Genomic DNA, 144,179 nt, shown 5'->3' on the forward strand with positions numbered 1-144,179 from the left:
GGTAGGTAAACTGCTTTCATAATTAGCTCTCTAGTCATGGATCAAGATATCAACATGCTGTATTGCAGAATGTGAACCAATACTTTTTAAATGAGCATCCAGCGTTTAATTTTTGTCTAAATTTTATTCCAATTATGTAATTCTGTGGCATTGCACAAATGAATGGGAAAAAGCTTAGAATCAAATTCTTAACCTTTTCAGCTGAGAGTTTTTGCAATATTCTAGCACCTCATCCCTGTGTTTTTTACCCCAACCAAAACTATAGCACCCCCCAAATATAAAATGCTCAAAAATATATTTTTCAATGCATAAGTTGCCATGAAATGTAGTTTATTTCTCACTCATTCACATCTGCTATCGAGTAACAGAAACAGAAGGTGAATTTGACAACGAAACTTGATCTCTAAACTGATCTCATTGGCTGACAATGGAAAAAAATGAAGTAGGTTAATTTGAATTATGATTACTGGTGTATTAAGAAAAAAAAAGAAAACCCTTGCTCTAATAAATTGTAGTATTTGGCTCTTTAAGAGACTGAGATTCTCTTGGCTCAATTCTCTAACTCCTAAAAGACATTAGTTGTTTTTAAAAGCAAATCTCATATCTTTTGAAGCATGTTCTTCACACTGTGTGCCTCAGTTAAATTATCTAAGCTCTAAAAGTATCATTTTAATTTTCTTCTACTCTAGTCCATGACTGGTGTACCACTACTTTGTGTACATTTACTGGTTCTATGTTTTTATCTCTGCTAAAGGGAAATAATGGTTCTGCTAATGGCTCAATGGAAAAAGAGACCCCATTTCTAAGATGAAATGAAAAATGGATATATTATTGTGCTAAATCAAACATATCATTATTATCTTTATCCTTTCTTGTAGCAGAGAGCAAAATCTACACAAGTGCTTTTGTCAGCTCTGCTCTACAGCGTGAATCTTCCTGGACTTAAATTTTAGTCCTCTCTGTTAATATATCTATGTTGATTTTATATTCTTTGTTCATTTTTTTAGGCAGCAACTTACGTCAAGTTTGCACTGTCCTCTTCCAAAACCTCTTCAGACATGAAGTAATGTTGCTTTCCTTTAAGACTAAGTGGAGACCCTTAGAGAGCATTATCATACCACATAGTAATCTCTTATTGCCTTAACCTTCCTATGCTTCTCAGCTTCCTTGCTTCTGAGGGTGACACTCACTATGGTTAAATCTATTATTTAAAAATAGATATAGGGGCAAGTGAAGACATTCAACCTGATACGTTATGGACACTGAAGTAATGAGAAAACTTAAAGGTCCCTTCATGTAGCATTTTGTCGGTATCTCTTTCAGGGGATGCTTTTGGGCTGCTTAAAGCAGCAGATCATTGCCTTGTAGTTGTAATACCCATTTCAATGGGATTGGTAGTTAGATGAACTGCTCCACTTCTAACCTCCAACCATCTTCCTTTTGACCCTGGCCTACAAATCATACACAGACAGTTGATACCATGACTGTTTTTATTAGGGACAATTTCAAGGAGCCCTAGGCAGGCATCTTGCACCATATCCCATTACTTTTTTGTTATTAGGCTTAATCATATTTCTTGTAAGCAATGAAATGTACAATCATGCTAGCATCTTCCACATCATATCAGTGAACACAACTGCTAATATGGAAAATAATATTAGAGCAAAGCTGCCATATGAAACTAATGTATTATTTCTGCCAGTTGGCATACATTTAGTTCTGGTTCAGTGTCAAAATTAGCCTTCAAAATTCATCCTGGGCACAGTGAAACCTTTTTTAGAGTTTGATAATACATACATTGGCATCTGAAGAAAAAATAATTGTATTGAATGGTAAAGGCCCAAATAATTATCTTCAGTCAAATACTTGGCTTTTTCATCGTTCATTAGCATATAAGAGTGGGAAGTGTAGGGAAGATGATTAAGGGAGATCACTTTTTCAAAGGCAGAAAAAGGAAAACATTTTCAAAGATTTTTCTCAAACAGTAAGCTATACATAAATTGTGAGGTGCTAAGAATAAGATGCAATAGACTTCAAAACTGTATTCTGGTAAAAGTGACGGTGCTATTCAAGCAGCAAGCCCCTGTTTAAGCTCAGCTGCTAATGCTTCTAAAAATAGCATGAGCTTTTAGGTATTCTTACAGAGAAATTGCAACTCCAGAATTGTTAAACCATTCATTATGATATGCCAATATCTGACACTGCATCTGAACTGTGTATAGTTCTAATCCCTGATCCTGTTTGTTTCTCCTTTGCAATCAGATATTTGTGAGTGCTTGAATCAGGTATTGCAAATTGCAGGATCACAACTCATTAAATAAAGTAACTCATCTGAAAGACTTGTCAGATGGAAAGCATTTTGAAGTACATATTAAGTGAAAAATAAAAATAATATCTTAAGGATGATGTTAAAATATTTTATTGTTAAAGAAAATGCTATACGTGAAAGGTATTTTATTTTTAATTTTTTTCAGGTTATGATTTCAGGGAAAAAACAGGTAGAAAAACCCATCTCACTTCCAACTCAGTGTCTTCCCTTCCTACATTTTGCTTTTCTAAAGCATAACCATGACATCACATTTTCAACAAAGGCTTTCTGAAATGTACCTATTAATTGAATCCATGTCAGCAAATAGCAATGTATATAAAAATAGGGAAAATAATTGATTTATAATTTTGCACAGTGCCTTCTGCTGAGTTCACTGATAAAGAAAGTAATAGTGACGCCTGAGAGTAGTTTTAATCTTATACAGGCTTTTCCTTGGGCTATGATCTTTCCACAGATCCTGCTTCAGCTTGTCTTTCTGTCTTGTCTCTGTTGGGTGACTGTTATATATGGACATCCACATTTGTTTTAAGGGAGCTATATTGGATCTCCTTGTCATCTATCAGCTTGCATTTCTTGTTTCCATTTTTTTGGACCTTCACTAAATAGTTTCTTCCTCTCTGTTTTCTCCATTGCCTTCCTCCTGACTCTTTTCGCCAACCTGTTTTTTTTAGCAAACTGTCCTCCACAGTCTCAAAATAGAAACAAAAATATTTGAACTTTTGAACTCAGTATGCAAGTGAATTTGAAATTTGAGAAGCGGATTCAAAGAAATAAGAGTAGAATGATCTTGCAAACAATACCTATGAAGTATATGACCATTAATATTTTTATGGTTGAGTGAAATTGAACATGATGATCTCTATGAGACTTAAGTTTCCAGCAGTGGGGAGAAGACAACTTTATCATGCAGCCTATGACTTGAAAAGTTGCTTTTAAAAGGTGGATATACGTAACTTATGTTGTTTGTTTCTTTTGCTTGTCAAGAAAGCCATTTGGGAGATCAAGTTTTAATTCTCTGTACTTTATTAATAATGCTTAAACAGCCTAAACTGTTTGTTAATTTTGATGTAGTCTCTAATATTGATAGAGAACTTTCTGCTCAGAATCATGCTGAAAGTGAGTAAAGAGATGTAAATCCTTTTTATCCCTTAAATGTCTATCTTCACATTTTAAGTTAGTGCTATTGAAATTTTGTAGTATATGTGAAGGTAATATCACAATCCACATTAAGGAAGTATGCATGTTTGATAAATGGAGAAAATATGAAATTATTACCAAAGTAAAATACCTAAAGAAAGCATAAATACATGCTTGATAATGACCTTTATTCATTAAAATTATACAGACTAAAATAACCCTTATTCTGTTTGTAAATTCTTCTCTTGATTTAGCCTTGTAGTATAGAAGCTTTCAGTTATCTGTTTATGTGAAAGTTTAATTAACTTTTGTAATTCAGATGTACAGTGATGAGACTTCATTATCAGCAACTGTCATCTCAATAATGTTATCAGCAAATGAGAAAGAAAAACAAACAAACATTTTAGATACTATCTGACCAAACTATTGCACACCCATTTCATTAAGAAGAAATCCTGACAATTAGGACTTGATTATTAGTGGTCCTGACAAGTCTGATTGCCCTGAAAAGGTCATGGTTATGAGCTCAGTATTAAAAGCTATTAATTCTTAACACATTATTTTATCTTGCAGTTTTTCTCCTATTTTCCAGTCTTCCCCCTTTTCTCATGAAGATTTTTTCCAGAATATTTTGTACAATATCATTTGCTTTGGTCTATGTTGTTTGGGAAAATTTTCAAGCTGTTACAGTCCGTTACTTTACAGTCCTCATAATTTATGTCTAAAACCTAATTCTTAGATACCGTTTTATTTTTGAAATTTTTTTAATTAAAAGTGGTATTCAAACAGACTATGCTTTTTACAGCAGTGAAGAAAAGCTTATGTTCTTAACAGCTATAGAAATTACTTCAGTAACATTGAAAATTTAAGCCATATGCTCAACTGTTGTAAATCATTGAAGCTCCACTGAAGGCAGAGAAAATCATGAACTAAAACATACTGCTATATATTACATTTTTCTGTATTTTCAGCTTCATTTCCTTAGGGTCAGACCTTTCATAAGAAGATATGGTACCTTATACTGTGAGTAGTCCTCTTTGAAGTAAGGGCTGAGTAAGGGTATTGCAGTCTTCCCCTTAACAAGTGACCCACAGTAGCACACCTACCTCAGAACAGAAAGAGGAAGAAAAGTGTGATGCAATGAGAACACGCTGAGAACATTTGCTACCTTTCTTACACCTTAAATGCACCATCAGCACCATCATGGTTCTATGGTCTCTGCATGTGACAGTGGGATTCAGCAGGACTATTAAACATTGCAGAGTGGTGAAGAACAGTGAGTCTCTCTATTGGTCATAATTCTAGAATTATTTAGAGATCAGAAAAATGATAAATGATTTTAAAGGACTTTGGAGTCACCACCTGTTAAGGAAAAAATTATAATTTAGCATTCAGATCACATCAAATGATGCCTTTCATTTACCAACTTAAAGTTCAGAATAGCCTTGCATCTTAGTTGTATCTAGTTAATCTGGTCACGTGACCACCATTATGTTAAATTAATCTGTGTCTACGTAGGACCTGGTAGGATAAGGACCTGGTATCTGAATTAATTCTAAGCAAGATAATTTATAAATAGGAAGAGAATTTAAGCTTCTATACCACAAGGAAGCAATAACACAATTCTGTAGAGTACAGCTATCATTCTCAGTAAAAAGCAGTTATACGTAGCTTCATGTCAACCTTTATATCCAATAATACCAAATTCTTAACAAGTTTATTACAGCTCTGGCCTCAAATCTGTAATCATATCTGCATAGGAAAGCCACTGAATTCCTAGAGTGTCACTGTATCCCTTGGGCTAATTCAGCCTGACTATTGAATTAAAGAGATCACTTCAAGCAGCACCAGAGTGTTCCCTCTCCTAAGACAGAAGTAGCATTCAACACTCCAGATTGTACCCATAATTTTGAAATGCGCTAATGCAATTGTGACTGCCCATCTTCACTGTGACTTCTTTTATGTATCACCCAAAAGTAAAATCAGATATAGTGGATATAAAGCACAAATAGGCTTTATAGTTACATAAAGTTAATACCACGTCCCAGTTTAGGACTTGCCTGACTCTATGTCACTGAAAATGCTCTGTAGCATTTTTCTCCACTGTGCCGGAAAGATCTGAATTATGACACTTTGTCACGCAGCTTTTGAAACAGTACTTTTGGAAACAAAACCAGATAAATAATGGCTAGAGAATATTTTTTTCTGTGTCCATTTTCCCTGTAATGTGACTAAGCAGCAAGAGGCCTTTGCTGATGCAGTGCCATGTGATTTTAAGATCAAATTCCACTAGCAAAGCAGAGAATATACAATTCTTAGGAAAACATATCTGCTGAATTGCTTGTATTCATCTCTTATGACTGGGAGAGATCCCAAATCTGTTGGCTCTGCCGGATTTATACCGTGAAAGAAAAATAGCTCATCCACATGTCCTTTGCAGTATATGTAGAGGACTGCAAAGAAAGAACTTTGTCACCATGTACTACATTCTTCTGCTTCTCGTAAAAGGATCCATTTGTTTATTTTCTCTCAAGCCAAAATACCTATAGTATGTTCCCACGTGTCTCACTCAAAGGAGGCCCTGTTTTTATTGCTGAGATAAGGATGCTTGAGGAGCAATTTTTTTTTTCTGTTTTGTGATGGCTGAAATTGTGGCCTCCTGACCTTGTGTAGTTTAAGACAAAATAAAACTCAGCATTTTAACATTAGACGAGTGCACAGCTTCCATTCCATGCACAAAGAAGCAAACTTACGGATCTCCTCAGGAATTGCTTCATTACTGGTTGAACCAAGCTATGCCGGAGTCGCAGTCTTGGTGGTTTGTAACGGCTTATATCATGACCCCAGTGCTGCTTAAATTTAGTTGCTGTGTTTCGTATAGTTTTGTAGCAGCTTTTAGGTCTGCAGTGGCTGTTTCTCTAATGACCTTGCTTGCTCTTTTGGCTGCCGGCACAGCTGCCTGCTGTGCTGTTTGTAGAAAACCCTGCAGCTCTCCTGACAGATTTCTAGGACAGATTCCTGATGTACTAGTTTGCCTTTCTGGATGTCTTTCTCTTTTATTCTCTCTGATTCAAAAAGGCTGAGAGGAATACTGGATAAAGGATTTTGGCTAACTTCAGATCTGCTAATGCATCACAAAACACAAATGTGAAGTTATTCTTATAATAAAGAAGGTGTATAGAACATTTTCTCCTTACAGATAATGAGATTTCATATGCTGTTTTGAAATAAAATATGCTGTTTCATATGCTTTTCTTAATCTACTAGAACTTAGTAATTAAACACAACCAAAGTCAAATCCCCAGAATGGAAAAAGGGCATTTTAATAAAATATGTAATCGTTAAAGCTGAAGTATAACAATAGCTTGTTGCAGCATAAACTTAAATTCTAATGAAACTGACAGAATAACATGTATAAAATCCTCAGATATATATTTTTTCTATACACGCATCTGTTTGGTTATATGTACTTATGAAACAAGAGTTTAAAATCAGGATTGATTAGCAGTGACCTGTTACTACTAACTTTAATGTTGTGTATTTTAGGCCCTCCTGTAGAATCGCGTTGGGGTTTTAAGCAGAACTAGCATTTGACTAACAGAGATATGTCTGTTAATACAGGATGGTTAAGGCAAAGGGAGGAAGGCACCAAAAATCTTGGGACTTCTCCAAATGACAAGCAGATATACCACAAAAGGCCATGTTATGAACCTGGCTCAGATTCTCCTGCTTCCCTCAGTATCCATAAAGCAAACTCTAGGCTCAGCGGAGTGGCATGTCTGTAAGGTAGAACTTGTTTTAGTTTTGCTCCTGGAAAAGAGGTTTGAATCTCTTCCTGTTACCTATAAACACAAACTAGGGCTTGTGTTAGAATGGCCTGAAGAGACAGTTTAGAGATTTAGCCATGTTTTAAGGCAGGTATCTATCTATGTGTGCACGCATATTCACTGATGTGGCGTAGATTGGAATAGATGTATGTGTGCCTTATATGAGTGTATATAGATATGTATGATGCATTGTATGCTGAGTTTGGAGTTTGGAACTAACCAGACGAAGAAATGCATTTTATTAGTTTCCTCACAAAAAAAATGGATGTCAAGAATGTACCTATGAAATACGATATGGAAAATTCAGTCTATAGCCTGAAACTTGGATGTGGTTTTCAAAAGCACTTTAAAACAGATACACAAGAGCACTCCAGATTATAAAATCGTAATAATCCTTACTTCAGTAGGCATTAAAGATTTTATTTTTAAGGCAATCCCTTGAAAAAAAATCCCTTTTGAAAAAAAGCTCAAGGTAGTGCAAAGCTCAAAGCAAAAGTCAAGTCATTCAATTAATTTTACATTTTTCTATTTCCAATGAAAAATCTGTTTTGTGTCCTTTTTTGCTTCTCTATATTTTGCATAATAATTCTGTGGCATCTGTCATTGGCCATACAAGTCCCAGAATCCTGGTGCCCAAATGCCGGAGTTTCCTGTGAGAGTTTTCCCAGGTAATGACTTCACTACCTAACAAACCTTGAACTGGCTTTGGAACTGTTCTCATTTTTCAGATAACAAAAATTCATCTGCAGTATTTTTTCAATAGCCATGTAATGAGGCTTGTAGAAACATGACGCAAGGAAGTAGAATACAATTTGAAATAAATCAAATTGTAAGGAAAAACTCAAGGATCCAATAGCAAAAATGACAACAGGGAGCTTTCTGCACTGTCGGTTGGAATCCACTTCTTTCTCAGCTAGTTGGGACAATACTTTATACGCTCTCATCAGCGTACTGCTAGTGCAGACTACAGGCGCTGAGAAGAGAGACTTAGAAATCTGCAAAGTTCGTTTTGAGGGGTATTGCGGAAAAGTTGTGACTATTGGAAGAGGCTTCTGTAAGCTGTTTGCTTTACAAGGGATAGTTTTGCAGCTTGTAAAATGCCTTATAACTGCAAAAATGCTTGTAACACTTCCGGGATAGACAGTTCATGTTTTCAGGTTTGTAAATGCCAGAGGACTCCTCTCCAGGAAGAGAGAGGAGTTCAAATAGCTTGATCAGGTCTGAAGTGTGGTGCTTATCTGTGGCCCATCTTTGGCAAAAGGGAGTTTTCCTGGATAAATACCAAGGAAGCTGCATCAGCCTTTGTTTCCAGCAGCTCTCCACAGTCCCTCGCTGTTGAGCTGTTTTAATGAGCCTAAGCTGAAAGAGAAATAGATCTGAATGTCAAGCAATTTCTCACTCTCTCCGGAAGGTTAAGAGAGCAGGCAGAGTTAACGCAGGCCACAAGACCTGGCGAGCAGAATGACACTTCCATATGTTCCCTGCAAGCAGCAAAGTTGGTCGACTATTTTTTAACGGAGGTGGATTAGGTGAGAATTTAAAGTAACTTACCTGGAGAAACGGAAGGATGAGCTCCAACCAAAGCCCGGTGCGTTAGAGCCCTGAAGGTGAGAGGTCTGCGCGGGCGTCCTGCCTCTGCCCGGCGAGGGCTGTGCTGCCGGCGCGGCGCGTGTGCAGGGCTGCCCTCGCCCGCGGGCTGCTTGCAGCATCGTCGCGGCATCTCCTGCCCAGCCTTCGGAGCTGCCCGCTCTGGAGGGCTCCTGCGGGGCAGCCCGGGAGCATTCCCCTCGAGGGACCGTTTTCCGAAGAGAGAACCTGACATTTATTTAGAGAGGTTTGTGTAAGCACGCACAAAAACCAGGGTAGGATATTACTGCATCAGTTATTTTGTTGCTCGTGCTAAAAGCCATCCTTGCATGGCAACCGTTATCGTGTCTGTTTTTATCATTAAGCTTTGCTACTGCAAAGCTTTGCTTTCAGTAGTATTTAACTTTATAGAATGGGCCAAATTCCTTGAAGGGATACAAGTAAATTTGCCTTCCATTCAAGCCAATGGGGACAAAGAAAATCAGCCAAAGGCTTGATTTCTGCCTACCAATAGCACTGTTTTGCTTTGCATGGAGATTTTATTGCCACGTTCTTGACACTACAAAAATATGCGGATTTTTTCTGCATCAGATGTTCAAATGAAATAAAGTTGCATAAAAAATAATATATATATATACTAGAATATGTGTAAGTTGTCAGAAGTTAATCTTTCAGTCATATTTTATTTAGCCCTTTGCTTTTAAGTGAGCTCTGAGGCCCACTTGAAGAAATCTTCAGGGCTTGTGCAGCATTGTATATTTTCATCCATGTGCAGCTATCTGCATTTTTAATGCATTCATAATCTGAGTAGTAAAACTAACATTCCATATCTGTAGTCTCACAGTTTAATCATAAATTTTAAAGTTAAAAAAATTAAATTGCTTTTATTAAGTTTTAGTTACTGAGAAGTAAAATTACAGGTCGCTGCTACAGTTTTGACTGTTACTGGATACTGCTTTTGCATGAAGCAGTTTCTTATAGAAGAATTGAAAGTGCTTGTTAGATACAGGTTTTCATAGTTCTCATAGACAAACTTGGTGGCCTTATGCATTTTATTAAAAAGGAACACTTTAATCCGGAGTTTTTATTGCTTCTGATTAAGCTTTTAAATAAAATTTAAAACTACCAGACTGAGAGTAAGCATTATTGAAACTCATACAACTAGAAGTGCTCCAGAAGAAAGTGGGAAAAGATGTTTAGTTTGAAACTGAAGGTTGCAGAGTGACAAATTCAGTGCAATTAGTATAAATTCTTTACCTTTGCTTTCTTCCTTGGTGCAGTCACTTTTTCTCTTCCTCCAGAGTTATATTAAAAAAATGTTGCCTAAATTTGAAGGCAATATTATCTCAAGTATAGCAATGGAAAAAAAAATTAATTTAGAGTCATATTTTATTTTTTTATATACATATGATATAATAATAAAACCCAGAAAGTCTGAGGAAGGAGGAAAGCAAAAATACACTGGAAAATCTGTGAGCCAGACTTCTTTGCATCTAGATGAGAGGAAAAAAGAAAAGCTATTTAGGAAGCTTTAGCTTCTCTGAAGTCTTGGGCTGGCTAGATTGCACTCAATTCACAATTTACAGTTAATTATATTGGGAACAGATCTGAATAACCAACTAAGTGGCCAAGATTGCTAACAGGGTATTTATCATTTCTCTAGTGATGGATACTGGATTTAAAAAAAGAACAAGCACTTGGAGTGACTAATCGAGTTACCTACGTTGTATATACATGTAACTTATTCTGAGTTAATCAAATACTAGTGTTGGAAGAAAAAATCCTTACCATTTTATAACGTTTGTTTAACATGGAGGTTTGATATCGTTCCTGGAGATGTATATGTTTGTACCATCTGCAACACCAATCATGACTAGAAAATGAGGCCAAAATTTCTATTGGTACTAGTTTGATACATGTGAAATAGAGCCAGAGTCCTGGAGCCAGAACAGAATTGTGTGTGATATATATTACCTGAAAACTAAGCCAATCAATGCAGATACAGAAACCTAGTTAAGGATAGGAAGACTATTTCTCTGTTTTTGTTTGGTTGACTGCATATTGAGATGAGGTTTTTGGATTTTATTTGAAAAATTATTTTGATTTTTTAAATTTGAGAAATGTGTGTTTGTCTCCAGATTATTTCTGTTCACTACTGGCTTCAAAAATTACATCCGTGTGCTCTTCAGCCTTCATCTGTTTTGCTCAGCCAAAACACTTGGATCGTCCCTACCCCGTGTGTTCTCGGACACTTCCTTTTCCTTTTCCCTTCCCCATCTAACCACCTCACCCCGCTGTTCTCACGCCTTGCTCTTCACCTGCAGTTTTCATTTTGGCGTGAAGCAAAGTTTCCCAAGTGGTGGAACAGTCTGTTCGAGTAGCGTTTCCAGACACACGAACAGAAGGAAAACCTGTGGTCATGACTTCTTTGTGACATGATAATTCTAAAGACTTCAGGATTTTAAGATTAAAACACTCTCGAGCTGATTAGTGTGTCAAAGCTTCAGGTTTTAAAGCTAAACATGAATATTGGCATATTCTTATTGTAGCTGAAGCAGAAACTAAACTTGTCCTTCTTTTTTTCTTTTTGGCTAGTGTATGAATTTAAAAAAGTAACTTCATAGAGGAAGACTTGGTTTGAACATTGAGAAGTTCCAGAATGTCTCTATACTGTTCCTCTTATATAACAGTTTAATAAGATGTCATAATAAACATGTAAAATTAGATTTATTGTATCAAGAGGCAAAATAACTTCATTATACAGAAAGCTCCAACAAACTGAAGCTTGCCTAATGTATAAACCAGTAGTTTAATTTGTAAACCTGATTATTGCTCTTAACAGAGTTCATTAGTACCTCAGAGTCCTATAAGATGTTTGAATGATACTTGTTATAATTAATATTTAGTCTTTAATGCTGTTTAGAGTCTCCCAAACTTTCAAAATGGTTCTTGTAATTGCTTTTTTTAAATTTGCCAGCTGTGCAAACTTTATAGCTACAAGGATACTAGAGGGGTTTCACAGATGCAACATAACATTGCACTGATTAATTAACCCTTCATATTCACCTATAACAGAAGGTTTGCACATGCTTTCTGAATCACATTACTTCATCTCATTCACAGTTAATTATTATTCCTGTATCCATATTTACATCCCTTAATGAATCTATGGGCATGGATGGGTTGTCTCCAGAGAATGACACTGGTGCGTAAATTCTGATTCTTCACTGAATTTTAGGAAGTATAAAAAATCTACAGAAAACATAGTCCAAAATGTTAAGTAATAGGGGAAAGAAAGTAGCAGAGTGTGTGTCTCACCCAGATGAACAGTTCAGGTATGATTCACATGAGTAGTATTAGTACACTTGAGTTTTAAAAGTCCTGAATGTGCTAACTAAGTATAAATGCTTGCAGTATACTCAGCGTGAAAGTCTGAGCTGAAAAGAGTAGCCAGATCTTCGCCACCACCTCCCCTGTATTGCTGAGAAACAGGGAACAAACAAACTCCCATTAGTGAGTCTGCGGCTCTGCTCCTGCAGCTTCAAAGTGGTTTTTGTGGCTCCTTGCGTTTTCGGCTTGCTCTGCTCATTAGGGACTGGCGCCTCAGCAAACGGTTACTTACGCCTTCGCCTCCGCTGCCTGCCCCGGCTGCAGCCATCGTGCCCTCCAGCTGCTGGGAGTCTTACCGTTTCTGCTCCTCGATCGGTGGGTAGGCAGTGAATAGCAGCTTCCCCGCAACAGCAGCTTCCCCTCCTGTTTCATGACATAATTGACACAATAACGTGGCAGGGCAGCATGCAAGTAGTTGATACCCTCATGCAGAAAATGCTGCGTAAGCAGTGGAAGTGCCTCCTCCAAGGCAAGACAACAGGAGCAAGGCAAAGGGAGAGAATCTAATGGAGCATCCTGGCTCCTGCCAGAGCAGAGGATGTGGCAATACATCTGCTGCGTGCCAGTCGCATACATTTTAGATGGATATTCCAAAAGTCTGGTCTCAGTCATAAACGCATGATTTCCCCACCAGCACAGTAAAGGGGCATAGAAAGTCTTTTCCAGGGCTGGACCGCTTAGGGACAGAAATCCTACCAGAGATGATGTGAAATTAAGAGGAATAAATAGATGCCATAACCCTTGCTTTTGCATTGTTTTGCCATCCAGAGCCGCTTTGGATGGGGATTCTCAGCTGCTGCTGCTGGTCAGGGGTAGAACAGATGTTAAATGCCAGCATTCTCCTTGGTTCTCTAAGGTTTGTCTCTATGTACAGTTGTGTTAATCAAGCAGATGGCACTTCTTTTTATAACAGAGTTTCTTTCTAGTACTGAACCGGTTTAATTGAGGTTAGGAATTAAGCACCGTGGCATTGCTATCTAATCAAAACTTTTTAAATCTTTTGTTGATGCACAAAGCACACTAAGAGTAAGCATAATTTGATATAACAGAAAATAGCATTTTAATTATTGTAGTTTTAACATGAAATAAAGGATTAACAAATACAACTTGAAATTTTACAGCAGTTGTCAAAAGTGCATTTCAGATTTTGCAGTTAAACGCTTTACTTGTGCATCAATGTATGACCACAAGGTTCCTCTCACAATTCAGATATTGTGGGTGTTTCATCTGAAACATCCAAATCTTCTGAGGTCCAGCCTTCATTGTTTTCTGAAAGCAACAGACCAAATAGGTCTTTCAGCATGGCTTGAAATAACCAGAGCTAGATTAGAAGATGCTCTGCTAAGAGCTACAAATCTAAAAACTCCAAAAGTCTAAATACTTTTTTTTTTCTCTTTTACAGGAGTTTATTCCAAACTAGATCAAACTCAATGGTTTCATCCAACACCTGACAGAAACATTGCTTTCAGGCTTAGGATCTTAGAAATCTTTTTGCCTGCTGATTTTGTTTTCCTTTGCTTGGATAGAGGCATTTTGGAAGGTTAATGGAGCAGTCAGTGCCAACTCTGCTTAGTAAAGGCAGGGAGCAGAACTTGGAGATCAACTCCAAGTCTTATTCAGACTGTCTTATAAGTGATTTTATGAGTGTGCAATGTATAAGATATAAATATAATATAAATATACATAAATATATTATAGATAATATTATATAGTATATATTATATGTATAATATAAATATAATAAGTACATAATATAAATATATATGTCTTTAATTCTGTTAAAGAAATTCTAATAACATAAAGCAATGCATTTTATTTTTGTTATGGTACAGGAAGCCTGATAGAAGCAGGAATGTACCCCAGTTATTTGATATGTTTTTATATATAGATTTCCATAAGGTCTAAATTGAACAAACAGGGGCCAAGTAGTATGTTGTTGCGAATCAGCATACCTGCACTGATAAGATGAGTGGTAACATTTTTCCACAGTACAAGAAAACAGATGCTGTCAATGGAGCACTGCTGTTATGCCAGCTGAGTGCTCACTGCTGCTGTCTTTTTTTTTCCCCTAACTCTCTTTTATTCCCAAGATGATAGGAGCAGCATCATTCAAAAGCTCTTATCTCCAGTCTACAGCTGGAGAAGTGAGGCATACTGTAGAGTAAGGGTGAAATTTTCAAAAGAGATTCATAAGTCACTTAGGTGCCTAACTCCTATTTTCAAAAGTGATAAAGGTTCTTTTTAAAGCAACTGTTTTGTTCACTAAAAATTAATCTACTGAGGTACTGCAGGAAATATGCCACTTTATATTAATTGTACAACAAAGAGAATGAAGGGGAAAGTTCCCCTGAGTAGCCCCGAAGTAGGAAAGAGGGTAGACCAGAGCTCTGTGCCATATTACTTTGTACAACTGGTTGACTCTATATTATTCCTGCTTTACAAACTAAAAAAATATTTTTTAAGGCTACCAAGAGATCGTGTTTTATCTCAGATGGCAAGAGTTGCTCTCTCTTACCTTGCCTTTCCCTCTCTTAGTCCCTCAATTCTGTAGACTCTCCTGGACTCAGGTGTTCCCAAAAATACGAAATCCTTCTCTAGGCCTGTCACTTCATAAGCGAACCCTGTCCTGATGTTCCTCTGTGGTTCTTCCATCAGTGTAATGCACTGCGAAGGACAAGGATCCAGTTTGCTCCAGAACAATGCACAGTCTCTAAGAGGACAGATAGCTCTTGAAACTGATGCATGTTAGGTTCTTTTTGGCTTAATGCTTGTTTTAGAGTGATATACCTAGACTGTTTTTGGAAAGCTTGCTTTACTCGTCTCTCTCCACCCTGGGTTAAATAAAATCTGAGTGATTTCTCGCCTTCCTTTCCATCAAAAGCTGGTGAGAGTTTGCTTATGGAATTAGACAGCATTTAAAAAGATTGCTTTGTCCAAACTGCTTTCAATCATTTCCTCACCTCCCTCTTAAGAAAAATCTAGGACTGGACCATGTGATGAAATGGAGATGCTTGAATACATTTCATTCCATCCTTGTTTCTGGGGGTCTTTCAAATCAAGAACTGTGTCTGTGACTGGTGTTCCAGAAGGTCCTGGGTAAGAAAGGTTTGTGTGAGCTTTCTGAGTGGGGTAGCATTGGTTGTCATGATCTTTATTTGTCCTTCTAATCGTTTTGAATGTGCAGTTGCTGTAGCTGGAGCATTTGCCACCAATACAGAGATACAGAGACTACCTGTTGGCAGAATTCAAGCATTCATGAGCAAGAAGGGTCACCAGGCTTACAAGCTTTCGCTGCCCTATTCAACACTGCTGATATTTCTTTGCTGCTTTTTCTGGGTCTACTCTATATACTTACCAACCACAGATTTCACACGCAAAAAAGTGCCATGTAGCTGAAGTGCAGATAGCTTATCTTGTTTTGTGAGTGAATGATGACTCTTGTGCCCCACAGCCTACATTTGTTTTATAACCCTACTTCTGTACTCCTGACCTTGCCTTAGCAGCATACAGTACATGTTACTACACTTGAGAGATGCTATGATCCTGTCTAGCCCATTTTCTAATGCAGGAAGTTTTTTTACTGGTGTCTAGTTAAGATCTTCTGTGAATTATAAAATCTCTCTAAGAAGACCATGGAACTAGATTGCTTTAAATGAGTAGAGAGAATCTGTACCAGCACTGTGCTGCGCCCTTTTATTCAATAAATGCCTTAATCATTTGAGTCTCTGGCAAAAGCTTAGTGCGAATAAAAAATAATTTTGTTTTCAGGTATTCTGACTTGACCACATTCTGCATATAAATCCTGACCTTTATACTCTGTCCCAGCTCTTCTTTAGAGCAGCTGAATATACATCCAGGAAATCTTGAGTGCTTGCACTTTGTCAGGGCCTAATATAAAATTTTCCTACCATTTCTGTTTCTTGCAATAATTTTGCTTAATAGCAGAATATTTTTGCTTTTGGCTTGTCAGTTTTACAGGAATAAAGACAGGACCAATTTAGTGAATCATTACTGCATTCACAAATGCTTCACGCTTCCTTCACATATTGCTTCCTGCTTCTGGTGTGATCACAGAATAGCTGAAGCTCTAGTACCTGCATCTATCAGTGCTAATTCTTCTGTTATAGGAAAAAGCCTATCTTATATCCCTTTAATATCTATTACGCATCAACTCTGTGTTTTTCAGGTTTGAAATGTAAAATGCTCAGGGCCTTTTTTTTCATCTCTAGTCCCTTGGATTCATACCCCTTGAACTAGACATATTCTTTGATGTCTGTTTTTGCATTTTCTAGCTAAGTGCCCTTGCTAAAGGCATTTAGTTATTTCTGATGTTTCAACATTTTAATTTAAATAACTGATTAGATGTAAACTCTCCTGTGGCAGAAAACATGTTAGGAGCCAGGGTCCATTCTATTAGGTTTTTGCTGCTTTTTATTTTTATTTTTTGAGTGAGCTGTTGTTGCTGTGTGGGTACAAATCTTAAGTTATTCAGTGCTTACACTGTTGCTTTAAGCCTTCTGCAGCACTTTTGATGTTGTTTGCAGATGCAGATGGGTGCCCAAGCTCTTAACTTCTGCTGCATGAGTGGCTAGGAACTTCTGAAAACTCAGACATGTAGCTGGGCCTTTAAAAGTCTGACCACAAGTGCCTGTGGCCCACTGAACAGCGTCCCTGTGGCTCGGCTGCTTCTCAAAAATGCAGCAGTATATAGATTTCATGGCAATAAGCCATTACCTTATCTAGGAACAACTGGAAATGGTAGAAGGAACATATCTGCATTGCTGGCTGTTGAGTACATTTGTTTGCCTGGTCAGAAGGCTCATAATTGCCCAGGTTAACTTTAGGGTATTTGTAAAGAATAATAGGTACTTCCAGAGATGACTGAACGCATTTAGCTTCTGTATTACCTTCTGGACATATCTGCTCTGTCCATTGACTAGAGAGGAGCCTACGCTCCCAAAGTTTAGAACCTCGGTTGCATGCTTAGACTTAGCTGGGGTAAAGCCAGACCTAACTGATTTATCCAAATTTGGAAATCCAAGTATGAAGTTTGGAAATGAACTTGGAGTGAAATGAATCCCCATTCTGGAATGTGTTCACCATCATATGTAAATATTAAACTTTTGCATGACAAACCCCAAACCTAAAGCACGTTTTTTGTACCTCATCTTCCTATTAAGATATTATTGCACAGTACTTCAGCAATAAGTAATACAGTTAATGTTTTAATTTGGGGTGGGGGGGAAGAGGGTTAGACAATATGAATAATTGACTACATTAACAGACAGTTCTGGATACCTGGTTCTGACACAAATTCCAAACAACCCTAGAGAAAATACTTGACTGATGGGACGGATTGCTTTCCAGTGATGTGATGTCAGATTCATGAGGAACAGGACTTTTGACTGACAGCTCAACAGTGAGCAGTCCCATAATTCCCATATTATCAAATAATTGCCACACTGTCACATGAGAAAAAGGATAAGGGGAAAAGTTTCAGATATTGTGTTAAGTAGATTTTAAGACTAGGCATCAGGTTTGGGAGGAGACAGAAGTAGAGCAAGGCTAATAAATAAGTGAAGGTGCTGAAAAACATGGTTAGATTTCTTTCCTCATGAAGTACTGTAGAAATGGTTTTCTTGCGCATTAATTGTCTTTCATTTGTCATGTTTTTTTCAAAATGCAACAAACGTGATAAAGCTTCACAAGTTTACTGTCTAGTTATTCATCTAGGATTATGTTTAAAAAAGACATTTGCATGTATGTAAAACACGCAAAAGACACTCTAAAACTGCAAAGGGGTATATAACCTAAATGTGGCAGTACTTCACTGGAGTGATTTGTAGACAGTCTTGCCAGTGAGTTGCTTCCTCTTTCCCTTTTCAAACGAGAAATGTCAAAAGGAGATAATAGCTAAAATGTTGTTGTAAAAATTGTTGTTTTGAATAGGCAGACGTCTTGCATGTAAACCAATACGCAATTTTATTTTATTTTTTTCCATACTCTTTTTTTCACTGCTTTTTCATTAGGTCCAGGGCACCAATGTAGCTTGAGTGAGTGTGGTTCTGTGGACAAGTGACAGCAATAGAAGCTGAAAGCTGGAAATGGCCTCCCAGACCCACTGAGGGTGAAATCTGAGGCTTAAAAGAACAATGAATGGCCTTTGGTTTTGTGCATGCTTTTTACTTGCAGATTCAAATGGCCAGTTCAACTCAACTTGCAGATCCTAGGATGTGTATTCACAGTTTATATGAAAACCTTCTGGCACATACAACTTAAGATGGAGAAATATGAAGATACCAATCAAATTAGATTTGAAATAGCCATTCTAGTAAGTATGTATTTGGGAGTCCTACTTTTCTCTTTAATTTCTCACTTCCGTGTGTCCAAAAGAAATGAATTAACAAGTGCTTTAACATTATTTGTTTTGGAGACATTCAACAAAACCCAAGACGTGTGAGTATGAGAAACAGAACAGCAGTGAGGCATTTTCATTAGTCTAGTGCACTTTTATCCTACTAGTGATCCTTCCAGGCATACCTCACCTGTGAAACTTTTATAAAACATATGTACGCAAACCCTTTCCTTCAGGAAAATACACATTTCCAACAAGTAATTTCTATAGGAATGCTCCAAATATCAGAGTTGTAAGTTCCTTTGAGGTTCCAAAGTAAATATTGATCACAGGAAATTCTGATTCTGATGGGGAGGCAAATTAAACAATGAACACTATCCATTCTGGATGAGATGAGATGTGTGAATTCTGAAATGCCAGGAGAAAGACTGCCCTCAATCTTACCTCCTTCCCAATTTGATTTCTTGTAGTTTCAGATAAACTTAGAATAAATATCTAAGCTATTGGATGTTCATAAAAGGTCAGTCTTTGAAATGTTTTTGCTATTTACAGAATTTTCATGAGATGCGTTTTTTTTGTTTTTTTTTTTCTTCTCTGTAGTACTGCTTGTGTGGTGCTCTGAGCACACTAATCCATAGTATTATGGAAATGGTGTATTTCTGATGTCAGTAATCATATTGATCAATATCAAGGGCCATGATCTTTGGAAATATTTCATTTAAATGTCAACTGTATAAAATGTCAAAATATTAATTAGTCCCTGTTTAGAGAACTCATGTAAAGTACACAAAATATGGATCTCATTTCTATAATGCACAGAGGGTCTAATCCAAATCTTTTTGAAGTCTGCAGGAGTTTTTTGCAAAGTGAGTAAGATCAAGATCTTTGTAATTCTATGAAATATAGTGCTTTCTTTGCTCTTCTAATGAAGGCTGAACTGGGCCTGTGGGCCACAGGATTACATTAAGTTTTCATATGGCTGCAATTTCAAGCCCAATGGATAGAAATTAAAAACAGAATAACAAGTTTATTTGTACACTTGATGTAATTCAATGCAGTGCAGTTGTTCAGAAGTTTGGATTGTCTATTCATTGCAAATAGCATCTGTGCCCAATTACATTCGGTCCATTAGGAGGTAGGGCTTTCAGAAATAATAAAAGCATCTTAAGAGATGGTTCGTGCTAGAGAGCTAATGATTTCTGAAAAGGGAAGACAATTGGGTTGATTCCACAGGTACTGCAGAAGGGAAAATGTTCTAGATGAAATGGTAATTCTTCCATGAATCATCTCAGGACTTCACAGAGAGAAGGGGAGTATTATTACCAATTATTCTCTACAAAACGAGTTTAACAACATATCTCATCTGAAAAGGAAAAGTGAAAGGTTGCTAAATTGGATATTTAAATTTTGCTAATGGGAATGAAGTCAGTTGATGAATGCTGAATCACTCCTTGGCAGTTTTTAAACAAAGATTGTCACTCATTCTCTTTCTTTCACTGACAGATAATGTTTCTTGTTGAAACAAGGCTTCCTGACTTGCAATAAAGCCTACTGAAAATAGCATTCTCGTGCCCAAACTATATATTCAGGTACAGCATGTTGTACTAACAGCTGGGGAATGGCTGATAATTTGGGACACAGTGCAATCCTCTGTCCTTTTCAGGGGGTTGTTTTGTTTTCACTGAAGTAGGATGTACTCCGTGATATCTCTATATCACATTACCCATCAAGGAATTTAGAAACTGGCACTGTTATCTGTTTGATATTCTTTTATTTGCTTAAGACTGTTTTGAGAAAATATGTAGTACGTATCTGCACAGAATCTCAGGTACCATGTTATAATCAGACAACTATCTTGCCAAATCTGTTTTAACTGTTACTTCTCAATGATAATCACTTCAAAGGTATTTCAGTGTTTGACTGTAGAGATAGGTACCTATTAGGATGTTCACTGACATTTCATTCAAACTTTGGGATACTAGCAAGGATAATCAAAACTTCATACTTTTTTCCCTCTCATTAGTGCCAAACAAGCTGGAGCCCTTTGCCCATACAGCTACAGCAGAAGTCATTATTTCACATTTTGGACAATAAAGTTCAGGATATACTTCATTCTTAGAAGTTTAATATTTTCTCTTGGAAATACAATCTTTTGAATAACTTGTCATCCCCCCCGCCCCCCCCCCCCCCAAAAAAAAAAGAGGATTTCTATATTTCAGCAATCCATACTGAGGTTAAAGTTGTGCAACCTGTGCAGTTGTGCTTCTCAAAAGTAGGGCGCTGGTAAGTTAAATTAACCTATTGGGTCTAACAAGATAAAGGTTCTATTCCCCAGTCTGGAAGTAGGTACGTTTCTCCCGCCTTCAGCTAAATCACTGCCTGTCCCTTCCTAGCGGTTGCTTTTCCTACTGCGCGGCTTGCACTCTCAGGATAATAATGGCAAGTGTGATGGGCTGTTTAAACTTCTTCCCTCACTTCCCCCTGTTTTTGAGATCTGTGGAGAAGTGGACTTTAGACTGAAAAGAAGATCTGTTTACAGCTAAAAAAGCACAGTGAAGCTATGTTTACAATTTTAAATATGTATATGTTCACTTTTATGTGTACTGTCTGTGTTTATTCATAATGAAATGTGGAAGGCTGTAAGAACCTAGGGGTGAGGATAAGTCTGCAAATGGATTTCAGGGTTTTGGAGCAGACCGTGCGTGTGTGGATGTAGGCAAATGCACCTGGATTATCTGCTGGCCTTTCTCTGTATCTCTTTTTTTGTGTTGTTCCTGGCCAAACAGGAAAGAAAAGACTGAGGTTACTCTTTCATTTATAAGAAATATAAGAACAACAGTCAAAATAGAGCTTTGGTTAATAGTCAAAAGGATGAACAGGAAGGAAGCAATTAGACTGGTAATTAGACAGTGATATGTTGCTTGTGTTTGCTGCAAGAGCTCCTTGGAAATTTTAATAATTTAACATCAAGCATCCAAAGATAGTATTAATTCATATTTCATCAGCAGGTTCAGAAAGATAAAGCTGCCAATGATCTAAACTTAGACATGGAAGAAAGAATTTAAAATGTCGTAGAAAACCAATTAGGTATTAATTGTGATAGAAAGACGAAAATCGATTGACTGGATTTGAATAAGAGCTAGTAATTCTGTCCATTTAATCAGAGATTTAATCTAATATTTTCCATTACCAGTCTGAAAAGATAGACATAATGTGAAGGAATCCTAAAAGTTTCCCTGTATTTTTTTTATAGATTGCACAGATGCAGTTAACAGTCTTTCTGCATGCAGAAATTCATTTAACTTCTTTTTTTTTGGGGGGGGGTGCGAATCAATGAAATCCTACTTATTCTCCTTCATCTTCTACTTCCTGTCACTCCACGATTTTGCTCTCAAAGAAAAAAAGTTAAATATTTTGTTCATATGTTGTTAAGTCACCTGGAGTGCCTTGCTTTCTTCTGGCTGGGCAATATGGCCATTCTGTGTATGTGAACCATTATATACCTGCTTGTGACATTTGCAGAGCTTTATAGCATCTGAAGTGACAGAGCTCTGATTTCAGTTGGGCGTGCTGAACACAGCTGTCATACGAACAAAAAAAACTTCATAGTGAAATAATTTCCACTTTTGTATACCACATTGTGTATAATACATTTAACAGCTGAACTGTCACCCACTGAAGTATTCCCATATCTCTATTAGTAGATTTAGCAAGGCAAGATAATAATTACTTTCTTCCCACCTCTAAGATAAAAGAAGATGTCTATTTTTTACTGAAATATGAAGTCAAGGAGGCAAAATGGGTGGATTCTGCAAAAAGATTTGGAGCTGCAAAACCACACATGAATGAGGCACTGGCTCTTTGTTACATTGTCTAGTCAATAATATTCTTCACAGTGAAACTCCTACACATTCACAACAGTTTCATCATCCCACCATATCCTACAGTTCCTCTCTCTTAAAATAGGAGATAATACATCAAAAGCCTACCATAGTGAGATATATTTATGCGTATTAATCAGCCGCATGATTTCTAATGCACAGTAATGAACTGTCCATAATGAAAAGACATTTCTTAAAGGACTTCTTAAAATATTATTTTGAGAGTGGAAGGTTGACAACAGTAAAAGTGCTGGGAGTGTGATAGGAGCTGCTTTCTCAGAAAGTACTGTTTTTGGTCCCTGGGTCATTCTTTGGGAACAGACCTACATCCTTAGGAGATCCTGCATTGTGGTTGAGAACCTTATCTTTCTATGCTTTCAGTTTTCACCGTAGTGTGGGTCTTTACTGGGGTTCTTACTGAGCAAATAGGTAGCATAAAATACTACCCCACGATATAACCTTTACTGAAGGTGTGAGAAATGAGTGGTCTGGATGCTTTCTATGGAAACAGGTCCTTTTAAACAACTATTTTGAGTGCTAAATTATAGCTACATCTGCTGACATTTCAGATGTTCTAAACAAATTTAGCAGAGGACATTATTTTAATATGAGATCCCTGTTCTGTGCTCATGATGGCCTGACCAATATCATTCACTGTGTTCAATTACAGCTAATTATTATTGTCTCTTATCTTTAGTTCATAATTTGTTTTAGCCTCTGTCTGTACTTAACAAAAAGCCTCATTGAGAACAATGATTTCAATAAAAAGTAACAGGCTAAATCCTTGGATCTCCACTAAGCCCTTATCAAGCAAATTCCACTGAAATCATATGTCCCCACCCTTCCCTCTATTCCCATGAGCATAGGAGAGCATTCATCATGTAGTCCCATTTTTAGCACCCCCATACATTTCTGGCAGAACCTTCTACTCCTCATTTTATGCTTCCTGACACTTCAGCTTGCAGAAGGAAGTCTCAAGCAGTCCTACTCTAATGCCCAGGAGTAAATAGCAAGCAGGCAAACTTACCTGTGTATTGTTCAAAGCTAGAAAGTTAGAGGTGGCTATATTGCACAATTTAGAAGCAAATGTAGTTGGGCTTCCTCTATTTATCTGAATTTACCCTTCATCTTGGCACCACTTCATTTTTGTTTTCTGAATATATTTCTTCTTATTGTCTGTGGGGGAAAAAAAAGGATCGAATTAGGAAGTTTTGAAGGTACCTCTGTTCATTTTGTTTATTTTTTAAAGAAATCTTATGCTGGACCAAAAGTGAAGTCTAGAAATACATCTGGTAATGTGGTTTCCCATGTGTTGCTTTTTTGAGGGAAATAACATCCATTTCTTCAGAGAACCCTATCTGGATTTGACAAGGAGCATGTCCTACAGTCAGAAAAGGGACCAGTTAGGCATTTGCATCCTTCCCAGAAACAGCTTCTCCTAGAAGTGTAAACATAACCTCTGCTGGCATGGAATAGCAAAGAGAGCAAGAACTGCTCTTGAACACACCAGTGCGCTGCTCTGCACACTCCTCACACTTCATATGTGATCACTAAACTGTCAGCAGTGCAGACAGTAGACTGCACATTACAAGCATCGTTTGTGATGTGCTTGGGAACATTTTTCAGATTATAGAAGAAAGCACTGCCAGTACCTTCCAAACAAATACATTTTCTTTTTCTGTGTGGAGCTCGGAGCAGAGACAATAGCTGTATATATATATATATACTGAGATTGTATGGCTAGTGGGAAAGGTGAAGTCCATAGTCTGAGATTATGGAATAATGACATTTGATTACCGGAAAAAATAATACACAAATTGATACATCACTGAGCAGACTTACAGCTTTCAGCTTGGACAATTCTGAATGGTTTATCAGGCAAAGATAATTATATAACTGTAAGGCTGAAAGCAGCAAGCCCTCCTATTGCCTATGCTGGCTGCCTTTTGCCACATGGGAGATCTTCACAGCAATTTTAGAATAAAGGCATTATATCACCATCACTCAAGGAGACGAGAACAGATATCTATTGCCCTTTTAAACAGCTGTTGTATTCCACATCTGTCAAAGGATCTCTGTAGTAGTTTAACTTGAAATTTAAAATTAGCAAGTGGCCAGCTACTAACTTTACCTATGAATGTCTGTTGTACACATTATTCAGACAAGTTTGAGAAAGAAATGATTCAAGGAAGACATTTGGCTGCAGTTAAATATTTTGAGCCACAGTGTTTCCATAAGAACAATCTATACTGGAGTGGCACAACACTTGTAAATGCCAAAATATGAGAGTTTATGATATAGCATGTTTCTCCGAGCAAGTGAGATTGAGACAGAAATCCATTACTATTTTTAGTAAGCTAATATCTGTGTAAGATTTCTAGGCTGAGTGGGTGCAGAAGTGGATTGTTCATACATTTTCCAGGAATTGGACCAAAGGATGAATTAATAAAACAGCACATCATTAAATAGATTCTAGACAGACTTAGAAAAGCAGCTCAGAAAATACCAGATTAGAACAATCGAATCTGATTTTCTTCAACAGAAACTATAAAATTTGCAAGAAATAATTCTGTTTTAACTGAAAGATACCTTTGAGAAATACTGTCTGTGGTAGAGGATGCACCACAGCTATTGGTTATTTGTTTCAATGATTAATTGTCTTCTCCATTAAAAAAATGCACTCTATTTCTAGGTTAAATCATGCTTCAACTTCCAGCACAGGAGACTCATTAAGGGGACATTTCTTACCAGAATTTTGTTCTCTAAGAAGGTACTTTTGATTGCGATGAACTCATCCTTTAACATGATCCTTGAGTATTTTGCTTCCCCTATAAGGTATGTATTTATATCCCTTCATTACTTTCATGGCTCTGCTCTTCACCAGCTCCAGGTTCAAAGTTCTCCTTGAAGCATACCAAAGCTTATGACAAGATACTTTGCCAATGACTGTTAAAGAGACTTAGCTGTCATGGGACAAAAGAAAAGGTATTCTCAGAAACTAAAAGCTGCTTAAAATTTAGAAAACAGTAAGAAGAAATGGTCTGTTCTTCCAAAAGATGCGATTACCAGTGGAATACTACAGGTGTCTGTATACTATTGTATACTGCAGTGCTAAATATTTACTTCAAAATCATGGTTTCTGTAGGGTATTGCATTTGTTTAACTCAGCTTTAAAATTCTAATCTATTGACTAAATATAGGAGAGATTAACATAATTTATATAAGAGAAGCAAAGACTCTTTACAGCCTGGTAAGTTCTCTATTTATCAGCTCTAAAAGACACTGATAAAGATGCAGAAGGACCAATAAACTCACTAATGCTAATGGGACTCCCTGATACTTGTTTAGACTGCTCATGCAACTTTTTGTATTTGCTTTATCAAAATGTTGAGCTGAAAAAAACCTGGGAGATAAGGACTTGATCTCTACGGGTCAGCAGGTTGTGGAAACAATAAATTGTCTCCTTATGATAAAAGTGAAGGTAGATCCAACTTAATTTGAGAGCCTGCCTCCAAAATTCTTGAGACAGAAAAGAAATAAATGGCTGCTAATCCTTAAAGAGGGGTCCGCTACCTTTGCATGGAACAACTAGAATTATTTCCTCTATCCTTAGGTTCTGCTTGCTAAAAAAAATAGCAGTAGTAGTGGTATGTTGTATTGGGAAATGCATATTTGCTTGCAAACATTATACTAGCAAGAAGGCAGAGGAAAAAAGATGCTCTTCAGTACTTACTGTTTCTAAGTATCTCAACATTACATGAGGCTCTACTGCTATTTCTCATTCTAAGACTGCAGTAGCTCTCAAGGACTCCAGCCAGATTCAAGTTTCTATTGTCTCCAAGCACTCAGAGGCATGACACAGACATTAATAGTACTGCTTTGCAGGTTGTGTTCGCATGAGTGACTATGCTCAGAAATTCCAGCTGTCTTTCAAAAGCTGCAGACCTGCCCTGAGAGGGGGCTTGGGATGCCCTCTGCACCCAAGAAGGGCCAAATTTGGGCAACTGTGGTGTAACTATAGCAGTTATCCTCTGATATCGACAAAGAATTGGAATGTACTTTATTAAACAAGCTTGTCCAAAAGTGTTTACATTTTAAGTTTTCAGATTCAGTATAATATTCAAATTATTATTCTAATATTCCTTTCTCTCTCATTTTTTGTATAAGCAACCCATCAGTCAGAACCAGAGTCCTAGTTTTGATAATTCAAAACAAACATATAACTAAGTGCAACATAAGATACTTCTACATACCTTTAAAATTTAAATTCTTAAAACCTTTTAAACACAGTGGGCCAGGTCTGCAGCTGGTGAAAATCAAATTTAAATGCCCAGAGAAGCCAGAAGAACTACCCTACACTACTTGGGGATGTAACCTCCAATTGTTTATATAAATCTTGTCTAATCATAAACAATCCATTTTAAAATTCTACAGAACTGTAAAAAGCACTGCACATAAAGGCAAATGCTTCTGCAGCTCATTAAATTAAATGCTTTCATTGTGAAAAGTTACTGAAAAGAATCTAAACGTTGCCCTCTGTCCACAGTATGGTTCTTGCCGCTATCAGTGGGAATTGCTCCTATGTGTAAAAGACGATATGTGACTGCCCATTTATCACTGACAGATGGGAATTCACAATCTCAGACCTCCCAGACTGGAACTGAGGTCGCTGCCTGAAGGACTTTACCTTAATGGCGACATATTATCATAGCTGAAAGTGGGACTGTGAACATTTTATCATATTCATTCGTGCATTTGAAAATAATTTCGGGAAAACGGGAAAACAAAAGCAGAGGAAAATTCAGGTTTTGAGGAGCGGCTTCTTCTCCGTCGGTATGACGTCGATCACGGCAGCACCTCCAGCGTGGGAAGCTGGAGACGCTGCCTTGGTGTTTTGGGGTCAAGACAGACAGACAGCTGCGGACGGGGTGGGTGTCCAGCCCTGGCTGCCGGCGGCGCACGACCACTGGCTCAGCCCGGCTGAGCGAAGCAAGGTTTTGTCTAATCGCTTCAGCGTGATGGGCAGCAGCCGTGCGGCGGGGTCCTTCCCTCCGCGCCAGCTGGGAGCAGCTGATGTTAATCTTGTCTGACCTGCAAATCGAGAGCAAGTCTGAGAAGGGAAGTTAGCACGGAAGAAAAATGCAGAATCTGTTGTGTTCTGTGGAAAATGTTTGAATATTCATTAAGCCTGACTAATATTTTGTGTTCCACATCGAGGTCTTTGGGTTTTTTTGTTGTTTTCTCCTGTAAATTCTGTGTGCTTAATTTAGAAGGAATACACAGTATGTTGCAGAAAGAAAAGCCCAGCCTGGCCTTTTAGCTAAACTAGGCAACACATGAAGTTTTCATGTGTCATAGTAGGTGATCATAAAAGCGTGGCTTTACTTTTATGTAGCCGGGCGTATGTAAGCTGGAAAAACAAAAACCTAAAAATCCTTCTTGAAATAATTACCCAGAGCTTTGAATTCCACAACACAAATATAGTTTGAAATGTAACTTTTCAATTAACTAGTCTAAGCAATAACTAATTATCCCCAGAAGTAACAGTGAATAATATCATAATAAAAAAGTTTTCTTTTTCAATCCTCAAATAACCACATCTCAAAATCAATTATTAAAGTAAATTACTGAAAGTGGTATGCCATGTAACTTTTCTTATATTTGCTTTGCTCTCAGATTAATTTTTGCAGCTTTTATGAGAAAGACATATATAATTAGCATTCACTTCCAAATGAATAGAAAAAAAAGAGTTCCAAATGCTGATGACTGAAATCACGGGCACCGTATCACGACTTTTCAAAGACTAGGTTTCTGTACCTTTTCCTTTGTCACTTCTCAAATGTATTTGCTTCCTTCAAGAAAAAGATCTATTTCTGAATGCTAAGAGGTATTTGTTTTTGCGTTTTAGAATAAGTTTCTTAAAGGTTCACTATCCTTTACCTGCAGTTTCCCCATCCTGCTGTGGGACTTCACTGGAAAAGAAAATCGTCTCAGTTCATGCAGGCTGCTCACATTTTTGTTTTCCATCTCCTTCCCTTGGCACTCATCACTCCATAAGACTTTTGAGAACTAAGGGCAAAAAATGTATAAATATTGTAAAGAACCACTTCAGTCATTACACTTCTCATAGGATAAATACTTGAAATGTCTGTGCAATGTTTTTTTCTTATTTGATTTAGCTACAGGACATAATGCAGAATGTCAGGAATTACTTGGAGGAGTTACTGTTCAGATATGGTAATATCCTTTCTTTTTCTTTACTATTAAACCCATCTTTAGAATAGTTTTGATAAGGCTTTAAGCTGTCTCGCTCTGGGGGATTCATCAAAGACTTAAAATATTTGCATTCAATCAACAATGTTCTGTTGAAAAAATGTTATGGAGAAATCAGTCATCCATTGGGAATTAAAACCTCAGACAAAATCATTAGGGCACAGAAAACCGTTGATACTTACAATCAACTACAGCTGAAAAAGGAAGAAACCTCAGCTCTAGACCAGAGCTAGTTAAGATCATGGACTGAAAAAAATTAGAAATATCAAATAGCTGTTAATTTGTTGATTAAAATATACCATACTTTATGATCATGCTATCACTTTCTTAAAGGGTTTGTCATTACTATTGCTTTTCCCTTGTAAAACAGGCATTTAGTAGGTACTTAGTCTTTTAGCATGGAGTAGCTTACAAAACGTATGCTTAAGTACACAGCTTTCCAGCAAACATTCAGCAGTGAGATCTTTCACACGACTACTCTATTCCATGGAAAGAGGATTTTAAAGAACAGGCTTTGATCATGTGAAAATTGCTTTTCTGCAACTTCCTCCTTAATCAAGTTCCTGATAAATGCTTTTTAAGAAGTTCACAAAACGATTTTTACGCTCTTTTTCCCTGGTAAATGTGAAGAGATGAAATATTTTGATACTGCCTTTGACTTAGGGGCTTTTGTAATCTTTGTAATGAAAAAAAAAATAGCGCCCTTGTTCCCAATTCCCTTGTCCCTCTTCCCACAAAGAATAATGATGCTGTTGAAATTCTAAATGAAAAAAAGCAGTAGGAAACTGGATATTAGCAGCCATTGTTTTTATACTGCCAAAAGTGGTATTTTATGAGATTCTTCCCATGGTCATGGAGGAAGATATGTTCATTTCCATTTGGCCATCTTCTGATATTCCAGTTGTGCTGATCTCTGCTGCATTATATTCTACAGCTACTGTAGAATTGTCTTGCCGTGTATTTTTTACATCCTAAGAATCAGGATGAGTAGTCATTCACCAATAACAAGTACATATCTTGCCTAAAGAAGTCCTTTACTCTGAGCAGTAGCTGATTTTCTCCAAAAGTTACACATACACACACTGAGAAACACAAATACAGAGAACTGTAAGATCAGTGTCAATGGAGAATGAATGGGAAAGTCTGTGTGTGGAAGCACCCAAAGGAGCACACAGCAGGAAAAGGGCTCCCAGCATGGCCCAGGTTAATGCCACAGGGGTTGGCAGGTCACCACAACCCCAGCACACCTCCCTGCAGTTTGACAAGACACCCAGCTCTGGAGACAAAGGACAGTGGCAACTCCCAGAGGTGGGACAGGACAGAGGCACTCATCCTTCAGCTCCAGAAGGGTTCAAAAACATATTTCCGAAATGTGCACTTTGCCAACAGCCTACAAAGAACCCAGGAAACGTGAGGAGGACTCGCCAGCTGGCACCGCCTTGTCTTCCGTGTCATCACGATGGATCCTGGACCTGACACCTGGACACAAGCCCTGAGGTGCCTTGCTGCCGGCCGGACAGCAGGAGCACCCCTGCCCTGCTGCCTGACTGCCTGACAGACTCTTTGGATGCCACACATGTTTGGGTGCCTTTGAGTATGAGACTGAGAGAATGCGTGAAACCTGTTTTGCTTCCGTTTTTAGTTTTAAATAAAATCACCTTCCCCTTTTATAAGGTCTGGCATGGATAATTGCTATGTTGCTGATACCATGTTGCAACAGTGTTTCCTACACACACACACACACACAAAACACCCAGGAATTTGTCTTTAAATGTGTCTGATTTAAATGTGAAAAATCCATACCAGATCCCCAAAGATCCGATCATCAGAGCTCTTGCTTGGGGCCATTCATCCAAGACTCCCTCTCTAATAACCCTTCTGTCAATTTATCTAATACTTTAAGTTACACAGTCTGAAACATTTATAGCTGCACATGCTCATATACATTTATTAAAATGTATGTATTCATTTAGTTCTCACCAGCTCCTGCTTTATTAGTGAAACCCAATTCCCCATATGCTGAAACAATGACCTTTGTATTATAAATTCAAGGATTCATAAAACAGATGGTGGAGACATTAAAAAAAAACATCCCAGCTTGTCCGGCTGCAAGGACCAAAGTATGCATATTAAAATAATCTTGGAAAGCTGGCTGCATTATCTAAACCATATGGGCTTAGTTACGTTATACTGTACCCTTGAGTTAAAACTTATTAGTGTCGCCTCTTCTGCTGTTGATGAATAACATGTAAAAACTCTTTGACAGAGGCCCTGAGATAGTTAACATTAGTCAGTGAGTGACTATCAGGATTTATACTGGTTTTGTGCATGGATTGTGAGGTAAAGGGAAAAATTGTGGTAGTAGCATAGCTGCAATTATGGTGCTTACTAGATGCAAGCAAGAGATTTGTAGGGTTTAAGCAGCTTCTGAAGAGACCTGAAGAAAGTCTTATGTGACAGAAAGCTCATCTGTTTGTCAAACTCCATCAATTACACTTGTTAGAAGATACTGCCTTTTTATTATACTTTATAGAGAATTAAAAAAAAAAGCCTTAAACTGTCACTAATCCGGGTGATTGTTCTTCTTGAGCCTTCTTGAGAAGGCTTCTCAACTGGCCTCAGAAAGGATTCCTGCTTCCTTTTGTCCTCTATCTTGAGTCCAAGATTCATAGGTTCTCCTATCATCAAAGGAGAGGGCTACATAGTTGGGGTTTTTTTGAGTGACATGAGCTTGTTGCTCCCATATTCCTTGTCTTCTGAACACAAGCTGGCTCTAGAGTGGTAGCTGTCTATTTATGTTCCTGTGCTGCTGTGCTAAAGCTAATAATTCCTGCAGAAAAAAAGATTGCTGGGCTTTTTGAGTGAGGCAGTTTCTAGTTTGTAGTGTTTGGTTGTTCAGACTGTGGACCTCTTGTGAAAGATTTTGCAGCCATGCCTGTAACCAAGTAGTTTCTAGCTACTGAGACAGATTCTAGAAAATTCCAAGGAGGATTTATATGTATGCATCAATATGAGTACTAAAGACATGCTAGTATGTGGTTATTATATGATAACAATCAAATCCAGTAAAAGCCAAAATAAAGTAAAAATAACACTTTAAAATTAGTTAAGCAATAATTTATAAGACTCCAGATCAGTGGTCTTCTGTTTTTTATTTATCAAGAACTAGAAGATATATTATAGATAGATCCCAAATCTATCTATAGATTTCTGCTCATATATAGATTTCTGGTCCTGGAATTTACAACTGAAGTGTAGAGTCTAGCACTTTATAATGACTTCATGCAGATAAACATGATAATTGATAGAGTTAAGATACTATGCAAAAATCAAAATCTGGACTGAAATAAAATTGGTGATGGAGAAAAGATAGAATGAATGTTGGATACAAATTTATTTAAACTTTTTTTCATCTTTCATTCATCCCAGCTGGCCTCACCAACTTCAAACATATTTTTGTTCCACATCTGTTTCCTGCTTTCTAAATACTGGCGTGAACATCACAGAGTTAGAGATGGTGATTTAAATTCAAAGCTGTGTGCCAGAAAGTACAATACTTGTGGGCACTGAGATAACTTATCAACAGACAGAATAACTTTGACTTTCTCCTATTACAGTTTTCATTTCTTTTATAGCTAAGTGGAATTACTCTGGATTTTCTACAGTGTAAGTGATAGCAGAATCTCTCTGGTCCATTGTGTTTATTATGTCAGCGCACTGCTGACAGCATCTACCTTGCACAAGTAAAGCATAAAAACCATCTTTAATTAGTCTTCTGCCATGCTGTCCAACATTAAAAATAGTCATCCTCAAAAGCATTTGTCATCCTACCACATTTCTGTAGAGTGGAATGGTCAATAACCCTTACAGTATCAATTACATTGCAAGGATTATTTCTTACATTCCTAAAAAAAGGGTTAATCAATTGTTCTTCAGAATAATAGAAGGAAAAAGACTTGACATTTGTCCAAGGGCAAAACTAAGTTATAAGTTATGTGAGTTAGGACCTACTGGACTCTTGATTGATAGGATCAAAGAAAGAGCAGACCTTGTTTGTCAGGTTCAAGGCTTCTCTTTTAACTGCTGTAAAAGTATTTCCAAAGAGAGCACAAATCTTCTTCTCTCTTGATATATAGAGGTGCTCTCACTTTGCTGCTCGCAGCTGGTACTTTGTTCACATAGTAGTAATTTTATGTTATTGGTGCATATGTCTTTCCTTGGCATTTAGTTTATGAAGCTTAATTCATTTTATACTCTAGTGATAATGCTTGTTTTGTTTTGAAGGCTGAAAAACTTAAACCATTCAAGTTAAATGCATGTGACCTGTCAGAGGAAATGATTGACACCTGTCATCCATCCTCATTGTTTTGAGGTTTGACAAGTTTTCCATTGGAAAAATCTGAATGTAATGAATGTTGTTCAGGGCTGCCGGCTGTAGGGTCACCTGATAAGGACAACAGTTGATTTGCACAGCAACTTGCACAAAGTGAATTGTTTAGTCTTATTCTGTTGCTGCTAAAGTGTCAAAAATGTGCAAAATATTTGTTACATTTCACAAATATGAAATTCAAAGCCTTTTAGATTCATTGAAAGTACTGTTCACTGAAACTGAAAGTTTTCCAGTAATTTTGGAAAAATGCCTGTTTTTTCATCCTTATCTCCCAGTCCAGACATCAAAGCAGAAATCATGAGAACAACATCTGTAGATTTCTAGTATTTTCTGCTGCTGATAAAATAATGGTCTCTCAGTTTACCAGCCCCAGTCATCAGTGTTATGACTTTTGCTCTCCTCATGGTCTTTTGCTGATATTTGGCCAAACCACGTTTTAGTGTTTGGATGCTAAGATATTATAGATAGTAAGCATTTAGCCTGGAACCCTTGTTTGCTGGCAGCTGGGCACTGGAAAAGGATGAAGCCCTGGGGTAGGAGGCTGGTAATGTGGATACAGGGAGAGGAAGAATGTGGTAGGAATGGGAGGGTGGACACAAGAGGTGGGGCCATGGGCAGAAGCAGAGGGAGTGATGACAACGAATGAATGAGAACATACTGAAGGAAAAGCAGGGACAGCAGAAGAGAAATGTATCTTGAGACATTCAGCAAGAATTAAAAATGAAGTTCTGAACCATTAAAAAAATCAGTAAGGACCAGAAAAAGACTGGCATAGCAGAAGTAAGTGAAATCTCTGTATACTGGGGTATGGTCTGCTCCCTCATGCATTTTACAGCGATAACATTGAGGTTTCTTCTTCAGTCACATTTGCCTCTATCAGACACAAAAAACACACCAGTGGTCCAATGGTTAGTGTTACTCAAAAGATGGGTTTCATTTCCCAATACTGTCACAATCTTCCTGCGTGACTTTAGGCAAATCACTGAGGGGAAAAAACTCAGCCAGTTTAAATCATCTTACTTCTGCTCACACTAATGGAGAGTCAGTGGACACTCTACTGGTTTTAATGGACCTTTGACAGATTACACCGAATGAGGATCTTCCCTTCAGTCTCCATGTTTTAATTTCCTATGAGCAAAATGATGATAACAATGTTTTCCTCCCTCACAGGGATGTTTTGAGAATAAATACATTAAAAGAGGGCAAGGCTTTTAGATACTATGCAGATGGGAGCTATAAAAGTCCCTCAGACAGAAAACCTGAGCTTTAGCAGTTCTGTGACCTAGATCAGGAAGCTCTGTTCCCGTCACCAGCCTTTCCTGAGCTCAGCTCCCTCAAGTGTGTAATTAGTTGGTCTCAGATAGCCCTAAAAATTTCTAGAATCTTTTGCAGCTCTTTCCCTTAAGGTCTGGCTAGGTCACTTTATTTCAGCAATCTACAGCTTTTAGATTATTTCATGTCAAACCTACTTCAAGACTAGTTTCTACCTGGTTTTCTTCTCTCAGCTGCTCTGCTGACACTTTAGTGTTCAAACATTAAAAAATTAGTTCACAAAATAGTTTTTTCTCTTTCAGAGAAACCAGAACCAGAGCTCCTCTACAGGAATCTCTTGGGATATGAAGAACTTTAAACACTTAGTACCTGACGGAATAAATGATTTCAAGCAGCTCTTGATATAGGTACTGGAAAATCAGTCAAGATCATAGAATTATTTTCTGCAATACAACAATTGTTTTTTCTATAATTTGCTCTAAATATAGAAATGAATGATGGATATTGCTGAATTTCTTAGTTCCTCAATTTTCTGTGCCTGTTTCCAATTATGTAAGTCCCACAATTCGAAAGGTTAGGCAATTTCTTGTCCTTTTATTGCATACCATTTCTGACTTGAAGCCAGTTTAAGGAGACTATTGTTACGGCTGAGCTACATTTATCTCCTGTATGTGACTTTTTTGTTGTTAGTGGGTGAGTAATTTGGTAAATTTGATAAAATGCGTATAACTCATTGTTCAGAGTTATGCCAAGTGGAGCCATTTATTGAGTGGTTGCAATTGCCAAGCTATGCATGTTGAAGCAGCTTTCCTGTGCAGTTTTCACTTTGGCAAAGTATGAGCAGTCTTTGCCTGTAGATTGATAAGCAAGCTAATGGATAGTATTGCTCATTTGTTTGCTGTTTTCTTCTCACTCCTGTACAATACCGAGCATATTTTGTTTAAATTAGGTACCCTGTCCAGGCTCACCCTTTCTAACGCTGTTATTCTTCTTAATATCTGTGTTATACTGGAGTAAAGCTACAGTAATAAAGCAGTGAATGATACCTCATAGATTTTTATGAAGAGTATAGCTAACATTTCCCTGGGCAGAAGTCAACAACTGACTGAAAAAGGGTAGGGAGGAAGAAATTTCTCTTCTAGCCGATTGATACTGGTACATTTCTTTGAAGACTTACTCTTTGCCGCTGTCGGACACAGCAAACTAAGTTCAGGAGTTCTGTGCCACCAGCAAATGGTATTTCAGAAATGAGTTATGAAAAGAGTATAAACCAAAATTGCATCCTGCTGCAAGATGGAGGCTTACATTGGGTTCAATGAGTGGCCGGGACATGAAGGACCTTTCCAGGCTAGTGATATCCCTCGGATTCAGGGAAATTCAGGGAAAGAAGGGGAATCTGATTTCGGAGAATCCGTCTATATAGAAGTGGAGCAATGTGGTAAAATTTGCCCTCATTTTTGTGCTGGAAGCAATTTTTCTCGGAAATTTAACAATTTCCAACCTGAAGTATGTCCAGTAAAGACTCTTCATTAACTTTACACCTTCACGCAGGTAAAAAATTCAAACAGAGATCTGGAACTTAATCAACACCCTTTCACAAATCCTCTTCTTTTTTTCTGAGTGCAGCTGAACTCCTTTTCTGACACTCTGTGAAAATGAGAAATTCAGAATGTTCAGAATGAAAGAAAGGAAATTACAGCACTGTACCAAATTAGTTGTGATCAGTTTTAAGCAAGAATGAAAGAAAAGGAGGGAATGGACTGCAAAATAAAGACTGTTAGTGACATCCTTTGTTCCCTTTGTCTGTAGTGAGAAATGGTCGACTACAAATTTGTTTTGTTTCTCCCTTTTAGAAAGGATTAGTTACCATAGCAACTGATACATAACATGACATATCCTTTGCTACTCCTGAGATCTACAGAGAATTTTAAGAGAAAAAAATGTTAATTAATATCTGAAAGAATAAAAGAGACTGAGTCTTTCTGCACTGTGAGGAAATTGTACTGATACTTGATTTTCCTTTGTGAGCGTTGTGTGAGATCAATATGACGGTCCTGCAGTTCCATTAATCGTATGTGGGAGAAGGGGGAGATTACTTTGGTTGTGTTTTGAGGTCACTGAGGAAATCTATGACCTGCCTAGGTGAAATTTTGTCAGAAGTACATTGAAGTCAAGTTAGTTAAAATGAGAATCTGGCCTCCAATGTTTAAAAGCGCTACAGCATCTCAGTTAGTTATTAAATTGTGTTCTCATCCCTGCCATATATTAAGTGCATGACTGCAAAGAAGACACTCTCGTGTTCAAAGCACTTTGAATAATGAAAGTCTGGAAGGAAACATTAAGACTTAGATACCAAGAATATGAGAATATGGGTCTTAATTTCTCTGCCTACAGTTACAGTCTGATACAAATCAGCTTAAGAAAAACAAGAGTTTCCTGCTTAGGATCCTGAGCCATGGCTGAACCCTCCAGTATTCCCTTGGCCCTGGTTTTCTGGCTGTCCGGATTAGGGATCTGTTGGGGATATGCTGTGACCCATGTTGGCTGGCGTGTTTTGGGGGTCCCACCCAGAGGAGGGAGGAGGCAGGAAAACCTAGCGCGAGCAAGGCCTTTAACCAGGCATGGGACATGGCTGGTGGGGTACCAAAACATCAGAAGCGCTTCAGCATCTACCAGTTTAGGCATATAGTTATAGATACTGAGAGAAAGAGTTCTCAGATCCTTTAACCCTTTAAAGTCCAAAGATCTATGTGATATGATGTGTGTGTGGATAGAACTTACTCTCAATTCTTCCTGAAGGAAGTGTATGTATAGTGGCTGCATGTACTATTCTTTGGCATTAGTAATGTGAGAATGGCACCAGTTCCCACAGCTGGACTTCTAGCTGTGATGAACTGATATTTCCACTGATTCCCACAGAGTATATAGTGTGACTAAATCTGAACCAAATACAATATTCCATCCTGAAACCTTGTTTTGAAGGGCTATTGAATGGGGAGTTCTGATTTTCCAAGTCCTTATTGTCTCAAATTTGTTAACTGATACTGTCAAGAAAGTTGTTAACTAGCGATATATTACAGGTTGACAGTATCTGCCTGAAGGCCATGTGCTAGCCCCGACAGAAAGGCTAGTATGTGATGTTGACTCACATATGCAGGTGGTAGGAACAGTGCTGCAGAGGAAGAAAAATGGCCATCTAGCATACCTTTTGGTAATAGCCCAGTGAAAAGACAAACTGCCAGAAAATCCCTGGATGGATAATACATCTAGTTCCTCTTGGATAAATTACACACAGAAAGAGATGCATTCTTCCTGCTAAAACCCTGTGGAGCAGAGGAAAAAAGTCTCTTCCTATGCCTGTTAGGATATGTTCTGTATAGTGGAAAACTAGTAATTGGGCATTTTACAGCTCTTAGGAATAATTTTCAGTTATTATTTACCAATTTTATATCTAGACTGTTGATTTAAAATGAGAGTACTCATTTTAAATGAGTAAAAAAGGATTATGCATAATCCTTTTCTGTTTTAAGTTCTCTGTGGTTCACATCCCAGGAAATTGAAATCTAAGTCAGATTATTCCTTGCTGTATCCTTGATTTCAAAGAAATTCACACAGCTTTTCTCCACCACTCCACTATCAGTTCCCTGAGCCTGTCTAACCCCCTAGTAAATCACATTAAAAAAAAAAAAAATCACAGTACATTTTCGTACATTCAGAATTAGGCTATTTAAGATAGCTTGGAAAGAGAAGATGCTTTTGGAAGATGTTTGTTCAAGACTAATAGAAAGGCCTCTGGGCTAAGTTTTTGAAAGTTGTGTAGGCTTTTGTTTTGCTACATTGATGATCCTGCTATTTGTGTGTTGCTTACGTGACTCCTTCTGAACAGATGTAAATAGCATAAAATCACTGATATTCACTGTTTCTTCACACTATAAACTTGGATTTCCTTTCTTGCTTAAGATCACAGAGAAAATAAAATCGATTTTACTGCATAATATTATACTTTTTAATGTGAAAGCTGGGTTTGAATGAAGAATCATTAAAAAGGTTAATACCTTTCCTTACCCTTCGGGAATACAAAATTCACTGCTTCTGTCACCTTCACATTCTAATCCTGGGTTCCAGCTGATGAATAAACAGACTGGAGATTATCGCACAGGGTACATTCATGTGTAAAATGAAATTCCTATTAAAGTTCATTGCTTCAAATGAAATATGCTTTGTAGCTTTTCCTGTAGAGACTCCTGCTGAGTTTTGTCATGATATGCTGAAATCCAGTCTTTCTTCTCTCATCCTTCTGCCTAGTCCTAGAAGAAGTGATTTTTTTAGATGATGTTTTGTAAAGTCTTTGACAGAAAATGCCAACAATTATTGCATTATTCAACTCCTTGATTGGAGACCTACAGAAAATGCTCTTGGGCCATCAGTGACATGCTCATTCAAAATATGTTTTTAAAATTGATGTTCAGTTAGTTTCAGCTAAGATTTGTGAGTTATTCTGAATATGTATGCAATAAATTGCAATTTTCAGTCCTGTGCAGGCCCCTTTAAGCATGGAAGAGTGAACACATTCAGCGGAGGGCAAATTACGCTGAGTAAAACTGTGCCAGGGAGCATTCAGGGGACCAATGACCACCCCTTGGCGTAATTATGAATGTGCTCCCAGGCTCCGTTGTGGCCTCTGTCATCCGCTAGGACAATGCACAATGCACAGAGGTGATGCAAGGGATCGCAGGATCATCGCAACCATTCCCTGCATGCCGTATGTACCAGATTGCACCTAGGTGGCTTGGTCTGCCTCCCATAGTCCTCTAACACAGTCCCAGAGGGCATGCTCAGGTAAACCCACATACCTTTACACCCCATGTCAGGGCGTTCAACAGTTCAGATCACCAATTTGAACATAACCTTACATTTTTCTCTGCAGTATCATTTATCTTAGGTTCTGGCTCCAGAGAACTGCAAGGTTCAATGTAACATGTCAACTGTTTAGAGCTGCTCTTTCTCCTCAGAGACATGAACAGCATCATTTCTGAGAAGCAAGATTGTTTGTTTTGCTTTCTCTTTATTCACCTGCAAGTATCCAACAACCCTGACATCAGTTTCTCCTAATCCAGGCATTCTCCTTTATGACTTTCTGGTGAAAAAACAATGTGAGCTTTTCCAATGCAATTCTGCAGTTTATGTACTATATTAATTTTTATATTGCTATCATCTGGGAGTTGAGGATAATGAGGGCTTGCAGTGATGTTACTCATATGACATTAAACATTCCTTAAATCCATTCCCATTAAAATGTTGTCTATTGCTAAAGATGTTCATTTCAGATACAGAATGCTTAGTGAAAACAAATGTATATAATTACTTGTTTAGCCAAGTAACCTCTAGAAAAGCTATCTCAGAAAAGTGAGGTAGAGAATTAAGATTTACAGAACTGTGTTTTTTTGTTTTTTTTTTTCCCCTTCAGGACTACAGAAGCAAATCTCTGCTTCCTTTGCTTCAAGGGGTTAATTTTTCTTGTGCTACTATTAGCTCGTTCACTTAGCCTGTGATTTTTGGCCTATAATGAGCCTCAACAATTTCCTGAATCACTTCAAATTAATAAGAGGGGCTGGGAATATGCTGTCCTGCGTACCCTGTGTTAATAGGTGTAATTATTTTCCTTGGATGTATCACTGAAAGTCATAATCTATACATCTACATTTCATGTGACACTGGACAGTTATTTTACATTTAAATCAGACTGATATGTCCATAATGCAGCTCTGGACTTAATTCCATCTATTTTAGTATCATGCTCTAGAAGGTGCTCTGCAAGCACTTACAAGCTCTGCAAGCTCCAAATCTCTCCCAGGTATATGTTCAGTTTACAAATCATACCCTTTTCTAGCTGAATATAATTATGCCTGTATTTTAGGTGCATGCCTCTATTACTGTCAGCCCCTGCTGAGTTACTGTGTTAGGTTGTTTATGTTTGCTTCAGCTAATGCTAACTGTCAGGGATGATTTTAATTTTGTGTTCCTGTTATATGCTAAGTTGCTCTAAGAGGTGACTGGGGCAGATAAACCTCGTGGGAATGAGCAGTGGGAGGGTATTTTTTCTTCCCCTGGGATCCACTGAGCACAGTCAGGGAAAGACTATTATAGAGTCCACAAGGCATTCAAGTGACTCATGATACCAGACTAAGGACTTTGCAGCAAGGAGCAGTTATCTAGGCCTCAGAGGTGATAAAATTAATATCCTGGAGGTTCAGAGGACTGGGCATAATTTTCTTCAACTCAGAATTTTGGCAGAAATAAAAACATAGTGAACAGGCAGAGTTGTTTATAAATCCTTATTTTTATTCTGTCTTGCCCAGTTGCTTTTCCAAACTTAAAAAGTTAAATATGTTGGTCTATATTATAGTAATGCCTTTTTTATTGTAATGAGGCTCCTTCTAGTTTAAAAATCTTTTCATCTCTTTGAGAGGAGATACAGGGCATTCACTAAAAGACAAATGTCTTGCAGACCCACCCCTAGGCTTTGGGCAAAAATGGTCCTGTAGCACTGGCTTTTTATGATAACAACATGACACTTTTACCTCCATTTATGAATGTCAAAGCCATCTCTTCTGTTCAATTACTGATCTCATTTTTTTCCTATCATCAAAATACAGCAAACTGCTAGGGTCCAATTTCATGTGTCCTCGTGTGAAAGGACTGCTCTATTGCAGCTATCTAGATTGACTCGACTGTCTTACAAGTGAGGCTTCTCGAATTTAGTCTGCCAAGTTTCAAAACTTGTTTCTTACACAAGTGGGCATATTTTAAAAAAAACCTTTAGATTAAGTTATTGTTTTTAAACTATGGCTTACTTTTAAATTATGATATATTTTTAGTTACAGCATGTTTAAGAAAGTAGGTTAGCTAAACATTTCTCTACATATGTCATTATTTCAAATCTTGGTTGCTTGTACCTTGTCTATTGGAACAGAGCAGATCAATGATATTTCCAAACCTGTGCTCTAACTGGATGCGCTGTTGTATTAACTTTTTTTCTACTTAGATTATTTCCCAAGAATGGAATTTTCATCTTTGTTCATTTTTGCCCTCTGGACATGTCCATCTGTTTCCACAGTGTCATTTTTTTCTCTGAAAGATTTTAACAGCAAACCTAAATAGCATGTGTCATTTTACAGGAAAAGTAGCAAACTCCTGCAGCTTCAGTACTTCTCCAGATCACTTTCCCAGGAAAGCTGCTTGACCTGGATTAACTGAAATAAACTGAAAACTGAAATCTATCAAAATAGCAAATGCTTTGCAGAATTTCAGAATTAAACTGCTTTCCAAGGGTCTTCTTGGGGAAAGGGAATCTGCTCATTCTAGACTAACCTTCCTTAGTTACTTCCCTCAATTTCTGAGAATTTTAACTTAGACCCTATTTTTCTTGGTTTTATTGCTGATAATGTATGGTGTTCAGGAATCACTCAGAGTCAACGAGCCTGGTACAGGACAGTTTCATTTCGTACCTGATTTCAAACTGATTAGTATTATGAAATATGACCTCTGCACAGCTTATTAGATATATTTAACTGGCTTTAACAGAGCATCTTTAAAGGAAGAGTTCCCTCAGGAAAACTATATTTCTATTAAGCATGTCAGTGTAACTCAGTACATCACCCTCATATTAAAAAGAAACCCACGTTTTTTCTTCTCCATTGTCTTATCATCTCTGTTTCTCTGGGGCATTAGATTTGTTCTTTAAAGACTTTAAGATACCTAAAATAAATCACCCTCATTATTTCTGTTTGTACATAAATGAATAGGACCATGTTACCAGAACATATTAGCAAGTTCTGACTGGATTTTGCTTCTCCTAATGCTGTTTGTCAGCATCTCTTTCCTGAATTCTGATTCACCTTCCTGCAAAACTAGTCACGGCAGATTTGAGACACGTCCATCACTGATAATTTGTTCTTACTCCTTTGATGTATTTTTCCTGTTCCTGCCAGGTGCTTAATACAGCTGAAAGTATTTGTATTCCTAACAGCTCAGCTGGAGAAACTCTTCCTCTGCTGAGAGGGGAGAGAGGAGGGCTCAAGTTGATTTTTAGATGTGCAAACCAAAGTGTGTTGTATGTAACTGATGGAGTCTCTTTCTAGGTAACTGCCCTTGCAGACTGCAAATTCGTATGTGCACTTGGTCACCTGAGGCCTTCAGTGTGCATCCGCTGGTCAGCTAAAAACATCTGCATTTCCTAACTTTTTTCCAGCTCTACTGAAGAGCATTTACAAGGTTCATATATCCATAATTACCATACTGCTATAAATGACAGTTCAGTCACAGTGACTTATAAATAGAGATCTGCCAAATCATGAAGAAAAATAAGCAGCTAAAAAGGAAGCGTTAAATAGGAAATTTGTGTTCATGTTCCTTGAAGACTTACATAATTGCTTGCAAATGTGGTAAGTAGTGACAACCAATGGTATTGTTTTTGGTGATTAAAATTAAACATTTTCAGATTTTTTTTTCTTGATGGCTGGGGACCAAATTTTATTTGTCCAGTTTATTCTGTCAGTGGGGTTGGGATATGGACTGAAGTGGTAAGGACAAACACAGTTAAACAAAGGTTAGCTTCATTAAAGCATAATGTACTCATTTCCCGTTGCCTAGTTTGGAACAAAAAATCAGCTAAGTTTACTTTTTTTTTCTTTTCAATCGGCTTAGTGAGCTTATCGACTGTTTTATTAGCACTGCACTACCGCGTAAGAGGGAGGCCGCTTCTCTCCCCTGCAAAAGCGGGGCAAGTTTTGCTAACACCTGCGCAGAGGCGGCAGTCGCAAAGAATGACGTCAAAGCCCGGGGCGCGGAGGAGGGGCGCGGAGGAGGGGCGCGGAGGAGGGGCGCGCGGTGCTCGGCAGGGAAGGAAGGAGCGCGGGCGGCTCCTGGCGGCACCGCTCCTCCGCAGGGGTTGAGGGGAGGGTAACGGAGCGGCTCGTTAGCGGCTCCTTAAGAGGCCGTTGTTAGAAAGGTCGGCTTTCGGTGAGGGTAGGCCAGACGGTGGGAGTTCTTTCTGTGTTGGCATTTCTGCGTTATACACTTAAATCCTTGTGGGAAGGACCTTGCTGCCCTCAGTTTTTAACCTGCAGAATCGTTGCATTTCCTCACAAAACGCTGAGATGCCGCGGCTGGACAGCAACAGCGACCAAACCGGCCTCCTAAAAAGCAAGCAAGCAAGCAAGCAGTCATCCCCTCTCCCCTCTGTTAGGTAAGCTGAATTTGGTCAGGTGTAAAAAGTGGGCTCCAGTTTGCACCAGTTAAGGTAATAAAGTGATCCGCAAGAGCAGAGAAGATCTGTTTAAGTTAGCTTGGCTAGCAGACCTGTTTGCTACCATGCTGCTGCTTGAAGCACTTCCACCGTCAACTGCTGAAGTGTAGGTGGGGGACTTTTAGTGAAATCCTTCCCTTGTAGAAAGGGAAGGATGAGATTAAGGCAAAAATAAAAGTATGCAGGATTTTTGGTGGATCTATTTGAATCGGAAAGATGGCAGCCAGGTAGGAGCTTAGCAGGTTTCCTGAAGCACAGAGTAAGCGTGCTGCTTGGTGAGAAGAGAAGCTGATACAGTGAGTGGGAGACCTGCTTGTTTATTGTCTTAGGGCTTGCTAAGTCTAGCCTTAAGTGCAAACGGGATGGTGGTAGATGCACTGCGAAGGGGCCTGAGCTTTTCTTTCCCGTTTCCCTCATTGCTGATGTGGTCACTTGCAGCAAGGGCTGGGGTGGGTTTCCATGTCCCAGGCGGTGCCTGGGCAGGGGCATATCTGGAAACCCAGGTCTTAAAAATATATCATGGGGGGAGACTGTACTACTTTAATGCTGGCCTGGAAGTAATTTCATCAGGGAGTGCCAAAGTTTCTGGCTTGGGCGGAGTAAAAAATGTCTTGCAGAGGCCCAGGTGTTTGGTAAGGCACATCTGGAAGCTGCGTTGTGTGTATTGCTGTTGTGCGTGTGTCCCAGGCCGGGGCGCAAGGCAGTACTTACACCCATGAAACACGATGGCCATTGCATGACCTGTGAGTCATCTCATTGCTGTCAGCTCTCTGACACAAGCGTTCCCCAGTATTTTATGCTTTAAAACAACTGTATTTTTTCTTTCAACTTTTTTTTTTTTTTTTTTTACATTACTGCTGCATAACATGGTTAGTGAATCACGGTGCATTAAATAATGTTTGCTGGAGCATATCTCCTATGGAAAGAAAGGCATAAAATCGAGCTAGTGTTGCAGTACATGGATGCACGGATGCTGTGTCTCACATGGGTCATGCCTTGTCTGTTAGTATGTGGCGTGGTGCCAGCCCAGCAGTGCTTGCTCTATGGCTTTTGATTTTTGTTTTGAGAAATTGGTTAACTGGATCATGTTGCTTCTTTGAAGAAGTCGTATCCCACTGTTCTCTCAATTTCTTTCTCTGACTTGAGACTTTGTTTCAGAAAAGAGCAAAAAGGTGTCTTGGGCTTCTCTTATGAAATCTTGCAATGTCTTTTTCTTATAAAGAAGTTAAAATGGGCATTTTTTTTAATGTGTAAGTTTAAAGCCAACCAGCATTTAGAGCATTTCCTTAGCAGAGCCATGACTGAAAAAAACTTAACACTTGCCATTCATGTTATCATGAAAAGTATTGAAAAAGGTCCAACTTCCCCCCAACCCCTTTTTTCCCCTCTGTTTCAGAGAGGAAGACCTTTTGTTTCTGCAGAAAGGCTTTGTAGGGTGTAATTTGGGTGAGTGAGTGCAAACTACTAGTTTTAGTCTCTCTGTAGCTAATTACCTGTGTGTGTAAATATGTATAAAATATATGCTCTTTGTTGCTATCCAGTTTCACTTATGTCCACCAGTCAGGTGCTTCACATCTTACCTGCCCTGAAGATAGAGAACAGGGAAAGTTTCATAGGCACAGGCTGATAGATGGGTTGTTTGTGATGTGTCTCTTCAAAAGCAAGAAAATTATTTACTAAGAAGTTGTACTGGAGAATTTCCTGTAGCAAACCAAAAACGTTTCTGCATGTATTCATTCAGTTTAGACTTAATGATGTTCTGGTTGTGCTTCCGGGAGTTCCTTTAGAAAAACTAATACACAAACGGCTTGTTTGGTTGGCCTACTGCTGTAGCATCTTGAAAATGTTAAAAAGAAAACCCTGTTATCAGTCTGAATATTGATGTTTGATTACATTAATGTGCCAGCCTTCTTGAAAGGTCAGTTTGAAGGCTTATTGCCTGTTAAAAGCTTGTTCCCCCTCCCCACCCACAGCGCTACAATTCTGTGCAATTATGTTATTTTACTCAAAGTTAGTCTTACACTGTGAATGTCTCCTTGTTATGGGTGAATTTATTATGTGATAATATAATTGTTTCAATGTTCCATCAGAAAAATCGTTCTGCAGTATAATGTATTCAGTCTTTGCCATCAAAAAAGCCTGTGATACACACGTGTCTCTGGGATAGAGTCGTACAACTAAGGTAAACTGAAAAATGCAGCAAGTCCAATACTTACTTAAATATTAAATATTTCCCCATTTAAACTTCAGCTTGTTGTCAAAATTTCATTTAGAAAATCTTTCTTTGAGTAATTTTATTTTCCTTGTACTATACCTTTGTGATCTTTAAAGAGGATTAACTTACCGTGTATTCTTTTCATGGCAATCATTTATTTTATTTATACACAGTTAGGGGCTCTGAGCTCAAAGCACATCTTACATGGAGTTTGACTTCAGTTGAACAGGGTTTCCCCAGACCAACTACTACCAGAACTTGTAAGAGAAATTTTTACAGCGAAACTGATCTGTCTTCCTAACTTTCATTCATGTTTCTGCACTTCAGAGTAGTTTACGTGGAACTCGTCTTATTGAGAAACTAATTTCCCTTAAGAGAGCAAAACTGAATAATTTGAGACTATTGATATGCATATGTATATAACATATATACTTAGCTTTGTCTCTGAATAGGTTTATCTTCTTTCTTGATTTTGAAATGTACTGACCTGATTGATCCATCATTGCTGATAATGACAGCTAGTCATGATTTAGTTTTTCCTGTATGCCTTCAAGACTGTGAAAAGAGACTGTTTTTCCACTTTAAATGTCATGAAAACTTGGTAGGACATTAACAAGGAATTTTCAGCTGTGAGCTTGGAAACAAGAGTCTTGTCTCAAATTATCCACTTATCTTTCTAGGCTGTGATTCAGAATATGCTCTTTTGTTTGTGAAACCTTTTCACTTATTCCTTGGTTTTCATGAATAATGTAGTCCAATTTCCTGTTTTTTATCTTTTGCCACTTTGATTGCCTCTTGTTGAAACTTCTGTGATTTTATTTGTATGAAGTAACTCGAAACATAAGAAAATGAATAATGTAAAAAAAAAAAAAACAAAAAAAACCCCAAAACAAAAAAACCCCTTTGAAAACTTAGAAGCATGATATATCAAGAGACAAAAGAATAGCTATCCTCTTCTGGATGCTTATTAGATTTACTCTTCCTACATGAGACTCTCATCTCCTCACCCCGCCCCCTTCTTCAAGGTAATTGCTATAAAGAAACAAAAGCTTTAACAGGTTGGTTTCCCCCCACCCCACATGCACATACAGTGACAGGCAATATGACAGCCATGTACTGCAGCAAAACTTTGCTATGGCATTGCTTGCAAAATGTGCCCATACAGGATCGTTTCCCACAGGCTCTTCCTTTGTTGTCTCCTTCAGTCAAAAGGCTTTTGATGATGTGTGCTAAACTCGGCATGAAATTAAAGAGCACTTTTTTTGTAGGACTCTCCGATGCTGTTTGGAACAATGTTAATCACACAGCGATGCTGGACACAAATGTGAATCTACTCGGTTTAAAAGTAAGCTTTTCAATAGGGAGAACCCATATATTCGGTTTATTGAAGGTAAGTAAGCTTGGGGGGGGGGAGGGGTACCGAAGCATAATTTTTCCCTTAAGCATCTTGGCACGTTCAGGCAGATAACAGGACTTGCACAACCTCAAGTGCAGCTTGACTTTTTGACAGAAAAATCAAACACACTGTTGAAGCTCATCTCTTTCTTCAAAAATTGCATACATGAATCATTAGCACCTTTAACAAGCTGGAAGATCTCCAAATCTATTTGGTCAATAACTCTCAGCTTCAAACGGAGAACTGCAGTAATTTCTTTCAAGGCCTGGATGATGTGCCTCTCAAAACTGATGAGCATGTTCACAGGCACTTTCTCTTTACAGCAAGACATATGGTATATTTTGTATTTGTGAATTTCTTTGATATTAGCGCTCTGGCACAACTTTAACTTTCTTTCAATGCTGTGTTTTGTCTGGAATTGTAGAGACTTGGTGAAAGTACAGAAAGTGGTGAGTTTTAGCAAACAACTTCTCTGCATTTTAGAAGACAGTAACATAGATGATGTGGTACAGTATTTGTTCTCATCTTGTTAATGGGTAGTTACTCTTTTGTGAACTACTAATTAAAAATCGAGGCAACAAATATGCATATATGTACACAAGCACCCATTATATGTATAGTATACTACAAAATACTTATGCTGCAGGAGGCACTTCAATTCTTTTCAAGGACTGGGACATCTGGATTTTCAGCAGAGGCCTAGCATGTATAGCTATAGCTCCATTCCTTAATCTGCTCTCTACATGTATGGATTCAGATCAAGGAAGCAGCCCATTACTGCTGTCCCTCAAATGCAAAACGTGGGAGTTATTGCTAGATGACAGCAAGGGTCTAGGTTAATTAGCAAAGTTGCTGTGTGATTAAGGAGTGGAGTATTTCTTTCTTGGTGGTGGTTGTTTTTTGGGAAGGATATTTGACCTCAGGTCAGTTACAGCATAGGTGACTCAGATGGGTCTAAAGGGGCAATCTTCTCAAAACGGGGCAGTAGTGATGTTCCGCAACTGTGCAGTTTAATTAGGTGGAGGTCTAGCACGAACGCCAGAGAGTTTCTCTTCTATGGAACAATTACTTAATGTCTATAAAATCCATACTGTATTACTAATTAATATTGGGATGACAGCCTTGATCTTAGAAACTGGGATTTGCAGTACAGCAGATCTCTTCCACCCCAGAGGGCTGTTTCTCTTAACACCCACTTCTCAAGTGCTGGGGTGGGGAGTTGCTGTGTAAGCAGGGTACGGCATTATTATTGTGCATTTTCCCATACACAGCTGCTCTAGCAATTTATTTCTTGAAGACAATCAAAGGTCCAGCAAAATATGACAGACCTGACTTAGGCCAATGGAGACCCACTTTCTTTCAGGCTGTTTAGGAATGAGAGGGCTGCCATTACCAGCTCAGAGCAAAGGTCTGTCTAGCCTGGTATTATGTCTCTGATCATGACCAAAAGCAGACACTTAATGGAAAAAGTGTGTGTGTGTGTCTAGGCATTTATGGTCAAAGCATCTTATTCTCTTCCCAGCCTCTAACTCTGAGGTCTCTGAAGCTCAGTGACTGTCAGGGCCCTGAGTGTACTGCCCCCCTCTGTCCAGGAGTTTAGTTGGTTGAGTTCAAGGTCAGCCAGCTCACTGATGAGAACTGCTGTGAAGAAGGTTAGAAGTCTGAGCAAGGGCTGTCCCACTTACCTTTGGGAGCTGCTCTTAAGCTGAAGCTCTCCCACTTGTCCCCCGCTTGAGCTGGGTTGCAAAGGCATTGCAGCTACATTGGCCCCTGGTCTTGTACCTTCTTGATTCTGATCCTGACCTGTGGACTTGACTTCATAGCTTGGCCTTGGACCTGCCTCATAACTACAGACTTGCTGGCTGATCAGTCAACTGAGGTTGACCCTGATTGCTGTCTCAGGACCTGATCCTAGCCCAGACTTAACAGACTCAACTTCCTGGCTCATGTTGATGAGGTAGAACCTGCCTGCCTTTCTCCCTGCTTGCCTTCTCTTGTGGAGCAGCCTGCCTTTGCTGCTTCCTGACAGAGACTTCCTGGGATAGAAGTGTTTCTATTAAATTAATAAACCTCAATAAAGGGTTTTCTTCCATGAACTTGGCAAGTGTCTGTCTGTGTCTTCAACAATACCATGTGGCAAGGGGTTCACAGAATCACAGGATAGTTGAGGTTGGAAGAGACCTCTGAAGATCTAGTCCAACCCCCTGTCAAGCAGAGTGAGCTAGAGCAGGTTGCCCTGCACTGTATAAAGTCAAATTTTGAATATCTTCAAGGATGGAGATTCTACAACCTCCCTGGTCAACCCATTCTAGCGTTCAACCACCCTCACAGTGGAGAAAGTGTTTTCTTAGGTTCAGATGGAATTTCCTGTGTTCTGGTTTGTGCCCATTGCCTCTTGCCCTATCACTGGGCACCCCTGAGAAGAGTCTGTCTCAGTCATCTTTGCACCCTCCCATCATGTATCTATACATATGGATAAGATCCCTCGGGGCCTTCTCTTCTCTGGGCTAAACAGTCTAGGATCTCTCAGCCTCTCCTCATATGAGAGATGCTCCAGTCCCTTAATTGTCTTTGTGGCCCTTTGCTGGACTCACTCCAGTAGGTATTGAAGTGTACTGGGGAGCCTGGAACTGGACACAGCACTCCAGATGTGCCCTCACCAGTACTAAGTAGAGGGGAAGAATCACCCCCCTTGACCTGATGGCAATGCTCTTCCTAATGCAGCCCAGGATACTGTTGGCCTTTGCTACAAGGCCACATTGCTGGCCCGTGTTCAACTTGTCAGACAGGACCCCCAGGGTCTCTTTCTGTAAAGAGAAAGGGGTTGGTCTTCAGCCTGTACTGGTGCATGGGGTTATTCATCCCTGGGTGCAGGACTTTGCACTTCCCTTTCTTGAACTCTGAGGTTCCTCTCTGCCCGTTTCTCCAGCCTGTTGAGGTACCTCTGAATGGCAGCACAGCCCTCTGGTGTATCAACCACTCCTCCTGGTTTTGTCTTCTGCAAACTTGCTGAGGGTGCACTTTGTCCCATTCTCCAGATTATAAATGAAGATGTTAAATAGTCTTGGACTCAATATTGACACCTGGGTACGCTACTAATGACTGGCCTCCAGCTGGACCTCATGCTGCTGACAACCCTCTGAGCCCAGCAGTTCAGCCAGTTTTCAATCCACCTCACTGTCACCTTGTGTCCAGAGTCCCAACCACTTCTGTTTACCTGATGTTTGATGCTTTTGCTCAATAACTGAGCAGTATCTGACACAGAAACTACAGTGCTATTTTCAATAAACTATCGACTAAACATGAATTGAGTAAGGAAATAATGGTGTTACTATGGCTTATGTTAAGTGTGGATGCTGTATGTCTAAGGATAGTTTTCCTGAAAGATCCCACATTGACCTATGCTTGCTCCCATTGAAGATTATAGGCTATTAGCATCAACTAGATCAGTAATGTGCACTTCATAAAGTTCAAGTACAAACATAATTCAAGGGTCTCAGGGCCTGAACTGGACTCTGTGTTTGTGTATGTCTGAGTATACAGTTCCTCTGATCTCAATAGAGTTATGTTGACTTATACTACCTAGAGATCTTTTAGTTGGCTTAGGCTGTCTGCAGAGGTATCCAGTACTTTAAGTAGTGTTGGTACAGCTGTGCTACTGAGGGAGAACTTGTTTTATGATTTCTCTCTTGTGTGGAAGAATGGTTAAGTGAAAAGGGGCATGATCTCTCAGAAGTGAGCCATCCTCTCTTCACGATGGAGGGAGGATCCCTGCGGCTATGTGAACTGTCCTTGAGCATTCCTAGACCATTACAGAAGGGGAAGATAAGTAGTGGTAAACAAGTAAAGGAGGGGGCTGACAAGCCCCTCCACGTGAACAGCAACTTTGCACCAATCGTGTATTCGCTTCAGGCGCGTGAACAGAGACTGTAAACCAATCATACAGCTACTGCTAGTGCATGCTTATTGCTTGTCTATATATACTCTGTGTAAGCTCTAATAAAGGGAGAATGACCATACTCATATTGAGACTCATCGTTACTCCGGGTCCGTCTCCCACTCCGACACTCTTGGTTATAGTTTCTCTTTGCCTAAAGTAAGCCATGCAGGGTGAAGTATATAGGTACTTTTCATATGAAAAACTTCCTTTAAGAAAAGAAGCGGGGGTAGGATAATTGCCCTGTTTCAATATTTCCATTGCAATGATCAGGCGGCAATAAAATTTTTCTTTGTAATCTTTGTTATCATCTAGTGGTGGGAACCTTCTGTTGCTAAAGCTGCTAAATTTTCCTTTTAATAATAGCCTACAGCCTTTTGGATCCAAGTTGTTATGCACTGTATAATAAACAAAGAGAAAAATCACATTAGAGTAATGGAAAACTGACAACTTCAGGGCTTTACTACATCTTTTAATAAAGTTTCTGCCTTTTTTTTTTCCTGTGAGCACAGAACAACCCTATATTTTCAGTTTCAATGGCTTATTGAAGGTTAAAGGAAATTACAATACAAAGAACATAAGTTCTTCAGGAGAGAACAAAAATACAGTGCTTTGATACAAAAATTGCATGAAAGCTGTCTATTTACCTTTCAGTCTGTGAAACGCATTGCCTATATTCCCTTTGTGTTATTATGAATATAAAATGTGTAGTGTCAGATTAAATATGAAGACAGACATGTGAGACAGTGTAGTCAGGTCCATGGTGCACAAGAACCTTTCCCTGTTGGGCAATACTGTGAATTTGTCTCTTGTCCTGTAGCTAAAAAAAGCCTGAACGCAGCTGGGGAAAGGATGGAAGCAGCATGTTTGTGTTACTGTGCAATGTAGGAATAAAAAGACTTCTATAGTGTGTGGGTTTTTGTGTGTGTGTGTGTGGTTTTTTTTTCTTTTTCCCCCCCCCCCAACTCTAACTGAAGGTTGAGACTTTCTCACATGCTTTGTTTCTTAGTTGAGTTTTGAAAATTATTATTTTGACTGAAGCACGCAGCTCTAGGTATGTGGTAAAAGGTGGTGGCAGGTCACTTCTTTCAAAGGTTTGCAGCTGGCTCTACTCAAAGGCAAGTACCACAGAAGAAGGCTCAGTTGTGCCTGTTCTGGTGGATCTTCATTGCTTATGTTACATCTGACCCTTTGCGTTCCTGAGTGCTCTTAACTGCTACTGCTTCTAGAGGAACCATTTAGCAGTCTGTTATCTCTAGGTTATGGGTGGACAGGGACAAATACTGATTAAAAACTGACATGAATATCAAAGATGACTCTTGCATGCTTTTTTTTCCTAGCATGAAAAGCAATAGTAAATGATACTGTCACTCTTGTCTGGTTTGAAAAATCTGTACTTATTGGGCCATCAGCCAGGCACTCCTGGATCTCAGAATAATTCTGTCACTTGATTTAAAGTAGACACTATGTTAATACATGCTGCTAGACTGCTTCCTTAATGAAAAATGAATACAGTTTTCGGTCTGTTACCTCAGTTCTTCTAGACCTCAATTTGGTAATGGAAAACTGGCAAGATCAGCATTATTTGATCACAGCTACCCCAGAAAAGTTTCAGGTGTGCTTTTCATTATGAAAATACTACTGTTGCTAGAAATATGTGCTAAGGATTAGGATTTGCTTTATTTGAAAGGGATTTCCTTTGAGCGAAAACAAGAATCTGCATTAATTGGGGATACATTTGATATGAGAAATATGCCTAGTAAAATATAAAGTAGACTTTAAATACCCAAATGATTCTTTTGACTTCAGTAGAGCAGTTTACTTAGGACTTACTGGAGCAGGGCCTATATAATCTTAAATCCCCCCCCGCCCCCCGCCCCAATCTTTAAATGTCCTTAACTAGCTTCATAAAAGATGCTTCTTTTTAAAGTGCAGCTGAAGTATTTGGCATTGAATTAACTAAAACCAGTTGTTTTCTATGTTAAGAAAGCACCGGTTGCACAGTTAGTTTTTTGTGTGTTATATTATGGGAGGAGTTTGATCAACAACCAGATTGTCATAAACAGGGAATTAGATGCAAAAATTTAAAATAAATTCTAGTTCACCTTTATTTAATGTAGGCGTAGTAAAGGGGAGACCAATAACACCTCAAATGAGGAAAAGGCACACTGTCATTAGCCATACCAACATCAGTGTTACCCTACTGTTAATAATGCAGCAATGTGGGATCTCTTTTGCTCATGTTTTTAGAATTGGAAATACTTCAAGTTGTGCCTAAGTAATTATGACAAAATACTTCCTTTTAAGCAATGAGCAGCTGTATCTACCCAAACTGCATGATATGGTCATTAATTAATCTTGTGTTTGTAGTTACCTTGTCTATTGCCTTTATTGTATTTAATACACATTATACAATGTTTTCTTTGAATGTTAAATAACATCAGTATTAAAGCAGCTTGCCCTATTAAAATTAAAAAAAAAAGTATTTTTGTGCCTGCAGCTTCATGAAAATCATACTGTGAACAAAAAAGGTTATGAAACTTAGAGCAATTTGATGCGTTCAGATTGCTACAATGCTCCTAGACAAAGAACAAGCTGGGTAAATGGTGACAGATTGTGTTGTATGAAAAGACTTCAACTGTGTGACTCAGTTGTGCACATTCTTCTTAGCACATTTGTCTGTATATATGAACATTTGAATTTAAAATTCACTACTAGATTTGATAACGGAAGACCAATTGTTCACTAAGAAGCTTGGAGCTCAGTGAGGTTTGAAGTGGTGGGTCAGATCCTGTGGCCTTTTCTTGCAAATGTCTATTTGTCACTCATTTAGAATGCAGTTTTTACAAGGCAGGTGCTACTTTGGGTACATACCGTAACCACAATGCTAAGCTTAGGCTCTAGAAATTACCATAATAAAGAAGAAATTGTAATTCACATCCAGAAGGTGTGATGTTATCAGTCTACTGCAAAACTAGATGGTAACATTCCTGCAGACTTAGTTGGAATGCTTTTAATAAGTGCAAACAAGAAAATGTTCTTTGAGATGTATTGAATTTGATATTTTTCAACATTCTGAAAATTTTTCTTCTGAAAGACATCCATTTTTATACTGACGACTTAATCTTGAGAACATGTAAGGGAGTAAGCACTAAGACAAGTGATTTTAATAGAGCAAGGAATCAAATTAGCCCAGGATGGTGTTCTTGGCCTCTGGATTTGATCTAGAGCAGTGTAAATGGCTGATTAGTTATGCTGTGGGAGGGAAGGGGAGAGGTCAGTTTTAAATAAGTGTATGTTGCTTAGCTGCCACTGAATGATCTCTTACTAGATGTTCCCTAGAAAGTATTAGAAGTGTTTGAAAGCCACCCTCTAGTTATCTATGCTGGTTTCAACAGTGGATTAACTAAAGCTATCAACATGGCACTATGTCAGATAAGATAGCTGTCAGATTTAAGTTTCATTTAGAAGGGATCCTATCAGGATCAGGCTATTCAAAATATATGGGAGTGTTGGGAGGATCTTTTTTTTTTCTTCAGTTTGACAGTGAAATGTAAAATAATGTCTACAGATGATTTAACAGGGTTTTTTCTTCTCTCTCTCTTTCTTTTTCTTTTTTAGAAGTCAATAGTGTCAGATAATTTGGAGACTACAATAACTCCCCTTGCTTTCGAACATTACTTTTGGAAGTATGGGTTAAATCATATCTAAAAACTTCATTAAAAATGAATATATAAAGGTGAAAATGAATATATAAAGGTGAAAATGAATATATAAAGGTGAAAACTTGTTTGTAGAAAGCTAGTGCATGCAGTACTGAATTAGGGCTTGAGCTAGGTACGCTGCCAGAGGTTTTGAGCTTGTTCTTGGCCTGGCTGCTTCACCCTGTTGTAGATTCCCTTCTGGGCTGGTGGGATATTAGATTTCTTGTGTTAAGTATCACTTTTTAAAATGAGTGTTGTCATGCCCTATAGTGTCTGTATTTCTGCTGGAACAGCTAGGTATTCCCTTAATTTTACTTCCCATAGTAGTTTTTATTTTTTAATATCTGGATACTTTTATGAAATGTGACTGCTCTGTTTCCTGGGGCTGTGTGTGTGGTTTTGTTTTGTTTTTGTTTTTTAGCCAAGAAAATCTGAAAAATGCATATATTTAAAAAGCACTTAAAACCATAATTTCCAGCGTTTAACAGAGACAGAAAACCAGAGGAGAAAGCAGAAACATTTGACCAACTCCCCCTTTAAAGCTTATGGTGAAGTTCAAAACAGTCAGTGAAGAGTTCCAAATGGATTGTCAGGTGAGCTTTGAGCAAAAACTGTTCAAAAGACAGATGAATGAGAATTTTAGATGACTTCAGTGAGTGGTGTTGCTTTTCATGGAATCCTGCAAAGTACACTTAAAACTTGCACAGGTCAGCTGACTAGACCTATTGATCTGTTTGACCCATGGGAAGTTGCCCTATATCAAACGTGTTGTTTAGACACACATGATTACAAAAATGTTTTTCTATCAGTCAGAGGAGCAAGCTAAATAATTGCTTAGCTTGGCTGACTGAATGTGATGGTTATGATTAGACTGGCAGATGTGCTGAAGGGTGAGGTAAGTTGAGCTTCGTAGCTCCATGTCTGCATTGTTATGTTTGTGATAAAAGTTGTATTTATAGAATGTTTGGTGCTTAGGTAAAAGCTGCTTATTTGCAAATATGATTTGTTTCCTTTTGTTTTTCACGTTTAATGAATCAAAACACATCCATAGACATTCTGGTAAAGCTGCTTTTACATACTCTACCTCTGTGTGTGTATGAAAATAACCTACTCATTGGTTTTGCTAGATCATCTACAGAAAAAAAGCTATTCATGCAGCAAGTGTGGAAAAATGTTACATTCCATAAAGATGAGTAGAATTGGGTGAATAACATGCTTCCAGTTACAGGACATGGAATAAGTGATGTCATGCTGAGCAAAATGAAGAATTCTTTGTTCTTACCAGAAAAATAAATATTTGGAATCCAGTAAACACTTCACCCCGAACAAAAATTTCTGTCATTGGTTTACTACTTAAAAAACAAAACAAAACAAAAAAACTGTACTTGAATTTGTCTCTTTGGATGGAAAGCATTTGTCCTACTCCAAAACGTGTGTTTACCATGAGCTATGAATATGCTGTATGTGCCTTCTGAGGGTGTGCCACTTTCATATTGGTCATTTTAACAGCATTAGTATTGTGGAGGAAAAAAAAATTGAAATGGGAGTTTTCCAAATGCTATGGCTAATTGTCTCTGAAGGGAAGTCTGAAATCTCCGTTATGGATGATTGTGTATCTCTTCACAGCGATGCTGGGTGGACATCTGGCTGTTATAAATCAGCAGTGCTAAATTTAATTAATGTTATTAATAGTTGTGGCCAGTAGTCACAATCATTAGGTAGTTACTTTTCTTTGGAAGAAAATGTATTTGATAATTTTCAGTAAAAAAGTGTAGGAGAAAACTACCTGTTTTGTACCAGATACTGGTTGGGATATAGAAAATTGGTGTTAAAATATGCAATGGCAAAAATTTTTGCTTGGCCAAGATTAGATCAAGGCTACAGCTGGTTGACTGCATTTATAACCTTTTTCAAGGCATGATGCTGTATTCGAACTCCATCGTGCATGTTTTTTTCATACACCACATCTTCCTGTGTAGGTATTTGGCTATGTTGAAATGAAAAGGTCCCCCTTCTGCCACTGAGTGGGAAGGCTAGAAAGACACTTATGTGTTTTTCCTGTAGCTTTGCAAAATTTCTTGTGTCATTACATTAACTCTAGCCACCAATCAAACTGTTATAGTTGACCACTGACTTTAACCTAACTAAATTAAGTATTCTGGAGTGAAGACTTTTTGTAGTGCTCTGGTAGCCTACCCTGTCAAAGTGTGTGTGTATTTATATATATATTATAATATATATTTTTTATATATATAAATGTTGTGTGTGCATGTGTAATTTTATTAAGTTTAATGAAAGGGTTATTTTCTTGGCCTCACTGGGATTAGCAAGCACTAGAATGGTCTGGGTTAATAGTATTGCTGTGTATAAGTAAATGCTTACTTAGACACTTACTCAAGTACTTCTTAAACCATGGTCTTAGGCTGCTTTTATACTCTTCCATAAATGATTTTAAATCTTACCTAATTTCAAAAAACCCCCACAAAACAAACAAAAAAACCCACCCACAAACCCAAAACTCACAGCAACTGTCAGAATTGATTTAAATCAAAATGCGTCTAAATTAAATCTACCAAAAAAGAGCAAAACATAGCCAAAATATGCAGTATATCTTAAAATATTGGAGCAGTGCAGTGTCATGACAAACTATAAATGTTAATTGTGAGCAATTTATTTTTTGCATATTGCAATATTTGTGGGAAAATTTGATTAGTTTTTCTTACATAGTAAACTTTGTCTATGCTTCTCTGCAGCAACTTACTAGCATAGGAAAAGCTGCTGCCTTATTATTGATTTGTGGCTCAAATTCATCTACATTTTTTTTCTTGTCCTTCTGGCTTTCTTTTTTGCATCTGCTTCCCCTGTCATTATGGAAAACTAATATATATGCAATTTGTCACCACTACTTTGGTTTGCACAAGCAATAAAGCAACATTTATATCTTTTATAAACAATATGCTTTCATAGCTGTTTCTTAAGAAAATCTAGGGCTCTTGCTTTGTGTGTTTTTTTTTGTTTTGTTTTTTTTCTCCCCCTGGATACTACATCTAGTTTGTATGTAAATATGCATATTCTTTTCTTTCCCTTCATCCAACATGAAGGTATATCAATCCAGAGACGGTAGCTAGCTACAAAAATATGCATGATATATGGTATCTCCTAAACTTATCTGTTATTAATTGTCTTGATGGTGAAGCTCTAAGAATATATGAGGCATTTCAGGAGAAAAGCCAAAGGATTTCATATTTATTTTTAAGATATTGCTAGAAACTTCTAAGCAGATTCTGGAAACTTGTGTTTTGGGTAGTACTACTCTGCAACATAAAATAATGAAGATATTTGGAATATTTTGTCAGTACAAAATGTGGACTTTTGCTCTCCTGTGTAAAGAAGAAACCTGGTGACAGTCTATGCTCATGCCTTATTTGGCAGTTCTAAATGTAGGTAATGTCAGAATAAATAACAAATCCTTTTCAGGCCAAATGCAATAACGGAGAACTACTAATACATTCAGATATATAATTTGGTGTTCATGTACAAACATTCTTGGTATCCCTAATTCTTTAATGAAGCAACGTCTGTGAATTCCCCAGTTCTTTACTGAAAGAGACAGACTTTGCTGCTGTGATGCAGATCCAGGCTACAAAAGCGACCGGCCCAACTATATTATATGTTAAGTAGTGCAGACAACAGAAGTAAACTGTTGTTGAGGATCTATTTTTGCAGGGATTCTGATTGGATTTTATGAGGGAAAGCAATATAGAAAAAGAATTTATCTGCCATCTTCCCATGCTGCTGTGTGACAATTCTCATCCGCTTTGACCTCAAAACATACTTGGCCTATGTTTTGTATAAAAGTTATCAGGAAGTAATAGAATTCATCGCCATCTGCTTTTAATACAACTTTATATTGGGAAACAGAGGTGTTATTGTATATACTATTATAGTCTCTTCACGCTCTTGCAAGGAGTCTGATTGTAATTTGGAAATATCTGACCTACCAACTTTAAATGTATTATATTTCTTCAGGAATTGGGAGTATGTGATAAGTCGAGGGAAAGGGCTGATTTCATTTTTGTGATGTATTCCACTTCTGCATGCTGGTCAATATTCCACTAAAAGAGTTATGATTAAAATTCAGTCCCCATGGCTATAGTAGGCTCATCGGATTTCTAATATCCCCAAACATGAACTGGAAGATGGATCTGAAAGCATCCTTCAGCCGAAAGGTGACAATCACATCCCCGTCATGACATCTGTCAAGGACATTAGCATCACACCCTTCATGTCTCGCTGTAGGAAGCTCAGGCTTTGAACTGTGAACACACTGAGGTCTGGTTTTCCTGGTGTTATACTACTTATGCCCAATGCATTTACTGTCTTGTATGATATCTTGTGTTCTCTACTAATGACCAGTTTAAGCTCTTCACCTCTGAAATAAGAAGTGTGTGAATGTGTATATGTAATGGCAGTGAAAAGGTTAATGCAAACCAATGATTTTTTCCCCCCTACATATCGATTATCTATTTTAAATAAGTCAAAATTGCTGAATAATTGTTGAACTTGGCTCTGTGAAGAATAGTGATCAGCATAATCTCACTGAATGACAAAGCAATATAGGCAAAAATATATATATTAAAAAAAATCTATACGGCCTTAATAGAAAGAAGGATGATTTGTTCATGAGGAAAAAGAAAGCAAGGAAGATGAAAAGATTTTTCCAGAGCATGAACATCCATAATGGCAGTTTGTGTAGATTGTGCTAGAGTGGTTGTCTCACAGCTCCTATTTTACTGTGCATTTCTTAAGAAAAATAAGAGAAACACCCCCACCAATACATCCTGAGCAGCTATTCCCAAAGTGAAGTCAGAGTATTCATGCCCTTTTTCTAAGGAACATAAATAACAACTCAAATTTGTTTCTGTATATTGTCGTGAATTAAAAAAAAAGTCAAAATAAAATAAAGGAGGGGGTGGGGGGAACCAACCCCAAAGACTAACTGTACCATGCGAAATGTGAGTCCACAGACAGGCTGAATTTTGTCTGACGGTAAATATTTCTCTCTCTTAGGAGTCTTAAGTTCCTTGCTTTAAGCACAAAATCAACTTTATGTTTATCAGAAATACTGTAGTGTGAACAGGTCCCTAAACTCAAAATGGCAAATTGATCTGGCCTTGTATGTTTTGTTCATGTATTTTCTTAAACTGGAACTTCTCCTTTACCTGTACAGTTTTAAATATATCCATTAATGAAAATATAAAAAAATGAATACACTTGAATTATGGAAGCTACTCTGCATGGTCTAAACTGTTTTACTTAGTTAAGCTTAATAGATGTTCCTTAAAGCTATTACTTTCTTGGCTCCCCATATGTCTCATTTGTCTTAAGCTAGCTAAATCAATTATGCATGTCCTCATCTTTGACATAATCTATGAAGATACCATTTCCCCAGATACAGCATATTTATCTTCATTTCTTAGAGATTATTCCTAAGTTTGCTATTACCTCAGGTTCTCAAAATGTGCATATTTAACTGTTTTTATATCCCTGTATATTTTCCTCTGATCTCAGCTTTAATGGCATGTAAGTGTATAATTCTGTTGCAAATTGAGTGGCATAACTATAAATGTATTTGCAAGTTTCCATTAAATATGTTTGTTCATTGGTTTATCTTGACCATACCTACTCGTCTATAAGGATACCAGTCTGCAAAGCTTTGGCAAACAAAGTGGAAACCAATAAAATAGGCTTCTTTTCACTCTGAGAAATGGGATGTTTATATTGTAGGCCCTAATCTTGTAGATATTGAAAAGTTATTTAAAATATAATATTCCATTCTCTTTCATTATTGGAAGATTATTTATTTATTTGTTTATTTTTGCCCCTTGTCCTCTTTTCTCCTGCCTTCCCTCTTCTTTCTCCTAACAGTCTTGCCATTAGCATCAAGCTCAGGCTCCTGATCGTGTTCCTTAAGGTCAAGTATCATTGCTATCATTAATAAGAATATTTAGAAAGTGATGATTAAAAGTGGTCGCGTTAGCAGTAACATTCTCATGTTCTTTAACCTAAGAAGAGTCCAAATTTCAACACTGGAATAAAATTCAGGTCAGGTCTAATGCAATTCTATATCTGAACTGTCATGTGTCTCACAGCATATCCAGCTTTGGAGATAGGTCCTTGTGTAGCCTATCTACTAGCTTTTTTTTATGCAGCTGGCTAATGCACAACGGCCAGGGGATCCACAGCTGGCACCCTTGCATTCCAAGCCTGCTGAAGCTGTACAGACAAAACGGATAGACCGTGCATCTGTTCTTTACTGAACTTTGTGTTTTTTCTCTGCTGTCTGCTCCTCTCCTGACTCATCTTGAGCTACTGCTCAAAACTTAATTTTAATGCTGCTAATCATGAAAGCAATATAGGTTACTTCATCCTCCACCTTAGAGCTGCAAAGCATTTTTATCTGCTGCTTGAACTCAGTCCGATTTAGGCCAAACAATAAATAATGTGGTAATAGCATAATCATTTCAAAGGTACTATGAACTTTTTGCTCATTTTTATCCCTTTAGTGTTATTAGCAATGTTAAATCTTTCTATATATGAAGAGATGCATTTGAACTTATGCCACTATGTATGGGGAGTTTCAGTAACTGTAGCCTGCCAATACCATTAACTAAAGAATACAGTTTGATCTTTTTACTGTGAAGTTATCAGAAATGTGTATTTGTCAGTAAGACTGGGTTAGAGTCGTTATGTTAGCCTTCCTGTTTGTGTACAAAACTATTAGTCCAAACTGCTCATTGACATCTGTTTAATGAGGAGGGAATCCTCCTTAGACTGAAGTTGAAATTATTTTAATGGATCCATATTGTTGTTTGAAAAGTCTTGGTTAACTTTTCTTTTGGCACAGGATTAGAAGTACTTGCCAGTATTCCTGTCTAAAGCAGAAAAAGAAAACCTAGAAAATAACACTTAAAAAAAAAAAAGAGAGAAAAGAAAAAAAAATAAAAGTCTTGGGACAACAGGGTTTTCCTTACTGATTTATTCAACAGGGGGCTCTGTTGAAGACTGTCACCTATTGTTATTACTACCTAGGACTTGGAGGCCTAACGCAAGAACGTTTCATTCTTTGCTTCTTGTTATCATTATGTTTTGTGCAGAATTTGTAGTAGAAGATTAAAACTGAAATGAGGAAAGGTTGCAAATAAAGTTGAAACAGTCTCATTAAATGACAATTTCAAAGTTTCTTAGCTATTGCTGAAGTGGTGTTGTGAGAATTAATTTGGGCCACATCCTAAGAGGTGTTAATCACCTGCTGAGCATCTTCATTTCCTGTGGCTGCAATCACAGTGGAAGGTGTTCAGCAGGACCTAGACCCAGACTGGTCCACCTGAAAAGTGATTACAATCATATTTATCTGAAATTCTTTTAGTGTTGCTCTCTGCAGCCCTTCTAATCAGTGTAGGTGTGTCCCTTCCCATGCAACCCATTAGAATACACATCTGACTTTAGGACAACTAGTTACAAATTATAAACTATTTCTGTAGCTGATGGAACGGGGAGGAATATGTATATATAAAAAATAATATATTTTCTTAGGTAGTACCTTAAACATGGGATGCAAGTCTAAAATGTTCGGAAGTTAAACTCTAGTCCCACTGAATTAAACGGCAATCTTCTTTCTACATCACTGAGTCCTAGCTTTCAGATTAATTATAAGCCATGTAAGCTTGCCATTGTGTTAGTGCTCCTGTGTATTAGAATGTAATATTAGAAATGTACCAGAAGGGCAATGGAAATGAGCTAGGCATCACAGCCATATATTTTTCCTATAATGTCAGGCAATCAGAACACCATTAACAACTCTTAGGGGATCCTCTTGTTACAGTAATTTATAAGAAATGGAGCCTGGCTGAGTGACCCAGACAGGCTGAGAACGTGCTAAAATGTCAAAGATCTCACCTGCATACATCAAAAACTTTATTGCCTAAAACAAATTCTCATCAAACGAATTATCAAGCAACTTTGACAAGTTCTAGCTGCCATAAACCTGTCTGTCTTAATTTATGTAATCTTACTAAAAGCTTTACTAGTAGGTCTGGATTGGGCATTCCTGATATCTTATTTGGAATGGAAATCAGGCTGATGGGACAGAGATTGCCTGAGTCATCTCACTTACTGGTTTTAAATATAGCCACAGCTTTTGGAGTCCCTCCAGTGCTACAAGAATTATTGAAAATCAATTCTGAATCTTCAGATGACTCTCTTAATTTGTACTCTGAGGATTTGGTTTTAATCAGGACCTTTCTAAGTCATGACAGGAGAGGGAAAGAATTGCATCAGGCTTGCAATATGATTATATTTGTTGTCTTATTCTTCTAAATAAGAAATAGGAGCACTTGCTGCTATTACTGAGGTAGGTCCGCATAATAAGATGATGCTTTTTATGCCTATTACTGTGCTGCTATTAGTATTCTTTTTTATTACTGTTTGAAAAACTCTTATGCCAGAGTTTAGTATGGGATATCTTGTTGGATCTCCTGCTGCCTGTAGCAGTTTCCCAGAGTAACTGACTTTTGACTTTTACCTGTTACTCAGACTTTCATTTCTTCTGTGTTTTGCTTTAAAATGAAACAAAAAACTGGTTTAAGGAGAAGCCAAGCAAACTGTAAAATTTAAAGATTCTTAAGTGCTTCCATTTTGTGAGTTCAAAAATCTCCACTCCTTTTTAGATAGGTTTTGATTCATTTTAAGGAACAAAATATGCTCAAAACTGTCCTTGAGATTTCAACTTGTCCTGGGAGCTATGGCTGAGCAGGGGCTCTGTCTTGTAAAGCTTCCTAACGCAGACCTGGAATCTGAGCCCAGGGTTTGAAGGCACAGTACTAATCTGGTTTGTCTGTGTCTCGGGCTTGTGGCAGCGTTCTCTGAAGTCTTTGGTTCCCTCCATGTGCTTCAAACAAGCTGCCTGGCCCTGCTGCACATCCAGGAAGTCAGAAGCTTTCAAACAACCTAGTAGAAACTATAGAAATAGCTTTTAGTAGAAACTAAAGAAATGTACTTTTTAAGTATAGGAACTCATACAAAATAGCTGTTGGATGGTCAGTGTGAAGATTAAACTCCAATTTGATCAATAGTTATCTTATGAATCATGGAAGTGGTTAGTTTTTTTACTCTTCTTGAACAGGTTCTAGATAATAAAAATTATCTTGTGAAAGCTCCATATATATATATATATATATATTTATACACACACACACACACACAGATATATAAATATAAATAAAAATAAATAAATATATATATATATATGAAAAGGAAAATGTTTCTGAAGGCATCATGACTAATTCTGATAGAAAGGACAGAAATTACAGAATCAGAAGTTACAGAATCAAATTTCAGAATTTTATAGAGAGCTATGGAGGGATTAAGCAATGGTAATGAATAGTCAGTCATATTGGTAGCCTTTATAAAGAATTGTGTATGACTTTACATTTGAGAGGCAAACTAAAAAAATATTCTTCAATTGCTATAAAGAATTAATACAATATTGGACTCTTAGAATGTTAAAATTTAATGAATGTAGTTATGAAATAGTGCACTTGTGGAATAAGGAAATCATCAAAAGAAAACTGCTCTATTTTTTTTGTTGTAATATCAAAATGACAGCTATGACTATGCAGTCTTATAAACTGCTTCTCTTTTTAATACAATTGCATCAATCTAGCAATATAGTATCAAAGAGTGAATAGTGATAGTAGCAAAATGTGGATAGAATAACAAAACTTAAGGCATTGTGATGGACAGTATATATATATTAAATTAAATTGTCTTTCTTTTTGTCCCCAATGTGTTAGTTTAATTAGTGAACATATATTGCAAACACTGTTTTGTAACAGTTTATGCATTATTTAAAAAAAAAAGTTTTGATCTTGCCTTGCTCTGAGGATTGATTGATTTTTAAATTAACTGGTAGTCTGTGTGTTATTTGTATGGTACGAAAACCAAAGCAATAAAACTGCTTGATCTGTGCAATTACTTGTTTAATTAAAGAACTCTTCAAAATAGACATCTGCATGGATACTTTTAAGCTGATTCTATTATAAATTGAATTGTCACACAATGCTAGCTTTTACCAAAAACAAAAACAAACAAACAAAAAAACCCCAATACTTCATTTGCTGTTTTCTGACAGAAAGAAATAAGCTTTGCGTAACTGTGAAACTTTGAACTTACACAGGTTTTTTTTGACTGGGGGGAAGGCAACAGTTAGTTCCTTATTATGCTTGCTAAAGATCTAGTATGAAGGATCACAAATTGTGGTATCACTAATCTTCCATAAAATGTAATTACATTTTAATAGTTCAAATTTGTGTCATTCTTCAAGATTCAGTGCAAAACTTTGTTCTGCACAGCAACAGTATGGAATTGTGTGGACTGGTTTTGCACTCACCTGTGTTAAATCAGTCTAAGAATTGCATAACCCTCAGTTGAATTATACCTGAATTATTCAAACGGGAGTAATGGCTTTGGTGTCCTTGTACAAAACAAGCATGCAGTGGCAAAGCTGCCCTAAAGACTTATATAAGGAAGCTAAAACAGTCTTTTCCTGTAGCTCTTTCTTACGAGCGTTAAGTAATTCTCTCTCAGTATGAAGGAACTGATGGAATTAACCTTATCATAAAACTATCTGAAGTGATCTGAGAATATATTTAAGGTGACATGTCTAAAACATAGATTGTATGTTGATATTAATACTGTAGGTATTGATGAACGAACTTTGGCATACTGTGCTATGCTTATGTTTATCAACAAATCTAATATATTTGCCAAAACTTCACTAAAGCTGAAGCTTCAAGTATAACTTAAGCCCATAGATAGTGATTTTTCTAAATGTACAAAGCAGGGACTTTGAATAAATGATAGATGGTTAGTATTTTCTTAGAATACACAAGGCATTGAAAAGGACCACACTAACTAACTAAATGTGTATGTGAGTGAGATACATTGGTTTGTTATGGTGGAATGATTTACGGATCTTTTAACTGAACACAATAAAGCAAGACTGTAGACAAAATAACCTTTTTCTTTCATAATCTGCTTGTTTTGTGTCCACTATATACAGACTGAAGAATTGAATTAAAAAAAGGGGGGGGGGGCTAGGCCTTGGAAATGGAATCTTATTCTCTTTCTGTTCTCCCCATACATAGTTGTTACACAACTGAGCTATTAATGTGATGTTTAATATACTTCATATACACCATTTTGAATGTCCTGATTCTTTCTGCAGTTTGAAAATAAGTAAATTAAATACCTTTATCTTTAAATAATTTAAAGACTTTTCTTTTGACTCCAAGTTAAATTCCATTACCTTGGGATTTGATTTCTTTTAGAGTATCAGTGAAGGAACATTAGTTAGGATTATTATTATTTTTTCTCTAGGATGGGCATCTTCTCAAAAGTACTTTGTTCTGTGAAATGCTGTAAGAAAGCACGTACTGAAATAAATCATGAAAAATTGAACTTTTGTGAGGTTGCCAGGCACACAATCATTATTAACTCTTTCTTAAGAACCTGGTAGATGAATATCAATTTAATCAAGTAACATACATCTAAGAATTAAAAAAAAAAAAACAAAAAAACCCCCAAACCTTCCCCTTCCCCCTGCCCCATCTATTTCAAGAGGATGATGTTTCAGGTGTCAGGCTGGGCTGATTGCTGATCTTTCTGGTGCTTTTCTTCCCTCCTTCTCCTTGTGCCTTGGCACTCACTGCACAAGTGGGAAACTATTTACTTTTTATCTTCCGCTGGCTCACTGCAGTGAGCTTAGTAGGGTCAGAAAATGCTGCAGTAGAGCAAAGAAAATAGGAAGGTTGGGAATGAAGCTGAGGTGGGTGGGATAGCCTTTTTTAGTGATAGCAAGCTGTTTAATCGGCCTCTTTATGGAAGTGCACTGTTGTGCTCGCGTGAGTGCTTTCTCGCCTACTCCCTTTCTCACTCTCTCATTGTCTATTTAGAAGTCATATCCACCTGGTTTATGATTATTATGGCTCATATATTATGCTGCTGATCTGACAGCCCTTCTACTTAGCACAATGCCCAGAAATTATATGTCATGGCCAGTCTCCAATTTGGATTTGATTGCTGACTCAGAAGAACTTGTAGGACCTGTGATTTCGTGTCACCCATAACAATGAGAACATTATGCTGAATATTTTTAAACAGTATTTTCCCAGTTGTGGCCTACATAGTCTAAACTGGCAATATTTCTGCTTAATCTGGTAATTTACTTGATATCAATTATCCCTAGTAATTCAATGAAATACCTTATCAGGGCAACTGTTGAGAGAAAAGGTAAAGGAAGGTGAACTAGATGATCTAGTAAGCTCTTTCTGTCCCTAACTCTTTATGCCTTAGAACTTTTTTTTTTAAAAAAAGTAATACTCACGTAACCTTCAAATATGTATTGTATTTAATGTCTTAATGCTAGAAATTGCATCTCTGCCTAGAAATAGCATTCCTAACTGCCGTGTGTAGAGGATCACAGACGATGCTTTACAGTCACCAAGCAATGGCTACTTAATGCTAAGATTGGTTTCAGAGGAAGCTAAACTCAATAAATCAGTTGTTAGGACAATGGGACGTGATGCTTTGTCACCAGCATTAATTTTTATTCCCCCCCCCCCCCCAATTACTTAGGCAATAGCTGCCTAAAGGAAGAAACTGGTAAAGTGCAAGTAGGAGTCTGGCTTAAAGAAAGGAAAGTTTAAACTCTCGTGCCCCTGCTGGTGCTACATAAAATAGAACAGCAAGCTTCCAGGTTCTGTAGTATTGATCAAATGTCACAATTTTAAGCAAATGTCTAAAGGAAACTATAATATTTGCCATCTTAGGCTATTTTGCAGAGCCTTGTCAGATTTGATCATAAAATAAAGCAACTATGTTGATTTGTAACAGCTGAAGCTCCTCCTTCACAGACTGTGAAGGTTAACACACAGGTTAGGGAAGTTGTATTGTTTTAAGTGTGCTGTGAGAGGTGGGAAGTCGGGAGTAGAATTGGAGACGTGGAAACCCAAAGAAAGCCATGAGAACTAATAAATAATGGGATCAGAAATAGCTGTTAGTTTGGTACCAACTAGGCAACTTAGTTTCTAGGAGGTCAGTGTTGGGTTTCTCCCTTTCTGAGGTGTTCACAATGCACAGCTGCAAAAATGTTGTCTTGTACTCTAATCAGACTTAATGTTTCCTCTGCCTGTGATTTCAAAAAACAGAACTGGGTAGAGACTATTCTTGAGGGATGAAGGGAAGGGATAGTGTTGTCCCCCATGGTTCTTATAACATCACTGAGGATATTGCAAGCATCTTCAACGTTCTTGTCTGGAAATGTCACATAATATGGAAATGCTGAAAATAAGGTTCTTCCAGGTTTAACCTACTGAAAACAGTTTCCTTTGAAAACATCTCCTTTTCCAAAAACAACAAACAAAAAAAGGGAAAAAAAATCACAGAAGATAACTCCTGTGAGGTACTCCTACAGAGGTAACTTAGCACCTTGTTTTTCCCTCTTTCTATTGAGCAGTTTCTTAAAACAGGTATGTAGTTTGTTTAATGTGCGTTCCCTTACTTGCTCTGAACTGTCTGGTTTGTTTTAATGTGTTGTTATGGTTCTGTTTATTTGGCGGGGGGAGGTACTGGGAGGGGGTTGTTTGCCCCCCCTTTGCCCAATGCTCTATCCAGTGAATCATTTTCTGGATACAAGGTGCACTGTAGGTTTTAACTGATGTTACTACTTCCAGTTTTTTGTTTTTCATTTCTGGCACTCTTCTCCTGCTCACCCGTTCGCTGCCTGCAGCCAGATATGGCCAGGACTGGATTTACTGGGAACAAAACAGAGTACAAAGACTACTGGAGCAGTGCAGGCAGATTGGAATAGTCTCTATCCCACAGTTTGAAAGGCAGCACAAAATTCATACAGTAAATGAAGATGGGGAGAGGGGGAGCAGTAACACTGGAGCGGGGAGCCTGGAGCACCAAAGTTACTGTTCCTGCTGTTACGGAGGGAGAGGGCACGGCGGGCTCCTTCCTCTGCAGCAGCGATGCCCCAGCGAGTGCAGGTCATCTCCCCGAGCAGTCCCCTAGACAGCTGCCGCCTTTGCCTTAAGCCCTAAGCTATCTTTAGGGTACCTTGAAATTTGTGAATCTGTGCATTCAAAGAAAATGTAATATTTGGGTGTGCTGTGCCATCTTGTATTGCTCAGCATCTCTCATGCTTCCTTAGTGAGACAAAGGAAAATCTAGTCTGGCTTTTGCTGCACTGGTTGTGCTGACTCAGTGATTCAATCCACAGAGTTAATTTGAGAGGGATATTAAATTAAAGGATTTCAGTGTTTTAAGCTTCAGCCCCTCAGGCTTCACACAGAATGAAACACACAATCAGCTTTCAGTAAGCACTAGTCTTCATTAATCATAAACTGTAGGCAAAGTTGGGGTTTACAAATTTAGATCTTTTATTGTTGTTTCATGTTAATGACTATTATCTTTTTCCTATTGTATATGACTCTCTCAGCAACTGTGTTAGCACAGATGGCTAAAATCCCTAGCAGAAAAGTAATCAGCAACTGTGTACATGATGCATTCAAAATAAATGACAGAGGAGGAAAAAGGCATTGCTTTAGAAATTAGGAAGGAGATTAAACTATAATAGTGCATGTAAACACATCTAGCAAAGCGGGCTGCAGCTTTGCTTTCTACATGGCACTAACTTCAATATATTTAACCTTCTGTTGAATTTATTGCCAGGACAGGAAGCAAGTTACATTAAAATTGAAGAGCAACTGGTTGAATATCAGTAACTGGAATGTGGTGTGTTTTTTAAAAGCCTAACAAAATGTGATACAATTGGCATAGATTAGATGGTACAGTGGAGAGAGAGAGGCAAACAAGCAAACAAAAAAACCCGGAAAGGTCACACTTTCATACGTATCCTGATTATCACATTTTAAGTGAAACATGTAACTCGGCTAAAAGTTACAACTGTTCACTAACACTTTACTTTGATAAACCTGAATACTGTATTAGCTGAAGTTGTCAGAAGTCTTGGATCTAAATTCACCATGTACTGCTGACTTCTTAATCTATTGTTTCCAGCAGTGATGATTTTATGAGAATGCAGCACTTCAGCTACCACCCTTGTCCTCATGAAGAGCTAAGCCACTTATGGTTAATTACTTTGAATTATAAAACTTATATTGCAAACATAATTCCTGAATGATCAAGTTAATTATTATAACCTCTCACCTGTTCCTTAATTTTGTTAGCCATAGCCTAAATTAAATGCTAAAACTGAGTTCATGCTATTAACTCGGCCCAATCTAAATGTTATTACATTTAACATACTGTCAAAACATGCTGTTTTAAAGTGAGTGGCTTTTCTCCCCCTGTACCTTTCCCCCTTGCCCTCTTCCCCCGAGCTTTCCTCAGCATTTGCTCCATGCCTGAGTGCTGCTTGGTGGTAGGTGCAGGAATTGTCCTGTTGCTTGCCAGTGTGCAGCAAGTGGCAGCACATAAATAAGGAGAAATGGGGTGGAAAGAACAGCGGCAGGAAAGCCAGACACTTTCTCCAGGGGCTGGAATGAAGCCCATGAGTTCAGATTTGTGCTCCTTTATCTAACAAAAAGTTGTGAAAACTGAGAAGGTTCCCCTCATCTTCCTTCTAGCACTACTAGCACGTGTTTGCTATGGTAGCGGATGGAAGATGGTGCACAGGTATGTTATGTTTGCTTGATGAGTACATACATGCCATTTCTTCCATGGATTCTTTGCCTGCTGGTGTGTAGAGGGCAAATAGTTGGTGGTGAGTCAGAGTGCAATGGTGCGAGTGTTTTGGAGGCTAGGAGATTTGAATTGTGCAACAGTGGGAATAGTGACGAGAGAGAAGATGGTTTCATATGAAAAGCTGAACTTTGTCATGGATTTCTAATGCTTCGGCTTTTCCTTATATGTGTGTATTAATGGGAAAGTTTCTTGCACTCTTCCTTCTCTCCCTTCTCCTTTTCCCCTTTCCCCCATACACATCATTAGTTTCCATTTTCTGGGTAAACAAGTTGAGACTTAGGGTTGACTTTCAGAACTACAGAGTTCTCTCATGTTTATCTGAGGCTGTTGAACTGCTGTTCTGAATATATTAAGGGAGATGTGAAGCACTCTTAAATATAGCTTGAGCTTCTCAGTTGTACATACCAATTATTTGAAAATCATGGCTTGTTCCTGCCTGTAAATTAGAGTGATGTCATGTCTTTATAAGTGAAAGGCATCTAGAAGGTATTCTTTACTCTAGGAGCACTGCTCTTGCTATTGCATGAGGATGTTCGAGTTTTTTCCTGGTTTATTATATAACTTTTTTTTACTGAACTATTGGGGAATCATACTTGAAGGGCTTATACCATTTAGAGTATTTTATGTCCAACGGTATCCAGTCTAGAGGAGATAATTTGTCTGATCTTACTCTTGCTGACTTTGATAAATTGCAGTTGAAGGGTGCTTGATTGGTGAAAATGAAATGACTGATTTTTAATCAATAACCTTGAGAAATGTAAGTTTCCTATTTCAGCACATTTCCTATTCAGTATTTCTAATCATATCTCCCAATGCTCCCTCCCTTCCTGTATGAGGGAATGAGGGGAGGTAGATGTGTCATCAGAGACCAACTCTAGAATTTTCACGTCGCTTTGTAGCTTTTCCATTTTTCAGACTACTTATGTCATATGTCACTGTGTTAATAAGGACATAAATGATTGAATTAGGTTGCCAATGTTCTGAGAGGTATCCTATAGTGTTTTATCAGAAACATTTTTCTAAGCAGGACATGCATTGTTGACCTTTTTAGTATTATTTCTGCACTCAAAATTCTTCTACTGGATTAGTATTGTTTTTAGAAAACCTATCAAAAATGACCTTTTTTTTTCATTAATAGAATCTTCCTAAAAGGTGGCTTGTAAAAGGCTTGTTTTAAATAGCTGTTCTATATAATGGCAAATAAAAGAATGTGTTTAGTCTAACAGATAAGCTATTGCCCTGCTTGCTTACTTTTAGACAATAGCATTGAAGTTTTAATTTTATTTCAGAACTGGCACTCACCATTAAAATTTTGTTTCCAAAGTGTGTGTGATGTGGCTTAATCCTTTCTCCCAGATACAGAGGAAATTTGGACTTGAAATATTGAGGATTTGGGACTGTTTGAGGCAGTGTCAGGCACACGCACATACATATGTGGGGAGAAGAGCTGTTTCTCCTGGCTGTTGTGCATGTGGATGATTTTTTATTTTATTTTATTTTATTTTTTTGCTTGAGCAGCTCCTGCTGTGCGCAGGGAGGTTCTGCAAGCAGGACAAACTGGCGAGTCCCGCTGAGGCTTCGGCGAGCAGCTTGCCGGTGGCCTCGGTATCCCCAAAACAGGCCCGGTCTCCTTGCTGTTGGCTGTTGAGCTGCCATCTGAGACGCCGACGGGCTTTTCCACCCGTCTGTCACGGTTTGTTGTGATCTCTGATTTACCAGACAGCATCCTGTGTGAAACAAACTTCATTTTTACGAGTTCATGAAGATTAAAAAAAAAGCAAGCCAGGAACCGGGAGGAGAGCAGGCCTCGCGCTCTGCGTCCGCGAGCGGCTGCCGTAGGGGCGCCCCGACAGCGCCGGCTGGGCCGGGCCTGGGAGCCCCCAGACGACGTTGTTGCCTTGCCTGGCTGCGCGGGGGCCTCGGCCCGCGGCCGCCTTCGCCCCGCAGGAGGTTTAGGGGAAGGTCTGAAAGACCAGGGCCTGCTGGGCCGCCCATCTTCAGTACGGGCGATCCCAGCTGCTGCGGCTGCTTTGCCTCCCGTCCTGGCTCAGGGTTCCTCAGCGTGCCAGTACTTCCCCGTGTCATCTCTAAACTCCGGGTAAATTCTGCCGCCTGAGAGACTTGGGCTGTGATTTCAAAAGGAAAGAGCATGGGTAACTGTTTGGGTAAAAAAGTCCAAGTCAAAGCTTCCTCTGAAGTTCTCGAGCGCTGTGCGTCATCGGTGAGATTTTAGGAAGGGAGATGGCTTACAAACCAGACCTCGCTGTGTCAGGCACGCGCCGTGATCCATCTTCACTCTCCATGTTGTGTCCTGTGCCGATGTTTCTACGCATCGTTCTTCCCCCAGAATATCCTTCCTTGAAAATGGAAGGATAAAAAAGTACTCCTCAAGATACAAGAGCTATGACTTGCACAGAATTTTTTTTTAACCCATACTAAATTGAGTTTAAAACCAAATCCTTCTAATCTGAAGACTCATGACTTCCGTTCCTCTAAATTTGTCTGAATTTTCCATTTAAGAGGTATCATGAGTTGGCATATGATATGTGATTACTCTACACTAGTGAATAATCTGTTACTGCCTGTGACATGGATGGTTCACTACATGGCACAAGTGATTTCTCCTCTGAAAGAGAAGCTCCTTGGTCTGTTACAGTTTCTGTGAATTCTTTTCTGTTGCTCAAGCAAATCTGTTTAATTCTTATTTTCTTAATGTTAATTGTGTACAGCACATACGTAGGAACAGCAAGTAGAATATATAAACTATGTAGGTGTTCTAAAAAGACTAAGGAAACATTAACAAAATTCAAATTAAATGATGTTATTTAGAGACATTTTTTGATCAGCTTGATGCAGGAAATAACTTTAGGGAAAATAGCTTATTGGGTGTTTTCTTTTGTTGTGTTTTTAAACCTGAAAGAACCTCTGACAGGACTTGGAAAACTGATCAATTTTTTTAATAATGCCAGTTCTGTTAATGTAGGTCTTATCTACTTAGCAGCTTATAGCAGCTATTACAACATACCAAAACAATGCTTATTCAGTGAAAATCAAGATATGAAGTCTGACATAGAGATTCCGTTTGTATAAAGCATGAATTATCAAAAGTATCACTTTTAACTAGTAAACTCCGAAGGTTTTTTTCTGCCATTGTATGTATGTCAAAATACACAGCTCAAAGTTCTCTTATGCTGATTAGTATCACTGTGAGGTAATTCAATTTAATCTAGTGTTTGCCATTATTCTTGACCAGGATCATAGTTTAGGTCTTTTTGTAACTGTGTGACAGAAGAACTTTGTACTTAAAAGTTAATTCAGCAAAATTTAAAGACAGGGGAGAAGGATACAACCTTTATTTCTGCTTGGGCATTCTAGATTGGACACAGTTATCGTGGCTGTGAAATTCTCCAGATGCATTTAATGAGGGCTATTAATTCTACATTCTCTAATGCCATTAGTTGTCCAATATGGCTTGTCCTCTGAGAGAGAAGTTTCATGGTTTGTTATAATCTGTATGAATTTTTTCTGTCACTTAAGCAAATGTGTTTTAATTTTTTTATTTTATTCTTAATAACAATGGTATACAGTATGTATGCAAACTTAGCAGATAGCTTTAATGTCTTATGTTTGTTATGCTATGGATATCAGTAAGTTAACCAAAGGTTCACTTGCATTTATTAATACTACATCCTATGGATTTTTTTTCTTGTGTGGTGTTGCCTGCTTGAGGGATACAGTATTTCTAGAAATAATTAATGAAATCTACTAGGACCTTTTTCCCCCATTACAAAATTAGTAAACTAAAAAGTGTGCTGAAGGACTAATGATTCATCAGTCTTCCATTTGCAGCACTGCTTTCTTTGTTCTTATAAGAAGGGCTTTTTTCAACAGTTTGATAAAGAAGGAGCTATTTAAAGGCCATTTAGAAAGTATTGTTTCAGAACACTATCTAGATGAAACAATAGTGAAAGAAGCTTTCTTCAGCTGCTTGGGTAAAGTAGCCTGGCATTACATAGCAGATCACAAATACAGCTGGTAGAGCTGCTTTCTTGAGTCCTGAAAAAACCCCCAACAACATTTAATTGGGAACCTTGATTTATTCTTACAGAATCAACAGTAATTTTTCTAATTAGATATTCAGTGTACTTTGATCAAAGAAGAATTTAATGGCTTTCAGGTGCATTTAACTAGCCTCTTCTTGGTGTTAAGTTTCATATCTGATTTGCCTAGTCATGCTGGTCATAATGTTTGCATATAGCATTTTTAGCAGTATGTCTTTCTTTTAAATGCTCATTTATTTTGAAGTACTTGTAGTAGATTCCTCCTCCATATCTGACTGGGGATAAATGTCAAGGGAAGGACTGGTTGGTCAAAACACAAATGCACTTAAAATTGTGTGTTTATTTTGTTTGATAATATGTGAAATTAGAAACTTTATTTTTGTTAGAGAACTTCCTCCTCTTGAAACAGTGTTTTGGATTTTTTTTTTTAATTTTATTTTTTAACAAAAGCAAGACAATGGAAGACTAAACTTAGAGAACGTCCATAAGAGGAGGCTATACTGCCTTCCACTCTTTCCCCCAATAATTATGGTGCTAACATGGGATGTAAATGACCAATTCAATTCCCACTTTGTTTCAGGAAATTGAAACATGTCCCATCTCTAAAGACACTTAAGCTACCTTTTAATATTTATGCTATTTTAGGCTAGGGAGAAATGAGTTGTTAATTCTTTCCTAATGAAGCTGTTCTAATCTCATGGGTTGCCATAGGAAATGTAAATATTCACTTGGCTGGACAGACTATATTAATATGACACGTTAATTAGGGAAAAGGAACCCAGGAAGTGTATTCCTGACAAGTGGGACCCTGAGATCCAGTCTATATTCCAGTGGGTGTTTAATACTTTTCTGGAAGGGGGACAACCTAAGCAGGTATAACTGCGAGTATTTTTCTCCAGAATATTCTAAGATAAGGAATTTAGAGTATTACCCTCACAGATGGAAACTCTCAGAGGAGGCAAAGGATTTTGGAACTGTGCTTTAAGACAAAGTACTTAACCACTGGGTTATTGATTAGAAAGAAACAATATTGCTTTATCTGTCTCATTTCATGAATTTTGCGCATTTTTCTTTTGTGGATTAAGTTGCAAAAAGTTGCTACTTAATAGAAATGTTTAATAGCAAATAACATCTTCAGTTGAAAAGACATTGCTAAGACCTGTACTAGAGTGAACAACAAGATACAGAAATAATGGTAGCAGTGAGTTGAAAATGTAGGTGTGTAAGTAAACTGTCTTTTGTAAATTTTATTGCAAACACTGGTTAAATGAATTTCCTCGACTGAGAAAATGTTTCTCATGCTGCTTTATCCATAGAGCCATATGTCACTAGGAATTTCACTTCAAATATTAATGCCATACATACCATAGGCCGTATAGGGTAATTAAAAAACAAAACAAAACTTTGGGCTAAAATTATATGTATTTATTTATAAAAGTGGCTTGGGATATATGTATTTATTCATTTTGTTTTTATCTCATCCAGGATCCTGAACTCTGATTCACAGGGACAATGTCTCTTGCTTTTGTTTAGAACCCTGTATGGATCAGCCTAAGGAAACCAGGGTTGTGTATGTCATTTGATTGCAACTCTGACAAAAGTAAAGAAATAAATTACGAAACGTAGCGGTGAATGACTCCTTGTCTACTCAGAGGTTCTGGACATTGTGAGATGGTAACTCTCACTTGCAGGACTCGCTAATGATTAGGGATGACAGGAAGCTTCAGGCTGCTGTAGGTAGTAATAAAGCTGATTTAATGGCTGCATTCTCTACAGGAGAGGATTTTTTTGATAGTCAAAAAAATACAAGACTCAGCATGTCTTTCACATAAATGGGAGATTTCAGCTTAAGAGTATGCTACTGACGTACTGCTGACAAATAATTTGAGGGTGATTTAGGAGAGCAAAATAGCCTAAACTGAAAATGTATGAAGAATAAAGTATTTTTGACTGGCAGGCTGCTCAGGAAATCTGAGTTCAGAGAATGCTAAACAGTCCATCAGGATACAGCTGCCTAATTAAAACTTTCAAGCAGTGAATCTTTGAAATCAGAATCAATGTGAAACTGGCTGTTTAAGATACTTTACAATGCTTTGTAGGTAAAATACTATGTATCCTTAGTCTAGCTATGTAATCTTAATAAGATCTTGTTGTAAACCCTTGGATTTAATAGCCTCATACAGTGGATTTGAAAGGCTGACTTCAGAACTTAAGTGACCTCTGCCAAATGATATGACATAGGATATTGCTAAGCCTTTACTCAAATGGTGTTAAATATGTATTGGTTCCTGTGATAGACTTAACCACATAAATGTGAGGTGACAAATCAGCTGGGTAATTCCAAGTGCATATTAACCTTCACTCTCTGAAAAGCTTCTTGAGAGGCTGTTAACAAATTTAGAAGATATGCCTAAACAGTATTTAATCATAAGTGGTTCATAGCAGGAAAATATTCTTGCATATATTATTTCCAATATTCAGCTGTTATACTTTAGCCTAGCTTCATAGAATCAGGTCTGTTTTTTTGCTGCTCACATGCCTTATTTATCTGATTAATATTACTTGACCATCTGCAGAGCTCTTTTTCTGGTAGTGATGTGTGGTGGATTTGATTCATGCAGTGTATTGGATAAATGACTGCTGGCTTAATGGATTATTATGGCTGTCTGTTTCTCTCAGACACAAGGTAGGCAGTGTATTTGCTTCTTCAAACCCTTCACTAGAAGAGATCATCTTTACAGAGGTTAAAAGTTTGTTCTCAGTCTGTGTTCGTTTGCTGATCTAAGGATGATAGGCCATGGTTGGAATTTTATGAAGACATTTATAAGTGCTGGACTGTAAATGCTGATGTGGTTTGTATAGGTTACTGAATGACAGTTTTGTTTGTCATCATTCTGAGCCTCTAGTCCTGATAATGGACGTAAAGTGACTTTGGCAGCCACCTTCTCTCCAAGTGCCATCCTGCATTGGAAGACTCTTGGCTAGCAGCTCGGCATTGTGCTAAGTTTAGATAAGTTTCCAAGAGCTCTAATAGAGTTTTTCACCAGTTTAGTATCAATAAAACAAAGATTTTGCATCAGTTCCCAAGAGGAAGGATGGCTTAATTGCATTCCTCAGCTGTGTTTTACCACCCAAAGACCTACATTCACAAGGAAGTGTCTCCCATGGCTCATATGCTTCTGCAGGCAAACAGTGCAGAGTTCAGAAAGGCTGCTGCATGTTTGCTTTTGCACATAATCAGTTAATAACTTCTTCTATTCTTATAAAAAATGAAGTACTTCTGTAGCTCTGGAAAGAGCTTTACTTATGAGTGGTACATCCCTGGAATAAAAGGTGTATTGCTCACTGTAAGGTCCTACTTAAGGTCTCTTGAAGGGTAGGGTTGTTATGTATGTCAGCCTTAATGGTTCCCAAAGTGGCAGTTTCTGCTGTGTACAGTGAGTGTGGATTACTTCAGTGTTCCCGTCCACATCAGTATAATAATCTTCACCCTAGATTTCATGAGGTGGAAGGACTAACATGCTTTCCTCTCGGATGTAGCCCAAGACTGTGGTTTCCTTTCTTTGTAGTTAAAATCCTGGAAAATCATCCATTCTTCTAAATAAAGACATAAATTATGCATTGAAAACTAACTGTATGTTCATTAATGTAACTTTTATCAGGCAGTTTCTAAGAACAAAATGAGAACTGTGTTAGGAGGCAGAACATGACAGTGGCTATGTAGGTCTGCATAGGTAGCTTGTCAGGCTTACTGGGAAAAAATTTCAGTGCATATTAATGAGAAGCTGGCTGGTAGTAAAGTACAATGATTTTCATCTGTTTTCACCAAGCTGCAGTCCCTAAGAAGAAATAAATAGCATACTTACACTGGAGTGAAAGGTAAGGATGACAGAATGCTCTGCAGTGAGGATTTCCTCATGATAAGGCCTCCTGCACTCTGCTTCACATTCAGTCAAGACTTCAGCTCTTAAACACTGCCAGGCACATACAGAAGAATGTAAACACCCTGCACTTATCTGATGTTTTAATGTTTTTAACTCATTAAACTCACTAACAAGGCTAAGAATTCCCTACTTTTTGGGGGGTGGGGGAGGTGAGTGAGTATGTCTTTCTGGCTTACAAAATGCTATCTGAATTTTTCTTATCTTGAGCTGACCTCATGTAAGTAATGAAGTGTTTTGAAAGCTTTTGAAGATGCTAAGTAAAATTATATTGTGACTACAGTTGTCGTCTTCCTATTAATTTACACAAATATTTCCTGGAAGTTTGAATGATGGGCTGTGTAAAGCAGAAGAAAAATGTTCTTAATTGAAAGCAAAAACAACTATTTTTGGTAGATGCAAAAATAGTCCAAATACTTTTTTTAATTTCTCCTCTTCTTGAATATGATAAAAATACAGGGAAAGAGAAATTTAGCTACATTCTGTATGTACTTTATATAGCATCTCAGAAACTAATTGGCACATTTAACAAAAGTATAAGATTTAAAAATCACTGTGATATGAATAAAAATTTCCAGCTCTCTTCTTAACTGATACATTTAAAATGTCATTTAGAACAATAAAGAAGAATACAACTGCATACAATTAGACTGAATTAATCTACTTTGGAGAAAGGCAACTCCCCTTCTCACCTCTCCCCCAGTCATATGCCAAATATGGTGGTTTTCTAGAGCTATTGAAATACTATCTGTGCATAGCGACAATCTGAATTATTGAGCTAATGATACAGAACATTTTTGGCCAAAACTGGGATAGCCATTCATTTCTCAATTTACTTATTTTGCAGCTTTCTATTGTCATGTGGCAAATATTCAGTCATGCTGAGTCTACACAGGCATAAATAATTCTCTGTGCCAAGATATCTTGTTTCCATTCAGGCCAACTGTTTGAAATTGAAAGCCATAAAGGTCCCCTTAGCTTATTAGTTAGCACTTCCAAATACTGACTCCATGGATACCCTATAATTAAAGGAGGGAATTGTCTCGGCATGTGCATTATGCTAAGTTCCACCATAGCTAATGGTTCACAAATATCTTCTGTTCTAAGCTTACATAAAAGGCCAGAATTCTTATTTAGAGTCTTAGGCACACTACATACAGACTTCAAAAGCAGGAAGATTTGAAGACAGTAAAACCTCATAATATTACATTAGATTAGCTGTCCTCCTTTGTACCTGACATAAATTTGTATTTTGAACAGATGCTTAGTAGTTGATAGGGAGTTATTCACCTGTGTCTGTCATAAATATAACAGCTAGGATGGAGCTAAAGGGACCAAGAGAGCAAGATAATTCTTACCATTTTGGTAACTTAAATCAATTTCCTCTCCAGAGTTCCTCAGAATAGGACTTCTTAGTGCATGGCATGGCCTGAAACTGGTGGCAGCAGCACAATTACTACTGTGAAAATTGGGGGAAAATGAAGAACTGTTTGTTTAGACCCTAAGGCATAGCTTCGCAACCTCCTGTGAGTAAGCATCATAAGTATGTTAAGTAAATGTTCAGATGAGGAAACTATTAAATCATTCTAATCAGCTACCTGCTTTTTTCCCAAGTGTGGTCAGCAGTCAGAGATCACTGTCAGATTGTTTATACCTATACCATTTTAGAAATAAAAACAAACAAACAAACACATCTATATGGTTGGGATTTAAAGGCAGCTGAGACTCAAAATTTAAACTGTATGCAGCAGAAACGACATCAGTTGGTTCCTAAGAATAGGAAAAAAAAACTGGTTCCCCACTAGTATGGTCACACTGATTTCTTTAAAAGAGATAGCTGCACAAAACAATATTATTAATATTGTTTAGAATGAGAATAGAATTCATTTAAACCCCTTTCTCTTCTACTGGTTTCTTGATTTTATTTTATAGAGAGTTCTCAAACAATAATCTCAAGAATATCCTGGTGGTTTGCCTTTTGTTTGCCACAGACTCCATCAGCTGAAACAAGCATTTAAAAATCATAAATCTGTGTGAAATTTTCTCCTTTAAGAGGGAGAATTACTAATAGATCTTATCTAATGGCAAAACAATTCTGTAATTAAACAAGCATCCAACCTGACCTGTTCTTCCAAGAGGGATATAACTGCTAGTGCAGTGGTCTGATCAGTCCTCTAATCCTTAAACCAGGATTAATCTTTAAGACTGCATCTGCATCATAACTCTTCAGGTTAGTTGTCATGGTGATTTCTATCACTGTTTTAAGGGACGAGATTTCTATGGAAACAAGTTTTATGCTCAATCTTTTGCTCTGTGTGTCTTGTCTTCCCTTCTTAAATAACATTTCTGTCCTTTGACCAGATTTGACCAAGAGAAGGTTATCTTGGAGATAATTGGTTTCTTAAAACTTGCTGGGTTGTGCCTTGTATTTTGTTGTTGTCTTAAAGCCACAGCTTGTTTTAGGAATTGGTGAGAATAGAGTGGAGTATACCAGCAAGTTGATGCCTAGTGACTTTTTTCTTGCTGTTTGATTCCTCCATTTAAAAGTGGCAATCTGCCTATCTCTGCATAATATGCTAATATGCTTCTATGGAAGGACTAATGTAAGTGGAAAAGGAGCAGAAATACTCTGCTTTGACTCACTGCTTGAGCTACTTTAATTGTACAGGAACTAATATAGTGCTTAAATAAGCACATTTCTAATAGTCTCTGGAATGCAATATTAATGCAGATAGCAGGGCAGCTCATGATGCCCTTTAAAGCCTTTCTTTCCCAGAAATGGAATCAGTCTCTTTCTGGGAAAGGAATGTGATTAAAACATGAAGAAATGATGTGATGGTCCTGAAGAATGGGGGAAGGGGAAAATGTAGTAGTAAAAGTAGCACGTTGACTCATCAGTTCAGTTCCCATTCACTTCAGTGAGGTCTACGCTGAATGAGCAACACCACCAAACAAGTGTTAGGAGAGCTCTGGAGGCTCTGCAGGGACTTACCGAAGCAATCATTTAAATTTTTAGCTTGCTTTCTAAATTGAAAATAACTAAATCTGCTGAAACATTATGATATAATTGGACTATAACTGGGAATGTAAATAGTCTTTAGAAAAGCCAGTTTAAGATTTGTATGAGCATTGGTACTATAATATGATCGTTTTTGGTAGTTCCAGTGATTCTATCAGCTGATCTTGTCTTCTGATTATGGAGTTCATTAGCCTTGCAATGTCTAAGTATGGCTTGTTTTTAAGGAATTAAACTGCCAAGCAAAGCAAGTCTAAAATAGCTTTGTGTGCGCACACACACACATTTCACCTTTGTTCCCTTCCCCCCCCCCCAATCTTCTTGCAAGTTTTGGACTAAGCATAAGTTTTGGTCAAGCAATAACATATAATTTGATTCTGTGATGGGCCCACAGACAGCATAGCCTTAACATTTGCACAGTAAGTACATGCAAATGTAATTTTCATCTTGTTCTTGGATTTTCATGGAGGAATTAAAGGCCTTTTTGCAGAATGTTTCCCTTAATTCTTCACTGAGTATTAACCTCTTGGGGGTGGGAAAAAAAAGAAAGAAAGAAAAAAACATGCTAAAGAAGTTGAATTGATACTTTTCTATGAATGAATCAATGAGAAATTCAAGCTGTATATATGGAGATGCGTTACGGAAATGGCAAAAAAAGTGGGGGGGAAGGGGATAGTTTGATTGTAAAGGTGAAATGAGGTGTTGCCAGCTCTTACTCTAATAGTTGTAGCAATAGAAACAAAAGGACAGATTATGCTTTAATGTGACCTTTTAATTCTGATTCAGACTTGGACAGTAAGTAGTCTAATCTTCCTCACCTAATCAAGTTTCCTGGGGGGGGGGTGTGAAATAAAATATGAGAGCTGCTGTATTTCAAATCTGGAGATTGGTTTTTAAGATCACCAATACTCAACTGAATTGTTTTAAATACGCAATAATACTGTTTTGATCAGGACTCATTTTTCTATTAAAACTGTTTTGATAAGGATGTTCACTCTTTCTTTCTTAGTGTTAAGACTGTTTCCTAAAAAAATATCTTTCTTGATGTTATGATTCACTGATTTGTCTGGAGCCACAGGGCTTAATTTCAGCTGTTATATTTTATCTGAACAATGTGATATATAGCATGATATAGAGAAACAAGACTTAAGTACCCCACCAGTTTATTTTCTTTATTGGGGAGGGAGGAGTAAAAGTTTGAAGGAAAACAGAAAAGGCTTCATTTGGGAATGTTTAAAAAAAACCAAAAGACTTTTCTTTAAACTTTCTAATTCCATGTGTTCTTTCAGTTTCATAATAAAAAAAATTCCTTTACCTTCAGCATCTGAGTTCTGTGCAGGGATAAATAATTTATGTAATTATCAACAGACTAGTCTGTAAGATGGTTGTGACTCACTTTTTCTTCTCTAAGTGTTTTAAAACTGTTTTTAAAACAGTGATTACTGATTGATACTTGACATTTCTTAGTTTTAGATCTGAAATATATTCATTTAAAATTGTTGAATGGAGGCTATGAAGATGCTGTGCAGGAATGTGTGAAAACCTTTGAGAATTGGCATGATGGTTGAGCTGGTACTAGCTCTGTATTACTGGACTTGACTAAAATGGTGTTTCTTTGGTGAAAGTGGCCCAGATTTTTCTGAGTCAATGATAATTCCAGATTTCCTATTGAGTTTATTGGATGTAATTCAGAAATAGTACTTCTCTTACAATTTTAGATTTAGATGGCCAGGCCTGGTACAGTCTTCCTACATGTAACTTTAAATTGTTTTATGAAAACAAAACTATGAATGCAATCTATTTCTGACCCATATTTTCATAAACTTTCCCTGAAGTAAAACTGCTGTCACAATTCATGATGGTTTCACAGGAATGGTAATACTGTTTTTCCTGTGCAGAGTCTCAGAGAACATTTTTTCCAGGCGAATAAAGGTAAGTCACCTTGTCATAAGAGAATAAGCCAATCCTTACATAATGAACTGTAAATATAACCTGAAAATTTGTATTTCACACAAGATTCACGAAACCGAGCTAAAAATTGAAAAATTCTCCTAACCAGAAGGCTACAGTGAAGATATACAGGAAGTCCTTTAAGCAGGGCTGTTCTTATATTTCTATAAGGTCCCCCAAGCAAACAGTATAGGAAATCTCAATTTGACATGTTGGTTTCATCTGGAAATGGTTACAACTGATTTTAGAGTAGCGTATGAGGGCACCACACTGTTGTGTTGGTGCTCAAAACTTTTGGCACCTTAAAGAGTCATCCTGAAAGAGTTCTGCCTAGCCAACAAGCTGACAGGATGAGGCCTATAAAATATGGGCCTTATATGAATTCCCTCTGATTTTCATATTTCATATAATTTGCTTGTGAATTAGTTATTTCCTGGGGATTATGTGGATTTAATCTGTTTTCTGAATACTTCATTCTGTTCTAACTCTTCCTTTAGTCTCCTTCTGTTCTGTCTTCTCATTCCCAAGATCCTAATCAGCTGCCTTAAAAGTTGGTCTTTTCTCTTTTGGTTATTCTCGTCATGATTACTAAGCATTTTGTGCCATTGATATATGAAAGTGTCATGTAAAAATAAAGCCCTTTGTATTAAACATTTAACAGAATTTTTTTATAGGCCTGCTTTCCTAAAGCCAAATCATATCTAGACAAAAAAAGGGTAAGTGGGAAGATAACTGAAGGAGCAAAGTCTTTTTGGACTTGGAACGCGTATCATCTAGCATGCTTTGTCCCAGGAAATGTTTGAAATTGGCTTCTTAGCTTGTCATCAAGGAAGCAGCCTGTTCACGTACTTAGAATAGCTATGATTATCCCTTGCAAAGTCGTACTTGTTTGATCTTACTAGAACTATTCTCAATATTTTATTACGCAGTCGGAGATTTCCACAGGAAAGTAGAGGAAGATTAATCCCCTGTAGTTTTTCTAGCTGGCTACCACACGGTTACATATAAACAGATTAAATTACAGAAAACTGTTGGTCCAAAAATCTAATCTAATTGAAATTGTCTAAAATCTAAAAATCTAAAATCTAATCTAATTGAAAACTAATCTTATTGAAAGACGTGTTTGCCCACAGGTCTCTAAAGTTTGTCCAGTGATGCCCTCCCTCCTGCCTTCTCATTCATGATTTTAGTCTTCATAATTACCCTCTTTGTGGTATGTTATTCATTTATCATTAATATGGCCAGTGGAATATTGAATCTAAAGATCTTTCCTAAAATAATTCCATATCAATTTTTTTTCTCCCCTTTTGCCATTTGACTTGTAATACAACACAGTGACACTACACTCAGCGCATGCTTTTTTAAAGGTCTTGTGAACAAATTCTTGGCCCCATCAACATTTTTGTGTTTGCATATCCATTGTTTCATATGCAAGTTATGGTGTTCAATGGCTGCAGAGTATTCCTATCTCAATTTTGTTGTGTGGCTTTCAATTTTTTCTCACCAATGATCAGATTCTACAAGAGTCTTGAACTGTGTTAAGTACAAGATGATTGTTCTTCAGTTCAGCTGTTTTTCATCACAGATTTTGTTTAAAAACAAAAGCCTTGATAGGCATATTCCAGGTTCTTCGAAGTAAAATGTTTCATATAGGATAAATTGTGATAGTATTGTGTGAAGAACTTCCTTCCTCAATCCCTCCTCCCTTCCATTAAAAAGTCAAAGGAAAAGAACTTGAAGTTATTGCAGACTAGGCTGTGGCTGGCCTCTGAAAATCAAGGTCAGGACCTTGGATTGATTGTCAGCACTAGTGTGATGGCTTGTATAAAATTAAGAAAACAAAAAACCATTTCCTGTGGAAACTTCTATATCCCTATCTCTGTGTCTGCCTGCCTGTGTGCTTCAAGCCTGTAAGCCTTTCAACTTTTAAATTCGTTGGCCAGTTCAGTCAAGAGCGACAGAAGATTAAAACCCTGAAAAAGAGATGATGGGTAAATAAAAGAGGCTGTATGTGTCCCATCTTTGCCATACTGCAGTATAAGCTCATGCTTTTAAACTAAGACTCCACAAGGGTGTAGCAAGAGAGATCTTATAGCTGTTGCAGTTGCTGGAAAAGCTTGGTTGTGTGAGCCAATAAGTCACAAAAAAAAATTTCACAGGAAATCCATGTGCTTACAGAATGATACCTCTTGTAGGTGGCGCTGGAAAGATTGCAATCTAAACAGGAGGTTTAGAGTACAGGAACTGGCATGTGCCAGTGAAATTTTCCCCCTCAAGTAAGATACAATCTTATCAAGCAATTTAGCATTCATGTGACTGAAAGACTCATAAGCCATTGTTGTTATTCAAGATGTCCCTGCAGTTGTGTATCACTGTGGCAGTTGCAAATGATAACACCACTGGGGAGTAGAATATCTTGCAACCTTTTTATCAAAACTTGCACAGTACTCTATCCGTTATAGTATAGTTGGGCGGACAGGATATCATGTTAATGTTGCCACTGGCCTTTTAAGCATTTTAATATTATTGTAAAATGTTTTGGGAATCATTGTTGAAGCATGATTTGAATGGCATGTTCATAGCGTGGGGAGAAAAAGGTAACATTTAAAGAAACTGTGGAAGGAAGTAAATTTAGGCACCAAAGAAATTATCATTGGAGTAGGTTGTTTGCAAATTATATCCAACCTCTCATAAGCTGCACATTAGCTGCATATAGATAAAATCAGTAGATTCCAAGGGGGATGGAAAAGTACCAGGATCATAAAACTCACGCATGACTTGCTTTTTTTTGTCACCATATATCTAAAAGAAAACATCTTGCTTAATTGTTCTGATTTTGTTTACATGAGAGGTATTGAAACACAGGCAATGCTTGCTGCAACTGTCATGAGTGTTCAAAGAGAAATCTGACTGACTACAGACTCTGGACAGCTTGGAGTGTCATAATACCTTTTTGTTTATGCCCACCAATACTGTCTCATTTTTGTCTTTTTTTGCTTAAGTTTTGCATTATTATTAATGATCTTTTTTCTGGTTTTGTTGATTATGTCTGTTTCACCCTCTTATTGAGCTGGTTGCATTGTTCACCTTTATATTTCCTGTTTAATTCCTCTCAAAATACGGATATTGCCTCAGGCAGACAGCCTTGACCAGTATGAACGTTGCAGTCAGCTGTCATACTCAGGTGCGCGTGTGAGGTTCAAGAAATGTTACCTCCAATCTTGTTGTTATTAGAATTGGTCAATGTATGTCACCAAGGAAGCAGCAGTAACTGGAGAAACCTCTCTGGCATGAGTTAAAAGCAATTCTCTATTCCTAATTCAGCTGTATATTATGTTATGTTATATTCTTTGCTCTCCTAATCCAAGTAACTGGAAGTATTATTATAATCCTTAAAATGTAATGCCAGATGTGTTTGGGGCTTTTTTCTGCACTTGACAGATTAAAAATTGTCAGCTGCAGGGATTTACTTTTTGTTTTATTACTGCTGTTTTTGTGATGATGATGATGTTTAAATGTGTCTGTAATAATAATGTCAATTTTTCCTCAAGAAATCATGGCGAGTCTTGTAGGCTTCTCTAAAATGTAGTAAGACTTTCTGAAAATACACCTTGTGTGACATCTTAAAAGGGATCTAAGGTCAACAGAAAACCTGGTGCCATATACCCATGTTCACCCCTTTAAAAATAGGGTTATTTCTTATTGCTATGAGGTTTTTAATAATTTTTTGAATGAGCTTTGAAAGACAGTGTACAGATGCATGCAGCAATTGTAGATCAGCAGTTTTCCCTTTCTCTGCTTGACTAAACATAGATGCAGTTGTTTGCATAAACTTCAAAGAATAACAAATAAATGACTAATCTGGGGAATAAAGACCGTCACTCGTGATTTTGTAAAAATTATTCTACACAAGAATGAGCTCTCCAGGGCAGGCATGCTGTGGGTGGTTATGTTTACGTATTTCTTAGAATGCTGATTTTGCTATTTCTGGACATTCATCCCATGAGACTCTTGAACATTTGGCCAGTGTCATATGAGAAAAATGCATGATATCATCTAGAAGGTGGATAATATCTAGTTGGTAAATCTCATGGGATAAAGAACTTGCTATCTAAGCTATCTGCTTGTTCAAGGCCAAGGAGAAGAATTCTGATGTCTTGTGTGATGAAGGAACATTTTCACACTCTCTTACTTCTCGGAAAGTTTAAACTAGACACTGTACATACAAGATATTTATAAGAAAACACATTACCCATATAATAATGTAATATTAATTAGACAAATACTCCTTCGTTTGCATTACCATCAAATACAGTGCTTTGATTATAGACTCAGGAACTGAAAAGCGCTGTGTTCTATCAGCGACTGAATGTGAATAGAAGCAGTGAGTCTGAATCCTGACATGAGAAAATGCAACTGTGTAGGAAAATTATCCCCTTGCAGAAACACAGAAGAGCTCACACTATTTAAAGCATAAGTTCTAGTGTAAGCAAAAAAAAGTGTGCTCTTGAAATAGTTTCCATTTACCAGTATGTAGCATGTTTCATTCTGATATGATGTATTGTAGCACGTGTATAATTAATTTTTGAATTGACCCTATAAAACTAAGTGTATAGACTGTACCATGGAGTAAAGCTTGAAGAAGTAGATGCACTAGTGCCTTAGTGCAACCTATGTATTTTTGCCATCAGAATAAAATCCTTTAAGGTAACCTCTCCCAGAGTGCCCCAGGAAGGGGCACTTAGAAACAAAGCATATTGATGGGCAAACTGTTACAGAAGCATCAGATTGTGTCCTAGCTTTGTCACTGTGTCAGTTGCATGGATCTTCTATGGCTGTTTTTTCCTGAGCCAAGGTAATTTATGTAGCATGTGTTTAAGCTGTGATGGGGAGAATAAATGTTTTCTGCAAAAATTGTTATTGGTGGGTATCTTCAAGAACTTCTGTCCTGTCCTGTAAGATAAGTAACTTATAGTGAGTATTTTTAAAATGTAAATGGCTATTTATCTCCTTTGTTTTGGCTCTCCCAAAATACACTTTCTCCCCCAGGCATAATATGCAGATTGAATACTCTTGCTTTGGAGGTACTCAGCCAACGTAATGGTGAGAGGTAGGCCAAAACTCTGACAAAGATTAATTATGCTGTTCTTTCGAAAAGATTTGAGCAATAAAATGTAATTCACTTACAAAAGTAGTACTGGAGTTCTGTATCTCTGGTGTACATGGCAGAATTGGGGAGAAGCTTTGGGTGCTTATGTATAAACAGGAAGCCCTTTCTTCTGATGGTACCCGCGTCGAGTATGTCTGGCCAAGTGAAAGGCAATTTAATGAATTTGTTTCTTCAGGATTGTAAGGTATGGAAAAGGAGATGCTGAGCTTTGTCCTTGTCTAGAAGTGAAAGGTTTTTTTCTTGGGAAAAAAGTGAGTCTGAGAGAATTCATCAAAAGCTGGCCTGCAACCAGGAATTTGCTCTTTCATGTCCTTACTTCTCCTATCATTTTCTCGCACATCCAGACATGAAGTGACATTTCTGAATGCTGAGTATATTTGAAAAATATACCAAGATACACATTCTTCTTTGTAAAAGTAGGTTTTTGTTCTGTTATGTTAACAGGCAGCATATTATTCATAACAAGAGCAAATTTAGTGCCAAGTGTCATCTTTTCAGAATGTAAAATGAGACTGACTCGAGGGTTAGCGTAGCACTGTAACTGTCAACAAACTCAACAGGGGTGCCAACCGCTGTCAGTACAGCTTGCTTTAGATCTAAACACCAAGACAGAAAAAAGTTGAAATTCCATTGTCTGCTCTCTGCTTTTTAGTTTGATCACAAATTTAAGTAGAAGATTCATATTAAGGATAAGCATTAGAAATGAAAGTATTTTATCCAAAACTGGGAGGAAATCAAATATAACAATTCCTTGTCCTTTACTTTAACAATTACCTGAAATATCATTCATCAAAAGAGCAATAGCATTTTTAGGTGATTTATTTAAATACAACTTGACTGAGGGGGAAGTAGTTCTGCTTTTCACTGTGCTTTGATCTTGTAACCTAAACCATATTAGCCCTTAGCTCAGGTAATACCCAAATCATCTAATAGAAGCTGTGAATTTTATCATCAGTCACTGTTTGCACTTGCTTAATCTTAGTCTGATAACTAGAATGATCAGACTGGCTTCTTAAATGCAGTCTGTTATGAAGAAACCTTCATGCATGAGAACTGACTTAATAATTGCCAATGAGTACAATTTTATTACCATCTTGTACGTTGTTACTTCCATGTGTGTCCTAACTGCTTGTGTTTAGATTTGATTAAAAAAATCAACAAAGAGATAGAAAACAGCTTGAATTGGAGGTAGTATAGAGAAATTTTTCTTTAAAAAGGATTGTATACTTACTTTGATTTTTTCAGTACTGGTAACTTTTTTCATTTCTTTTTTTAGCAGTTGGTTTCAGTTAGCTCATTGAGTTCATTTACTTATCACATTGGGAAATAAAAAGATAAAATATATTTGGAGACTAGAACCCAACTTGAAGGCAGATTTTAGAAAAGGTAATATCCTGGCAAGGAAAGAAATCTATAGAAATTATTTCTAGTTCTTTAACAGCACTGTAGTCTCTGCACATCTAAGATTATAGAGGGGAAAGTCCAGAGTTGTTGGAAGGAGGTTAAATAACATTTCTGACTATTTTGAAATGCTAGAATGCTAAATTTCATGAAAATATATGGCATTTCACTTTTAAGCACTTTAATGGGGAGTTTCAACCAGAAACACTATTTTTATAAGGTGTTGTTAAAAGCCTGAAAAAAGAAATAAAGCAACTCCACTCTTGAAAGGTAACGGGAACTTTCAAAACAGTTCTCAAGGGCTTGGTGTTCAGATCATGGCCAAAACTGCAAGTTAAGACCAAGAATCATCCTTTTAACATTTTAGAACTTATAAGATGCCTTTATTCCATTGAATTAATATGACAGTATTGCTAAAAAATGTGATGCAAGCTGTGATTGTTTTACTGCAGCTGAATAGTTGGACTTTTTACAGTTATTGTGTTCATTTTTAAATACTCTCTGAAAATTAAGTTTTAAAATTAAGAAAAAAGTTAAGGAATATAGTAAATGTAGCATCATGGTATGATCCTTGATGAAAGACAGTGGAAAACACTTGATAGTCAATTATCAATAGAAATTTCAGCTGGAGTATAATTGTTTTTATATGTCGGTAATATTGGCAATAACAGATATACTCTTCAGGCATAGCTGTCTAGACAGTTCTGCAATTGTAATTTAAATGAAAGGTTATGTTTGGGTAGAAAGATGCCTGATGTTTATGCTGCAAAATATGCTTTTTTCAGTGTGAGAGAAAGCAATAGCTTTAGATCTACTGTTAAAATAAATAAATAAATAAAAATAAGTAAATATATATATATTTAGGCACCCTTGCCTAAACTAGTCTGAATAATCTGGAGTTCCATCTTTAATATGAAATAACAGGGTATTTTTCATGTCCATTTATATAGTACCAAATAGAAAGATATATGTGTGCTGCATTATGCCTTTAAAATTGCAGTTATATTGGATGCCAACATTTCAATAAGCATAAGAGACCAAGTCTTAAACAAATGAGAGCACAGAATCTAAAGAAATCTCTTAAATTACTCTCTAAATTAATTAATTTAATCTCTAAATTACCCATTATCATGCACAGTTATGCCATATAATATTAGATAATTTGCCTTGCTATTCCAATTCAGAGGTGTTTCCAGCACTTCAGTGTTCTACTGGCTAGAAACTTTCTCAGTCTAAACTTATTGATGTTTAGTTAATAATTGTTTGTTTTTGTGTTAATATTCCCTTTTTCCATTCCTTGGTGTTTATCTTCCTGAATCATTTGTAGAGAGTGAGAGAGTGATCTCTCTCTCTCTCTTTCTCTCTCTCTTTTTTTTTTTTTTTGCTATTTTAGTTTTGGGAAGCTAAAGCCCATTCTGTTTCTGCAATATTTCCTTATTTTCCATTTCAGTTCTTGCGTACTGTGACTACTGGCAGTACATGGATACTATAGGCACATTGTTTATAGTGATTTCTTTTAATAATAGTAGTAAAATCTAGCCTTCAGTGGTGGTGATGGGGGGAGTATAATTCAGACTTCATTTATGAGGGTGCATTTTCTTTTCTCCATCAAAACTGTAAATCCAGATGAATTAAAGAACGTATGAAAACAGATTGTTAGCTCCTATATACTTGAACTTAATGGTAGCCAGCATTTCCAGTAATGGAGTCATGGGAGGAGAAGGAAGTTGAGGCCTTTAAAACAAATGATAGTTGCTGAAATTTGCCTTTAAAAGCCATAGAAAGCACTGAATCAAACTGCTGATTGGTTTTTGTTTGCATGTTGTAGCATCCCTGGCATCCCACCTCTCTCCCCTGCAAGTGTCCTATTGGAATGAAGAGTGGCCACCATCTGGGGTATGCTCCTGGGTTTCCTTTGTACAGAGACATATATATGTGGGATGCAGCAAGGGGAAGATGGCATGTGCCCTACATGGATTAGGGTTGTAGATATAATGGCTGACCTGTGCAAGTCAAAATCCAGACAGAATGAAGGCTGAAGGTAAAAATTAAGAAATCTGAAGCAAATAAGGAGAGAGCTTACTATTACTAAACTTAGAACTAGAATTCCCTAGGAAGATTAGGGGATTTCTGTCATGTAGTGAGCAGTTTGACTCTCAAAAGTTGTTTTGGTAGGCCCAGTGAAGGCCTAGATGCCCTTTGGTGGTCCTTTCAGTCTTAAGATTGTCCTAAAGTTAAGAATTGCCAAAATGGTCCAGAGATAAAGGTGTAGATCTCTCTCTCTCTCTCTTTTTTTTCTTTTTCTATTCACAGTCTTAAGAAAAAATGTAGATTTTAATTTCCAAAATAACCAGGAAGCATTGTAGTACTAATTGGTGGAATAATACATCTTTCAGGAATTTAGTACCCTGCCCTGCATACAGTGATTTCTTTTTCTTTGATTGAATATTCATATTCTGTTCTTCTGCATAACATCTGGCTGGAAGATATTTTGTGGGTGTTGGAAGTATCCTATTAAATTATCTCAGTATTGTCATAACCTACATAACTATTTTGAAAAGCTTGATAGACAGAGCATTTTTCCTCTCCTAATTATTCATCCCTCTTAGTTATTTACTATTTGGAATTTTACCCATGGATAAAGTGGAGCAGTATCTTAAACTATAACTCAGTTAAAAGAAAGCAACTGTCTCTTCTTAATGCAAACTCTATTCATAATCTATTATTGAGGAGTTGGTTTGTACCCTGTCCTGTATTTTAAGTTTTGACAAATGGGGAAAATACTTGAAGAGGCAAAGAAAATTCACATGGTAATGGAAAAGCTGCTTGTAAAGTGTATGCTGAAGTGCTCTGTGTAACAGATGGACTAAGCAGCATCAAAGAAGGCTCCTGCTGACTCTGTTGCACAACACGTGGCTACGTTGCACAGGCTTTACCTCCTTAAGCAATTATAAGAACTAACAGGACAGCCATACAAAGGCAGTTTCATATAGCTATCTAGACACGATGAAGTCACCTAATTAACAAGTACCCTTTGATTAATTAATTCTGAGAAAAGCATCTGGCATTTGAGCTTAAGGTAGAACAGAAACACCTTGCTATGACAAGGATACGATCAGCGACAAGACCTTCTGGAGAGGTTATGAATAAAGGTGTTAGACCCACTGGATAGTTTATATGTTGAGGGTTTGTTATAGAAAGCCATAACCTGTTGTCCTTAGCCTGTCACACACTTTCATATACCTTGTGTTCAGCCATGCTACAGACAAAAAGTAGTTTGTCTAGATGAAAATGTCATCATGGGATTTTTCCAAAACCTGTCACCTTGGTCTGTTTGCTATCAGGAAAATAAGGAATCAAGTTCCCATTAACTTGAATAGGTTTCTTTTTAGAGCATTTTGAAAAGTCTAACAAATAGGATTTTTTTTTCCTTCTTAATCATCTCCCTCATGACCATGAGGAGAAAACACATTAAGATATCAGGATTCATATACAGAAACATCTGTGCTAAGCCGATCCTGTGGTGTTCTCTGTACAGACTTGTATCTTCTTTACTGTTTTGTTTTTTTTTCCCCTCTTGTAACCCCTGAAACACTTTTCAGTCAACATCTCTCACATTAACATATTTCCTCAGTGTTTGGAGTAAATGAATATTCATTCTAAAGCTTTGCACTTACTGTTAGCTTGCAGTAGCTTTCTAATAGCAAGCACCATCCATTCTTCTGCCATGTCAATGGGTGGAGATAAGAGCTCTCTGATCTTCTGAGGGGCAGAGGAAGAGCCTTAGATGCACCACATTAGTCCACGTTAGGTTTGTTGCTTACAGCTCTTAGTTGCATGCCATCTATGTATAAGCATTAAAATTTCATGGGTGTCAGTAGAAATGCTTCATGCAAAATAAATTCAGAAACGTGTCTCTTAGAATGTGTGCATATTCAATGAAAGATACTTGTAAATTGAACAAGAAAAATAATGGCACTAATTACTCTGGATTTAAGTGGTCCACTGTGACAACTTCTGTATATAAATGTAGCTAGTAGCTGAAATTCTTTGCTTCCAGGAGGCACAGGCAAACAGAAGGAAGAAGAGTTTGCTTCCAGCCTTCTTCCTGGCTGTGGAATGAACCCTGGCCCAAATGACAGCAGCACTTAGGTGTTCTGACTAACAAGCACGTGACGAGGGACTTCTGCAGCTGTGCTGTAGTGGGGCTCCGGCAGTGTTGAGAGCAGGGAGGGGGATGGCAGTGTCCTGCAGCAGGGAATTCTGCCCGGGGTGGTGGACATTTGGGTCACGGAGGGGGATATGGACCAAAGTGGTAAAAGAGAAAAGGTTATGCATTCTCATGTCAAAGTCCTTGGAAATTCACATGTTGATCTTTCTTCACTACTCTTTATTTTCACCTAAAGTAAAGGCAATGACAAATAGCTAAGAAGTAGCATGCAGAGAAATAACAAGCATCAAAAGAGTTGGCAGAAAGCTGAAATGTGGAACAAGAAGTTGAATACAGGATGCTAATGGACACTTGAGTTTTTCAGGGCTCTGATCTTGAAATCTTTACCCAAATAAGCATCCTTGTCTTCCCCAAGAGCACTGCTAGACCATTCACAGTTCTAATAAAATCTAATTAGATTTTTGTAGTGGAAAAATGTCAATGTTTGTGTTTAGGATGTAGGTTGTGTGTGCGTGTTTGTAGATATGTATGCATGTAGTATTATTTATACTTTGCTGCAAAAGATAAGTTTAATTCATTTTTATAAGTATTGCTTTTCCCTATTAAAGAGGATCATACTCCATTGAAAAGGGATTAAACAATATCTCATTGTTAAAGAGAGTAGCTGAAAATGTCAATAAGTAAAAACAAGCACAAATAAGTGTGATGCTAAATCCAAGTAGATGGTGCATGCACAAATCACGTTGCCTATATTTTTCTCTTAGAAACTTTAAGCCTCAGTATTTCATTTTTTTCTTCACTTTACCTGTATCTCATTAACTGTAGCAAAACCAGGAATATTTGTGTATAACCATAACCAGTTCTTCTCTTGTTGTGTTTCTGGAAGCTTGCCTCCCACGCAAACATATCCCAAAAGGTTGGTGAAGGTCTTCCGATCAATCACTCTGTGTAAATACTTATTAGTTATGGACTTTGCAAGAAAGCCTACTGAGGCCTATTGTCTTTTCAGTGAGAGACAGTTTTGCCTGCTCATCTGTTTTATTGGCCTGCAGTGCTAACCTCATGCCAAAATTGTTATTGCTGTATAAATTAATGAGAACATGTTACTGCTTCAGCTTCTCAAAACTCCATAATTGCAAGCACTAGAGACATAATTGAAATAACACTTTAAAAAAATTAGTAGTTTTCTGAAAATCTCTTTCATGACAGTGCCATTCAGAATAATTTCAGAAAACAGTAAAAGCTTGTAGCAAGCTTAGCTTTATCAGGTAAGCAAAAGCTGCACAGAATTAACCTATATATTTTTTTCCTTTTTCTTGCCCAGCTATGCAGGCTAATAGATTACATACAGATATACAGGTTGATAGAGGAACTACCAAAGTTCTTTGAAATCACTGGAGGCACTTCTGTTTAGATTAAAGGTCATTAAAGATTGTCAGATGTCCTATAGTATTTTTTGTTTATTTACTTGGTCGTCCCATTCCCCCCCTCCCCCCCCACCTTGGAGCCTACTGAAAAAGCCGAGTTTCATGCTTCACCATAGACTTGTTACTTTCTCATCAAGCCCCCGCTGTTTTCACCCACTTGGCTTTCACTTTTAATGCCACCAGTTTCTTTGTGACAGTAACAAGGAGAGTTTAAATTGCTTTCTTGTGCTTTGCAGAGAAACTTGAATAAAGGCATTTATTCTCTGTTCTGGCATTGCAAAGACTGTTCATACACTTGCAGTGTGTGAATAGCCAAGTAATCGTTGAAATCCATTGGACTGCTCAAACATCCCTGAAATTTAAGCATCAGTGTGAACGTCTGTGTAGCACCAGCGACTTGGTGGTTACTGTTGAAGAACAGAATGGAACTGTTTCATGTTCTTCAATAATACATGCTCTGTATGCAGTTTGAGAAATCAATACTGGAGTCATTTTGCTCTTGAGAAAAGAGCAGGTCAGAAAAAGTTAGACAACAGTTTGGCCAACTTCAAAATCAGATCACTGAGTATGTAGCTTTTGCTAAACTGTACATAAGAAGGATGTCAGGAGAGAAAGTGGATGTCCAAAGCTCTGGTCAGCATCATTTGGACGATTTTGTGGTTTGTTTTATTGACAGCTTCACTGTGGCAGAAAAAAGTTACAGAGAAAGTTACTGCTAGCTTTTGTCTAAGTATCTGTAACTGGTAAATGAATGGTAAAGAGCAGCTTTCACCACATTTATTTGGACGATAATGATGTAGAAATCAGTAGAAATACACTGATTAGAAAAAATCTCTTTTAATTTAAAAGATTTTTTCCACTGGAAAACTAATTCAGTTAGAAGGCAAGAAATACTAGAGCACACATCTAGAAAGCAGTGGGGCCAGAATCCTGTAATAATATTCAACTTGCTTCCTAGTTATGAGATTTGCGCTCCCAAATGTTACAAAGGCATTTGTATAAAGCATGATGTCTGGTTCATATTGACCTATGCCAAATCAGAAGCCAAAGAAAAGCTCCACAAAAATAACAGCGCAGGATATTTTTCACTCTCTGAGGAATCTCAAGGAGAAAGCAGGTGTCCGACCAGTATTGTCCTGAGTCTGCAAAATATGTTTTCATCTTTCTCACCTAGAAATTCTTGACCCGTGTAATCTAGATAGTGACAGTGATGCTGGAAAGAAATGCGAGGAGGCCATTTCCTTCCCACCATTCCTCCAAATATTGTTTATTTTAGTATATCATCCTACCCACAGGCCTGTTTCTCTGCTTGCTGCTTTTCTGGCCAGCATAACAATTCAAGCTCTGTTTTAATGATGTTAGAAGAACATCTTTGTTCAGAAAATTCTTTAGTCACACTTTACAGATGTTACAGGTCCACATCAAATATCCAGCACTATCATAGCTGGCAGAGTTGGAAATGATGGAGTAGCAATATGGATGACTGTCTACATGGAGGCTTCTGCCATTGCTTTGCCATGAACAGAGAGATTGGATAGAATAGTAGGTTGGTAACAAACAATCCAAGGACACAGAAACTGCTTAAAATAAGTGTTCTAGGGCTGTAGGTTTGATTTGGACTTAACTTTAGTACACCTTGATCAATATCTTTGTTTCCCTCTTTGCTACTTTTACGTGTGCTCAGTAAAATAAATTAAATCAATAACATGCTTCAACAATCTTCCTGCATTGCTTTACCTTAGGTTTTGTCTCAGTTTCTTCTGTAAAACTGAAGTGGACCTTCTCCTGTTGGAGAAGTCTTCTACATGGCGTTCTGCACTTTGTTTAATTTTCAGTTTTTTTCTCAGATAAGTCTTATTAGTTCCTTCTCTCTTTCATGACAAAAATGCTTTCCATCATTGTGTTGCTGTCGATGACACTCCAGATGAATTCTGCTTGTGAGCTTCCCATATAGAATCAGATAAAAGAATCCATCAAAAGCTAAAAACCAAACAATACAAGGTTTTTATTTGTTCATTTTCATGTTTGCTTTGGAATCGTGTGCCCCATTACTTTGTCTTATATGTTTTTCTTTGTGATGCCTGTTACAAAGAAAAGTGTGTGTGATTCCTTTTCCCCTCTCCTTCACCCCAAATAGTGGTAAATACACTGACGGACTATTGATTTCCTTTGGTGGTGCTGTTAGGTTTTCATAGGGTGTGCTGCCTAGAATACTGTGTGGCAAAGCAACTGCTATCGTTTTACTTGCTTTGTGGAACAGTGTGGCAAGGGGTACATATGAAGGCACAAATACATGAATTGAAAATGATTGCCTCTGAAATGGACTGTATTTCAGAAGGCTTGACTACTTAAATTTACTCACTTTAAAATAACCTGACAAAGAGGTAACTACAGTGTCTTGTGTGTTTCCTGAGGTGGTAAAGGACTCCGTGTCAATTCTCAGCTGAAATCTAATTTCTGTAGTAGTTTGCTTCAAAGTAAGTTTTTGCTATTTTTTTTTCCCCAGTGTAAGCTTTTAAGGGAGGTTAAATGCTGCTCTTTAAGACAGTAGTTTAGTAAGTCTATTTCTGCATGAAAATGCAAGGTATGAAATAGTGAAAAGTTGTTGCTGTTCAGCAGTACAAATCCTGGTACTGATTTGTCAGGAGCAAAAGAAATGATTTCATGAAAGAACCCTTTTCGTGTTTTTGGACAAGTCCTGCAGACATGCATGGGCACAGTTTTAGTTCTGAAGTTGTGTTCAAAGGCCTCTTCTGGCAGCAGCTGAAGAGGTTACTGGATCCAATTGCTTGTCATAATCACCCTGCTGGGGGGTTATTGCTCTGAGCAGTTGGGCCTAAAACTGAGGTAATAAATCCCTGATTTCTTTACAACCACTCCTACCCCCACAGACCAGGTTAAGCACTGTTTCAGTCAAAATTAGATCAGCATATAATGAGTTTAAACAGGCCAGGGAAAGCACAGTTTGAGAACAAAACCCTAAGAAGACTTTTCTATGGGTTTTATAATTATGGTTCCTGCTGTGGTCTCATTGTGAAGATTTTTACAGTCTGTATGATAGTAAACCCTAATAGCAATCATTTCACAAGACTGAGACAGATCTCTGCAGTATGAATGATGTAGGAAAAAATTATGCCCCAGTATTACTGAAGGTGGGGGATAATTTGTTGTGACTACTGAAATCATCTTTGTTTTTGTGATCATATAAGCTTTCTTGTAAATGCCTGTTCTTGTGAGTTTACCATCATTGCGGAGTGGTGCTGAGAGCTCTGCTCTGCCCTGCCTGCATACCTAAAATGTGTCTTTTATCCTCTAGCCCTTCTGCTTATTCAAGTCTTGCAAACAAGTTGGGGAATCTGCTCAAAACTTCTCTCACTTGATGACTTTATAAGGCGTCATTGGTTCCTCTGTTTACCCAACCCCAAAGGTAGCAACTGTGTAATCTTCACACCCCCACCCCCCAAGTGGTGCATGATAATCTGTGGAATTTGCTGCTAGGAACTATTATGAAAACTGAGTAGCATTGGATTATGTAGAATCACATCCACAAATGCTCAAGAACCTGAGAGAGAAAATTTAACTTGAGTACATAACGTAACAATCTAAATTTAGGAATGCATTTTCACATGGTTCTGTTGCTGTGTATCCTCTGTTTTTATCTGGAGATTAAAAAAAAAATTCAGGGCAAAGTGAAATTTTAAGGAAATAAAATGTTTAGAATGGCACAGTGAAAATTTTCACATTCCATTGCCACCTAGATTCAATAATTCCAACATTCCTTTCCTCCAGTAAAGCAATCAGTCAAAACTACATTTTCCTTTTGAAACTTTGAACTCTTGTACTTTTGCATGTAACATTAGATTAAATCATTTATGTTTGATATGATGTTTTCCTTAGCCATCAGAAGCTTTTTTATGTGTTGAAGTAATCCATAGGATATATTTGTTTGCATATGAATGTCCTTTCAAAATCAAGTCTGGAGAACAAAATTCTCAGCCACTATTATGGAACTAATGGTGTGGAACTATGTTAGTTTGAGGAGCTAGATGAAATGGGTCATTTAAAATACCACTTGAAGAATAATTGGTCATGGATAACTTTATAATGTATATAATATTCTATATCTATTACAGTTACGAAAAGGATCTGTAACCATAATCCATTTTGTTTTTGGAGTTCTCCACTGCTGGCCGTGAAAGGGTGGCTAACCATTTCATTAGAATTCTGTGCATACAGTTGTTTTTAACAGTAGTGAATGCTAACCTTCCTTAATATTTTATATTCATTTGTGAGCTCTATTAATATACTGAAGGAGGGCTGAATGTATAACCAGCATTATACTGTCAATAAAATTTAAAGGAAGCATTTAAGCAAATTCACTGAGGCAGCAAACTAAATAGAGTATTTTAACTAATTTGATAGAAGGAATTGTATTCCTTGCCTATAGTTATATTTTTCCTGTGCTGCAAATCATCTGATGTAAGTCTGTTTGGATATATTAGTATCTGGGTGTCACTGTTTTATCAGAGTTTTTAATAATGTACAATTAATACTGGAAGCAACATTGACTTACACAGCAAATATGGCTAGTCCAGTCACTGAAAGAGAGCAGTGTCAACACATTTCTATGTAATTTAAACAATGGCTTAGGAAAGTAATTAGCTTGACAATAAACCATGCTAACTCTTCTCAATATTTGTTCTTAAACTGTTAATGAAATAATTAGTGAGTGTTTGGGAATCAGTGATGAGCTTCTTTAATTCACAAGTCATCAGAAAGGGAGGAATGATTTGAGGATTGATGAATAAATTGTTTTCTTCAAGAGACGTACAATGATAAATTGGCCTTTACTGGAAAAAATAATTAATCTGGATCCATCTTTAAAGTTTGGAGAAGCATCTGAAGCTATAAAAACAGATTTTCTTGGATAATGGTGAACTTGTCCCTCTAAACCCTCGTGGTGATGCGGCTGTTCTCTAAGAATATTAAGTTTAGGAGATGTTTGAAATGGATTGTGATAGTGATCCCAGTGGCTGAATACAATCTGATCCCCTTCCTCACTTTTCAACTCCTAGCTTCTTTTTGGAGAAACGACTTCTATCGAAGCCCAGCAAGTTTTAAGTATGTGCAAGTTGCAGGTAAATGCTAGCAGGGCTTGTGCTGCACGAGGGAAAAGGGGCTTGTCTGCTGACAGCTGCTAGGGGGTTTTAATCCTATTGCATGGCAAGGATCTTTGTTGTGCTGGACAGTGCCAAAGTGTGCATCTTGCTGCAGGCATTTTAGAAGGAATTTAAGACTAGACTCCTATTTTGTCATCTTTAACTAGGGTCTTAATTTATATTTTTAATAGAATAGTATTTTTTTCTATGCTATTGAGGATCACAGTCAATTTATAAATTGCTCACTGTAACACGAGCGTCACAAACCTCTAACATTGAGTATCATTACTCAGTTCTATGGCTCTGCGCACTGGATGCAGTTTAGCTGTTAAGAGACTTGCCCAGCAGGTTAAAAAAGATGGTCACATACAGAGAAAATCTCTCTTGCATGAAAATGGTTTATACAAATTGTACTTAAAATAACTTCTGATTGTAACATCTGACGTAAATCAATTTTTCTCTTACATAAGTACATCCTACACATTACATAGTAACCTATTGAGGAAGGTGTATAGTTTCAAGTCCACAGTTTCCGTTGTTTCTAGTAGACATCTACCTGACTCATTACTGAACAATCTAATTAGAAATCAGACTTGGTCTGTTGTTCAGGCCTTGCAAAAGGAGTGAGTCTGAGGTTTTCCATCATACTTCCAAAGTTTTGTCCTTTTTTATGGATCAATCTTGATTTCCCATGGTTAATCATATTTCATTGAAATGGCAAATGAATATATTTCAGTTGTGAAATGTAGTCTATTCTACGTCCCCTTGGAGCATTGGGTAAACCTAGCTCAGGTCCCTCTGGCACCTCTTTACTGTTTTTGCTGAACTCCAGCAAATTATCTATTCCTGCTGCTCTGAAAATCTCAAGTTGTATAACTCTACCAATTTCCTGGCAGCTGTTTCTAGGTGATTTGGAACCCATCTAATTTCTTTGGAGCAAGGAGCTATATTTCTGTTTTATTCCTAAGTAGCATTTCATTACTGAGGCTGTCACATGCAGGCAATGTAAGTATTAAACACAATGGCACCATACCTGCTGCTGACAGCTGTGCGTATCTGTGCAGCATTCAGTGACATCTGCACAATTGCTATCTTTCCTAGTTCTCAATTAATCTAATGAGGAAGGTGTACCATTCCTATTCTACAAATCATCTAGAAATGGTCTCTTTCTCTGTCTTCTGACTGCACTGTAATGGTATGCTCTTCATATGTTCCAAACATTTGCCTGCCTTTTTATGCATCCAGTGAGAGAGGTTTTCTGTGCCCTAGGAAGCCATCGGCAACACACCCACTGTGTTTCTTTAATCACTACTGTAACTACCTCAGTGCAACGGGAAACTGCTCCCTTTTGTCCTTACTGTCTCCCCATGCTCCCTCTCCTCAGCTACCGGTTTGGATACAATTATAAGATGCCTTTATAGCAGAGTACAGCTGTGATATGGAAGGGGAAATAAGAATTCCAGTATAAAGAATTTTTATACTCACATGATGGCTTCTGTAGGAGGGTTTTTATTGGTATTAAGTATCCAGTTAAAAAAAAAAACAGGAAAAAACAATATATTCAGTGTTAACTGAGATGTTTAAAAATTAATCTATTTTTTTCTGAAAATTTGTAGGACAATTAAAAAATCATTTCACCTGTCTTAGTTTTGTAAAGCTTTTTTTTTTTTTTTTGTTCAGAGAGTCATTTTCTGTAGAAACCCTTTTATTTAAAAATTCTTGCAAAGCTTACTGGAAGGAGGAAATAATTTCATCTGCCTTTTTTCTGAAAGGCTTTAAAATAATTATATGTATACATATATATAAAATATAGGGGTTTTAGATATTTTATATATAAACTTTATATATAAAAATTATATATGATGTATAATATATAACATGCAAATATAACAGATGTATATAATTGTAATTGCATAATATAATTGCATATGTAAAATGGATATATATTTTATATAAATACATATTATAAAGACTATATATATTTTATGAAAACTTTGACAGGGACCAGCTAAATAATCAGTGACTTTGTTAGTGGTTGAAACAGAATAAACGGAATACCACTGCAAGAGAAAAAAAACCCCAACAACTTGTAATTAAGTAGCTTGACACGTTCTTTCTGAATGCTGCTCTACAACAGATCTGCCACATTCTTATTTTCATTGATATATGTGTAGTTTTAGAAGGGGTAAAAAAATAACCCCATATAGCGTATGTTTTGGAGCATTTTTGAATTTGGACTATAACATTGCATGCTTTCTGTACGTGTCAGAGAAGCGAAGATCAGAACTTTTAAAGGAAAATTGAGCTCAGAAGCAGAAGTTGGGCCTTTTGACACATAGTATTGCAACTTTTTTAGACACATGCCTACTCACAGGACAGCATAGTACTGAGCTGCTTTGTAGCAAGGTTGCGTAAATCTGCAAGTAAATTTCCACTTTTCCTCCCAGTTGTAGAGAGCACACTTCTGCTGCCAAATATTTGGATTTTCTTTCCTTTTTTTTACATTCTTTGACTTAATACTATTATTCATTTGAGTGTCAACACTGTTAGACCAAAACCTGGCAGTTACTCCTCCCCTCGCTCTGGTGTGTAGGCATGCAGTGGGACACAGCGTGCTGGGAAGGAGAGGGCAAGTGCAACGTGCTCCCCAGGTCTCATGAGCTTCACGTTTGGAGAACCAAGGCTGCAAGGCATGCTGTAAGAAGCAGCTGCCCTGTTAAATGTTTGTAATGGTTGATTCTAAGTTTGGGGCAGATTTTTGCTTTCTGAAGCCAGGTAGCTTTCCTTGAGGATTTTTTCTAAAGTCATTTCTAAAAACTCCTGTCAGCTTCAATCATTCCAGCTGTAATTATTCAGTCTGTATGGCACCAATTGCTAAGTGGAATGTATACCTTATTTTATTTTGTGATCTTTAATGAGATATAGTTTGTAGGCAAATAAACTAAAGTGTTCTACAATTCAGAAAACAAAGTCAAGGTAACTATTACTATTAGAATTACTTTTTTTTTTATTGAAGATTTTTATTGAGGTCTTTAAGACTATAGAAAGCTTCTGTTTTATTTCAGTGGGATGTCAGATGCTCTGATTTGCCTGTCTGTAGAGATATTTATGTAACATCCATTGCTATAGTGTGGGACTACTGTGTTTCTGTGTTCTTTGAACACTTTTTCATCATTTCACAGCAATCACCATGTGACAAAGCTGGCCTGCGTGAATGCTGGTAACTGGTAACTTCCTATTATGCTAATGCTTGCCAGGTTAGTGCTTACTCTAAGTCATTCTGTGCTCTTTATGCTTAAAACATCTCAGGTCCTGACCTTGACACTTCAAAGATGTTCCTAAATTGAAAAATAAGGGGATGGGGTTGGAGTGAAGTGGAAGGGTTACATTGATCCAGAATTCAAAGCAGAATTTGCATCCTGATTGAACTTTCATGTTGGAGATAACTTACGTTGAAGAATGGAAGTTCTTTTGGGGGATTTCTTGTTTTTACAAGGAATGATACTCTTTGTATCACTATAATAGAATCATTAATTCTATGATACTGGGTTTTAAATATTCCCCAATTCAAATATTATGGGTTAATTTGTTTATATGGACAAGAAGTCCTTACCAAGATTTACGTAGAATACATTATTTAATCCAAACAAACAAAACCTTGGCTTTTTTTCTAATAGCTGCATTTGTGTCCTGAATTATTATTATTATTATTATTATTATTATTATTAAATTTCATTGTGTCTCTCTTTTTTTTTTTTTTTGTTCTGTTTTCCCTTCATAGTCTATGGAAGTCCTGGCTGCAAGATCCAGTCCTACAAACCCTTTTGGACACCCTCAAATACCAAGCCAAATTTTCCTGAAATTCTTAGAATATCTCAAGGACTTACCTGATGTGTCTTTAGACTTTGAGACATTCAAATATAGGTTTTGGATGTGTCAGAAAATGCACATGTAACAGGTAGTAGGCTTGCATAGGAGCTTATTCTTATTTAGAGTCACTGCAGATGTTACAGTACTTCCCTGTTCTGTTTTGTTCCTCAAATTACTTTCAAACAGTAGACATTTAAAAAAATCACTTTGTATCCCTCTACCATCACCAAGATTATACTGTGACAGTATTTTGTGATCCAGTCTGTTTAATAAAATTATTTAATGAAATGCAGATGTTTTGTATCTTACTGAATTACCAAGATGTGTAGAAGGCTTATCCTTTTGCAGCAACAGAGGAAAAACCACGTTTTTTCCCTTCAGTTGCAATCCACCGATTTGTGTAGCATCAACAGTTGTCAGTGCCCTCTGAGCAGCATCTGCAGTCAATGGACAGCTGGGAAGGAGCTCGCCAGGGCTCTCGGTGGGACTTCTGAGATCCTCTCGTGGCTCGTTTCCTTTCACGGAGCTGGCAGACGTCCCCAGCCTGTGAATTGACTGCGTCCCGTATCATTGCGGCCCAGCTGTTTGAGCTCATCCTTTGGGAGCGCTGGAGGTAGAAGGCTTTCTCTTTTTAACCTTTTGGCTAACAGCCCTAAATAAGATCCCTTTTTATTTTGGCCTATTTGCTGTTTGGATAAAAAGGGCAAACATTCTTCCAGGGAGCCAGTGGGAGAAGAAATAAGTGAGAAGTTTAAAGGCCATGTACATCTGACTGTGATAATGACTGGCCTAATTAGTGCTGAGCCAGCATGCTGCTACTCAATAGCAAAACAGACTACTAATGGTTGAATTAAACAAGGATAAATGTGCTTGTCTTAATATAAAATGTTACTTTTTCATTAATTTTGTCTAATTTAGCCAACTGTTTCATTTGAAACTCTTCCCTTTTCAGTGGAGTTCAGTTTAAAAATGTCAAAGATCTTTAACTGTCTAACTAATATATTTCTGCACTGGCACCTGTAGTCTTGAAACTCTGTAATTTTCCTGCTGATACTCAGTTTATTCATCAGGATCTCATGTCAAAATGATGAATTTCAAATAAAATTAGTCTTTTTAGAGTTTACTGCATCCTTCCCTCCTGGGTTTTGGAAACCTGCAGAAGTATCTGAAAAGAAAAATATTGAAAGACAGCTTTCCTGTGGGAACCCTAACTTGATGTATCGAAGCAGAAGAACATTATGTGCCACTGTGCTAAAGAAAATAGGGCCAAAGTTGAGAAATTGTGGTTTGTTGGCAAGACTCTGCAAGACCAGTAATTCTGTGCATCTTTCTGAAAAATGCTTTCCCCCACTGCCTTTATAATTTTTTACTAATGGGAAGCACAGATATAGCAATTCACAGTTTATTTTAGATATATTTCCTATAAAAAGTACTATCTTTAGCATGATAAATTGTAATATATTGAGAAATTACTCTATCTTATATTTAGGTAAGTGATTATATTTCAAAGGCTTAAAAAAGCCTAAATATTTTAAGAGCTTAGATATGATTCATTAGTGCACTGAATGGCTGCTTTGAGGCACTTTTGAAAGCTGACTGTATTGGTCTGTAAGCATTATAACATTTGTCTCTTTTGGTAAGATGAGGTTAAGGGGAAGTATTAACTTTAAGTAATATCATGACTCACTATATAGCTATAAAAAGTGCACACAGAAACCATTTCTCAAGTTTCTCGTTGCTCAGTTTTGCAAATGTTAAATGAGCTAAATCCACAAACTATTGTTATTTTCGCAATGGAGATAATGGACTGTAGCTCTCTTCCTTCTATCACTCTTTTGCTTTTTTGTAACTTCACAAATTCTCTACTTTTTATTAAATGCTGAACATATCCCAGTGCATAAGGTGTCATACAGGATCAACTATTCTGTGACAAGTTTATGCAGACTACAACAGTGACATTTAACTGAGTGGATGACTGGGACATAACAGAGATTGTGGCTCCTTGCATGTTTTGAACCCTTTTTTAAAAACACTAGTCTCTTTTGAATACTTGATTTGCAAAGCTCCGGGATATTTCAGGTGGGAGAACTTCTGATTTGTATAAATAAATATTCCTAGGAGAAAGGACTTGAATTTTACTCGCCTGGGATGCCAGAAACTACTGTGAAGGCAAGAAGAAAACCTTGGATGGGAGAGGATAGTGTGGCTGGAGAAGTGGAAAGAGAGAAGGGAAAAGAAACAGGGGAGGCAATGATGAGGAGAATAAGGCAGGCAACTGTTGACTCCAAGACTTGGTGAGTAGAGTCTGTGTTTGTGAGTGCCTTGAAATGAACAGCAGCAAACAGCAGTGTTTCACAGAGGAGGAGTATCACACCTGCCTTCAGTATACCAAGGGATCTGGCGATATCAGGTGTGTGTTGCTTGTATATGTACAGGTGTAAGCGCAAGTGTGCTTATGTGTGCTGGAGTGCTTTTAGTCACGATAGTGTTCAAGTAAATCAAGTCACAATTTAGTTCATGAGGATGTCACTGCTCTTCAGGACCAACAAAAGTATTATGTAAAATATTAAGTTAGTGTAAGGCTGAATGTTTGGGTAGAGGCCTTGGGCTCAGTGTGATTTCATAATATTTTTTCGAGTAGTCTTATGTAACCACAGATTAAATGCAACACTTTGACATAAACGTCAGTCTGCTGTCTTTTCTGAACTTTGATTAAGACCTACAACTGCTAGCTTTCCTGAAACTCCAAAATGAAAGAAAAGAGATTTCTATTATTATTTTTTCCTTCCACTGCACAACAGTAATTTTTTTCAAAATTTTCATTTGGCAGAGTACTAAAAATGTGCAAAAGAAATTTTATGTGTTTTTTTTTGTTGCTTTGTGTGCCTAATTTACGAGACAGAAAATTGATTTGAATAAATAGTAGTACATAAATAATATTTGGCAAAAAAACCTTGGTGTCAAGTTTTAATAAGATGTAAATGAACAAGTCTGTTAGCTTCCTAAAATGGACCTTTAACAGAAATTTGCAGACAGATTTGTAAATATAGAAGCAACATTAGTCACCTCTGTAATGGAAAATGTCTAATAGCATGCATACATTTATCAGGATAATTATATTGCAAAAAGTTACCAGATGGCACAGAGGTTCATATACAGTTTTCAAGTGAATTAAGGTTGTGGGAGCCCAGAGAGAAGCTGTTAAAAGGCAATCCTGTACATAAACTGTGAAATCCAAAAAAAAAAAAAAAAGTGTAAGCAAAAATATTCTTGTTGAGGGAACAGTTAAAATAATTACAAAATAAATAATGGGACTCTGAGGATCTGATTTTTCCAGACATGAGCAGTAACACAGTCTTGTTAACATGCTGTTTTCAAGAATGTAGTAAAATAACAGTTGAAAAATTACTGTCCTTTGCTTTAAAACGCATATGGAATATAAATCGGCTAGTGATCAACTATGTCTGCTAAAACTGCTTTGCACTATTGCTGTCTGAAATTCCATATTAGTCTTTTCATTGCTGGGGATAATGATGAAATGTTAATATCAGCTAGCCTGTTCTTCTGGTTACTGTGCCGAGAATCCTGCACCACATCTTTTTGAATAATCTTGCACTGCTGAAGTAGATGAGGCAGTGAAAAGTTCTGGTAGCTGATTAACCAGGGACGGAACATCAGAGTTTTGGTGACAGACATATGTTTGTGTGCATACTATTGCCATAACCTAAGATAAAGGGAACATTTAATTTGTTTAAGATAAATTGTCCTGAAGGCACTGACAATGGGAATGAAATATGAGTGTAAGAATGCCTATGTATGTCTTTCAGGACACTGAAACGAGAGACTTGTTAGCCCTAGCCATTTTTCAGAAGCCATTGATGAAACTTCTATGTTGTAAGATAAATACTGGGAATCACCGTAGTTGACTGGTACTTTCATTCATGCATCTGTAATAGGTCAAATAAGTCTGAGTGTTTTCCTTAATTGGGGCAAGAATTCAGTAGAAGTAGAGGAAATTTTGGGGAGCATTTTTTCAGAAACATCTTGTAAGTATTTGGGTTATTGTCCCCGTGGAAGCTATTTCAGGACAGAAACATGGGCATAGAGATTATTTGGACACAAAATTATGAATATAGAGGAAGAAATCTCAAGTCAATAGGGACTACTATCTTTTTGAAAGATTCAGATTATAATTTCATAGTAAAGGTAATCAGTGTGTGTGTCCATTTTTTGTGATGGTCTAGATCTGCAGCAGAATGTGTTACAGAATATGTTGAGATCTGTTAGTTATTGCCATCTTATTCTGAGAGCATCATCTGAAGATCTACAATAGAAATATTGACAGAGTACCTTTTTTTTCTGTTAAATAAAGCATTTGGGATACTCACACTATTAGATGGTGGAAAAGAGTAGAGAGTTGAACTGCGACTGAGATAACAAGGGTTTTATTCCTAGATCTTTTATTGGACTTCTGTATGTCTGGAGACAAATCCATGTCCCAGCTCTTTCATCTGTTAAAATGAAGCTAATGATAGTGATTTCCTACATGAAACACTTTCAGATTACTAATCTAAACTACTATTTAAGAGTTAAGTATTACTTATTACTAAATTTCCTACTACTTCAATGATCCCTGTGCAGAATGTAAGCCTTGAGTACATGCTTCACTGACTTTCTAAATTGAAAGAGACTGAAGCATATGTTTAACATCTGTCCTTAATTGGGGACCTATAGATGGAGAAGAAGCCATGAGGCATTTCAAGGTCTCTGATTTCTAAATTTGCTTCCTTCCAACACATGCCAGAATTCATGCTTGCTCATCCTCAGGGGAATACTGCAAAGCTCATCTTTCTAAGTAGTCATTTCCAAGACAAGTAGTGTGTACTGTCTGAAAGGAGTTTTATTAACAAAACCAGTTTGTGAATGTATTTAACTGCTGTTTACAGCTTTTTGTCTTACAAACTGGAGTGCTTAAAGAAAATTATATTTATTTTGAAACTACTGAAAAGAACTTAAATATATCTGCAGTGGTGCAATAACAGCCCTGCCCATAAAATATTCGAAAGAAAAACTCTCTGCAATGTGCGAAGCATTCTGAAACAGTTATCCTTGTAAATTTGTTGACCCGCTACTTTCTTTCTTTATTCTGAACAAGATACAGTCCTCTACCCTGTGCTTTTCAGATTGCGTCCATATCATTCCACTCATAAATTCTATTTTTTAATTCTTTGTTATCTTCAAGCTGTTGATTGAGCTGATATTGGTTCGACATGGAGATTTCACTTTTAGATATCTGGTCATGACAACATCTGGTCCTATTTCATCTGGTTGGTCTCCTCTTAAATTGAAACATTTTGTCCCAGATACGTCATCCCTAATGCTAAATACATTGCACAGTTTATAGAGTCCTGAATGAGTTAGAAATCGAATATTATTACTGCACTTTCAGATTATACACCAGGTTGTTTCCAGCCAGCTCAAATGAGAATGAAGAACTTCAGCAGTTCAAATTGCCAAAAAATAGAAAGAGTAGAAATATTTAAGCCTCAGTGAAGCTTTGCACCCCTCTCCACAAAACAGAAGTGGCTTTGGCTTAGAGGTGTTATCATGGTAGCTACCATTGTGCTTCTAATAAAGAGAATATTCTGTAGTAATTACTAAATATTTTACAGATTGTTGTATTCTGTGAATTAAATACATCTTAAAATTGTGATGTTTTTGTAAAGGATGGAAGAAGACAAGTTAAATAAAATGCTAGAGTGCAGATATTCCCTAGGCTCTGATGTATTTTTGAGGGGAACATTGTCTGGCCTCTTCCTTTTAAAGAGTAATGCGTACTTTTACCAGCAAAGTAATTGAGTGATATAAATCTGAATGCAAATTGAGACAACTAGACAAATTGAGGGTCAGATCAGCACACAGGCTGCATGGGATCTGCACTTTAATCCAATTGTGGCAGTATACTCATGGGACCTTTTGCTGTTTATTATGAAGTTGCAGTAAATGGAGGCTGTGTTTGCACTAGCTTAAGGCGTAAGAGAGGGAAGTGAGGTTCAGATAGTTGGTTTTGACAGTTATATATTATAGCTAGATTTATATCTGTTTTTCCAGATGTAAATTTTTAAAGAATTATTTGAAAATTGGAGCTCATTTTAGACGTCAGCATTTTTTAAGGATTTCACATTGGTAATAAAATACTGTGTTTCAATATGAGCATTAAAAAAAAGACACTAGTATGATGGGTCTTGAGTGGAGCAAGGCTTACAATAGGAGGCTAAAAATCGTACTTAATTTGAATCCAAACTTAGCTAAATCACTACAGATTAGAAAGTAGCTGTCATCTTTCCTTTTAGGAATGACTGATGTGCTTGCTGTGTTTGCCAGCTTTTATGAAAGGAATTTACTGCTGCTTTTGAATATTTTGAAAGCACTAATCTAATTGTTAAGTGGGTAGAAATGTACAGACCATCGTGCTGCTTACTTAGTAAATGAATTTTTTTTCAGGGTTGCTTTTTGGAAGCAGTACAATAAAGCTTATTAAAATTGCTGCAATGTAACAAAGAGATTAAGTGCATTATCTTCAATGTGACAGCTACATTTTGTTCTCTAGGGAGTATTTTGAGGCATTTATTCCCTGCCAGAAAAAACTTTTGGTCTGACACATTGAAGTTTCATATTAGAAATAATAGTGTAAAATTAGTAGACCTCATCATGAATAATTCAGGATTTCTAATTTCATCTGAGGCCTGTCTTTACAAATTAATTTAATGGTATACTTAATGGTAAATACTGATTTGAATTAGATAATAGACTTTTTTTTTCTTTATAAAAAATTTAAATACTTGGACCGTTATAAAAATTAGATAAAAGAGAGAGCCAAAGTTTTTTTTAACTATTCACATACTCATAGTTTTTTCCAGACCATATAATAATGATATGATCAGGAAAAATAATATCAATTGATTACAGAGAATGGTTTTAAAGAGTGGAAGAGAATCTCTAGTGACCATAAGTATTCCCTGTGCAATGTGATTATTGAAAACCAATCAGTAACCTCATCTGGACTAAAGCAAATGTTTGGGCACTTAAACATCTTAGCTACATATGTAGAAGAAACAGGACTCTCTATGTGCTTCTATCATATATAATACAATGTGGAATGAAGATATCCAAATACTGATGGTTCTCCAAACCAGTCTAGTGACTCCTCATCACATCACTAAGGAATCAATCAGAAGCCTGGAAGACTTGGGGATTTGTAGCCACAAGCTTTCAGATGCCTAAGACCTGGACCGTTGTGGGAAGAAATAACTATCTTTGAATATTTCAAAGAACTCTAGCTATTTGCAATTCCATTGCAAATCTAAGTTGGAATAAGCATGGACTCCTAAAAAGGTAACAATAGAAGGAAGGAGGGAAAGTATCTCTAATGTTTATACTTGTCCTGAAAGTCAGGTGTTTCAACTGTTTAACTGTCCTTCACTCAGATGTAGCTTAATATATGTATAATCTAATATATAATATAACATATATACTCTCTCTATATATATTTTAACTTCCTCAGAGCATATTCCCATTGGAGTTGAGAGGACAACAGAGTAAATGCTTGCCATAGTGCAGAAGGCCGCAGAAAGTAAGCATAAAGTCTCACATGTAAGAAATAAAGGTTGTATGCCTGCTAACATAGCTGGTACCTCATTGGGAGGACACACATTGTTCTATTCAGGCTATTAAAATAGCCTAAATAGACCTTGTACTTCTGCAGAAGCATATGAGATTTTAATTACTTGAAGCACAGGTAATGTGATGATGAGAATCCTAGTTAAATCCTGGTGGGGAGCACCATGTGCTAATGAAATGAAATAGTATTGATAAATCCCTGAACCTATCTGAATCTGATCTCCAAATCTTATGATAATTCCTGTTTATTTAAATCCACAGTTTTGGGGACACAAGTTGTAGCAAGTGTCAGTAAATGGCATAGATATGAAGGCTAACCATGTTACTATTGGGGATTCAGTCTTAAGCTAATATGTTGTTCTCTGTTGCTGGTATACCAAGTTCTGTGTAGCAAAGTTTCTAGGCAGATAGTTTTTTTTTTACTTTTGTTATGTGTTTTATTTTTTAGTGGCAGGAATGTTAGTTGTCTGTTCCATTCTTTGATCCGAGTTAGTTCAGTCAGCAAGGTTACGAGCAGAGCTAGGATTCCCGGGAGGTGAATGCTGTCCTGAAACTGGTATTTCTTATGCAAATAAGAACAAGTTGCATGCAGAATACTTCCATGCCCTTTATTAGTGATGTCCCTTTCTGTAAGAAGGTGATCTACAAAGGCTGGAAATCTGTTCATACCATGTAGAGGATAATGTTAATGTCAGAATATGTAGTATAAATACTTGATTTTAAACGTGGGAATAGGCTGCTTGGAAGTCAGTAAAATTACTTCTGTGTTTAAGCTGATAGATTAATGTGTAGAAATAATGCCTTAATTATTGGGAAGGCATGTATATAAATATTTATACACTCATGTTCATGTGCATACACATATAAACTTTTATGCAGAGATAACTACAGAATATATTAATATTTAATATTCGAATGAGAGAGAGGAACACATGGCCTCTAAGTAGCATAGCAAATGCATTAATAAACAAAAAAATCAGACTTGTGAAACCTGCTGGCAAATATTTGAATTCTCTTTTGGGTCTTCTATATGCTGAGCGTGTAGCTGTAGCTTTGTTTTTGATGTTCTCTGAGCCCTGCACATTTTAGTACCCAGAACAGCAGAAAATTGAGTGTCTGACAGCTCTTGAAACCCATGTTCTGTTGCTTTCAGGTTGAATACATTCTGAAATCAATGAAAGAAAATGTACAATTTTTATACATGTTTAATATATTTCTACAAGAAAAGGTCAAATGAAGTGGAACATTTCATTTTCAGTGATCTTGTGTTTGTGTTGGCAGACAGGAATTATTATGATCAGATCAAGCTGGTAGGCTGAGATACTCTTAAAATGGGTAAAAATGCTTGTGCCTCAGTGAGGAGGGGAAAATGGTACAAAACTATCGTATAAATATTGTGACTACATTAACCTATGCACTTAACATACTGCTTGCAGATTCAACAGGCTCCAGTTAGTTATTTATATGTTTAACTAGATGTTTTGTTTTGTAACAATTTGAGTGTTACAGCCTTATTTTCTATTACTTGGTATGCACGTAAAGCAACAGTAGAGGTGTGTGTGCATGTGTGTATATATACACAAACAAATGTGCTTAAGGCATCTTCCTCTGGATGGCAATAACATCTAAAACATCTGCTTCTTAGCATAATGGTTGATGAAAAATATATTAAGTAATTTGATATCTAATGTATGCATGGAATTAAACTAACTTTAGCACTATAAAGAAAAAGTGACGGTAACTAAAAACTGCTCTCATATCATTTAATAGCAGTTTTAGCCAGCAAGAGAACTGGTGCTAGCTATCTGATTTTTTTTAATTATTACTTTTGTTTTGTTTTTATCCTCTTTCTGCAAGAAGAAGAGAAAGAAACTCCTACTAGCTCCAGTTAGCAGCAAGACTCTTGAAGACAGTAATGATGTATAAACGAAAAAAACAGGAACCGATTTTATTCTATTATGTGAGTTATGATAAGCAGTATCTCATAAACAAAATTAACAGGTATTGCTATAAAGCACAGTAGGTGTTATAAAATTTCTTGTCTCTTTCAGATATTGAATGTCTGAGTGGATTGACTAAATGGAAAACATCCAGGTCCAGAAGATTAGAACTTTCTGAAAGTAAGCAATTTTGGTTTTCAGTGTTTTCCACTTCCTGGTTTTTGAATTGGTGTTCAAAACAGTTTTATTTTCTCAATTTTGCTTTCAGTTTTTGGATTCAAAGTGAAGCCCATCTAAGAAAGCTGAAGTTCCCTGCTGAGAAACCTATGCTAATGTTATGGAGATAGGACCTCTATTTCAAATCTGTAACAGACTCTGTAGCTTAACCTATTAACAGGGTAGACAGCTGGAGATTTTACCAATAATCTGACTACCATCAGATTTTGCATGTCGGAGGTTGCAGCATATCTCCTGAATGAGCAAAAATAGTTTAATAGTTTGCCCTATATATTCAGGGAACCAGATTCTCTTAGGAGGAGATATATGGTTTCTCTGACAGACCCACTCCACCAAAGTACCAGTATAAACTTATATATTCAATGACTGTTGTGGTGACCTCTGGCTGCCCCTTTTCTGCCTGCACCAACAAATCACTTTATGTTGCTCAACAGATGTGACAGATGAAACAGGAGGAAGGACAGTAGTCTGGAAGTCTCAGGTCTAATCTTACCATTTGTATCAAAGTTAATTTGACTTCCTGTGTATACTGAAAAAGGAAATACTTTGCTTCCATTGAAATTTCAGCAAAGTTTAAGATGGTGAAATTTTTTACAGTGTTAGGAGATGGATCACCTGCTATATTTCATTTTGTTGATAAAAGGCCAGAGTATGACTGTTATCTGAATTGTGCTGTGTGCTGCAGAAAAAGTGGAAAAGGTGTCAAGGATGGCTAATAGATGCTTATTTTAGTCATAGCTGCTGTTTACTGCCAGCCTAGTGTATTACGTACAGTCGGACAGCTTTGTCTTTTCTCTTTCGCAAAGCGTGTTCATGGCAGGTTTTTTGAGCCATGATTTAACAAAGCATTTGATCATGAGAGTAACCCTCCATTTAAATCAGTAGTGGTCAACTTCTGAGTGTTCAGTGGTCACTTTTTTCTCTTAGACATCAAGTACAATGGAGTCACCAAGTGGGTCTCAAACTTTACCTCCAACTCTCTTTATTTTCCTAACTAAAATTTGGTTTAGATATCACAGAGATCTCTAAGGTATAGGATACATTGGAAAATCTGCCATAGAGATGCTGTCCATGTGGATTCTGCTAGGCCTCTCAAGACTTATAACTCCTTTAATGCTCTATGCTTCCAGTTTTTGAAAGGTTTTGTTAGATTGCAGCATGGGGAAAAATGCAGGGCCTTAGCTTGAGTATGGTTTTGTATCATAGCTGATATATCATCTCAGAACATGGAACACATATGTGGAATCCAAATAAGTGATTTTGCTCAGGTCAGTCAAAGCTTATTAGTTTAAGTGCTGCCCCAAAGAACAGGTTCAGCTGCTGAGCAGCAGTGAGCTGCTCCTCGAAGTAGTACAGCTGCGCGTCTGACCTGAGAAGTCCTCTGGACCTGACCTTGCTTATTACATCAGCTGCATGTGCTCCTGCTCGTGAATCTGCTCCCTGAACAACTTCTCCCTCCATTCCCTAAGGCATAGGCCGTGTTACTCTTCAGTATATGTAGATTTTCATAAGTAGCTTGTAGGTTAACTACTCATGTACTGTACTAGCACAAACTAAAAAGTGCAAGTCAACAATAAAACACAGAAGTGGATTTTGGAGTTGAAGAGCACATGGTAGTATGTCCTAATGTTTCATGAGTATAAAGCTTGATTCTTGTACAGTTTGAGTATATAAGCTGCACCCAGGACTGCTGGTAAAGACACTAGAAAATGAAGGAGTGCTAGAACTACCACTACAGTTCATTAGTATCAGCTAAAGTAACTGAAGGCCAGTAGTTGTTACAAAGATAGGCAATAGAAGTAATGTGGTACAAAATAATTACCTATGGTGAATTTTAGTCTAGCTAAAGTAAAAATTTGAATAATGGCACCTTATTTATTTGGATAATGTTTAAATGATCAGAAATATCAGAGGGAAGGGAGAGGCAGAAAGCAAACAAAAAAGAAAACACACCAAGATGAATAAGCTGAATTCTACTTTTTAATCCACTGATGCGCTGTTTGGTGCAGAATGTGAACTCTGACAGATACATATTGCCTGGACTGGTGTTAAGTTTACCACTGTGTTACATATGGCATTATTACAAGAGTTTAAAAGACCTGGCAACTGAATGATATATGAATACTATATGATAGTCAGGGAGAGGGCAGATCTTAAAATGACATCTATATTCTTTGCCAAAGAGCTTAAAGTAAGCAACATACGCAAGATCTTCTGTATTTGTATATATAGGCTGCATACGTGGCTTTATGTGGATGGATGACAGTGCAGTTCTGGAGAGGAAAAGTACCTGTAACCCAGCTCTAGTGAACAGTATTTCCATTCTTATTGCCCCCTTTCTTCAGTAGTGGCTACTTCTGCTACAGGTCCTTTGACCTTGCTGCATAGGATTTTGTGGCTACCTGTGGTTGTGAATGGGCGTGCCAGGACTTTCCATCTAGCTTGCATCTGATGATATTTAAACAAATTAATGCAAAGCAGTATAAAGATCTTATTATAGGAAGTGAAAGCATTTACCTCAGGACTGAGTTCATCATCTCTTTGAGGCATAATCAGTAGTTTAATTGCAGCTTAAGTGGTATGAAAGGCTTTGCACTAAAGCAAATCAGAAATTCAACTTTTTTTTTTCTTGCTTTTAAAATCTTTGCCTGTCTTAAAGACCTTAAAATTCTGAAGGGAGCTGCTGTTTGGGGGAGAGGGGGGGAAGCCCGAAGATTTCACTTTAGCTCGGAAGGCACAAAACATTGAGTCTTCTGCTTAGCAGAGGGCTTTTGGAATACATCCTTTGTAACCATGTGTGGCAAGAATGTGTAACCCCAGTTTCTTCCCCATAGGTGGAACTGTCGTCTTCTGCAATATTCTGTGGTGCTCGTGCAAAATGTTATGTTTTGATATCATGACTGAATTATAACTATAAAGGAACCGGGCTTGATCCAAAATGTAATGTAGCCAAAGCAAGTTGCACTGATGACTTGAGTGCTGCATTTCGCACCCTGGCAGCAGTGTCCCTGAGGGCGCAGCGCTGGCTGCTGGAGCAGACGGATGCTGACAGGGACCAAAGATCTTGTTAGATACTTTGCTGTGTGCCCATGCATTTTTTCTGAATGGAGACCTCTGCCTGGAAGGTTAGCTGAGGTGAGGGAAAATTTGCGGTACCATGCAACTTGTGTGGACTAGGATGAGACTCTACTGTGACTGCAGCATTTAGGGAAAAAATCTTTTAAGTATGCCATTTTTTTCATACTTTGCATTGAGAGTGAGCCTCATTTTAAGGTTACCAGAGGTTGGGGCCTGTTAACACTTTTTGTTCTAGCAGTATGTGTTTTGGTGAGCAGGAAGTCTCAGAAATTGCTCACTTTTATAGTAGAATGGATTAGGTTGTCTTTGTAGGAAATAATTGTGATTTAGCTGATTTTCAAAAGGTACATATTTGAATTATTATTCTGTCAGATCTTAAACAGCTTACATTCAGGGATCACATCTGTGATATCCAGAAAAATTTACCACTGCTTTTTTCCCTGAGCCCCTGACCCTTACATTAGGATGCATAAGGCCTCTTTTGAAACAAATTACTTTTAAAACCAAGGCTCTTTTCGGCCTCAGGAGACATACATGATTAGAGAGTTACTAAGCGCTTTAACACAATCACTCAGGCCGTAAGAAAGAAATATATTAATGGAAAGAGATCAGCAAGAATCAATAATTTGCTGGAAGACCTCAGAGAGAGGCAAAAGAAGTCCCTCTGGCTTTTAATTTTGGAATCAGCATTAAGATGTGCTGAGTACTCATGGTCCTCATGAGATTTACCTTTCATTATTAACAGTGGTTAGAATGGTTTTGTTTGTTTTAAAAAAAAAAGGAAAAAAAGGTTCATGTGACAAACATGGAGGAAAACTCAAAGATTTAAGTCTTGAAATGATTAAAAAACACCTCTAAGTTGATGACATGTTTTAAATTAGTTGAGCTGCATAAATGAGCTGCATAAAAAGCAGGCAGAAGAAACATAAATGTAGCTGCCTATTTTGTGGCTGTGAACTTTGTGTGTCATACCAAAAATAATACAATGTCTCTTCCTCCCAATGTGATTATCAATGTGATATAATAGTTACACATCTGGATATAGTATAATTCTGAGTTTTCTGAGAGTGACTTTCACAATGCTTCCACAGCTGTAAAGATGATCTGATAATAGAGAACTCAACTTGAATTTTCTAATCTGGGCCACACCCTGCTCAGTGCAAAATTAGTCTCATTTGTGCCTTCATAACTCTTGGAAGCACAGGGGATCCATTCATATGCATATGTGTGTATATATGTGTGTGTGTATATGTATACACATGCACTTTTTTTTTTTTTTTTTTAAGTTTGTGGTCAGCTCTGTTTGGCCCCCAAAGCTCTGCTGGCGTGAAGAGATTACAAAACGACTGCATGACTGCCATGCCCAGCTTTGATGTTGTATGGTGCCTCATACCTAGTGGCTGCATATCTCATAAGCAATCTTTTACTCTATCTTCACACTGTGAAGGAAAAAGTATTACATAAACATTAAGGGCTCTCTTGACATCAGCTGGAAGTCTATGACAGAGTCAGTACTAAAAATCAGAATTACTGAGTACCTGTTCAGTACCTTAACTATATGATCCTTTCTATATGTGATCAAAACTCTAGATCCCCTCTTTCTGTAAATCCTTAACTAATACATTAAGTGATGTTATGTACTTTTTATACTGTCAGAAGAAGTTACTACAGAGCCAGTCATAGGTTTCTGTCTAATCTCCCTTTATTATGAATTTGTTCAGATATGTAGTTTGAGTTATTCTCATGTCCTTTCTCAATGTCCTGTTGGATATGACTGTAGATTACTTACTTCACTGGAGACAACTTCTTATTGGTATATCTGTATTGGAGTAAACACTTCTATGAATATACACGTTTTATTCTTTTATGACCTGTCCCTGAGACTTAGCTTGATCTCACAATCAAAATAGCAATTAATGTAACTAATATGCATAGAATTCATATTTTATCGAAAGTATTGAAATGCATAGGAGATTTTGCAAAATGACTGCAAAGTGTGTATTCAGGATCACTCAGCTGCTTAATATAGAGGGGATTTTATTAATGTATACAAATATCTAAAGGGAGGGTGTCGAGAAGATGGGACCAGACTCTTTTCAGTGGTGCCCAGCGACAGGACGCGAGGCAACGGGCACAAACTGAAGCACAGGCAGTTCCATCTGAACATGAGGAAAAACTTTTTCACTGTGAGGGTGACAGAGCACTGGAAGAGGTTGCCCCGAGAGGTGGTGGAGTCTCCTTCTCTGGAGATATTCAAAACGCACCTGGACGCAATCCTGTGCAACGTGCTCTAGGTGACCCTGCTTGAGCAGGGGGGTTGGACTAGATGATCTCTAGAGGTCCCTTCCAACCTCAACCATTCTGTGATTCTGTAATATAATACAGTCAACTGTGGTGTGGAAGAAGACTACCCCAGACATATGTGCTAGCACACATGTTTTTTGTAACAACTCAAAGTAGAAAGAGCCTTTTGCATCTAAAAGTACAAGACAGACCGGTAGGAAAAAATGGAGATAGTTAGCTGGACTTTTGTCAGGAAAATGGAATGAAACCTACTATTTTTATAGAAACTTGCTGCACAACCTCCAGGTAAAGTAACAGCTTCGAATAATATTTTAGAAGATTCCTAATATAAACAGAGACATTATAATAAATAGTAATATTTTTGTAATGCTTAGACATTTGAAGACAGTAACAGACTAGTGACTGGTAACTGTAAGATCACACAGGTTGATTCATGTGATTAGGCTTATTTAACAACACTCTGTGGGAGCAGGATTGGGTCCACAGTGAGAGTAAATATAAATCCTATTGGCCAGTGGCTTCAGTATTGTCTCTGGGCCAGACCTTTTTTCCTCTTGATCTTGATAAGTAGACTTTTTGTGCATTCAGCCATAACCACTGTGATTAACAGTAAGCCTTTTCTTTTGCTATATGGATAGGTTTATTTTTGGGAAGCAGAGCATAGGTAGCATTGCATTCCTTGTGCCCTGTTTTTATTTTCTCTTTTAGAAGAATATTTAATCATATTTTTGACTGTCTGTACAGTCCTCTAGGCTTTAGTTGTGTTTTTTTTAACACCTAATATCAGTTTGCATTACATTCACTTACAAATCAGCGTGAATCCTGATGACCTACATTAAACCTAATGACCCTTCTTGTAGTCAGAGAAAATCAAATCAATACGAAGATGTGAAGGAAGCACAAATTCTATTTTAGACTCAAATATAATAAATAGAAACAGATGTGTCACAGAGGTTACTGAATTGAAGTTAAAATTACTGAGCAAAAACCTGGGAGCTCCAAACTGAATCTTACAACTCTTTGATTTCTAAGAAAGTGGAAAGAAATCGATAGAAAGTTAGTCATCCATTTTCACAGAGGCCCTACTTCATTTTAGTTCCTATCTTCCTGGCCAAGTTTCTGCCACTATTAGGTGGATCAGACTGCCATTTGTCTCCAAATGTAAATACTAATTTTTCTTCCCCTTGTATCACTGAAAGCTTTTTCTTATGTTGTATGTGATCTCCCTCACTCTGGTGTTCAGATGAATAGTCTGCCTATTAATTTAATAGGTCCTGTAGCAGAAATGTTGTTGGTATGATATAGTTGACAGGTACTTAATTTCTCTGTCTTTTCTCATTTTATGTTCAAACGCTTCTCTTCCTCTGCCTTTTCTCATGCATGCACACACGTACATATCTGTGTATTAGAATGATGTGGTGTGATGTCAAGATTTTAGAATTTTTATCACTGCCTCTCTTTTAATTGGCAGGCATTTGCCATAATGCTTTGTACATGTTAACAAGGCAGAAATACACTCACTAATCAAAAATAAAAAAAAACAACCAACCAACCAACCAAAAAACTCTCTGCCTTTCTGCAGAGTCCAAAAGGCCTTTTGGCAGCAGAAAGAATGAAATTATGGTGTGCAGTTCAAGTGACAAGGACATCAGAGAGAGAGGGACTTGATTCATTGGCCTTTTCTTTTTTTTCCACATGAAGATTGAATGTGAAAGCTGTTGCAACTACACGATTCATTTTGGTCAAAATAATGACTAAGATAGGTGTGTAGGTTTGGGTCAAGAAGAAATAATTTATTCTGGAATGCTAATCTGTGTGGAGATTAACACAAAGAACTGACTTTTAGAACAAAGTGTTTATAAATGGTTCTTCACTGTGTGCTGTGAATCATCACTGAATTTGCAGAAAGCCGGGCTGGGGCCTGATCTCTGTGAAATCCACTGAAATCAATAGATAATACTTGATGTTGATAGGGCTTGATCAAGCCTTTGGTCTGTAATTATAGTGGACAGCATAAACAAATATATTCATGTAAAATTAGATATAATGGGAGATTCTCTTGTTTTCATTCTCTGTGGTGATGGCTGTTTCTGGATGGAATAGTGAAGACATTAAAGGAGAAGAAACAAGTTAAAATAGAAGGAAGTGTGGCAAAGGTTCATTCAACAGAGCATGAAGTAAAAAGTTTGTATTAACAGAAATAAACCTTTTGAGAAAGTATATTACTCAGCCCTAACAGTAACTACTGTGGTGCATTTTGTCTTAATACAATAACTGTAAGTTTGCAGGAGAACCTATATAAATTATCCCTGAATATCAGCTACTACCTCATTTGTTTACTTCGCCAGAAGTATCCCTAGGTTTATGTATACAGGGCAGAATTCTGGTACATCTTTTCTTTCTAGCAGAGTTCACAAAGCTGTGCATTTACAGCTTGCCATCTTTTAACCTATCTGAATTTTATTTCTGCTTTTATTTTCTCACTGTGTATTAAATATTCAGTATGAGGTTGAGTTCTTTCCATTTTAGTGAGGTGACTGTGTTTGCCCCTGAAACGTAAAAGAATTAAATACAAATGTTGCAGTAGTAGTAAGGAATGAATAGCATTTGGAAGTGGGGGAAAATCCTGTATGATTAAAAATGCATATTATTACAAAGGCAATTGGTCTCCGGTCTTGTACTCAAAACCTAGAATAAATCAGTTCCAGGTTTCAGGAAGGATTAGGAAAATCAAAAAGGATAAAGACACAAAATTAAACCTTTACAACATGTATTTAGCATCTCCTTAGAAATCCAGGAGGTGCTGAAAGTCTGGAAATTATGTTCCAGGTGGGGTGGAACAAAAACAGAGTTTTGTGTCTTCTCAGTTTCATTTACTTTCCACCCAACTACAAATAACCTATGTGACTTAAAATTACTTTCAAGCTTGATTCATACTACCTCTGACCTCTCATTTGTCCATTCTCAATTGATTTGCTAATATCTTCTTCTCGGCTGCTGCCTTTGGTCGAGAACTGAAGATTTCTTTCTTTTCAGTAGGCTCTGACTTCAAGGGAGAGCACGGCTCCAGTTCAAAGGAGGCAAGGAGATTGCAGGGAGAAGGGAACAGGCTTGGAAATTTGTGCAGCTGCTCCTTTGTCACCCAAGCTGGGACCAGCTGCACCGTTTGCTAGTGGCAAAGCTAAGGTCCCCTTGGCTTAGCCTTCTGGTTAAATCCTTCAATACGCGTCTGCACCTCCTGTCATCTGTCTCTGTCCCTGTTCTCCCCACTTCAGATCTGTGGCTGGTTTCTGTTTTATTAGAAAAGTTCTGAATGTGAAGTTCTTTATACAGACAGACATCTGTAGAGGTGAAGATGCAGCGTAGGCAGCTATATACAATCTTTTCTGGAGGTAATGAGGCCAGCTTGAAAGTTCCTGCGCTCTCCTTTTCTCACAGGGGTGGGTAATCCTGCAAAGCATCACGTGTTGGAAGTCCTGTACTGCTTTGGCAACTCTGAACGTAAAATTTAAACCTTCTTGAGTTAGGTCTTTCTTCTCAGTTAGTGTTATCATTTATACCCTGAGTTTTACAACCATTTGGAAAAAAAAAACTACAACTCTTAAAATTTACTTTTCAGTTTCCCTACTCTTCTTAACCTGAGATTTAATTATTCCCTATGATGTTTTTAATGTAAATATTGAAGAGTTTGCGTATGTAAAGAAGGAGCTTTGAGCCCAAAATGCTATAAACCTGCAAGGCAATAGTAATTCAAGACAGAGTAAAGGATGAATTTCATGTTGTTGCTATATGTGCTCTTCAGACATTTTTACTTACCTTTTAAGGATGTTTTCCATTGCAAATTTAGTTTTGAAGATCTCTGAAACGTTACGTAGTCCATTCCAGAAGAATGAAAGCACTGATGATAGATCCAGGGAACTAATTTTTTATTTTTATTTTTATTTTTTTGCCTTTATCTGTTTTGGTTTGGGAGTTTTTGCTTTGTGGTTTAATGAAAAGGTGGGGAGGACTGTTTAGTTATTCTGGGTTTTATTTTTGTTTTTAGTGGAAGTTTTTTTTGTGGAAGATGTATCCTGAATGTAAGTTTCAGGATTAAGCCCTGACCTTCTGAAGTTAGTGGCAAAATGTGGTATATAAAAAACATACCTCTTATTTCCTTTTGAAAAAAAGTCTTGTTTTTATATATCTAATGGTACAGGCTAATGAGCTGGAGGAACAGATGCTTGCTGCAGAGAGGTGAACGAGTTAGAACTGTGTAGCATCCCTTAAACATTTATCTTGTATATACTTTTCTTGGGCTTTTTTTATTATTATTATTTTAACACTGGTTGTGGTGATAGGTCAAAATTTTTGACATTTGAGACGCTTCTGAAGAACAATCACTTTTTGCCATTGCCTTTTTTTTTTAGGTAGCATAAAAAGCTATAGCTTTTTATAACTGCAGGCAATATGAGCTTGACTTAAGCAGCTGAGCTGCAATGCTTTTGGTAAAATGTACGAATATGGCCTTCAGGATCTGCTGAATACAAAAGAAAATTGTTGATAAATTGTAATTCCTTGAAATACTTGCGTATGAAGATACAAGATAAAAATAGGTATCCATGGCAATTTGACAGAGAAGCATAAAAAAAGAAGTTGATGGAATTCCAGTCTGAATTTTAAGCTGCTCTTTATGTGCATGATATGACATTCAAAGCTAACTTCACTCAGGAAAGAACTGATTTTTGTGCTGCAGATGAGTGAAAACTTTTGAACTGTGAAAAAGATTGTGGAGTCGAAGTGCTTAATATAGCATTGTGATATTTTCTATTAATTTATTCAGAGTAGGAAACCCCAGTACTAGAGCTCTGCAAATGTATGAAGTATTTCAATTTGGTCAAATAAAAAAAAGTAATTTAAAACTAAAGCTTTTGGGCTTATAAACATTGTATTTTTTTTTGTTTTCTTGTTGAAATGAAATCCTGAAGAAAAGCTTATTTTTCCCCCAAAAGGAAACTTTGGTTTCCCTTTTGTTTTTGTGTTTTCTTACCGCTTCATAAAAAAAAAGAAAGTTTTTGACATAAAAAGGAAGGTGAAACAATTTTTTTTTTGTCCAAACTGCTCAACAAACATACTGGAATGGATATAGTTTTTCCTAATCCACTTTAGGAGAAAAGCATCCTATATTGACATAACTGAAATATTCCAGGGTAAATCCAGAAAGGTTGGTAACTGGCAGAGAATAGAGAACTGACAGAAGAGTTGGTGAGTTAATGTCATTGTTTAGAGTGGCAGAGTGAGTGAGTAAGGAGAACCTGCACTAAGGGAGTCGGATTACTTTGCTGGACAATAAACTAGGATTGTGGTTACTGTTTGTGTGTTTACAATATTTCAATCTTTGGAATTACAGCAAATAAAGGAGCTTCTTCAAACTGAAGTGATTATTACACAATCTCATCTACTGAAATTTTTGCATGAATCTGTAGAGCCCACAGTAAGAGTTGAGGGACAATAAGATCCATCACAGCAAAAAAATAAATAAATAAATTTGAAATGTGAGGAGGGGAGAAGCCTCCAAGTGACCTAGAAGTATGCTCGCTTGATGAAACAGCAATCTTACTAACCAACATTAGAGTGCATGTTTTTACACTCTGCTAACATACCTTAAGATTGTTCAGCATCAGTTCAAATTTCTCCAGATCCAGAATATTCTGCAACAGATTCTGATCTAAAAACCTAGCCATTGAGTGAAATGCTGTTTGACTAGTTTTGGTGGCATTTTCCCATCAACTTCAATGGAACAGGGATTTTATTCTGGATATATTTGTTAGTCTATACCAATATAATAGTGAATAGGAGAGCTTAAATCATAAATCTTTCTCTCAAACTTTCACGGATACTAAAATAAGATGCATTTTTTGTAGTTAATCTGTTTCCGCCTCTCATCTTTTCTCTAATTTCTTTTCCTTTTTTCATATCAAGCTTTCAGATGTACAAGTTGTTACTTGATGGGCAGAATATCTTCCTATATATGTATTTTTAAAAGCCTATTTCTCAAGTTTTATATTCCCATGTTTCCTTTCTGACACCTTAGCACAATGTAATATAGTGGAGCTGATGGACTTCGTTTAAATCTTCAGAGCAAACTCCACAAACTTGTATTTTTATTACTCTCCAAGTCTGAGTCTTGACTCAGACAGAGTCCAAGTCTGAGTCTTGATTGGAGACTTGAGGCATAACTGATCGAAATAGTTATGATGTTTACGGGTTAAGCAACACACCTCTAAGAAACTAATAATACTTTACCTAATAAACACACAACTATTATTAGTGGTATCAATTCACAATTATATCACTGTAAGTAATACTGAGTTACAATTCTATTGCTTATCATTAGTATTAGTATTGATACACAATTTTATATACACACAGCCACACACACACGCAAACAAACAAACAATATTACATTGTAATTCTGTTTGTTTTCCTCCTCCTGCACTCAGTATTAAGGTATGAGTCTATCCCTCCCAAATTTCTCCCTTGTTACCCCACCCTCCCACATCAAGTCTTTTGGACCTAGGCCTGATGGAGAGTCCGGTGGGTTGTCCAAGGGGGGTCCCTCCATCTTCCGGGAGGGCTTGGGTCTGCAGGTCAGCCTCATCGCTGTTGGGGGGGTATCTGCCCTCCTGCCCTCGCAAATTTGCTCCTCTTGGTTCTCCACCTGATTTTATACCTTATTCTCCAGTTTTCTTTTCCTGAACCCACCTTTTCACCACCCTTGCAGCTTCTTTTTTTCCACTCAGACTCCTCCCAAATAAACAACCCAGTCGTAATTACTTTTTCCTCATTGGTCCAAATTTGTACCAATATTCAATGTTTCCGACACTGTAACCTGGGCAATCTTGGCCTAGTTTGATATTACTGATACAGCTATCTAGATGAGGGTGGCCTTGCATCCCAAGACCTCCTTTCTTACCCGATGATTCACGCTAGTTACCATTCATCTACATCATGCGCTCTTTGGACAGAATTATCTGACTCTAGCATTGACTCCCCTACCTGATTCTATTTAAACACCAGCAGTTTCTTACCTAATACATGAATCCTTTCCATTTTGATCAGTATCGAAATACCAGCTTTGATCTCTTTGTTTCAGACTTGCTGTTCTTTTTTCCAGATCACCTTATATTTGAGACAGCACTCATAAACAAATTCATTAAAAATCTCTCATTTTTCTAGTCTTGACATCCCCCTCTTCCTTTCCCCCCATGCTTCCAAATCAGTATCTGCTCTGTGAAAGCTGAAAAATTAGGAAGCTAACTTCTAGACCAGACATTGAAAAACAAATAAGCACGTAAGAGGGAGAAAATAAATGTCGTTTTAAAAAAAGACTGTTCTGCTTTCATCGGGCAACTTCTGTGCTGGTTTTCTCCCTAATCTTGTGAAGGTGACAGATGAGATGATCACCTACTGATCTGGCATCACTAACTTACCTGGACATTGAAAACCTCAGTGGTAGATGTCTTTACAGATCCCTACTGGCAGTCCCATTTTCATGAAAATAAGTTTTTCAATTTTATTTTTAATTAGTAAATGTTTATTTATATAATATATGGAGCTAAAATGTCTCCTGCTCTGACAAGTATTTCAGTCAGGGCACTGCACTTTATATAGTGTCCATAGACACCATACAATTTTAAAATAAGGACGTCTATTGTTCCTGGTCTTTTTAAAATAAAGCTATGCTTGCCTCAAATAAGAAATCAGCAATTTGGAAAATGTAGGCAAATCTATTGAGAGTCCCCACGAATACTGCTTGCATGGGGTGGTGAAACAACAACATGTAATCTCGGGTTTCTACTTGTTCTTTTTTGTCTAACTGAGATGAATGATAAGCATATAATTTGTATGTATTTAAGCACTGTTAACCTCTAAATTATTCACAGGATTAAATGTCAGTGTTAAATGAATATGCCTAAAGATAATTACATCATCACACAATAAGAAGATAATGGAAAAGTTCAGTACAGCACAGATCACCCAAGTGCTAGAACAAATAATAACTGAGTTCTTGTTTTTGTATGAGTGACCTGTGTTACATCTACAGGTTTACTCTCTTATCATTGTTCTATCGTGTGAACTTTAAAAAAAAAGAATGTGGTAGCTTGTGTAATTATAAATGTGCAAATGATTCTGTAGGCCCAAATCCTTTGTGGATAAATTGAGAGAGATCAGTTCTTTGATCTAAGTCTGCATCTTGTTTTCAGTTCTCTATAAAGGAACTATTTCCATCTAGAAGGAAACTAGTCAAAGTTTTGAGTTTTGAACTCTTGTGAAAGCATATTGTAGGGATCTGTAGTAGATATGGTAAAATTTGTATGAATGAGATATGAATGGGAGGGACCTTAATGGTGTGGAAGAAGGTTAAAAGAGGCAAGATTTGAGGGCACCTAGATCATCAGACCACCAAGATCACATCACAGATAAATGAAAGACCCCTAGATGGGAAAAGCAAAGGACAGACGGAGGGAAATAATGGACTGATGGAAGATATCAGGAAATGATGGAGGGAAGATGAAGAACAGGGATGCAACCATGAGACACTCAAATAAAGAGGCAGAGTGAGTAAATCAGCAATGTTGCTTAATTCCCTTAGGATTGGGACAGCATGGAGAGGTCACAATCACTGTCAATTCGTAAAGGGTACATAAAGCATAATCACTTGATAAAGTCTTGATAGCTGGTGTCCCTTCTCCTCTATGATGGCCTAAGTGATAATGGACAGGCTACTTCAGTGTGAATATGTGGGTAGGAGAAAATAAGTGCAAGTGGTTTTGTTTTGTTTGTTTGTTTTCGTATGATCACTTTTCTCCCTTTACAGGGTCTCCTGTTAATTTTTCGTACATTAGTTCAGCTTTGTTGCCACAATATTGCTATGATATTCCAAGTAAACATTATTAGAGCTCAAAGAGTTGCCCTGGTTCTGGTGGCTCAGATCTCAGTACATGAGTTTGCATATGTGAAATTTCAGTAAGGATTTTCCATTTATGCCAAAGGAAAAATTTTCCATGATTTGTGCAGGATAGGTGAAAATCTTATGGATATAAGGCTGCAAAAATCTTCATCTAATTTTGTGTAAACCCAAACTTTTCTGATAGGACTTAAGAAAAAAAATCACTGTTACAAACAAGATAAAAGATTTAAGTATTTAAACATTTAAATTCTACCAGTACTTAAATATTTAAATTCTTCCAGTAAAAAAATGAGATGTAAAGTTCATATAACAAATGTAATCCTATTCTAGTCTCACTCAATTTATACATGTTGTAATAATTACAACATATAACATTATATATGTAATACAAATAGACTTCTGTTTGTGTGCATATTATTTACAGGATTGCATCCACACTTTGTTACAGATGGCACTATTTATTCTGACATAGTCTTGGTTACATAACCATGTACTCTTTTTATTAAAAAGAGTGGTATTACAGTGGGTAAAACCACATCTCCCTTTGGATCAGGTACAGGCTGAACATGAAATAGAGCAGACCAGAGAAGGTATATTTCAAAGCTACTATTGTCACACTGTTAGAAGCACAAATCAGAACTGTAATGTCCAAAGTGCTATTTCACTCTCTGAATAAGCTACTTTTTAATCTCAGTGAGCGGATAGTGCCTAATTTTAATGTCATGTTGTCTCATGTTTAACATATGTTAATTTATCCAACCTTTATTAAAACTCTTGACATAATTTGCTTAAAACTCTTGTTTTTTTATCTAGGTTTCTGTTGTTGTGGGCAGGACCAAGTATTATTTAAATCTTAATCCCTTAATACCACTTCTTCCAAGTTTATCGATTTTTGTTTTGGTTTTTGTTTTGATTTTTATATCCTCAATAATGGGAGTAACCTTATCTAATCAACTACATTTCCAAAGGAAGAAGGGAATTTCATAAGTAACCTTAATGCTTTTCTTACAACCCAAATTGCCAGAAGTGGAAGTGTTTATTTCTAATGGATTAGGGCAAGATCCAGAGTTTTCAGTGAAGCTTCACATCAGGCAGAGTAAATAAGAATATTTGTTTGAAATAAGCATTGGATACACTTTTCTACCTCTAATTGGTAGCAATGCTAAAATTGTCTGTTCTAGGCTCGTATAAACAAACATGAACTTGTTTTCAATTTTCTTTAAGGCTTTTCAGCCATCTTCTAAAGAACTCCTATTTTTGTCAGCTCACAGTTTCAGTGAAGCCAAAAGAGCTCTTCCTGTGACTGTGAACTTTCAGAATTTGTGGGATTAATATATTAATAATTTATAAATAATTAAATTATAAAATCAGATTTGCTGTTGTGCAGTCATGGCCTACAGAGACTCAATGCATCTGAGACAGATTTCTGAATGATTTCTATGTAATGCATCTCATGTAGTTATATCACAATTACAGGTAAAAGGTGTGAAAATGTCAAAAGCTTGATACTCCTCTGAAGACTGGAAAAACATTTTTATTCAGTTGAGCTATTTGTTGAGCATCTTTAATTACAATGACTTTTAAAAGTGTGCTCATTGTATAGCTAATCTGCTGGCTTGTAGAATTTTCTCCTATTTAGATGCATAACCACAGAGCCCTCACTGTGAAATGTATCAAATATGAAATTGGGCTGTGCTCTTTTATTATAGTTCTCCAGTTACATGATAATTACAGGTTATGATTACAGGTATCAAATTAATTGCAACATTTCAATTGCACTGTTTTATACAATGATGCTGTTATTTACATGAAATTGTGAAAATGCTTGGAAATATATTGATAGAAAATATGACAAAATCTTCATTCTCCTGGAAGAGGAGATTTAATCATTTGGGATTTAATCAACACTTTGAGAGTGAGGATGTTTGAACAAAAAAGAATAGTGGCATAGAAGACAAAAGATATGTGTTTATCCTATTTAATTAATGGAATGATTCAAAGCAGCTCCTGACAAGATCAGTGGGCATGCTGCTTTTTGTTGCAGGAATAGATCAGTGGTTTTTGGAAGTGAATACGAGGTTGGTGAATGACGAATTGGGCAAGATGAAAAATTACTCGTACAGCATCTCCAATTGCTCAGAGGAAGCTACTTGAGCAAAAAGCCTTGAAAGGCTTTCTTTCTAGTTTCCTGAAGTTTGACTTTGCTATGCCACTGTTTCCCTTCCTCAGCTACTTTTAGGGTAAGGTGCTATTGTTTGTTTGATGGAATTACAAATATATCATCTGTAAATACGCATAAATGTGCATACATGCGCACACACACATTTTTTGTTTCTTTTCTGACTATGCCTGTACGTTATCAAGTCTTTGATGTTTAAGCATGGTGAAGACCATAGCATCACTATTTTTAGTATTTTATTTTTGTATCATGATTTCACTGAATTTTTTTCCTTTATGCAATATTGTCTTATTTATGTTTTTTTTTTAAGCCAGCTGTCATTAAAATAAATGGAGGTACTTTTACGTTCATTTGAATGGCAGTTAGTGTCAAAACAAAATTTGTTAGAATCTATTTTACCTTGTAATGAAATTTGCAATGCTATATTTGCTGCATAACCAAGAACATTATGAAAATTAAGTACTGCACCTGCTCAGTATTTAATATTCATTCTTGCATAAAAATATCTAGCTCATTTCAAATGTTTTCCCTAAAATACCAAAAGGCTTCTTCTCTTTTAAGGACACTTAATAGACAAAATAATAATTTTTATTTACCGTCTCCATTTTATTTAGAGAGGAGAAACAACCTTGAACTCAGGCTGTAGTCATGTTTTGCAAGGTTCCAGTACACAAAACAGATTAATGGATTTTAAATGTTTTTTCTGATACCTAGTTGTGATAAATTTCAGGCTGCTGAGATCTGAAACCACTAAAACAGTAACTCAGAAAATCTATGTTTATAATGAAAACACCAGCTCAACCTTACATCTCATACTGCTACAAAAATAAACAATAGCATTCTGATGCTGATGAATCCTTTTTCTAAATGAGATGTCACTAAGCAGATATTAAGTATATCAGAATCGTGACAAGTTTTTATATGTTTTAATCCCAAACTGTGGTTACTTGCAGAACACTGAAGATTACATAGCATTTCTAAATACATCTAATCCCCAGAGTCACTGAAGCTTGTGACACATTATAAGCATTCTTATTAAATCTGCAGAACTTCTGTCTGATTTTTGCTTTGCCAGACTCCAAAAATAGATAACAGGCTGGAAGGGTGATGATATGTCTATAAAGAAAAGTGAATTACAGGGAGAACTGGAATAATATGTGATGAAACAGAGATGTACTTTAGTGCCATATCTGTATGTTGTCTCAAGGTTAGATTTTGCGTGTATGTATGTGTAGTATAAAAAACTTAAATTGGATTACTGTGCCTGACTTAGTGTATTTGAGATGAGAAGAGTACAAGCAGATTTTGTACATCAGCAGCCTCCAGTGCAGTTAGGGGAAAGACCTACCTGTATGGTGTTATGGACCCATTCAGTGGGCATGCATAGGGTCTTGCTTTCAGATACAGTAAATCTCAAGAAGATTTCTGGGTAGATTCTGGGAGAAACAGGATTTTTTTTTTAAATGGTACCTTTGCAGCTCCATCAACGCGAATTTTCGGTTTACGATGCAGTACGGTCTGCATTTTATTTTATAATGACAACATTATTATCTTATTGTTAAGGTGAAATATTCATCTCTACCTCTTGCACTGATGACTATTACTCTTTTGTTTGCAGATTTGTATGTGCTGCATGCAGGAAGGATGATTTATTTTAATTTGTATACATGCAAAGCAGTTGTTAAACCTCCCCCTTTACCCTCTAAGAATGCTACTTTTCCCCTTCATTATTCAGAGTACTCTTCAGTTTTCTTTTCAGTTGGTAGGTTCTCCCCCCACCCCCACCCCCCCTTTTAAACTCCAGTAGCTGTAGTAGCACCTTGCAATCCCTTCCAGCTCCCTGGAGCTTGGCCAACTGGAAGTAGCCTCACGATCCCAGGCCCTGGTTTTCATGGGGGACTTCAACCACCCTGATATCTGCTGGAAAGACAACACAGCTAGGCACAAACAGTCCCAGAGGTTCCTGCAGAGCATTGGTGACAACTTCTTGACACAGACGGTAGAGGAGCCAACAAGGAGAGGTGTGCTGCTGGACCTCGTACTAACAAACAAAGAAGGACTGGTTGAAGATGTGAAGGTTGGGGGCAGCCTTGGCTGCAGTGACCATGAGATGGTGGAGTTCAGGATCCTGTGAGGAGGAGGCAGGGCACTAAGTAGGATCGCAACCCTGGAGTTTAGGAGAGCAAACTTTGGCCTCTTCAGGGACCTAGTTGGAGGAATCCCATGGCTTAGGGCCCTAGAAGGAAGGAGTGTTCAAGAGAGCTGGTTAATATTCAAACATCACTTCCTCCAGGCTCAAGAGCGGTGCATCCCTATGAGTAGGAAGTCAAGCAAAGGAGGCAGGAGACCTGCATGAATGAGCAAGGAGCTCCTGGCAAAACTCAACCAGAAGAAGGAAGTCTACAGAAATTGGAAAGGGGGACAGGCCACTTGGGAGGAATACAGGAACGTTGTCAGAGTATGCAGGGATGTGATGAGGAAGGCTAAGGCCCGTTTGGAATTAAATCTGGCAAGAGATGTCAGGGACAGCAAGAAGGGCTTCTTCAAATACATCAGTAGCAAGAGGAAGACTAGGGAAAATGTGGGCCCTTTGCTGAATGGGGTGGGTGCCCTGGTGACGAAGGATGCAGAGAAGGCAGAGTTACTGAATGCCTTCTTTGCTTCAGTCTTTACAGCTCAGGCCAGCCCTCAGGAACCCCAGACCCTAGAGGCTAGAGAGAAAGTCTGGAGAATGGAAGACTTTCCCTTGGTGGAGGAGGAGTGGGTTAGAGATCATTTAAGCAAACTTAACACCCACAAATCCATGGGCCCCGATGGGATGCACCCACGAGTGCTGAGGGAGCTGGCGGATGTTATTGCTAAGCCCTCTCCATCCTCTTGGAAAGGTCATGGAGAACAGGAGAGGTGCCTGAAGACTAGAAGAAAGCCAATGTCACTCCAGTCTTCAAAAAGAGTGAGAAGGAGGACCCAGGAAACTACAGGCCAGTCAGCCTCACCTCCATCCCTGGAAAGGTGATGGAGCAGCTCATCCTGGAGGCCATCTTCAAGCATGTGGAGGAAAAGAAGGTGATCAGGAGTAGTCAGCATGGCTTCACCAAGGGGAAATCATGCTTAACCAATCTGATAGCCTTCTCTGATGGAATGACTGCCTGGGTAGATGAGGGGAGAGCAGTGGATGTTGTCTACCTTGACTTCAGCAAGGCTTTTGACACTGTCTCCCATAACATCCTCATAGACAAGCTCAGGAAGTGTGGGCTGGATGAGTGGACAGTGAGGCGGATTGAGAACTGGCTGAATGGCAGAGCTCAGAGAGTTGTGATCAGCGGCACAGAGTCTAGTTGGAGGCCTGTAGCTAGCGGTGTCCCCCAGGGGTCAGTACTGGGTCCAGTCTTGTTCAACTTCTTCATCAGTGACCTGGATGAAGGGACAGAGTGCACCCTCAGCAAGTTTGCCGATGATACAAAACTGGGAGGAGTGGCTGATACACCAGAGGGCTGTACTGCCATTCAGAGAGACCTGGACAGGCTGGAGAGGTGGGCAGAGAGGAACCTCCTGAATTTCAACAAAGGCAAGTGCAGGGTCCTGCACCTGGGGAAGAATAACCCCAGTCACCAGTACAGGTTGGGGGTTGACCTGCTGGAAAGCAGCTCTGCGGAGAAGGACCTGGGAGTGCTGGTGGACACCAAGTTGACCATGAGCCAGCAATGTGCCCTTGTGGCCAAGAAGGCCAATGGTATCCTGGGGTGCATCAGGAAGAGTGTTGCCAGCAGGTCGAGGGAGGTGATCCTCCCCCTCTGCTCAGCCCTGGTGAGGCCACATCTGGAGTACTGTGTCCAGTTCTGGGCTCCCCAGTACAAGAGGGATGTGGCACTACTGGAGCAAGTCCAGCGAAGGGCTACTAAGATGATTGGGGAACTGGGGCATCTCTCTTACGAGGAAAGACTGAGAGAGCTGGGCCTATTTAGCCTGGAGAAGAGAAGGCTGAGAGGAGATCTTATCAACGTGTACAAGTATCTGAAGGGAGGGTGTCGAGAGGATGGGACCAGACTCTTTTCAGTGGTGCCCAGCGACAGGACGCGAGGCAACGGGCACAAACTGAAACACAGACACTTCCATCTGAACATGAGGAAAAACTTCTTCACTGTGAGGGTGACAGAGCACTGGAAGAGGTTGCCCCGAGAGGTGGTGGAGTCTCCTTCTCTGGAGATATTCAAAACCCGCCTGGATGCAATCCTGTGCAACGTGCTCTAGGTGACCCTGCTTGAGCAGGGGGGTTGGACTAGATGGTCTCCAGAGGTCCCTTCCAACCTCAACCATTCTGTGATTCTGTGATTCTGTGAATTATTATGCCTCCCTTCCACTGTTAACTTGGGCCAGTTTGTACTCACTTTGTATATGGCTACATCCGTTTACTACAGCAGCTCTTACCTTTCAGTCAACTTTTGCAGGTAGCTGCATACCCTTTCCCCCAAGGTTTTGGTTCTGCAGGTGGGCTTTGACCCTAATGCTTCCACTATCTTACGCAAATAGATGCCTGGGTATATTACTGTTAATTCATACCTGCCAGCAATATGGTTGAGGCCTGTAGTAGTAGTAGTTAAAAAAAAAAAAAGTCATAACCAAAAAACTCATTTCTTTGCCTCATGATCTAAATGATGCTTAGAGTACTTCTACTGATTTTGCTCAAGTTATATGGAGATTTCATTCCACAATCTCCCTTTGTTCTCCCTAACTTTTTCTTATTATTTCTAATATTAGAAAGAGCACAGTAGTCCATAGTGTAGAAATTAATTTTGTAATTAACTTGTATTTTGTGTTTCTGAAATGCCTTTCCAGTCTGCTTTTATGTATATTGGTAATAAGTGACAATGGAACTGGCAGCATTTGGCTTCTTACAGGAAGCTGAACTAACACCCTATGCAGCTGGAAATGCACCCCGTCTGTTCAGAACAAATGGCTAAACTTTACTGGGAAGTTTGAGAAACCCTGCTTCTCTGATGCCAAAGAATGGGGAACAAACTGAGAGTTGCTTGAGGTCTTCCTGATCACCAGCTGGCAGGTCTAGCTTGTTTCAGGCACCTGTTGAAACACTGAAGGACAGGAGCCAAACCTTAAAACTGTGGATTTATTAATTACATGATTGCTTTCGATTACACCTGAAAGTAATTAACAACCAGCACAGTCCATGAATTCTTGTTAATCCCTGTGTAGCATCTCTACTGTAATGTTAAGTCACTCCTGTGCACTAGTGTTTGCAAGTTTGTAGAGTTCAGTTCAAGTTCTGGGGTAGCTCTTTGTAGAAGATAAATTCTAGCGGCAATAAAGCCTATGAAATCTGATGTGTGATTCATAACCAAAAGACCATAATTCCTTTTTCAAGCACAGGAAAGGAATTTGGGCTTTTGTAAAAACTAAATACTACCTGTAGTACATTACGGTCTAGGAAGCTGGGAAAATGAATATGTGCTGAGAAATTCTGGACTTCCAGCGATGGGCTTACCTAATTAAATAACTGGTGCATGTAAAATACATTATTAAATAGAAAGGATCACTGTGAAGCTTCCAGAAAGGTTCTTGGGCACTGCTGGTTTGAAGTTCAATTTTATTGTGAAGTTCCTCAACTGAGAGGGTTTGAAGATCCTCTTTAGAGAAGCTCTTTAAATCATAAAGTACTTAGAAGGAAATACTCTAAGAAATTTGCCTGCTCAGAAGATCACATATTTCTTAGAGAAGGAGAAGGACAAAATAACTTGGGTGAAGAAGCAGTTTCCTGAATGTTTACTTAGTCCTGTGTGGAGACCTGAATTACTTTTGGGAGCTGAAAAATAAACCTTTTTTTTTTCCATAAGGGGAAAATATTTCCACTATATTTCATGTTTTTCAAAAAAACTTAGTTACAAGTAGAATTTCTATAAAATTTTCTTTTTTGTTTCCCTCTTTCTTTCCTCTTTTTAGTCCTCATTCTTCCATGAAACTTGTATAGCAAATTACAGTTTGGGGCTATTTTAATATATTTTTGTTGTAATGACCATCTATTTCCTAAACCTAGGACAAGTTAAATTAAAATCTATGTGGCTTTATACAGTGGCACAGATGCATGCGTGTATACACACACACACACACACACACACACACACACATGCTGGCTAATTCGTTTGGAGGTTCAGATGGTATTTGATTCAAGAGCAAAAATCACCCTATAGCCACTGGAAAATAAAACGGTTAAGGAGGAGAGGGATGTATTACTGGCCTAAGCCAGCAAAGCAGTTAACATAATCATAACATTTAAAGGCATAAGGTTTTCTAAGAAAGTCTCCTCAGTTCTATTTAATCTGTTACCATTTAGCATATGAAAGGAACTGCGTTTTAGTGACCGAGTAATTGTGTGTGTGTGTGTGTGTGTGTGTGTGTGTGTGTGTGTGTGTGTGTGTGTAAAGGGAACAAAACTTATGAGAGAAATAAGCATGGAACAGGAATGGACTTGGTAGCATCTGCCGAACCGTAACTAGATTAGGAACAGTCGTCTTCACAAATTGGAGGGTTGTTGTAAGAAGTGTCCTTTGAATAGAATTAGTTTTTGCCTGAATTAAATTATGCACATGAAAAATGATTATAAGCAAGCCCCAAGACTAAAAAAGATTAATTACAGGCCTATTATTAGAAGCTTCTTTTGCGTAATCCTATTAGTTTAATCATATGTTCATTTTTCCCCATATGTGTGGGAGCACATTTACTAATTTTATATAATTGAATACACTGCCTTTTATTTGGACTTTATGTTGGTTTATTTTAGTTTTATTGACCAACATCATTTCAGTCTCTTCTCCCTCCCCAAAGAATGATTTACTTTAGATACTACACAGAACAGTTATTAACGAAGAGCAATTTCGTGTATAAAGTATTAGGCCTCTTTCCCCACAGTGAACCACTATATTGGTACATTGGGCTTATAAAAAAGCAAGTGTAAAAGTTTGGTTTTGGTGCTTTGTCAGATTTATTATGATCTAACAATTAGACAAAGTAAGAGTTGGCTGTTATGTCATAATATTATTATGACCAGCTCTGCCTTCTGCCTTTGAACGAAAAGCATTTTATTTGGCTGCCGTAGTATGGTTCTTAGAAATCATGCAGAGCTGCTCTTCTAAAACTTTAATTGCATTTAACATTAGATTGTAAACCTTAGGCTTTCTCAAGGCAAGACTGTCAATCTGTTGGGCTTACTCTGTTCCTTACCATGGTTGGCAAACTCTGGCTATCAAATTGCAGGTGTGTTTCAGGGAAATTTTCTGTACAAGATGTTATAGCTCATAGCATACTAATGCACTGGAGGCAAGTACTTGTTTGTACTGTATTAGTATGTAAAGCATACTAATGCATACTAATGACAGTACCAGGAGAAAAATGAGGAAAATAATTATTATTTTTTTTATTCAGTGCAGGATATGGATGTGGACATAATGAACTGGACTGACTGTAGCTTCTTATTGTATGGAAATCATCTACTGTGTGCACTTATGGAGCCAAGATTTCTATAGAAAAAAATCCAACCATTTAGTGAATAATTGTGTCATATTGTGTACAAGCAAGGAGTTGAATTCAAGTAGCACAAATGCAAATATTTCTTAGCTTCTGATGGAATTTTCAATCTTAATCTCCTGGAAACATTTCTGGGAAGTAAACAAGAGATCATATGTATTAGACCCAAGTGCACGCACTCCTGTGTGGCTGTCATGAATCACAAATGCTCCACAAGACGTCTGAAGTCATGCTGAAGGGGAGGGGGCATACGTAGGCTGGGTTGGAGCTACAAGCAGCTAAAGAATCGGTACCTTCTGTGTGCTTCCGTCTGGAGCAAAATCACATGTAGATCCTCGCAGATAACTACTGTCATTGGTCTGAAGACCTGTCTGTGTACTAGTAAATACTGTTTCATACTAAATGTCCCAGGCTTTCCAAATCTCAGTCTGCATGTGAATGCTTTTCACTTGAAACTGTCTTTGCTGGATTTGGTACAAAGTTCTCCCCTTGAGAATAGTTATTGTTCCTGGCCTCTGGCAGGACTAGTTTATTCTGGTGTGTTTTCTTTCTTGTGTGCTGGAGTAGAGAATATATTGCGGATAATAGCTTTGTGGAACACTTTTTTTTTTTTTTCCCCTCATCCTTTCTGTCCCCGCATAAATAGCTGGTCTTCCTGTTCCACGTAATAGAATGTGGGTACTTGCAGATGGAAATATTAAAAGATAGAGCAGGATGAATGAAAACGTAATAAATCTGTTTCTAAATGGTTGTGTGTTTGTCAGATTTTTATACATCAGGCAGAATACAAGCCATAGGTCTCTGGTTCTTGAAATTTCAATAATTTCTGAGCTAGTAAAGTAATAACTGAATCTTGTTTGCTCTGGGCCAGTTTTTTTTCTGAGTACACTCTAATATTAAAACCAAAAAACTCCCCTCACTATAATCTAAAAAATGTTTAGAAAACTCACCTAGCTATCCATCAAACCAAGAAGCTTTTCTGTTGTGTTGCCAGTGAATAGAACCTGTTGGTTCGTATAAATGGGAGAACAGCATTTAATATGTTTCTAGTTCCCAGCAGTAAAATTGAACAATCCCCAGCATAACCTCTCTCTTGCTGTCTTATCACTCTTCTTGGTATATATAAGTCACTGCTGAAAGAAGTCATAGCTTCTCACATTTTTTCAGGGTATAAATAAATACAGGTATATAGTATAGGTATATTAAGTATATTTATTTATAGATACATACTGTTGGTATATATGTGTATAGGTATGTACTGTTTTATGACATTTTGAAATGAAAATTGAAATTTGTTAATGCAGTAATAGAAATGAGGAGGTATAAAATGAGAGAAAATAGAAGTTGTACTTTGTCTTCTAAACAGAATTTGGGGGTTTTGTTTTGTTTTGTGTTTTTTTTTGTTTTGATTTTTGGAAATCTTTTTTTCTTGTGTTTCTGGCCTGATGCAATGCAAGGCCAGCTCAACACAGTTCACATTGATAACAATAGAATAAACAATTCTATATAGAAGTATTTGCTTGTATGTAGTTTATTAAATCAAAAATGCTGATGTTTCCCAAAATTAGTCATACGGTTACTGCATTGCCTCCTTCAAAGCATTACCTTATTGTAAAAGAATACCAAATAAAAGAGTAAGTATTATAGTAACGGAGAGACCCTACCCTGGCTGGGTTTGGTGATGCAGTAGTAACTGTCACACAGCCAGGAAACAGTATAGCTGTTAACTAGCAGTCTGTTCTTAGAATACTGTCAACAAAATAAATAGTATTTATGAGGTTGGATTTCCCCAAACAGTTGGAGCTGGTGGGGAAGATAACTTTTTTTTTTTCCATCTTGGTCTTTGTGGCAAGAGTTCCTGCTGTCTAAATGGGTGTAAAATATTATTGTATTCTATTTTTTGTCCTTTGTCTCTGTCTGTCTGCAATCTCTTTTTCCTGTTAACTTGGTTTTGATTTTCTGTCTTTTGAAATAAAGAGCTAGCTTGGGCTCTGCTCAGGGTAGTTCAGGGAGACCGAAGCTAGCTGTCCTAATGACTACATGTGGACTAGGTGGGGATGTTTAGTGCTGGAGGTTGAGGGAGAAGAACTTTCTCTCGGAGCTTAAAGAGGAGGTGCTGTATGGAAGGAAGTTGGTAGTTCCTGTACATGCGATACTGTCTTCATTTTTGTAAGCTGCCTTTTTTTTCTTTTTGGTTGGTTTCTTTTTGCTTTGGAGCTGTGTGTATGAAAATAGGACTATTGCTTCTGGCAGTCTTTTGACACAGGGTTCCTATATTGTATTGGATAGAACCTACTTGCAAGATTTTGATGAGACAAGGTATAGAGGCATAAGATGAAGGGCAAATTGCTTCCTTCATTTCCCTGTGTTCGCAGCCCTGAAGGAAGAATTACTGCTTATCCTGAAGTGCCTGACTGAAGCCTCTTCAGTTTAGCATTCAAAAGAGTTTTCCTTTTCTCCAAGTCTTGTTATAGCATTTCACTGTAGCAGATGCCTCAAGTTTTCTGTCTGCCTAGTAAAAGTCCAGGCTCTGGGAGAATGATTTGTTGTCAATTTGCTGTTCTTATTAAAGCAAAAAAAGCTTTTGTGTGGTGGCTTTTCAACATATCCCCTACTGTACTTAGAAATGTAGCTTTAGTACCTGCAGCCATACTGAATTAGTATTTATGTAAATATAGTATAGAATTTATGAATGAACTTTAGGTAGCTGAGTGATGTTGTGGAACTACAGCATAAGTTTGAGAAGTCTGAAGGGTACCGGGTTATCTACACCGTCCCGAAATGTATACCTGTTTTTTCACTGTTACCTGAGCAAAGTCATCAATAAGCAATTCTTGCCCTGAGCGTCAATTCAGAGAGGTGTCAGTGATTTTGTTGATAAACCATAAAAAATCTGTACATGGACTTTTAAACTAAGACAAAAATTGGTGGGCAGGGAACAAACAAAACAAAGACAAATACCATGGGCACTTTCCTTATTGGAACCTGGCCTTGATCTTAGATATGCCTGTGTGTGCAGAGTTGAAGTCTTAGGTTCCTGCTTGACCATAATGAGCTGGCAAAACATGTAAGCGTGACCTTAAAACCTCCTGAAGCAAATAATTACATCTGTGCTGAAATGTTCTGATGAATAAGCATGGGATTACTTAACAGGATGTATTCTATACTTATTTTTCAAATAAAACGTCTTCAAAATCATGGGAAATATTGTTGGAGCTGTTGTACAGTATCTTTAATAGGCAGGGTGGAGTAATAATAATCTGTAAAACAGCTTTGTGCTCACCTAATCCTGGGGGGGCTGGAGAGTTCCCAGGCACACTTTAGGGCTTTCTGGGAGTCTGTTTTAATTTGATTTAATTACGGCAGTCTCCTTAACACCTGCAGCACAATAACAAAACCTTTGCAGTATTGCATGGCACACATGCCCAAGTCTAATGTACCCTTGCAGGTTGTGATTCCACTTGAAAGTTATTTCCTTACTGTGAGGAAAATGGCCTTTCCAGCACACCAAAATGACTGTTTTGCAAATTGTACATTTTAAATATTGAAGTTAGGTGGGTTTTACTGTGACTGACTACGTAATTTAAGCTGAAATGACCAGAAGACTGTTTTTTTTGTTTTTGTCAGTTGTATTTGTTCACAAATTAAAGTGAAGATACTGTTCAGAGTAACAATAATCCAACATCTCTGAGGGAGGAATGGGCTTTGGCAGTGTAAGGGCAGAGCTTATCACCAAAAAGGAACTGGATCTTTGAAGTGAGGCATCAGGAAGCAAATTTGCGACTCTCTGCAGAGCGTTCACTAGAGGGGAGTCTTACCCCAACTATAAACATGACTTTTAGAACTGTTTTACAGCTCTTGCTTGAGTCACAAGATACAAGGATGACAAAAAGGACTTTAGAGTAAGAATTTTTTTCTGCATCTCTTACATTTTTTTGATTGGTTTCTTGTCTTCTTGATCAAAAGGAAAATAAAATTCTGTCAACAATAGCACTTAGGGTTCTTACATTTGTCATCTTTTCCATTCTTTAATATTTAGGCACACTATGCCCAATATGCAATAATGATTATTTTTCATATCCCCTATACATTTTCATTTTTCTTTCTCCTCAGTCCACACAAGGCAAAAGATAAATGTGAATTATTCCTTGGTGTTCAAATCCATGCTGCCTTTTCCACACATCATTTCTGAATTCTAAGGATGGTTTTCTGTAACAGAGACCTTGACAAAACTTGACAGAAGGTACTGCAGTCAGGAGGTACTACTGTAAAATTTTGATGGCTTCTTTGCACCTGAGTGACAGACAACAGTTTTTTCCAGGTAGGTCAAGGTTAGTTTATCATTTATTGGTGAGTAGGAATACGCAGCAATATTAAACATATGTGTCACAGTGAAATTTGAATGTCACAAAAAGAATGTGACACTAGGAGAGAAACTCCATTTTCTAGGAACAGTCATCACCACAAAATTCCCATAATAGGTAGGATTCTAATGCCCCTGGATGCCTTTTCGGGTTCATAGGAATATATAGAGCACATTTTTATTAGAGGCATCTTCAGCTGAATTACCTCATTATTATTATTAGTTTATTAATTTGAGGTCATTCTAGGTATACCATAAAGAAATATGAGAGAGAACTTATTTTTCTTAATGCTACTTTCTTTGTGCATATTTTTGTTCCTTTGGAATTTTTAAGAGTGCTCAACATGTCATTAACACTGATTTCAGTAGGAGTAGCAATAGGTTGACATAAAGCGCTTCTAAAAATCTTTTCTGTACGGTATAAAATTTCTTCTCAGTTGGGTCCCCTACTACAATTAGTGCCATACAAGCAGGTTCTTTTTCACACCCATGGCCTGAGAGATTTTCTTACATACAGGCTTGGCCAGTTTACTCTGTATGGGTCTCCTCCACAGTAAGAGGAAAGAAAAATGGGAGGTTGTGGTATTTTTAAAAAATGTTTTAATATGGAAGTCTAATTGTGAAACCTCACAATTTAACAGTGCAATTTGGAGGCAGTGAAATATTGCTTCTGTTTTAAGAAATTAAATTTTAAATGGATATAACTTTAACTTTTGGGCTAACTGTATACCCACATACCTGCCTTGAAATGTTCTATTTCCTTATTAGGTAAAGGGAAGTACCCCCCCCCACACACACACCTTTTGGCAAAGCAATATATAATTGCCATTATTATGTTAAAGAATAGGTGAGTAGATTCTTGTGTCAGAGGTAGCAAATTTATCTTGAGATTAATTTTTTGTAGAAAAGTCG

General features: G+C 37.4%; 1 long non-coding RNA gene across 1 annotated transcript; it reads left to right on the top strand.

Moving 5' to 3' along the window:
• The first annotated feature begins 43,356 nt into the window (after positions 1 to 43,356).
• On the top strand, positions 43,357 to 105,194 carry LOC106499176 (uncharacterized). The gene is made up of 3 exons (XR_001295110.2): positions 43,357 to 43,688; positions 104,310 to 104,384; positions 104,909 to 105,194. It is a non-coding gene; the product is annotated as an uncharacterized lncRNA (long non-coding RNA).
• Positions 105,195 to 144,179: the final 38,985 nt, after the last annotated feature.

This window comes from Apteryx mantelli, chromosome 6, assembly GCF_036417845.1.
Source record: "Apteryx mantelli isolate bAptMan1 chromosome 6, bAptMan1.hap1, whole genome shotgun sequence".
Classification (NCBI taxonomy): Eukaryota; Metazoa; Chordata; class Aves; order Apterygiformes; family Apterygidae; genus Apteryx; species Apteryx mantelli.